The sequence below is a fragment of the Ixodes scapularis genome, unplaced genomic scaffold (assembly GCF_016920785.2).
Source record: "Ixodes scapularis isolate PalLabHiFi unplaced genomic scaffold, ASM1692078v2 PGA_scaffold3__209_contigs__length_174095766, whole genome shotgun sequence".
In the NCBI taxonomy this organism is placed as follows: domain Eukaryota; kingdom Metazoa; phylum Arthropoda; class Arachnida; order Ixodida; family Ixodidae; genus Ixodes; species Ixodes scapularis.
This window is the reverse complement of record NW_024609868.1, coordinates 151984659-152128837: the sequence shown is the minus strand read 5'-3', so window position 1 is coordinate 152128837 and position 144179 is coordinate 151984659. Positions and strand designations below refer to the sequence as shown.

General features: G+C 44.7%; 1 protein-coding gene across 2 annotated transcripts; it reads left to right on the top strand.

Moving 5' to 3' along the window:
- The first annotated feature begins 70224 nt into the window (after positions 1-70224).
- On the top strand, positions 70225-135443 carry LOC8050955 (leucine-rich repeat-containing protein 15). 2 transcript variants are annotated; one of them, XM_029990420.4, is made up of 2 exons: positions 70225-71624; positions 134659-135443. In XM_029990420.4, the coding sequence occupies exons 1-2, from the start codon at positions 70343-70345 to the stop codon at positions 134760-134762; spliced, it is 1386 nt and encodes a 461-aa protein (XP_029846280.2). In that variant the 5' UTR covers positions 70225-70342; the 3' UTR covers positions 134763-135443. The 2 variants fall into 2 exon arrangements, with proteins under 2 accessions (XP_029846280.2, XP_029846279.2); XM_029990419.4 differs by lacking the exon at positions 134659-135443 and adding an exon at positions 72016-72293 and having other exon boundaries at positions 70240-71624.
- Positions 135444-144179: the final 8736 nt, after the last annotated feature.

Sequence of the window (144179 nt, the reverse complement as noted above, 5' to 3'; positions counted from 1 at the left end):
TCCATATTTTTTAGCATTGTTAGAGGTCTTGTTCGTACAAAATGTAGACTCTCACTACAAGTTTCTTCTGGTATCCTCTTTCCTTACTTTCTATATACTCCAAGTCAAGCTCAGCTCGTACGATGCGTGACGCTGATAGGGCGGACACGGATTTGGCTATTTTATTTTCGCATTTCTCTCCGAAAAAAGTACAAAGAGGTACCAAGTATTACCGCTTTGGTTGGTGCCCCAACTGAGTAGTTGTTCTACCACGCTACTAGTTTTGGTGAAAACCTTGCGACTGTAAAAAAAGAAAAAGAGAGAAACCGGCGACATCTTGTTCGTGCTGACCGTGTAGCGAAGTGTGGACATAAGCATGCTTAAAAAAAAGTGTGCTCAAGAAAAAACCGTTCATCCTTCCCACTCTCGTAGGAAGACCAGCGGAGCTGTACTCGATACACTGTGTGCTTCTTCTTCATCGTCGTCTGTTTTTCGCGCTGTTTCCTATGATGAATTCCCACCAAGGCGTCCAACTATCCATTCTTCCATTATAGCTGGAAACGTTGCCGCCATCTATGAGCGACGGCGGAAACCATACTGGTTGTGTGCTTGTCGCCGTCGCTTATAGATGGCGGTAGCTGTCCAGGTAGGTTTGTGTCGACATACACGGACACGATCCTGGGGAACCTAGCCCTTAACAGCTCTGCTGTAAAAAGAAAAAAGAAAACAGGTGGGTTTTAGCGTACTTTTGTCTCGTGAACTTTAATATCACAAAGATTTGACACGAGCGTATCGATACCCGCACAAAAATCCTCCCTCACCCCTAAAAAAAACAAAAAAGAAAAAGAAACACGCTGGGTATTACGTCGTATACCCAGATGTTTCAACTGCCTCGCGCTTGCAGCTGTTGAGAAAACACGTGCGGCTTTTTTGACTGCTCGGGTAGCGCTTGCAAAAGGCGAGAAAATGTCGAGATCTATGTTTAATATGTCACGATTCCCTCCTTTCACCCAACGCGCCAAGAAGAAGGGGCGTGCGTGCTATATTGAAAGTGCTGTTATGGCCACTCGGCGCTACCCTGAAATATATTTTTGATATTTTTGGTCTCGAAGTCTAAATAAGAAAAGATTCAAGTTTTTGTTGTGTTTTTGACTAGAAAATCAATTTAGCAAAGATTGTAGGCAGTCTCCAACAAATCGAAAGAAATAAAAATAAGCGCCGCAATTCATTTTTTTCACAAGGTACGAAACAATAATTAGCAGAAAATATGCATCCAAACGGCCTGTTTGTTTTGTAAAAGTACCAAGACGATATCGCCTTTCTAACATGAGTTGCCAGCAGAAATAAGGGTTACGAAAGGTGTTAATTCGGTCATGTGTTCATTTTGTTTGAGCTCATAAAACGCTGATACCTTGGTAACGTTCCACGAACAGTGAGATTACAGATTTGGCAGAAGCACCCTAAATGCTATTTCGGCTTGTGCTTTATGAAAATAAGAAGAAAAAAAGTCATTTTTATACGTCGTTTTGGAGCTAATTATTTGTAACAGAGAACACTGGAGCAGGGTATAGATTTCTGGCTTCTTATTTACTTTAATTTTGTAAAATTATATACACTCAAAATTATACGCGGCGACGCTTTCTTTTTCACCAACGTCATGTGTTATTTTATGGGAACGATGAGTCCAGGTGCCAACCATGGATTCAGGAAAGATTCCTGTTACTCGATTTAGTGAAGGCGAACTCCAAGCCTAATCGCACCTCTACGGTAACTTATTGACGCATATCATGCAAAATCGAGGCTGGCACTTTCAAAAAGCGTTAGACGATCTGAAGATTTCGGAGAGTTGTTAATGCGTTAGCATTGGTGCCCAAATGACAGGGAAAAGTTGACGGCGTCCCTCTCTGTACAACACAGCGGGAAGGGAAGCGCTCCGCGTAGAGAGGATGAGAGTAGTAAAGAACAAAGGCGAGACGGAGGCGACGTCACAAGGCGGAAGCCGATGCGCGCGCGCGGATGCTGGGGCCAGTCTCAACTTGCAGCTAGGTGTGCGCAGCGCGTATGCCTTCGTTTGTGCTATAATATGGATTGTGAACCAAATACTAGCGCTGGTTCAAGTAGGCGGCAAACGAAGACGGATTGCGAACGAAGGCGATGGAGAGCCGAAACCGGTGAACAGCGAAAGCAGCGTCAGGAAGCGGATGCCACTGCTAAGCGTGCAATGCGGGCGAACGAGACAGAGGAGCTGAAGCAACGTCTAGCTCGGCTGGCTGAAATGCGGCGCAAGATGCTGCAAGCCGACGCGGGTCTGCGCGCGACAGAGAAAAAGAAACCCCGGTGCCGGAAACAACAATTCAAGGAAGATCCATTGGTGGATTCTTAGGGAGTGCGTTAGCATAGCCCTCTGGAAACGCCACACATGTCCCCTTTTTGTAAACGTTAACACTGACCCCGTAACGAAGCCAACAAGGGGTCAGCGCTAGCGTTTGTTAAAGGGAAACGTGTGTGGCTTTTCCCAAGGGTCTCGTTGATGCATTCTCTAGGGATCCACAGATGAATCTTTAGAATGTTGTTTTTAGACGAAACTGTTTGGTCGATCGTCACGTGTTTGTTATGCATTGATATACTTTCTATATAAGATACACAAATACTTTTTGTGTTTATAAAAGCGTTCTCTTTGTAAACATTAACTTTTGGTGCATAAAACACCATTTTTTTTTTCGTTAAGGAGAGTAAATTTTCGGCGAATAAACGCAGCTGCAACTATTTGCACGGTGCGATTTGTGCTTGCGAATTCGCACTATACGAAGTCGGAGACCTCTGCTTTCCTCAGGTTTTTTTTTTTTGCCAAGAGCAACGTCTTGACTTTGAAATCGTAAGTAAAATCGCAGTATGTGACAGGCTTTAAAGCACATGGATTGATTTTATTTGCGATTTCGTAGTTGCGACGTCGTTCGTGCAGAAAACACTATTGCGGCGCAAATATAAAACATTCGGAGATACGTAATGAGCCAAAGTTCCTTCACGACGTCGCTCTTGCGGCGGTGGTGGTCATGGAAACGCAGTCCCGCGGAGAAAGCCTCGTCGGCGTCGTCATCTTCGACATTCGTGTGTTAAGGCTGAAACGTTTTGTCGCTAACGAGATCGTAGGGGGCAATTACGTGAAAGGCTGGTAGCTCGTTACGCAGTGACAAATTCAAAACACCTCTCTTGAGGAACTGCCATAGCTTCAAAGCGTTAAACTTGCCATAATCGTGTTGCAGCACATATGCACAAACGCCTGTAGCAAGAAACCTGAACTTCCTGTACATGACAGCCATATGGGTCCATAGATTAGGTACCCGGTAACGGCACATGTTACATCTCAGAAATATCGAAGCTGCAGGACATTTTAATTGATAAAAGCAATGCATACACTTGAATTCAGCACGTTGTGTGTATAGTGAGACTTCCAGATTTGGCAAGTGCCCCAATCTGCACACGTTTTCCGTCAACTGTCCCCCGTGGTGTGGGAAATTCCTTTTTTTTTTTTTTGGAAGCCCTCGGCCATTTTCTACCAGTCTTTGGCGCTTGCTGAGAGTAAACAACATAACACAAATTGCAGGTATGCTTTTAAGTTGTTATTTTGAGGCAGCTAAAGGCCTGTTCACACATACAGCGGAGCGCTAAGTTAGCGCTACGTGAGCACTCCATGGAGCGCTCATGTGGCGCTTCCTAGCGCGTGACTTAGTTCTAACATAGCGCGGGATTAGCGCTTCTGTAGCGCCTTGTTAGCGCTCCAGTAGCGCCTTGTTAGCGCTCCTCTAGCGCCTCGTTAGCGCTCTTGTAGCGCCTTGTTAGAGCTTCAGTAGCGCCCTGTTAGCGCTTCAGAAGCGCTTCTTGTACCGCGGTGCTGCGGATTAGCGCGTGCACTGCGGTTCCGGTTCCTGTGGTTGGGTGTGCATCAGCTGCACAACGGCGGACATGTGGGATGCTAAAATATAAATGCGACAAATGCTATAACGTACGCAATTAGTGCATGTGTGTGTGGACGATTTAACGCCCAAAAGAGCCTTTTGGGTGAGCGAAATCTTTCGCCACCGAGATACCGACGGGTATCCGGCGAACCTTATTCCCAGGCTGAGGGACCGAGACACAGAGCTCTTGCGAAGGTGATTATTTTTTTAACTGCGTGTCTTTGAAACCAGGGTCATGCATATCGAATAGAAAGCGATGAGGTCGTACCCAATCAATTAGTCGCTCAGAGTCCATGAGTCTGGATCGTGTGCCCGACCCTTTGCTTGGAGAGCGGCTCTTTTACTTCCTCTTCTTTCAATGCCAAAGACAAAACAACAACATCGGAATCGACGTGCACGCACTGTCCGCAGCAGCAAGCACGTTACAAGGAGCGTGAGAGCGCTAACAAAGCGCTTCTGTAGCGCTAACAGAGCGCTAACAAAGCGCTTCGGAAGCGATAACAGAGCGCTTCTGAAGCGCTAACGGAGCGCTACATCACGCGCTAGGAAGCGCCAACTTAGCGCTCCGCTGTAGCGCTAACTTAGCGCTCCGCTGTATGTGTGAACCGGCCTTAATGGAGTCTATGTTATAATGATAAATACGTATATGCTCATATTCTTAAAGGTTTTGTGGTACTTTAAGTATTAAATTTGCCTTGAGTGCTGCTGCGAACAAGCCTAAGTTACGAATTTAGTGCAATTATTTCTTTGGTAGACCCATTGCAGCCTTCCCCCCCTTGAAACCTCATCCTTCTGATAATTCATCAATGGCGCTCGATTATTTTAAAGAGTTGTTACGGGCTTTCTTTTCGATAAGCTACTCCTGGTGGGAAAGCTTTTAACATAGTAATTTGTCGGCTTGCACTGAGCGACTTGTGCAATAAAAGCAGAGGCGAATTATGCAATCGGCATCCTTGGTTATTGAGCTATTCGCGGCGCGTCATTTTCGGTGTCGCCTTATTGTGGTTCTCATTCCCACCCATGAGGAGGGCGCGCATTTGCCCCTGTTTTTGTTATCCTGGCTAGCTATAAACAGACGCGAACAGCGGGTTTAATAGTTTTTGAAAAATATACGGTGGGAGCTTGCAATTATTTTATCCTAAACAGCAAAAGCATCAAAGTTAGCGTTTTGAAATTCCTGCTGCATCTTACATTTTCGTGCACAATTATATGTTGAATCTTTCAAGCCGTTTTCTGTGTTACTTCACCTCGCAAAACTGTAAAGGCTGGGTCACACACATATTTGCCTCCGGTGCTTACAGAGCAACCAAAGCTACAGCAACGACCGCGACAGCGGCGCAGCAGTGACTCATATTAGACCACTTTCAAAAGTCGAATCGATCGTAGCGGCATAGTACCGCACAAAGCATCTCTAATACCTTTCGGCCACCGTTTCGGTTTCGATTTGCCGACCTCAGCTCACGACATCCCGTCACATCCAAATACAGTGCATGAATTTTGGAATCCTGTAAATGACTTAATTTTCGCGGGCTCAAATTTTCGCTAATCGGGCCAAAACTGAAAATTTGAAATTATTCGCGGGTTCTAATTTTCGCGAATTTAGTGTAGCTTCCGTAGCGTTCACATATTGCCCGAATCATTCGCGAGATGTATTTTTCGCGAATTTTAGGCGATTCGCGAAGTTCGCGAAAATTAGGTCCTCGCGAAAATTAGTCGTTTAGAGTATGTGACTTTTCTTAAATCTATGATGTTGCCTACCAATACGAATAGAATGCTGGGGTACACTTTTGCGGCTCCCGAGAAACCAGACTTTGTGCGCAGGCAAACAAAGAAAGAATACAAGCCCTAGGCCGATCATCCTGTCCCATCGTGTCAATGTCCTAGGCTTCCTAAATGATCCGTTACCCGGGGGGGGGGGGGGGGGGGGTCATGCTGCAAGGTAACCAGACCACCAGAAAGGTTTGAAACGCGGCAGGCCTTACTCCTACTCCTCGTCAAGTCAAGACAGGTCCTTACGGCCGCTAGAGGTTCGTGTTGCAACGGGACCTCTCACGAACGTGAACGGGTAAAATGAGAGTCAGCGTTAACTTAATTGTTATCCGGTGCTGAGAAGCACTACTTCTTTAATGGGGCAATCGAAATCGAAACCATGACACTCCTCTCCATGGCCAAACAGGTCTCATAACGCAATGCGTGCGCGCAGTGTCGCAGGCAGGAATGTTCGGAAGTAGTTCATAAGGAGTATTCACGGGCGGCCATAGCTGTGTGCGCCACTGCTGAGCGCGTGCTGATATCTAGCTTCGACAGTTCTTTTACAACGTGCATTCTACACCATCGAGGTTGCCGGTCTTAGCAGCCTATTAATGTGAGCTCATTTTGAGCATGCGCTTTAAAGGGATACTGAACCAAGGAATAAGTGGCGCACGTTCTTTCCACGAACCAGCAGCCGCCGGTGTGCGCGAGCACACGCAACCAAAATAACGTCACAGACCTCCATTGGCGGTTGAGATGACAGTGAAATGCAGGGGCTTCGGACCAAAGGAGAATAAAGACAAGTTTTTCATCTACACAGTGGTGTCTGGTGTAAAAGCGATGAATTGGTCTAACAAGCACGTAGCTTTCACTTGTAGAGATGAAAAGCCTGTCTTTATTCTCCTTTAGTCCGAAGCCCATGCATTTCACTGTCATCTCAACCGCGAATGGAGGTCTGTGACGTCATTTTGGTTGCGTGTGCTCGCGCACACCGGCGGCTGCTGGCTCGTGGAAAGAACGTGCGCCACTTATTATGGGCACTAAATTCTTTGGTTCAGTATCCCTTTAAACGGCACCTTCAAATATGGCGTCCATTGAATACCCCCTGTATACTCCGTTCACCCTTAAGTTGAGACTGCTACCACAGCTACAAGCGCGAGCCCGCCCGCGCTCCTGGCTTTGAGAGGTGCATTTCTAGCGCGAGCGCTCGTTCTGCGGAAGAACACTTCGAAGCAGCGACCTCGAGCTCTCGTGTTTGCGGTATTAGCTGCAGTTTCAACGTACGGGTGAAAGGAGTATATACCCATTTACACCTCAAGAAAAAAGCAAGTTTTGCGCATTGTTCATACGCGGCGCGAAGTAGTTCTTGCGAGATTTGGTTGTCGGAGGAAAAAGCGATGCTTTTGGCGTTTGGAAAGTGTATGTCTTGAGAAGATAAAATATATCTAGTCTACGATTTACCTACATATATCTTAATTCTCTACAAAAAGGGGGAAATCAGTAATACTCCCCGAGAAGGCTGACTTTTTTTACTACGGTTCTTGAGGTGAAAATGGGTATAGAGGTTTGCAAACATGGCGACCCGGAGCATGTGCAGCGCGCGCGTGAACGTTGCTTTAGCAGGCTTCAAGTTGCATGTTCCTGCTCACACAAGCGGGAACATGGCGATGGCCAGATGCTTTGTTTGCAATCCTTGCTGCTTTGCTTGTCACTTTCCGCTTGGCGAACAGTTGTCCCGTTGATTGTTGAACAGTTGTCCCGTTGTCTCTCGAACGTTCTTGGGTATCGTCCGATATCTTCGGAATAACTCTGACAACGTAAAAAGTGTCTACAGGGAAATAGATTTTAAGACACCTTCTCGTAAAGAACAGCTTGAACATTGATTATAGGAATTCGACGTACCTCAGTAAAACTCCGATTCTGTGCCTCTGTTTTGCCAGCATAGCCTGATCAACCATCGTCGAGGACAAGAATCAGCTTTTTATTGGGTAAATGTAGATATTTTTCCCTACAGAGCAGAGCGAACTCGCCATCACTTGCAGGGGTGGCTGGTTTCATTGACTACTGTGTCGGTGTCATGTCTAGGTAAAGGTAAATTTAAATTCGGTCACTTCAAACTCGGCAACCGCCGACCTGTTACTAATCAGCACTTGCCTCAGTACATAGTCTTATAAGAATACACTGCTAGTTATCGTCATTTTTTATGGAGTCACACATGCATGTGCTTATTTAGCGTTAAGTACGTTTATAAGTAGACCGATTTCACTAAGAGTTCGGCTCATGCGTGACGCCTTCATAACTTTAGTTCACAGAAGGCAGACGGCAGTGCACGAAAGTACACTCGTGCCATCTCGTGCACTACACGCGCAGAGTGCCAGCGAGGTTGCCGCAAGTGCTGAAAGACTAAAGTTCTCTCGACGCATTGCGGCGGCGGTGGCGTAGTCAAACTGGCTGGTGAGATCGGTCTATTGCGGTGACAAGCAACAAACAAACATTTCGGCGACAAACACCCTTCCCTCCGAATACTGTACGCTTACGTTGAAGAATAAGGCGTGATCAAATTCAACTCGTTCGTGTGCCTATAATAATACGCGCGAGAGCTATATGAGCAGGTGGGGTAAATTTAAACAACTCAATACACAATACCAAATACGATATAGCTTACTATACTGTGTGTTTCAACGAAGACTTTCCAAACTTCCAACCGATAGGGTTGTTCAAGAAAAAGCGAAACTCCTTTCGGGAACAAACTGCCAGCCACGACAAACGTGAGGGATTGCCACAACAAAAAAACTAACTAGCTAAATAATTAATTAACATTTACTCTCTAACTTTCTCAGTACTGAAAATAAATGTATGGCTCCAATTAAAATCCTACTGAGTGTCATCGAAAACCTCTAAATCAGTCAACTAGGAAGACGTAAAGCACGTGTGAAGCGTGGGGGTACGCTAAAGTTAATGCCCGTGCAACAGGCACAAGGCTGACGATGAGAAGGCGCGGGTGATATTGCCAAGTAAAAATAGCCGAGTCAGCAGCGTGCTCGACTCCCACGCCGCTGGCTGGGGTTAGATCCCCGCCCGCCGGCGATCGTTTATTTTATCTTTCATTTTGTTTGCATGACTGGAATATTCAAGATGACTCCAGAGTCTTCTTGTTTGTTCCAGCACGGGAACTTCTAAATATCCACGCCCATACAAAAAGAGCTTCGGAGCTTCGCATGGCTGCTTGAGTCAGTCGTCTTCCCGTCGCCGTCAAAGTACGGTCTTTGTTACTTTTTGTTTCTCGGCATAAGTTCACTGCATTAAACGTTCATTTTAAGTTTTATTAGTCTAGTTTATGTTTTATTCTTGACATTTTGGTGGAGGTAGGGGGTAGCGCAATCTATGCCCACGATGCGTGCCACCACTGTGAACACGATAACTCCGAGGACGATAACCGTGAAAGCGACGTCCCCGAAAACATCCTGGCATGACTCCCACTGTCACATCAACGACGACCTCAACTGTGGCTTCGGAAACGACCCGGACTATGAAGTCGACAAAACCCCTGGCTACGACCTCGACGATACCATGATGACGTCTTTGACGACGACACCGACGATGAAACGAACAACGACTCCAAAGACAAACCCCGGCTATGACGTCAACAACCAACGCGACTATGACTTCAACGACAAACAGTGTCTTCGACCTTGACGACTAGACTGACAACGATGCTGACGATGACACAGGTGACGACTCGAACGACGACATCGAAGAAAATTCCAACTACGACTTTGACGGCAACCCTGGCAAAGATTTCGCCTGTGACCCAAAGACGACCCGGACGATAACTTCAACGACAACCCCGACTACAACCTTTGACGACGACCTTGATGACGAGCCCGATGCTGATACCGATGACGAGTGTTATGTCGACCACGAAGACGAACGGGACGACGACGCTCGGTCCGGCACACAACGAGCGAAAAAAGTCCGCCAGCTTGGCCGCATTTTAATTCAAGCCGCACAACTTCCTGACGATGGCCTGTACAATCTTTGTCGCCACGACGTCCAGTTCCAGCCCGGTTACCAAGTGTGGATCAGAACACCAATTTATCGGCGCAGCGAGGAACTGTGAAAGTGGTACTTCGGCCTCAAGGTTATTCGCTACCTGAGGAGCCTAAACTGCAAGCCGTTGCCCGGCAGAACATGAACGTTGTCTCGCCGCCCTCTGTGACCCGAAGCTGATTGACGTCGTCCGACTCAAACTGAGCTATGCTCGATATGACTGTGGAAATCTGTGTTTTGGGTGACTTTTTAGTTAGCTCTTCTCTCGTTTTGAGTTGTCAATTTCGTTTTGTGTTGCATCGGGACGATGCGTTTTTGCGAGAGGGGAGTAATGCCGAGTGCGAATAGCTGAGTCAGCAGCGTGCGCTCGACTCCCTCTCCGCTGGCTGGGGTTTGATCCCCGCCAGCGCTCGCCCTTTTTATCTTTCTTTTGTGTGCGTGACTGTAATGTTTTAGATTACTTTACAATCTTGTTGTTTATTCGAGCTCGGAAACTTCCAGATACCCACGCGCTTACAAAAGGAGCTTCGCATGGCTGCTTGAGTCAGTCGTCCTCCCATCACCGTCAAAGCATGTCTCTCGGCATAAGTTCGCCACAGTAAACGTTCATTTTAACTTTTAATTAATCTAGCTGATGTACTTTATTCGTGACAATATTCTTACTCGCGTTTCCGCATCGCCCGCCTTGTACCTGCTGCACTTCTCGGTAAATGACAAACGCCGAGACACTCGGTTCATAAGCCATTGAAAGGTTTGAGCAAAATTGCGGTGCCCAAAGGGTATTCCCAAGAGCTCAAACAACCTTAACAGCGTGATGAGGATGGTATTGGTAATGTCTGTCGCTTCGATAGGGGTTTGGTGGTACGCGTTTTCCAAACCCGCTGCTGAGGAAGATCGTCCTGCTGGATGCCGCCGAAGTCCTGAACGAGGGTAATGGTGTAGCGGTCGGAAACGGTGCACTTGTTCAATGCCTCATAATCCCCGCTAAAACGCCATTCATCATTTCCTTCTTCTTCTTCTTTTTTTTTTTGGGGGGGGGGGGGGGGTTGGCATGTAAAGTTCTGACAACCATGAACTTGGAGATCGCTGGATGTATTTGAGTTCAAACATACGTTCGAACTCGTTTTTAGTTATTTGGACTCGATTTTAAGCGCTATGGCCTCTCAAAACCGTAGCTAACTTCATTCCATTGTGATGGGTAATGATAATCTGGACGCGTTGGTCACGAGCAGGTGGTCGAAGCACCGCAGGAAACTCGTCGGTGATGTTCTGTCATGGGGTATCCGCTCCTGCTCGTAGGAAGGCGGGGTTGAGATCTGTCGTCTGCGACATGATGGCTTCGACGCTAGGTTGCGTCTCAGTGTCGAGGCTCATGTTCTTTCTGAGGTCCACAGTGAGCACGAACCTCAGCAGAACACCGGCTCGTTTGATAACTTGCCGCACGTCCGCGATTACAAAAATCCAGCGGAACGCCCGGCGAAGACCAGTGTTCAACTTCAGTGCCCTTTCCCCTACGCCTTGATAGCAGTTCCGTTGACCGCATGAAATGCGGGAGATTCCTGGCGATGCCAGCTGTTCTCCAGCGTTGGAGGTACTACGCCAATTTCAGCTCGAGTTCGTGGAGGTCGTACCGTTGAGGGTACCAGCAAACCTATGGGTTGATAAACTTGTTTATGGAGTTGCTACGGGGTCGGCCAGCGTCCGTTTGTACGTTTGGAGTGCGGTAACGTCGCACTCGCAGGTCACGGAAGTCGCGACTTAGTTCGTCTACTTAAAGTCCATCAGCCGAGAAGGCTGGGCTCCAAGCTCGTTCGATTCACAGCGCGGGACTGGAGCTCCTTAAAGAAGTGCTGAGATCGCAGTGTGGCCTATGTCTAATATTTGATCTGTCATGCGTCTGAGCGTAGAGACTGAGTCGGTTGTAGACCTGTTGAAGCGCATCCGTACTTGGCTCAGCAGGTATCGGAGGAAAAGCTCTTTGCATGATGAACGTGTCCATATTTGGTGCCGTGTATTTATCCGTTGTAGAAATTCGGATGGTTCTCGATCGCCGAGCTCCTCGGCGCTCAACAGCTGCTGGAAACGTGGTTGTTCTGGGTGTAGGCCAGACTTGTACCGTACTCATAACAGCATATCAAATTACTTATAATCAATTACTTTTTAGACTGATTTGTAATCGCGACAATATATTTATTAGGAAGTTATGGCAAGAGTAATCCGATTAGTTTTGAAAGTGCTAAAATTACACGGAACAGTTTCTATTTTCCCCTAACCTTTTGAAGTGGCTCCCTTTGTTTCTACGAGTTTCCTGCCAAAGCATACTCGAATCGAGTCTTCGATAGGAAAATGGTATATCAAAATCGGTGGTTTAAGAAATAGGTAATAATTCGGTGACACTAATTCAGTAATGGACATTACGCAAGACCCATTTTCAAACAGGCAGGAAAACCTGTTTTGAGAATGTGAATTAATCGGAAATGTAACAGATACTTTCCAAGTAATGGTCAATTACTTTTCATTTTAAGTAAGAAAGTAACATAATTCTATAATTTTAACCAAGAGCAATTGTATTTCTAATAAATTACTTTTTTCAGAGTAACAAATCTATACGAGACTGGGTGTAGCACAATTGTCCCCCGTGTAGAATTCCTGTAGCAGAAGTCCTGCGTCATTAGCCCCGCGTATTAAACATCCCACTTTCAATTACCTCCTTTTATATTTTCCACGTGCTTTACACCTCCGCCACGACTGCTACACTCCTATATTCCTCCTCGCGCTTCAATCTGCACTGTTCTGTGTCTTAACCTAATGTCTTTAGGTGCTACAGCGTGCCTGCTCAGTTAAAGAAATAATAAAGTACGCTTGACATGAACAGCAGAAAAACTTGGAATTACGTAGAGGAGGCCAATTGCAAAAATCTGCGTTACCAGCGATGCACACTGCTGTTGTGGAGGCAGCTGAGACGCAGAATGAGATACTTGCTCTGCGTAGACAAATATATATTTGAACGCCTTAAGAAGAATGGAACCGACGTTTGATACTGTGTTGCGTAATACGCCATGACCTGCGGATTAACTCGTTTGGTGGAGCTCACGTCCGTCGAAACTGCAAATTCAGGCGTGCTTCGGAATCCACGAAAGGCTTGGTTCGCTGCTTATTGATAAAAGCTGTTACTTAAAAGGTTTAGCCAGTGACATATTTTCGTTTGTTTTTACGTTTACCGTCGCAAGAGGTTAATGCGAATAGCGCACTTACTTGCACGGCGTGATTAAGTGACACGAGGTTGCCTGACTGACCTTTCGTTAAATGCAGAATTCGTCGACACCTTGAGGACCACGCCACCTGACACGGGGCAATCGCGTTATGGGCTTCTGCGAATGGGACTTTTGAGATTGGTGGTGAAAAAGCGGGGCGTCTGCCGTGGGGCGTTCGAAACGGGGCTTTTGACATCGGGTGCTTTCGTACGCCAAACAGTTGTTTCGACTCCGTGGTGCGTCGAATCGGCTCTGTTGTCAGCGCTTCATGGGACTGGTCAACGGGTGGATCGCGAAGTATATCGCGTACCACGGAAGCTGCTGACTACGGGAAGGCTAAGACGACGTAGTCATACTGCGTGAAGGACGACGGTATTCGGTTCTTCCGGACGATTCACTCAGCGGCCAGAAACCGTAACTCAGGAAACTCTGTGTCCCTAGTGTCGACGGGGTTCGATAAAACGCACTGTCGTCTCCGTTTATGTTGGGGGCGCAATCTTGACTCAACTAAGGACCTCGGTACAACCGCAGCGTAGGTAGGTAGGCGAGGTCCAGTGTATAGCTTGATTCAGGGTCACCAGTATGTAGAGACTCGTTATCTACATTATTTATTTACGCTATTTACACCAGACTTCATTAGTCGTAGTAGTGCGGAATGAACGAATCGTCGAATCTCTGTGGGTGAGTGCGTGAGGCTTGGTCCTCGGGACTCTTGTCACGTGACTTCGTTCTCGCCTTAACCTTATGTAGACGGGCGCAGCAACCTTTTTTTGTATTTTTAGTACAATATACTTATATCGAACGTTCTTCCCTAAACTCAGAATTGACAGGTGCAGCTGAGGCCATGGAGACGTCAGGGCGTGTATCACTGCTGATCGGAAACCACACTTTCCGTCCCTTGGACTTCTTTTTTTTTTTTTATTGGAATTTGTTTTTGGTGATATCGTGTTGATTCCGAATTCCGCGAGCTTCATTCGAACTGCACTGACTAAAAAAAGGCCTCTCAGGTGGTTGATGAGTCCTGTTCATCTTCTACGCGTGGTACCGGAGTGCGGGGACGATGAGAATTGGAAACGACCTAGCTCAAGATAAGGATTAGATCCTTTGGGCGGCGGGCATTAAGGAACAGATGACACGCAGGAAGCTTGGTGCTTGTGTTATTCTCCCCTATCTGCAGATTTGTGGGTTAAACCGCTTAACCTTACACGAGTTTGCCTGCCTCCAATTTTTGATATAGCCTTGAAGGCATTGAAATGTAAAATATTCTCACCCAGGAAACGCTAGACAGGGCAGATACACAGAATATGAAAGCGGATGTCGCAAGGAGCTCACCGAACGAACCTCATTGCGCGGCTTTGTTGAAGGCCAACACAGAAGGAGGGTTTCCTTCGCCTATATCGATTCAATGAATATGTCCAAGAACAACCCTGACTATAGGAGTGGCGGAGAAAAGCTCACCGGAGAAACGAAAACACACCAGAGGTAAGCTTTTCGGAGAAAAGTTCATTGGAGAAAAGGTCACTTCAAAACGTTTCGATGCTGAGAAAAACTTACCGGCCTTTTGACGGATACGGAGAAAACCAGACCTGCAAATCAGTGAACCGAGCATTGGCTGAACAACTGAAATACGTTCATCCAACTGAAGTATGTTGCCATGCCATACGGGCATTCCGTCATTCTGCATTTCCCTAACAAATACTATTATTTTAAGTATATCTTAGTTATACACAACCGGTTGCTCATTAAAGCTAAAATAAAAAGTATATAGACCGGTGATTGAAGTATAGCCTGGGGAAAATATAACAAGTGTAGTAGGCTGCAGCTTCTGCAGTTAATTCTTGAATTTTTAGGCATTAAATTACTTCTCATCTACTAGCAGCGGATTCTACATTTCCAAAACTTCAGATTTCGTAATTAAGAAGGCATGATTTCATTGTTTTAAGCTCATCCAATGAGCAACTATATAAAATTAATATTACCCTATCCCGGCTGTCACAAATAATTATTGCAACACTCACGAGAAAACTGTCGACATTAAAGCAGAACAATTCTTGCAGAAACGCGCCTTGCTTTGAACTGCATACCACGAGCATGGGACAGCCTGTAGATTTAGTTCCGCTACTGCGCCTAAAGCGTTCAACCCGGTCCAAGAATACAGGAACAAATTGTTCACTTCACGAAATGAACATTGAATGGATAAAGACCACCATGTATAAAAATTAAATTCCGGGTGAGTTTTTCTCTGGGACTGTCTAAAGACTGGTGAGCTTCTTTCCGGCCCCGCTTAAAAGTAGGTGAACGTTTCTCCGGTGAGCTTTCTCCGCTTAGCTTTCCTCCGGGATACTTACAGAGTAATATTTGGTGCACCTGCGTTTTGTTGTCTCCCCGGCGCATTTCTGCCGTGAAAGTCAGGGGCGCGAGCAAGGGTGAAAAACAGGCTGAGTAACGTCTGTGGCACACGTTTCCCTCCAAAAATAAATAAATGCAGTTACTAATTACTTTAATAAAATGTAACAAATATGCGTAACTCGTTCGTTCTTTTTATTGGGAACTAAGTCGTTACCTTATAAACAAAAATAGAACTAGATAGAAGCAGTGCTGGAAAGTATTTTAAGTTGATTGTACTTAAAGGCCGACGACCAGTTCGCGCTTTCAACCTTTCCCTCGCTTCCTGCTCCCCCCCTCTCTACCCTGTCTACCGTCACCTGTTTTCTTCTCCCCCATGGTGAGGAGGATCTTCTGCCTTGCAGAATCTCATGTCTGGTCGTCGGCCTTTAAGCAGGTTTAGAAAACGTGTAGTTCACTTGAAGTACTACATCCTGTCAGTATGTACTTGTACATTACTTACAGTGTTTTTCTGGAATTTTTTGAGGAAAGTAGAACTTCCGACTTCAAAATACATTCCACAAGTTTGGATTTGTAATGTTATATCACAAAGGTATACATCGTCTACTTTGAAGAAATACTGGGAAGGATATTCTACTCTCACGAGTAACACGAGCAGACGACACATCGCTCCGTTTGTACTGGGGGCGGCTTCCCCGCAGCATTTCAAAATTTCGCAACTTCTCTCTCGGTCAGCGCAAGTGAGATGGTTAAAAATATCAGGAGAGGACACTCCTTTACGAGAGAATTGCTTGCGGAACTTACGGAGCTGACGTCACGCTCTCTCCTAGTACGTTTAAACAGCTTGGGTGGATGCCAGTGCGTCATCTGGTCCTTTCTTCGAGAGAAGTACTAGCGGCTATGAGACCGATACAAATAAGTACCTCATGAATTAATTCTCGTAACTAGTTTTTCTGCGAGAGTAAGACAACTAGTTTTTCAGCCAGATGTGGCCACCGGACTTTATTCAATATTCGCCACCATTCCCTAAAATGTTTTTTTGTTAGAAAGTGAAGCAATAGCGGCAATAAGACCGATTCCAATAAGAGCCTTATGAGTTAATTGCGTCAAATAGCTCTTCAGTAAGAGTAAGACAATCACTCTGTGACCCTCTGACTTTATCCAATATTCGCCGCCATTCCTTAAAAAAGCTGATGCATGCCTGAGTATTGCTGCAGCTATGCATGCCCCCTAAAAACAAATTGTAGGGAAAGAAAGGGCATCACAAAAGATTGCGTAAAAAGCACTTTTTCATCACTTTGAGAAGACGTGGTATGTTATACTTCCTATTACTTTACTTTAAGTGCATTGCGCCCGGTGTACTTGCCAGTTTACTTGAAGTACATAACCGCTCATCTACTTTGTACACTACTTCATGCACTTCTGAGATGTATTTTACCAATCACTGGTTACAAGTAACGCGTCAGGTAGAAGCCTAGGTATACTAATTCAACATAAACACTTTTTTTTTCAGGGGTGCAAAGATGAAGTCCTGAATGACTCCGATTCAGCATATGAAGTTTGACTCTGACTGGCAACAGAAAGAATAAAACAAACTCCGCACAAGGGACAACGAACATTTCTTTCAACTGGCAACAACATGAATGAGCCCAAAAGGACTCCCCGCAATTCAAAACCACCAAAAAAAAAAAAATTAGAGAAAGGGTGTGAATGAGGCATGTGCCTGTTTGCCACTTATAGCGAGCATGACCTATTGAGCAAATAACGGCAGCGCGGCGGATGTAAACCGCAGACGCCGGGATGGACGGCCCAGGCGGCTTCGTAACGGAGACGTACGGGACGCCTGGAAGCAACAGACTGGGCGCGGCCAGACAGAAGAAGAGATAAAAGAAAGTTTATAGAGTTGTGAAGTAGAGAATAATATAAAATGGTAAAGTAAAGTGAGCAGAAAAATTTTTCATATGGTGGGGGCGGTTATAATCTACACTAATTCCGGAGTCAAGTAGCTTATCTCTTCTATGGAGAGAAAAAGGGAAGGCGCGGACACATTGTTCTCAACAGTGTTCATGGTGAATGACTCGATGATTTCCCTACCAAATCTGTTATGATGCCCTCCAAGAATCTTTATGTTCCTGAAGCAGGGAACACAGTCAGTGCATGTGCGGGCATGAACGACTACGGGGTGAAAGAAATCAGCAGACGAACGGGAAACCTCTAAATTATGCTCTCTGAGTCTGTGGTTAATGCATCTTCTTATCTGCCCCATATACTGTCTCACGCAAGACCAGGAATGGAATAAACTTTTTCCTCCTCGCACGGAAAAAATAACGTCAAATTTGGGGGTTTTAAGTGCCAAACCAACGATGGGCATCTGGCACGCCCCAGCGGAGGACTTAGGATTAATGTCGACCACCTGGGGATCTTTTCACGTGCAACCGAAAGCTCGATTACACGGCGCCTTCTCCGCAATAAGCCTCCGTCAGATTGCGGGCACCTCGGTCGGGATTCGAACCCGCCACATGGGGATCCGTAGGCCGGCGCTCTCGCCTCGGAGCCACCGAGGCGGCCCTCCTCGCACGGGACGAACTTGTCAATTTGCTTAAAATTGCGCCCCCGCGATTTTTTCTGATTGTTGACTCGTTGCCAGAGCTGCTTAAGCCGCATTTTAGAAGAAAAAAAAAGCAAAAAATAAAAACAACATTTGTGTTGAAGCGGGATGCAAGCACTCAAGCGATGCGATGAATTGTGCGTATATGGGATGACGGCAAATCGTTCCGGCCTTCTGTTCTTGGTTGCTACACAAGGACGATTAACGCCAAGAATGAACGTCTTCAAGGTGCTCCGCAAAAGGACCTCCGTTGACAAGCCTAAGATGCTGAAAATGAAAACTTGTTTCCGAAAAGTGTGGGCATGACTTTGAAAAGGACGACGAAAAGAGGGTTTTCTATGATACCGTGTTTAACTGATTTAGAATGATTGCTAGAGAAAGGAAGCACGGGCTTTTTTGTCCTCTGCTGGAAGGACCAGCATAGACCCGAAGAGGAAAGGTGGAGGCGAAGCTCTAAATACTGTAGACCCCCATGTGAAGGATCCTCTTTGGTAAAGCTGAGTCCAGGCGAGTTAGACGTGAAGGCATCCATGATTTTCTCGGGAGATACCGATTTTGGGTGAATGACAAGGTAATCATCAACAAATCTGAAGACCTGGCAGCCAACTGAGGTGTTATCCAGCTGAGCTTTTATTGCTCGGTCCACAAATGAAAGGTAAACCTCACTCAGAATGGGAGCTAGACAGGAATCAATACAAACGCCTTTTTTCTGCCTTAAAATCTTCCCCTCGTATTCGGCGAAGGTCGACTGTAGGTAAAGGGCTAGTAAGACAACGAAGCCAGAGGCCGAGACACCGGAGGAATTCTGGAAGTCACAAATTCCGTGTTCCTGGATGGCACTGGAAACTGATTCTAGGATAACTTTCGGGTCTAGATTAGAATACATATCCTCAATGTTTAGGGAGAAAATAGATAGTGGAGTGGAAGATGAATGAAGGGACTCAATGCGGGATATCAGTTCAAGGGAGTAGGAAATCTTAAAAGGCTGAGGAAGTTGAACGTTAGAAATATGTTTTTGCAAAAAGGTGCCAAGATGCCTCTGCCAACAGCCCCTCTCAGAAACAATACTTCTGAAAGGGACACCTTGCTTGTGTGTTTTAGCAGTGAAAAAAACCGTAAGGTACTGTTTTGAAGAACTACCAATGAGACCTTTGAGCTTTGGGAGGCTCATCTTAGAACACAAATCCTTGGCCTTGGTTTGGAAAGAACCGGAAGGCCGCGTCCTTAATGTATCAACGTTTTTTGAGAGAGCGTCATTTGCCTTACTCCCATACACTCCCTCCTCCAAAACAACAAAAACACGTCTTCTCATCCTCGAGTAGCTTCAAGTGTCCCTGGCGCAACTCCTCCACCGCAGCACGAATGGGAAACTTGCCTGGTTGAGGAGGGGGGTGGAAGCACTCAACACGCACTGCTGAACCGAGGAAGTCCTTGCGCTGATCATACGGTATTGATGCTGCCACCTGATGTACCGACGCCAGCTGATCCACTTTCCTAGTTGGGAGGGCCGGAGCAAACTTAGGGCTTTTTGAGAGTAGCTCCAACGTGCTCAAAAAACTTTTGTCAACGTTGAAAACGAGCCTTTCTTATAGGTATTACGCACATTGGACCTCGGAAACCTTGCAAAACCTTCGCTCTTGTGAAATGCAGTTCTGGGGTTACCGCATACATCGCGCCAGAATGCCAGTGTGTTCCCTCGTCCTAAGAAATTTTTAAGAAGTTTTAACAGACCTCGTCTCTCTCGATCGTACTCGGTTGCAAGAGTGTGAACGGGCCTTAAGGAAAAGCCTTTAATGGCCCTTTAACTCGAGGTCCGGTTGGAGGTCCACGATGTCCGGTTGGAGGTCTTGCCTAAAGGCACTGCTTGCCCATGGGAACTGGACCTTTCGGTACCGGGCGTTTCGGGGAGCACATTTCGCTACAAGGACACTTCGGTACAAGGATCATTTAGGTGCAAGGACGTTTCGGTGCGTTTCAAAACCGAGCATTTCGGTGCGAGAGTGTTTTGGGACAACAATTACGTTGCCCTGCTGACCCTGACTTTTTGATATCAAATCATAATTTGCTGTGTCCTCTCCTGAGTAAGTTATTTGAGTCCTTTACCCGTTAAGCGTAGGCATGTTTTTGGTCTTCAATGTTGGATTGTTTTCTTATCTACGTTGAGATGGGTAGAAATATTATGGTTTGTTTAGTAATGTCGTAGTTATTGGATTAGTGGTGCACGGGATAAGATTGTGAACGTGTGAAACGAGTAATATGAAAACGTTTAAAAGAATAAATTTGACATTTCTGTTCTCGTGCTGAAACATGCAATGTTTCATATTATAGTATTTGTTTGTTTTACTGCTAGTCGCTTTCACGTCGGGTGTTCGGAGATGGCGCCCTCTTTGTTTAGCAAGCAAGAACTCAAGATTTTATTTGTGGGATTCGAAATTCGAATACGGCAAACAGCAAGAATTCGGCGACAAGGTATGTGTACAATTGTACTATGTAAGCATTTACGTAATAAATCCTAGATTTGAATAATATCAATTCCCACATTTCTTCTGTAGTTCTTCGCTAAGGTTCTTCAGGTCAAAATATTTAGAAATATCTACACTGCACGGCTTAGCTTCACGCTATGAAGTATCCGTATAATTGAAAATTTTGCCGCATCTCCTTATACAAGATCATTAAAATTACGTCTTAATCTTTTTTGTGTAAATCATTTTGGAGATTTTTGTTTGTAAACAGACAAACAACTCAACACAAAAGAATGCTTGTATTCCGAAAAATAATCACCTGGGAAATGAATACGTCAAAACTAGTGCTTGTTACAATTTGCGAAAAGTTGCAGCCAGGTTGAAACAAGAGTTGCAAGTTGTCATATATTGACTGGTTATTGCTTTTCATTAAAACGTTAACATATGTCTGCTATATAAAGAAGCAACCCATCAGAAATGTAAACTACGGAACTCTCTTTGTGATGATAAATGTTTCCGGAACAAAATATCCTCTACCGGCAATGTGTCAAGTCGTCTATCACGTACCGAAACAACCGCTCACCGAAATGTCCCGTACCGAAACGTCCTAGACCAATTGCCCATGGGCAAGAACCTGCTTTTCCAAAAGCGGAGCATCTGAGCAGTGGGCATGCGCAGGTGCCTCGACCAGTTCCACTCCTTCGGCGTATCATCACTGATATGAGTATGAATATATCGCACATATATCTGCTGCGTGTACGTATCTGTTCTTTCCTTGCAGAGTACAGAACATTTCCTATCGTACGGACATATGACAAGCATCCTCAACACGAGAAAGCGTGGATTTCCTTTGTGAAACACAACGTGTCAGAGTGCTTGAAATAAGCTAGGGAGTTTATAGAACTCCGCCATTTACAGTCCACCCGCATTTAGGAACGGGAAACTGCGTGTTTTACGGACTTGTTTCTTCTGCGGTTAATGACGGCCAGCTGTCCGTTCATATTCACAAAGATTATCGCGAGTCGTTGAAACTGTTTGCCCCTTTCATCGCCGCCTAAAGTGCTTTCGTTCAGACATATTGCGGCCATCTACTGAAGCGACCATGGTGCGTGCGAGGGAGCAACGTAAGATACAAAAACGCTGTGATATTTCCGGTGCGCGCAGCAACGCTTTATCGTCCGAATGTGCGATCGGATCACTTTGTTCTATTTAGATTTTTAGATGTATGAAACAAATTTAAACCCAGAGGAAGCAATATGAGCGAGTTGATACTTCCACACGTTCGTTCTTACCGAACGCTTAACCAAACGGCGATGCATAAGCCCATCGGAAACATGCATGACGATAATAATCCCTGGAGAAGGAGAACAACAGGGACAAAGTACGAAGAAATATTTCGAAACTCAGCAAGGTGACTGATGGGCGACCGAAAAAATCCGCCTGGTCCAGATATCGAACCAGGGACCTCTCCATTTCCAGGGGAGCGCTCTACCAACTGAGCTAACCAGGAATTAGACGTCAGTAGTGCAAACGGGTTTTATCAGCTGCCACCAGTCTAACACTAACAAGGGTGTACGGCCTGCATTTAAAGTTATGATGATAATGCAAAGATTGCAAAGGTGCAAGCCAGCTGGAACTATGCTTTAGTCGCATTATCATCATTCAAACTTGCGCAAAACAAAATATTTAGCCAAAATTATAGTTTCAGCTCAACCGAGCGTTTTAGAACAATTTACGTTTCTGGAGGATCAAACGGGCATAAGACACCGACGATGAAGGAACTGCGCTTACCACAGACAAAGACGGACATGGCGCAGGGGCATTGGGTAGATGCGACGCTCAAAGACTGTATGTCTCTAAAGTCTTTGAGCCTATCATAGCCTTCTAAATTTTCAAGGCGAAGTCGAGTCAGGCCATAAGCTTGCCCAAATGAAAACGTCCAAACTGAAATTTAAACGCCGATAAATTTTCTTTCTGCGTATACCTTTCCAAAGACCACTGAAAGGAGGTAGTCACTGCGAACTTCGGAAGGAGCTGACGGAATGACGTGCTCAAGAGTATGTTGAGCTGAAAAATCGAAGTCGGTCACGTGACACTGAACTTGACGTTACGTTGGCATGACGCGAGCACGTGAAACGTGACGCTCAGTGTCACGTCCTGGAATTTATCTTGAGGTATGAATGCAATTTTCGTTTCTTCATTCGCCGCGCTCATTTTGTAGGCTGCGGTTATCGGCGCTCCAAGTGCTGTGTAGTAAAGCGGACGCACGGGCCTTAAAAGAAAGCTGAAACACTTTTGAAAAAAAAAAGGAGTTAGAGGTGAATTCTGATGTATTTTTATTTCGTGAATCTGAATATCAGGTTCGTTTTCTCCAAAGATGCAACTAAACTCGAGAAAACAAGAAAAACCTCCGACTTGTCCTGACGTCATACTAGGATCTTGGGCCGCCAAGCGCGTGTCGCTCGTGTGGGCAGCGCGTGCGATTGCAAGCTTGCCAGGTATACTCCCCGCAGTGACACCAGTCGTGACGTCTCCTTTTGATTTTTGTGAAAATAGAGAAAGTGCGCGCGCTTAGCTTTGACTTGCGTTAAAGGTGCGCGAAAGCAGAGATTCTGAGAACTCCTAATATGAGGTCATACCCCGGGAAGGAGGGGCTTCAGCGGTGTTTTGAAAATTAATTTCTGCTGTCTCTGTGCATCAAATTCAAAAATAATCTCGATATTTGCGATTCTGAAGGCCACATGAAGACGATTTAGGAGTTTTAACTCAAATACAGAAACCGCTTCGGTTTCTCTTTAAGAGCGTCTGCAGAGCGTCCTGGACTTGCAAAGAACCTACAGGATCAACGAAAAGTAGTTGATGCCATGCGCATCCATATTTACTTTGAATGCGTTGAAAAACCAACAGGGTGCATCGACGTTTCCGCATAAATAAAAGTAAAAGTGTCAGGACGCAAATATTATACAAATGCATTACTGCTCGTATCAAATTCTCAAAGGTTACTTAGTATGCACACGAAGTTCACCAAGTATCGTGATATTTAGAGCGATGGTAGGTGCAATATTACGTTTCTCAAGGCCGATCATTAGCATCGGGCGACAAAGCAAGCCTTGTGAAGTAATCTGCCTAGGCCATGGTGTCCAGCAAACAGATGATTGTGATCTTATATCTGAACGCCCTCTCACTGTAGGCTTATTCATACTCGCTAGTCTTGCAGAGTAAACGATAAACCGCTACTCTCACTTCCTTGTCTCACAGCTTGCTTTCTTCCCCAATTAATTGTCTGCTGAAACTATAAAGACTCAGGCGACGGGAGCGATTGCAAAGAATCCGTAGGCTCAAAGCATGGGAGGGAAACGAGACAGCGGAGGAAGGCTGATCCACCTCCAGTGTTGAAAGAGACAAGTCTGCCAGTTCATGCAAGGTAATGGCGGGAGTTGAATCGCCACGGCTCTAGGAACGCTGGAAAATATGTGCGTGATACACGGAGAGACGAGGCAGATTATGTCACCGATGTTTCAAACATGGCTGCCTTTATGAAGGGGAGGATCTGAGGATTCTGTGATGAAGTCGAATTAATCCACGAATTTCCACGTAATTTACAAAACAAATGTATCACAGATATATTAGAATGTGATGAGTTGTAGTGATACAGTTATCTCAGATATTATTTCCTGTGTGTCCTGATCTCTTTAACGGCTGTTTCAAAATACTGCGTGGGTTGCGTTAACAGAAACTAAAATGACCGCAGCGACGGCGTCACCGAGACAATCCCCTCCAATTAACCAGCTTGAGATGTAAGGGGCGTTCAAACAGTTCTAAGCCTAAGTATGATGCAATAGGTAAGCGGTATTAAAATGTTGCGTGCACATTTCATCGTCCACCGAAACAAAAGTTGCAAATCACGTCGTTCTCCACTCTCAGTTGATCTCACGTCGCTCTGTGTTGAAGGTCGCCAGGTGGCAATGGCTAAAGTCAAGGACAACATAAAGCTCCGTTCCGTGAACGAAGTTTTTGTGAAAGAGGGAACAGCGCCGGGCAAGTATTCATGAGAGCATGAAGAGTGTGTACGGGGGCAGCGCGGTGTGCCTGTTGTTCCCCTTCTCCAGGAATTATTTTCGTCATTCTTGTCTATAGTCAGTTACAGGTTAAGAAGGTAGCGGCAAATGCCCCTCAAAGGGAATCGGACATCCCTCCGCCACCTCTGCATCCAATAGCGTCCCACCGTTTCCGTGACGTCGCGGCCAACGCGCGAGGAGGGTCTTGCCTTTTTGTACATATTTGCTTTATCTTTCGAATTTGACTTAGCATTGTGGAAGCCACGAGAGGGAGATTAAAGTTCTCCCCCACCGACGGAAAAAAATACGACTTTCGGGGATTAGCCTCCCCCCGATGGATACAAAGGCTGCTTTCAGGGGCTCGGACAAAGGTCGCTTTCTTAAAAAGTGGGATCGGAGACAAGTGGGAATCCATTGAAGCGGAACAAGGAGCGTTTCCAGTGAACTCTTCTTTCGACCGCGGAGAGATTTGAAACGGGCGCATCACACTTGTGGGAGGAGCTTCTCCTACCTTCTTGACTTGTAACCGACTATAGCTCACTTGCACCTTCGGATTTAATTGCATTATAGGCATACGCTACTGTCAAAAGATGGTAAGCTTGGTTTAAGCCCGGCGGGTAGTCTTTGGAAGACGACCCACGGGTCGGTCGCACAGTTGAAGTCACCGCTGAGGAAATGTGTCGCAAAGCGCATGACATGGTCATGATAAACAGGATTGTTACGATTCTCCGATCTTTCACGAACATGTGAGCTTGTCCAAAGTCGGTGCGCGTTGGGGTATATGATGTTGAGACCTGAAATACTAAGAATCGTGCGGAATGTTGTCGTGAAACGTTAGCAATGATAAACGCTGATGAGAGCTGCTTTTATGCGGCGGTTGGTGACGGGGGACGAAACCTGGATCTACCATTGGGACACCGAGAGCAAGCAAAAGAGCATAGCTTGGAAGCGCAAGAATTCTCCTCCGCCCCTATAATTCAAAGCAGCCTCTGCGGGCAAGGCCAGGGCGACAATTGTTTAGGATGTGGATGGTGTTCTGTTAATCGATTACCTTCCTACCAAAACTACGACAACATGGGCCCATGACGCCCAAGTGCTAATCCGGTTGCGTAAAGTAAAAAAAAACGCCGAAGAAAATTGAGCAAGAGAGTTTTGCTTCTTCGCGATAATGCTCCATCGCACACCCACGTTGCACAAGACGCTGTACAGGAATGCGGGTTCGAAGTCGCCAACCATCCAGCCTCTTCTCCGGACCTCTGTCCCAGTGATTTGTTCCTCTTTCGACATTTCAAGAAAAACCTTAAAAGACGCCGATTTCTCTATGATGATCACCTAAACGAGGCTGTCCATCACTATTTCCGGGAAGCGACAAAACTTATTTCTTTTCGGGAATAAGAGAATTTTGAGAGCGATGTGTGAACTGCGGTGACGTTCAGCGGGGCTGGGTCGAAAAGTAAAACTGTGTTCTTGGTGCTCGAGCTCTCACTTCTATGTTAGGCTTTGAACATATGAAACGCCCCTATATCGTCGGTTAAATTGTAGGCAGCCCACAAATCACACGTCAAGAATAACACGGGCTCGCGCGTTTTTAACTCGGGATTTCCTCATGTTGCTTTACCACGCATTTGTTTCCATGCTGTGTACGACATACTGCTTTTTAGGTTATTATTATTTTATTCTTTTATCTTATTTATCTGAGTTTTAAGTGACCATTTAGGGTCATTTAAGTTACCTTAACATAAGAGGGCAGAATTTAACTATGTAATGAGAAAATATAAATATACACTCGGTTTCATTTCTAACATACACATATATAATGTTAAATGTCAATGGCAGATCGGAAAGTATAAACTTCTGGAATGCGAAAAATATTCTCGCCTAGATATTTCTAGTGAGAGATAGCCAATTGTAACGGAAAAAAACTTGAATTGTTTTGTCCTAGGTGTAAAGAGTTATGTGGAGTATGTGTTTTGTGCGAGAGAAGAAATGGAAAGCCGACGGACTGTTTGCATATTTTTTAAGGGAAGTAGTAATACTTTTTTTATTGTTGCGCGATACGTGATATGTTTCTTCTGTGTTTCAAAATAGGGACGTTTAGTTCAGCTTTCTAGGCAGAGATACTGGTAGCAGGCACATAATTACGAGAGCTGAAGCGAGTGGCCCGGTTTTGAACAGCTTCAATTTTTTTTTAATTGTAGGTATGATTAATTTTTACGCTAGTCAGGCATATAATAGCTAAGGACGAATGGGAGTACTATATTCGATTAATTTAGTTACCGGTTTGCCCCGAAGAAGATGACAATTTAAAAATCCTGAACTTCGATTCGTTTTTGCAGAGACATGGTTGATATGTGGCTCCCGTCATAAGCTCCCGAACATTAGTGCGCATTCGCCATTGGAGTGTGAGGCAGAACCGTGGCGGCGTTACCGAGGTCTTTGTGTTTTGCAGATGGGTGGGGTATTATTATGAACGGTTGTTCTTACGTTTCGCCGACACATGTAGTGTACAGCCTTCATTTTCCGTAAGGATGAAGCAGCTTAGAAATGTATATATACATGGGAAGTACCTATATAAGTTAAGCTATCCACGATCAAAGTGCAGAAACATTCCTCGAGTTATCAACAGATGCGTCGCTTCCCCACGTTATTCCACCTGGTGCCATATATATTTTTTTTTCTCTTTTTTTCGCCGCAATACAGATCGGATTATCTGTTGACTCAGATTCCGGTTAGGTGTAACACAATGAATATCCCCAATTTCACTTTCTTCGCTCCATTTGAAATGCTAAATGAAAGTGATTAGTTTCCGTCACAATGCAATCTTGATGAGATTCGTTTCCTTTGTCACACTGATCTGTTACCCCTTATAGGCCGACGCGTCGTTTACAAACAAGCCCCCACGAGCTGTGACCAATGCGAGTGGGCAGAACCGCGTGAAGTGTAGCATTTGCGCATGCGCCCTGTCAAGAGCAGAGCCCCCGCGGCGGCCTGACGTCAGGCCACAATAATACGTTGATTGTTTATTTTGCCCACGGATCGTCGAACATATGCATTCACGAAGATGAAGGCATATGACGTATACGAATTTGCTGACCTTTAGACGTGAGAAAAATGATGCAGTATTTAAAAGAACAGGAAACATCATTGCGGAGGATTGTTCGGCAAACCATGATCACTCAAAAATTCTCAAATGACACATTTTAACACATCGCGCGATTATCTCCAAGAAAATATTACACACACACACACAAACACACGCACGCACACACGAACACGCGCGCACACACACACAAGGCACACGCACTCACACGTGCGTACAGATAAACACACGCACGCACACACGCACACAGCTACACACACATACGCCCGCACGTACACACACACACACAGATAGACACGCACGGACACACACGGACGTATGCAGGCAACCGAAACCTAAACCGCACAACAGCAGTTCAAAAGCCCATCCCGGACCCACGCAAGCGCTGGTCTAAAACCCCTTGATTCAAAACAAAAACCCCAATCAACCCCAGGCGCCTTTGAACGAGACTGACTCCCCGGGAACATAATGGATAACCCCGGGCTCAATTCCGGAGCCCGGCTTCTCTTGTCCCGCGTACAATGGCCTCATCGGCCCGACGCTTTCGGCCAACTGGAAGAGCCTCAGCTCGCCGAATCGACGAAGGGCAAGCAGGCCAACCGCGGCCGCCGATCACAAAGCAGACGGGCCAAATACGCGTTCACCTGAGCGTTGCTGAAAGGCGTCATCACGGTGGCGGGGGCGGCCCTCTGGGACTGAGAAGGGCTGAGCTTGCCGAGTGGTTCCGGCCTCGTACAATGGAGCGTGTCCAGGGCGGGTGGGTGTCTTAATGATCGTCGCAAGGAGGGTGGCCAAGCCGATGTCCGGTGCATGAAAGGCCCGTACGCGGTGGTTGAAGTCTCCGTGCTGGTGCTTCGACGTTTCGAAGCCCCTCAGAGAATCCTTCGAGGTAGTGGGTGAGAGTTCTATTCCTCCAACGAGTAACGAAGTATCGTTATCGGGTTATCACCAGGGTCCATTAGAAAAGAGAAGAAATCGGTTCATTAGTTCGCTAAGTAACGAAAACAAATAAAGAAACATCTCCTTTTTTGAATACAGTGCTGTTGATTTCCCTCTCACCATCTTTATAGTCTAACCGTGATGTTAAATATTGATAAAATAATTTATCGCTGACGCTAGAAGGCGAGAAATATTATAGTTCAACACAAATTCAAGCCGGAACTATACTCAGTGTCACTAGTTCTGTGCAGTGCAGGCGAAGGCAACACCTGGCAAAGAGAGGAAGGGGGCATAAATAAAGGGTACGGGAGAGGAGGACAATAGAGGGCGAGGGAAGAAAGAGAGCACTAGAATCGTTAGAAAGAAGAGGAAGTTTCTTTCCTCGACCCTAGCCTTCCTAGTGCTTGCCCTCGCCTGGCGTTGCCTTCGCCTGTACTGCACGCAACTAGTGACACGAAATATACGCCAGCAAAAGAGCGCCGGCGACGATACCTCCGCTTTACGCCGCTGTAGGACGTTGTAAGCACAATCACTACAAAAGTCTTTTTTTTGCGCGCAAGTGCTTTCGTGGTGGTTATCGGTCACAATATCTATCACAATAGTTTTTTCTTCATTATCTCAAATTCACTATACCCTCATGCCAGTCTACTTTCCTGGAAACAGACTTCATCGCTGCCAACCACCAGCGTTGGCCAAGCACTAACTGTTTCAGGGTGCTGGGGAAGGCGCCCAGAAAGAATCAAAGCGGTAACTCTTGTAGGGAGGGACATGTTTCAATCACTTTTTACACGGAGGCTGGCTACATACCACCACAATTAGTATAATCTTGTTCCAACTTTTCATGAGCGATGTCGCAGTAGTATAATATCGTAAGTAAATAAAACAAGGTAGGCGAATTCGATCCTTCAGAATCAGACCGGTCAAAGCTTCGTCGGTAGTAAGTCCTCTCCCACCAAGAAGCTTACAAAAACTCCAACATGATTGATATGTTTTCAGAAAAAACAAAGACGAAATCAAGTGTAGTGTGGTGAAACCAATCTAGATATTAAAGTATATTAAATAGAAGCGCACGTTCGATTAGTTTTAAGCGTTTATTACAGGGTATTAAGCGTCGTGATTTATTTCTTGCGGATAAATGCGACAATCATAACGAATAAAACACAGCTATGACAGGAATCTCAAAGAAAATTAAACGCTACATCGACAGTCGCATTGAAGGTTTATTTTAGCCGCATCAAGACGCACTCTAAAAAGTATTTGACTTCACTTTTCTACGAAACATTAGAACTATTTCAGCCAATATCAAAGCTTGGAATACGATTAGACCCGAAAAAAAGCGACATGCACAGGAATCATGGTCCAGTAAAAGGTTACGTTATTGTCCCTGCAAACATCTTTTTTTTTTTCTTTTTTTACATTAGTCGCACTTAATGTTTTGTCATTCGCTGAGATCCTTTCCCCGTATTTTCACCGTGACTCGTTGTATCCGTATTCTGCCGAAAATGAACTCATGGAGGTTTTGCGCTGTATCTAAAATTCGGAGGGCACTCAAGCTTCGCCTTTAAGGGTGGAACGCGATAGCGTGATTAGTCCCCGTTCAGACCGCCTTCTCATTCGCCGCGCAAGCGTGCCTTGCGTGGTCTAGAGAGTAGCGCGTCTAGCTCGCACCCAAAGGTGTGTGGGTTCGAATCCCGCCTATAAGACACCAATCTTTTTTATTTAAGGCAGAATAATTATTTTTGAAACGAAATCATTTGAGACGTGCGGCCACCTTTAATTCGCATTATATGTCGTTTTAATCTCTTTTATTCCAGGCGTGACGTCACGTTTCACGTGAGCGTTGTGGGTCGTTTCATATTCCCGTGCCAGGCCACGTGGCTGTGACGTCACAAATCTATCGACCAATCAGGATTTTCCTGTCACCCCTCCGACGCCGGCTTTTCTGTGGCACGAGCTCCTTAACGCTATTGCGCTAAAATCACAGTGTTCAGAAGGCGCGGCGCTTGCTACGTTCCACGACCTTCTGGGATGGTTTTAGCGGCAGTTCTAACTTTAAACTTATCCTTTCCCACAATATGTATTGGTTTACGATTCTTTCTGGACGCCTCCTCCAGCACTCCAGAACACTTGGCGTGGCCATACACGCACTCTTTTATAGGGAGAAAGCCTGCGATATCCGATGCCTGATCCGGCCGCCAGAAATGGAAGGGAGAAAACTACAGAACACAAAAAATGGTGTCGGAAGTCGAGTGCCGCCGTATGGTCAATTCCAGAAACATTCATATTTACTTCTTTTGTTTTTTCCCGAAAAAAAAGGCAGTACGTCACATCACACTCCCCCTCCCTGAATTGGCTAAGAAAGCTCGTAGCGCGACTTGCTTTACATCGTAGGGTGAAACCAAAGTTTTCCCTCTCTCCCATGCCACGGAAGGCCTCTTTACCCTCTTTCTCTCTTCTTTTTTTGTGTATGTGTGTGTGTGTGTGTGGGGGGGGGGGGGGGGGCCTTTTCAAGCACCACACTGGGCATCGCTCAAGGGCACGGTATTAGGGTTCGCTGTGATTAGCGTCACTTGGAAGCGCCCTTGTGGAAACAGGCAACGTGAAGATCGGTTTCGTGTTGGGAGAAGCGCTCTGAAAAAGCTTCAAAGAAGTGACACTTTCTTAGAGCGCTGCTTTGCCCCACCCTGTTGAGTAAAATAATGTCTATGCAAACTAAATTGGAAAAAATAAACCGCGCAATAAGCACGCCACCTTTTCAAAGCAAACCCAGTCGCGACATTCGAAATTATTCCGGAACATTGAAATGCGGTAATCTTTGACACGGTCATCTATCTTGGCTAGCAAAATTATTGGTGCCAGCAAGTTTAATATTTAGCGACAAATAAGTTACTATATAGTCTTTCGATCTACCTCGCCTTAAGGATTTGCGACAAAAACCTTCATTAATAACGACCATTTAAAGGGGTACTCCGCCGATTTTTGAGCTACCTCGACTAACTATATTTTCTGACTCCCAGGCCTTTACCCTTTCTGTAATGCTATTTAATATCGTGAAATTCATAATAGTTATTGCGAAATCGGCAAATGAAAATGATGCAAAAACAGACATTCAAATATACCCGCCCTTTTCAGGGCCGTGACGTCAGTGGAAGTTCAGCTTGCCAGTCGGGCGAGTAGTCTAAAAAATAGAATATGCCAATTATTTGTTCCGTGCTGGAGCGCGGGGACTGGAGCGAGCTTCCAAGGCATTCATTTGACACCATGAAACTGCTTCAAATCAGTTGGGAACAAATTCTACAGTCCAAAGAGTGAACCCCTGCACTTCCAATGACGTCACTTTTTCATTGTTGCCAGTAGAGACTTTCAGTTTGAAAAACACGGTGACGACCAAAATTGTAAATTCAATAACTTCGTGAAAAAAAATTATTTTGACCTAATATTTGGGATACTATTTTGGCGATGTTGTTTGGCGAGTTTAGCAAAATTTCAAGCAAATCGGGGACCATGAAGAAATCGGCGGAGTACCCCTTTAACCAGCACTCATAGAGGTGCGGATTACATTCATTGTTCCAGCGTTCGTTTTAGTGCGCCGCTTTTCTGTTTTGGATCAAATACTACATTAGTATGCGCTAAAAGTTCTGAGGCTGTCTTGTGATTTCGCAGTTTTGCTCGAAAACAGGCTCCGCAGATGTGTCCCGACCCGGGTACATAGCGCGGCTCTCTTAGCGCGAACCGTTCCCCACCACCCTGGTCCTACCTCCCACAGAACATCCTTGATCCCCTCCCCAAACACATGGACCCCAAATCCCACACTAAGCGACATCAGCACAGAACAGAGCGCATCAAAAACGACTTCCAGCCCTCCCACAAGACGGCCGTATCGTAATCTACACCGACACCCACTATAACCCCCGCAACCTCACCGCACGCACCGTCCTTTACTCTCCCCAAATACCACTCTCCAGCACAAAACTACACTGACTTTCCCTCGGCCTGCTATGCTGAAATCCAAGCAATTGCTGATGTCATAAAGCTCCTCTCCACACTCTCCCCCTCCCCCCTCCAACATATCATCGTAACCAACTCGCAGCAAAGCATCCGAAACCTACACACACTCGCTGTCCACCCATTTTCCCTATCCACCATAACGACCGCCCTCGACCTAAAGCCACAAAGGTCCCTCCGCATCATCTTGACACCTGGCTTTGGAACTATCGCAGGCAACGTTCGAGCGAACGCGCTCGCCCGAGTTAATTTCACTCCGGGGCCTGCGATCTTCTGGCCAAACCAGTACTTGCCTGAGGACCCAAAACGTGCCTTCCGTCGCTTCCGAAAACAAAACATGCATCGCCTCCTCCTCTCCTTCCTGCCCCGTCCCGCTCCCTCTCCCGATCGCGGTCTGCCACTCTACAACAGGCCCAAACCGACTCTCTGCCAACCCCACACTTTATGCACCGTATACTCAGCCTCCCAGGACACACATCCTGCTCTGCCTGCGGAGGTTACCCGAACAATGAACGTGTCTTCTGGAACTGTCCACGCTCCCAAACCCTTCTCTCCCTGGAACCGCCCCCCCCCCCCCCACTTCCCCCCCACTCTCCTCACCCCCACCACCTTGAAGGAATGGCTCACTCACCCTTCACACTGTGAGCTCTCCCAGCGTCACCTCCTGGAGCATATATCCAGGGTGTCTAAAGACCCCGAACCATACACCCCTACCTAGCCTTTCACTCCTGAAAGAGGGGTGCAACAATTTGAAGATTAAAATAATTTGCATCTCGTCATCTTTACGTTGTTTATTGTGTCCAGGAGGACAGAGAAAACACCTCCTTCATTAAAAATGTCCAGATTCCGCTGCGTAATCGCAAAGCAAAAGTCGAACTTTTCCCCCCACCTACAGCCGCAAGTGGCAGCCGAAGAAACTACGGCTAGAAGATTACGTGACCTCCCTCGGCTCTAAGCTGCAGCCTAACGCCCGCTAATGTCAGCAGAGAGAGGGAGAGGAAGCGTCCCCCGAGATAGCACACGGGAAGCTACACGGCACTCCGAATGACGTCCCCAGGAATGCGACCAGGTGTGACCCTGAAGACTGGGAGTGAGTTGAGGGGTGCACGAAATGGCCAATATTATCTTTTTTTTTTTTTACGCAACTACTAAGACACGCAGGTGAAATCGGTTTTCTGTTCTTTACTTCAGAAGTGCCAGAGGGCAACTTCCACAAATTTTCGACTGAAGTTCGGAAATCGTTGCACACCCCCCCCCCCTTTTTTAAATCTGAATTTCTCTCAATAAAAACGCTTCTCTCTCTCTCTCTCTCAGCGCGAACAAGCGACTCTAATGTTTTTTTTTACAATGTAATAATTGCAATAAAATGTATTAGTGCGGCAGAAGAGCTTTTTAGAACTCACCTGAGTGGTAAAAGATTAATTCCTGTCAATGCACTTTCGAAGTAACATACAAAACCGCGGGTATGTTTTGTTCGTACTAAAAGTGGCGCACTCTGTGCACACTAAGCAAACGTCGGACTGCGAGCAAGAAGCAGAAGATGCGGGTGTCTACGAAGTGTGAGGTCGGTTTGCCCTTGTAAGGCGACACTGGCTCACGCTGTATATGAAATATGCGTACGTTGTACGCAGTCAAGAGTGGCGTAGCTTCCGGATGAGACGCAAGAGAAAGCCACGTGCTTTTTCGGCAGTGCGGAACCTGAGCACCGTGAAGCTACGCTGTAGCGTAACTTCACCAAATTGCGGACAACTTTCCGCGGTTATGTAGTCAAAGCTGTGCACTTGCACATCTTGAGCGCCCACGAAAGTTGTGCACGCGCTGTCTTCACATCTGGAATGCCTTTCGATGCAGAAAATATGCTCCACCTCGAGCGCCAGCATTTTATGACACTTTGCCGCACACGAACCCAAAGCGAGGTGGAAGGCACGCAGTCGCAGCATTTGAAAAATCGCTAATCTTGCCATGGTTGAGAAAGCGCGCAGTCACAGATAAAATCGAGAACGAAACATGAACTAACTCGTGCCCATCGGCATGGGAAAATAACGACCATTGCGCTGTTGGAGCGAATTTTTGAAAGATTCCTTGCAACTAGCGGGACACAATCGCGTGAGGGAGGTGGTGAAGAGCGCGGTTTCGGATCCCGTTACGGCGCAGCTACCTTTGCGTTTAGGCCACAAGTCTCCGACAAAATACGATGGCTCACAGAGCGTCTTGCCTGATTTTGTCATAGGTTAGAGCAAAGAGACTGACGGTTAATCTAGAGATCCGAGCATGCTTCGCGGAAACGTCAAAGCAGCATGTTAAATTGATTCGATATTGACACGGTATTAGACTGAAATGTTTCAAACAATGTCTGATGTCGTAATTACTGAATCGCAACTAGGACACCGAGATCTAGTTTATCTTGTGAATTTGTATTAATGTGCAATATTAAAGATATATTGCAATATTTCATCAAAATTACCCAACAAATGCGAGTACAGTTCAACATTTTAATGCAATTAGGAAACAATGATTCAGCACACACGGTGAATTATCGACCTCGTAAAATTATAAAACTGCTTTCATAGCTTAATGAATATGGTATCAAGTTTAACAAATTGAATGTAAATGACTCTCCAATAGTGAGCGAGATTAGGAACCAATACCAACTTTATTGAAGATGGAATACAATGTATTAAAAAAATGGCAATAACACTTCATTATCATTCAACATTGGAAACCTATTAGAACTTGGTATACACTTTATCCAGTGGGGTACCAATCACTGCTCATTATTGGAAAACATTCGAAGCCCATTGGCACTTCATTAGAAGTGGTATCTAATTTATCCAATAGGGTGCCATTAACTGCCCAATATTTGACAACATTGCGACCCCATTAGCTCTTTATTGGTAGTGGTATCGATTTTATCAAGTGTAATGGCAATGACTGCCATATATTTGACAACACTAGAAGCACATTCGAAGTCCATTGGAAGTGATTTCCAACTTATTCAATCGGGGCCAACAACTGGCCAATATAAAACAACATAGAATCCCATTGAAACTTTATTGAAATTTGTATCAATTTATCTGTTGGGATGCCAATGACCGTCCCATATTGGGCGACGTTAAAAGCTCGTTGACACCACATTGTAAGTGGTTTCCTATTTATTCAATCGGGTGCCATGACTGCCCCATATTTGACAACACTAGAAGCTCATTGGAAGTTCATTGGAAGTGGTTTCTAATTTATCCAATGGGGTGCCAATGACTGGACAATATATAACAACATTGAATCCCATTAGAACTTTATTGGACGTGGTATTTAACGTATCTGTTGGGGTGCCAATGACCTGTCCAATATGGGGCGACGTTAAAAGCTCGTTGACATGTCCCAGGACGAATATTGCGAATAAAGTCGAGCACTGCCATCTGATGCAACGCTTCTCAGGTTTGGCTAAGCAGCAATGCAGGGAGTCACCTTGCTTACCTGAGCGGCGCCAAATCACTCCAAGCGCAAGCTCTCTGGAGAAGCCTTCTTTTTTTTTTTTTCAAAGAAAGCCTTTTAGACCTCCTTCGAGAAGGGTTGGTTTTGTGCGCTGTAACCGTGATCGTGATATCATCGCTTACTTCGAGTGTGGATTGAGTAGCCTTCTTCCTAGAAAACGAAGTGCTGAGTTGGTCTCCTCGGTGCATGTGATTGTGAACCTATCTAGATGAATTTTTCCGATAAAAACAGTATCGGCCTGAGTTATGGCAACACTTCTTGTGCTCTTATCTTCGGGGATTTCTAGGAGCCTCTTTCCGAGACGTATGTGCCCCTGAGCTCAACTACATCTCTGACGCTTTCGCTTCATGGTTTCCTTTCTCTAGTTCAGCTGAAGTAGCCCAAACGCTTCAGTTCTATAGTCACTAGGGCTGGGCGTTAAAGAAAAATTTTAACTGATTAATCGAATAATTGATTAGTTCATCGATTAATCGATTATTTAATAGATTGATTGGTCTCGTCGATTTGAAATCAAAATGTTTTTAAAATGTAAAAGAAAGTGATTTCGCTAAAATATGATGAAAGCGCAATATAAAATTTCGATTATGAACAACCTCGAATAGCAGTTTATAACAGTTCATAAATACTCACTCTCATGAATTACTAATTCAGGTGCATGAAGCAAACAGGTTCGTTGAGATTCGCCAGCAAGAGCGACCTCCTTTCATTGATCACAATAGTCTCTGCTGAACTAAATGAATGGTCACACGATATTGCACGTGTAACCTTCTAAACTTGTGTGGAGTTACAAATCTCTCCCTACATCCTGCAGTTTAATTTAGAAGTTCAGATTATTATTTTAGCGAAAGTGCGCCCTTCACACAGGTGTGCCCACCCACGTATGCCTGGTGAAGGCGCTTAATTTGTGCTCTCATTTGGTTTGCCAAAATGTCAGCTAGGAACCGGTTAAATTGATGAGTCGTGATTAAATCGTTCATCGACTAATCGGTAGGTTAATCGATAGGTAAATCATCCCCAATAGTCACTGTCTGCTTAAACGACGCAGGGCACGGCGACTCCCGAGAATTGTGTCCGGCGGAAAGTTGGTCAGCCCAGCGGGTGCCTGATGTCTCCTCTGCAGGCGAGGAGTTTAGCCAATGCAGTACCACGGCCAGCCAAGGGCCTTTAACGGTCATAGAGCAGTAGTGGTGCACGGCGGTGCGCCGTACTCTCTCTAAAAAAAAAGGGTGTAAAAGGGTGTATCGTCCCATATAATACACCCCAAAACTTCATTTCAACGTGCAGAGCCCTACAGTCGAACAGACGACCCCAAATTTTATGAGGGGCTTGATAACGGTGCGATATGACGTTTTAAGTAGCTAAAGTACGTATCAAAACAACAGAACGAAAACACCGAGTTTTTACAGTAGGGCCAAGAAAATCACGATTATTTTTTTTTGTGGTCAGTAAAACGTACATTAGCTATTTTAATAAGTTGTACCACACGGGTATCAAGCCCCTAGTAAAATTTGGGGTCGTCTGTTCGACTATAGGGCTCAGTACGTCGAAAGGAAGTTTTGGGGTGTATTATATAGTACAAAAGGTGTAACGATACAGCCTTTTACACCCTTTTTTCTTGAGAGTGTACAATGCTCATCTAACCTCATCGAACCTGGCTGGTGTGGGGATTGAGTTCAGGATCACTGAGTTCTGGAGCGCGAGCTTTCACTTCCCATGCTTAGAGCTACGTTGCGTTTAAACACTCGGTCACTGATCTCCCCAACTTCTAAGGATGAGTACCCATAAACACACACACAAAAAACACGTAAAAAAGTATTGTACAAAAGTTGCGTAAATGTATGATAATTGTGTTACAGCTTTACGATCCACACGCATAGCCTTGGGAAACGCATATGCGCACGCAATCTAAAGTGCCGAGTTCAGTGGGTGGGGTGTGAATGCGTGGTTTTAGTATCTTCTCCCCTCGGCACTTTCTACGTTAATGAGGCGTGCCAATAAAATTTGGTAATAAAATTGTACCAATTTATGTAATAAAATATTGCTCTAACGATTCGATGTATCGCTTGTGCTTCTAGACTCATGCAGGTGTCGCGGGTTCTTTTCTTTTTTTTTAGTACCCGTCAAAAACACAACTAACCGAATTTACCCATGACCTGGCCTATGCTTTAGATAGACGTCTCTCGATAGATTGTGTATTTTTAGATTTCAGGAAAGCTTTTGATACGGTACCGCACTCTTTACTAATTGCAAAACTGAATAACTACAATATTAACCCGCAAGTGGTTTCCTGGGTCTCCGAGTATCTGAGACAACGAAGTCAGTTTGTCGTTGTAAATGGCTCACAGTCCTCTACTGTGCAAGTCACATCTGGTGTACCGCAGGGATCGGTCCTGGGGCCACTTCTCTTTTTGTTATACATTAATGATATCACCGAGGGAGTAGTGTCGCAGATGAGACTTTTCGCGGATGACTGCGTATTATATGGGGCTGTTGCTTCTGTTGAGGATGCTAATATCATACAGCGGGATCTTGATCGAATTAGCCAGTGGTGCCTCAGATGGCGTATGCAGTTAAATTTAGGGAAAACTGTTTTTATGACATTCACAAGGAAAAAAAACCCGTACGCTGCATCTTATGCCATAAATAACAATATTTTATCAAGAGTGTTAGAATATAAATATCTGGGGGTAAATTACACGACTGACTTAAGATGGAACACACACGTTGATTACGTAGTGGCCAAGGCTGGTAAAATATTAGGGTTCCTCCGTCGTAATGCAAGAAATTTCAATAAAGATACTCGGGATTTGCTCTATAAAACATACGTCAGGTCAGTCATGGAATACGCCTGTGTAGTCTGGGACCCGCCCACAGCACGTGACAAAATAAAGCTAGAAAGAGTGCAGAACTTAGCTGCTCGGTTTGTTACTGGGAATTATAATATAGATTTCAGCGCAACACGCACAAAAGATGTTTTAAAATGGGAGCTCCTCGAAACTCGCAGAAGGAGACTTCGTTTAAAGTTGTTTCATTGCATTTATCATTCGACAGTTGGCATACAAAGAGACATGTATATAATGCAGCCCCACTATCAATCAGAGCGCGTTGACCATAGTTTCAAGGTGAGAGAAATTTCGTTCAAAACAGAGGTATTTAGGATGTCCTTTTTTCCAAGAACTATCTACGAGTGGAATCGATTGCCTCCGTCTTTGGTTGGTGTACTGTCAAATGATCACTTTTTTTCTCTGTTAGATTAAATCTAGCTTGAGTTCTTCCCTGCGTGGTTTATAAGCTATGTTTATATGTGTTGTTTATAAGTTTCTATTTCCTTGTATGGTTTATAATTAAGGTTTATATGTTGTTTGAATGATTTATCTGCCGTGGAGCAGAGGTCTGACTGACATTGTACGTTGTTTTTTTGTATGTATATCCCCCCACTGTAATGCCTGATTTGGCGCTGTGGGTATTGCATAAATAAATAAATGTATAGTTTTGCATCGTAAGAAACACTACAGCAAAAAGAGCGCGCCTGCTTTGCTTGTCACATTGTTTACTGCACGGTTGAATTGTATATTAAATATGAATGTATGCTTTTATTCTGGAAATATGTTAGTCCTCACTTTATTGATTTATCGACTTTATTCGGTTCGTATTTTTTATAAATGTATCGAGTAACTAAAGTTCATCGTAACAAATATATTTAAATTTGACTGCATTACAAACTGCTGCTGCGCAAATGTAGCGTAGTAATTACAAAATTACTTTCTGAAAGGAATAAATTACTCGCGAACTATTACTTTGAAGAGATTTGTTCTCAAGTCCTCAAGCGAGTCGCGCCTCAAAGAGCTATCGTATTCTAGGACAGACTACCACGGACGCTGGGACAAAGTTCCCAGCGTCCGTGGTAGAAGCACACCTATACCCCCTTCATCCCTAAGCTGACAGTGCGATGAGAGCTACGTGCTCCCCGGACCAATCAACCGCCTTCCTTTGATCACCTGACCCTGTTTTAAGCGCGTTGGTGCGGGTAGGAGCGGGATCAAACGGTGAAAGGTAAACGCGTGACTGGAGCGAGAAGCACATAAGCATCCACCTCGCTGTCAGCTTACGGGTGGACGCTGTATTAGAAAGGAGATTGAACTATAGAGGGCACTTTCTCCAGCTTGTTTGCCATACAGCTCGGTGTCTAACCAAGGCAAAGCCCGCGGACTGGAATCTACCTCGATCGAGTGCGTGGCACAGTTGTTTTTCCCGGCGACAGATGGCGCTCTTTTATCTAAAATATCCGTACGGTAAGCAAGTGTTTAAAAAGGGAGGCTCAACACGCCCTACGTTTTTAAATCCTTTAGCATTTAGTGCCCATCGTGCATACAGCAGTCTATCGTTTTGACGGTCGTGGTTTCGACTGGACTGGCTTCGTGAGGTCGATGCGCGATTCTCGCCGCGCTCTTTCGCCCTGTTCGTGCGCTCGATTCGTTTTGCTTCGCTCTTACCGGGGCGCCACGGGCGCGATGACATGATGCGCGGCTCACCGCACATGCGCCGGTGGCGCCGCGCATGCGCAGTCGTGCATTTTTCATATACGCGGGCTCGCGTTTGCTTGGTTGTCGTGGTTCTCTGTTTTGTGCTAGCTCACGGCTACTTTAAAACTGCGCCCGCGTTATAACATGAATGCATGAAGACATATCAAGGTCGCGCAGACCATGACTGAAGGCTCAAGATGCTTGCTGCTCGTCATACTTCAGCGAAAGATCTGCACTTCGCGAAAGCAGAGCGGATAGTATGCGAACCATTGCCAGGCGATCAAGCAAAGTAGTGGTGGCTGCATCCGAAACCACCGACTCCAGGGAGAAGAGACTGGCTCTCCGAAGACAGTGGTATTCGGACCTTTGGGAGTTCCCATCCTTCGCTGAGTCCGAACTCCTGAGCTTAATGCTAGCGCGTTTCGTCGAGACTCAGCGTATCGACAGCATCGATTTTGGCATTATTTTTAATCTGTCAGAGGGAATTAGTAGGTAGTTCATTTCCAGTCGACAAAAGACTTCTCGATGTCGTCACCTTGGCAAGGGACTCGTCTCACTGATCATTTGACTGCCGCTTACACTCCTATTTCGAGTGCGACTACATCATGCAGGCGCTTTAAAAACGAAGAAAAAATGGATGCGTCAATATAGTTAGGGCCTCCCGGAGATCCAAAATGCCACTTCTCTATAGGCCTGAAGCCCTAAAGGTTTAACATGCAAGCTGCGTCACGTTGCACGGCCCTGGCGGGTGACGCTGTTGGCTAGTGAAGCGGGGACGGAGTCACCGTAATCCTAGACGCCCATATCGTTTTAAAAACGGACAGCGCTTTCCAATCTCGACTTATGAATGCTTGATATACTCGAGTGCGAGACGTAAAGTGATCGATATCTTGAAGTCACGAGCATGGTGTGGCAAGTGGCCTCATGATGGAACACCTGGGTGCCGTGAGTATATCACGGTACCCAGGTGCTGTGATATACTTTGATTTCTGGCTACCGAAAACCGCGTACGCCGAAGAGTGCGATGATAGGCTCTATCAGTCCTATGTATTGAGTAATTCCGTATGACACCGACTTGTCAGTGTCAAATACCTCCCTACTCTCCTGGAAGACAGACCGCGTCGGGGAGAAATGCACATTTTCCAGAGGAGGTCTGTCACGGATGTGTTGCTCGAAGCAACTGGGGTCACGGCCTCGTATCGAAGCGCTTTAGATTGAACCTGGGGCACCGGCAACATTTATAAATCCTTTATTTCTTAGCTCTCGTCATATGGAGTATTTGGAGCAGTCTGTGGTCAGTGACAGGTTAAGAAACCAGCAGATGCTCCGCCTCCAGCATGCACTTGTTGCCTCCCGCTGGGCTTGGGCTACTCGTGTATAATATTCAAGTACAAGACGTTCTAATTCTGTGACGCTAACTGCTGGCAGCAGACGCAGTCAATAAAAACAGAAAAAATAAGTAAAGTAACCCGACTGAGTTTAAAAAAACACTGACACCCCCAAATGTTTTTTTGTTTTTTTCACAGGCGATTTATTATGGTTTCAGAAGACTACCCAATCAATATTTTGCTAGAGCATCACGTATATTTTTATTAAAGTAAAAAAAATGCAAGTACTGGAAACCGAAACCGAAACTGGACTGGGGAGGAAGAAGGAACATAGAGGATGAGAGAGGTGGCTGAAGTCACGTGGCTGTGATACTTTTTTTGGCCCCGAACAACGCATTTGCGACTTTTTAGAAGCTACAAAAATGCGTATCATATTTTTTTTTCTTTTCTTAATATTGTGTGTGTGCCGTCGATGACCCACGGCTTTGAATAAATCTTGCGGCTGTGTCGAAACCTTAGAAAACGGCCCGAGACCACGAAGAAGAGAGTGAGCGCGACTCAAACCGGCCAGTTCTCGATCGGCTGTTTTCTGTTGGAGAGAAAACGAACTTCGAGCCGCGAATTGCTCTCTGGGTAGTGGGGCTCTCATATGTAATGTACACATAAAAACCTTGGCGAGCATCAATACCCTGTCAGTGACCCTTGAAGAAAAAAAAAATCGCTGATTTCGCACATGGGTGAAAGTCAGTGTTGGAGGTAACGCGTTACTAGTAACGACGTTACTGGTAACGCGTTACATTTTTCGCTAACGCAGTAACGCACTCGTTAGTATTCTGAATGACTAACGAGTAAAGTATTTCCGTTACTTTTTTACGGTATCGGCTGTCAAATTTCGTTACTCGTTACTCGTTACTTTTGACCAAAACTGGTGAAATCCTGCACGAGCTTATCTCAAAATCCTGCACGAGCTTATCGCTGCACGGAACCAGCATCCGTCACAGTAAAGTAAAAAAAAAAAAAACACACACAAAAAAAACTCACTTCTCGAAGGCGAAAAAAACCTTCGGCTACCAGCTAAATCCGTTCCTCTTTTTTTTTTTTTTTTTTTTTTTTTTTTTATAGTGTCACCATTTACAAGGCTTGAACGAACGAATGCGTTACAGCCTCCTCCCCTCCCTCCTCTTCCCCCCGATTGCTTTGTGCAGCAGAAGTGGACAGCGGGGGAAAGGGGGGGGGGGGGGAGGGGCGTGGAGAGTCATCCGTTTACAACAGTGGACAACTAGTGGCGAAGCGATTTGCTCATTTCTTTAGTTGCAAAAAAAAAAAAAAAAGAAACACCCTTTGTGGAATATTTTTACCCTCGCTCTCCGCTTCGCTGCCTGAAAGTTCCTGACCCACTTTTGTACACAGAAGAATTTTTCGCTTGATTAGTCTTTAATTCCCTAAGGTCATGATACAAAAGATTTAAATAAAGTTTTAAACCTGGAAAGAAAACTTACAAACACGAAACCTTTTTTTTTTTTTTCACAGAAAAACTAAGAGCTACTGCTGGTAAGAGGCAGCAAGTGATTATAGCCAGTGTGCTGGTAAACGGTGTCCTGTTCCAGATAGTTAATTAAGGCCGGTTCTCACATGCAGCGAAGCGCTGATGTAGAGCTACTCACGTGTCGTCGGCTACTTATCCTCTGCCATGAGCAACAGTTTTGACGGTGCGACACAAAGTACACTGTAAAAAAAAACCGTAAGTTAACAGCCTTTTTCAAAACTGGAAAGCGCCGTGAGAGGCGCGCACGGACAAAACGCCGTAGAGGCGACATGACGGCTCGAGTCCGTAAATGTACGGCTTCACATATTTCTTAGTTCAGGTCTGTGTTCCCTTTTCTTTGAAGTAAAAACACATAGCACACGCCACGTTTGCTCTAGAGATAGTTTTCTTGTTGGCAGATGTCTCATGTTACGTGCCATTCGTGCCAATGCTAAAATCTCTTTCGAACGGCGGAGGGAGACCCACCCAAAGGCCGGCGCACTCAGCTCGCGGACGACGACAACCGAGCAAGGAGCGCCGTCCATCACGTGATGTTTACTTCCCGGTCTGTATGCTCGCTCGCGCGTGAACCACCACGGGCGGGAAGGGCGGCAACACTCTTCGTTGTCGCCGCGATCATCTTTCACCATTCAACCGGACTAAGAAGGTAAGCCAGCTCATTTTCGCATGCGCCTTGCGAGATAACCGAAGTGCAGAAGGAATCTAAGACGCGTTACTTAACGCAATGGCGCGGGCTGAGTCAGAAAACGCGCCATATTTTTTGCTTTAGCTTCCGGACTCAGTTGCGCGAGGGAAACCTTTCCACGCATTAGACTCGACTTGATGGACGTGTGCAGGCGCAGGGCTCATCGCCATGACTGTTTGGTTTGCTCTGGGCTGAGTGAGCTCTCCCGAACTCGTTCTGTTCGTACCTTTTGCTTTCGGGCGCCGTCACCCTTTCGCTTTCGGGCCCTGTGCCCTGTGTCGTTGTCAATCTACTCTTTGTCCGTGTTTTTTCGGCGCTTATTTTCCCACGGAGAAATCAGATTTTAACATGAAAGACTGAAGCGCGCTCATTGAATAATCATAATGAGCGCTGTCGCGTACTGAATTTAAGAGCATGTCGTGTTTTCTCTAGTTTATACACTGATGTTTAGGACAATTGCTGGATCGCGTACCCCCGCTTGATCGCTGCAGCCCGAGTGCGGCCACCGGACGGCAATCTTGCATGTTGAGAAAGCGCGCTTTTGGAGCGTTGCGGAGGCTGGTGGCAGCGTGCTGAAGACACGGTTTCTACTCGTTCGTCGTCATTCACCGAAGAAGTTCTTTAAAACTATGTAAGATATGAGACTTGCGAATGAAAACACGTGACAATGTATACGGAAGCGCAGTGCAGCAGAAAAAAGGCACAACTCGTCGAAAGCAAGTTTCGCCGGTCTCGCGGCATGTTCAAAGCTTCCTTGGCACCCCGAAGCGCTGCGTCTCTATGCCTTCGCACGCTTGGATGCCGGTCAAGAATCGACACCGTGTGAATGTGTTTTGCGAGTGCAATGTGGCTGTAGCCGTATGTGCCTCTGGAGCAGCGGTTTACTTTACTCTGACGACTGTATTTGTAACTAAGTGGCGACAAAAGAAAGGGGGAAAGTACTTTTTTTTTTTTTTTTTTTTTTGCTAGACGGTTCAGAGAATATTGCGCACAACAGCTCCTCATCAGTGATCAGCGGTGTCTCATTATCAACCTACTTAATTTCACTTGACGTTTGAGCACGGCTCGAATAATTGTGATTGGTCAACAGACTGCACACGACCATATGGACCGCGCTTCAAAGATCTCCATTCTCGCCGTCTTGTACTTTTGCCTTCGAAAACCCTCCTTGCTCTACAGCGTTGCTCTATTTGTGCTGCTATGTGATCTATTAGAGTAGATTTGGAACACAGCCATGGTTAATAGTGCATAAGAGCAACTGTACAGATTGCTTTCCCCCCTTTATTGATAGCAACTCGCCTGAACATCTGGATGCTCCAGAACTCTTTAGCCGATTTAAGATGCAAAGACATCTGTGCACGACACACCTTCAAAACATTTTCGCGGCACCAATTCTTGATCGGTATCCTAGCGTGCGAAGACACAGAGACTCAGCGCTTCGGCATGCCAAGGAAGCTTTGATCATGCCGCAAGACCATCGAAACTTGCTTTCGACGAGTTGTGCCTTTCTCTTGCGGCACTGCGCTTCCGTAAAAATTCACACATGTTACTCGCTTATATTTGCCTACGTAAAAGCGACTATTAAAATATATGCTCAAGCAAAAAGTGGCCACTTTCCGAGAAGTGTGTCCAACCCTTAGTTTCCCTTTTGTAGTAGCTTCTCCTTGGCTGGAACGATTATTGATACCTTGCGTGTGGGGAAGAGCGGTGTCAATCATTCTTTCGGTGGCACCGATTACTTGAGAAACACTCGTATGAATGAATCTTCCTCCCATTATTTTCATTTTAGAAAAAAATGCTTGTTCTGACGTGTGGTTTATTCGCTATGTTTAAATAGTTTTGTTGCTTTGCAGTTGTCGAAGGTTGGACTGATTTAGTTATTGCATCAAGCTTTAAAGGCAATGAGGTCATTGCCAAAGTTCTGTGTTTTTGCTTTCTATCCCCATTTCCAACAGCATTCTTTTTGCTGTGAATAATTGTCTGTCATAATTGCAGTTATGATAGTTTTTATGACACTGTGAGGAACTGCGGGAATTCCTATAGTTCTTGCATCGCTTTTTACAATGTGATAAACCGTAATTTCTGCTCCAAAAGCTCAAATGTGGGGGACACGCTATCACAGCCGTGATGAAGCATTCACGCATCTTTTTGCTGCCGATTATACTTCTGAGCATCGCCAGCAGTGACGGGGCCCATATGCTGGACGAACTACAGGACGCCACGAAATTGATTGTTCTCGAGCCAACCACGGGAAAACAGTGGTTCCTGGGACCCATCTTGGTGGATTTCAAGTTGGGAGCATTAGGAGCCTGCCAGCACTGGTCTTCAGCTACGATGCCTCTGCAGAAGCCGCTATCCAACGCCAGTCGTTCGAGGCACGCTACCACAGCCATGAAGGAACGCTCGGACATCTTTTTGCTGCAGGTTCGTTATTTGAATACTTCAACTTGCCGTCGTTCAAGCAACTATTGTCTGCTAGTGGTATCCTGCCCCGGTGCTTGGTTGTGCTGTTTTCGTTGCGTGTGGTCTTGGTTTCGGGACGTCATGTCCTTAAGCTTGCAGTGTGAAATAAATTAAATGAAGTATGTGCTACAAAAGCCATGTTTCTGCTGCAGAAGCTGTTACAAGCAGTTCTTTTGTAAGCTTCAGCACTGATGATTCCATTTTGTCTGTTAATGTATGAAAACATTAGCCACTTGTGCTTTCTTGCCTTTGAGACATGCTCAGATAATTATATGGTTTGAAGTTGAACTGGGGGGGGGGGCTTCATTGTTTACTTTTAGAATGTAACACGCATCTCCAATGTTCAACTCAACGAGCTTCCCGCAGCGTCCATCTGCATCACACTAGGCAAGCCTTTGTGCATCTTTTGGCATGCAGGATACAACACTACTTTATTTCAATTGTAGGCTACTGCATTACCGTAAAATACCAGGCAAGCGCCCACTCATAATTTAGAGATAATCGCGAAAAAAAAAATGGGGGAATGGGCGCTTGCCTGGTCATCAAATTTACATATAAATGTACTGTGCATATTTTCTCAGATCTTAGAAATTTAGATATTGGCACTTCATGCGGAATGGGCGGATGCATGGTATTCTACGGTAGCTAAGAGTTGCACTTGGAGTGTCGTTCGGTACAATGAAAATAGTTTTTCTTCATATGTTCACAAATCTAGCGTGCCAAGGCACAGAGACTCAGCGCTTCGGCATGCCAAGGAAGCTTTTATCATGCCGCAAGACCGTCGAAACTTGCTTCGACGAGTTGTGCTTTTTTCTCTCGGCACTGCGCTTCCGTAAAAACTCACACATGTTCTCATTAGCAAGTATCCGGCTTACGCAGGGTTTTAAAAAAACGTTTCTGGCGAATGACGACGAACAAGTAGAAAACGTGTCTTCAGCACGCTGCGGCCAGCCTCGGCAACGCTCCAAAAACACAATTTTTCGACGTGCAATATTGCCGTCTGGTGGCCGCACTCGCTGAGCGGGGATGCGTGATTGAACAATTGTCATAGAGATCAGTGTGTTTATGTGTAAAAAAAGTTCTTGTCTATGGCAGTTTGTTTTGAGGTGGGCCAATAATCTCCACTAGAGGGTTGGATGGCGCATTGAGCGAACAGGTATAAAGCCACCGGAAGTAAGCAGCTTGTCCCGGAAGTGAACGCTTGACAGGCTTTCCCACTCTTACGAGCGGTGGTCGAAACAGTGTCCAAGTCGCTTGATTTGCTTTTGTTATAACAATAGAGCCTGCTTGTCGCGTTCATGCAGGCCCGAGATGTCTTCTTGGAAGCCATTTCATGTCTGAGAATTTCGAGATTCTAGTTGATTAAGTGTACACTCCCCAAGTTCAAGTGCCTCATTCTCAAGATTGATTCCTAAAAAGGATTATTAAAACCCACGTAAAAATGCAAGAAAGCATGATTCAAAACATTCACTGAATCCATTATAAAACCCAGCAAACACTCGATTTCTGGGACAAGCATCGAACTTCCGATGGCTTCACTCGTGCCCGACTCCGAGCTAGGCTAAGCGCCTTCCAGGCCCCTATATTAGAGATCAGTGAGGTAGGCCTACCGCGCGAACGACGGTCGTGCGTGCATGACGTCGGTGGTACCACGGGTGGCACCACGGGTGGCACCACTGACGTCATAAGATGCTAGAGAGCCTCAAGTAAGAGTGCATTCAACTTAAACCATGGAGTGTGTTTGCAATTTAATGGCAGCGTTAAAGATGGCGGATTATACAGTTTTCTGCGTGTAAAAAATGCTTAAACTATTGGAACAAAAATGGTGTCTATAGAAAAGTGTTATTTTATTCTCCACATAAAATCTTCAAGCATCTGTTTTTAACCGGATTTACGTTGAAAAACTACCCGTATTCCCGTAACCAACAGCAAAATTTTGCAATTTAATGGTGCCCATGAACACATGCCTTGATCTAGCAGTTGAACACACTTTTACTTGAGGCTCTTAATTAGATGCTGGCTGGAAGCAGATGACGACATGCCACCTGCTTCGGCCGCTATGATTCATTAAATACTTTCAGTAGATATGATGTATTACCGTTCGATAATAAATAGGACTAAGGTACACAAACCACTTCCGTCCCACGGTGAGCTTCCATAGACGAAAACAATTTTTTTCTTTCATGAAATTGAGGAACCCCAAGTTACTCGCTTATATTTGCCTATGTAAAAGCAACTATTAAAATATATGCTCAAGCAAAAAGTGGCCACTTTCCGAGAAGAGTGTCCAACCCTTAGTTTCCCTTTTGTAGTAGCTTCTCCTTGGCTGGAACGATTATTGATGCCTTGCGTGGGAGGAAGAGCGGAGTCAATCATTGGTTCGGTGGCACCGATTACTTGAGGAACACTCGTATGAATCTTCCTCCCATTACTTTCATTTTAGGGAAAAATGCTTGTTGTGACGTGTGGTTTATTCGCTATGCTTAAATAGTTTTGTTGCTTTGCAGTTGTCGAAGATGGGACTGATTTAGTTATTGCATCAAGCTTTAAAGGCAAGGCAAGGAGGTCATTGCCAAAGTTCTGTGTTTTTGCTTTCTATCCCCTGTGAATAATTGTGTATCATAATTGCAATTATAATAGTTTTTATGACACTGTGAGGAACTGCGGGAATTTCTATAGTACTTGCATCGCTTTTTACAATGTGATAAACCGGAATCGCCTGCTCCAACACGCTACCACAGCCGTGATGAAGCGCTCACGCATCTTTTTGCTGCAGATTATACTTCTGAGCGTCGCCAGCAGTGACGGGGCCCATATGCTGGACGAACCACAGGACGCCACGAAATTGATTGTTCTCGAGCCAACCACGGGAAAACAGTGGTTCCTGGGACCCATCTTGGTGTATTTCAAGTTGGGAGCATTAGGAGCCTGCCAGCACTGGTCTTCAGCTACGATGCCTCTACAGAAGCCGCTATCCCACGCCAGTCATTCGAGGCACGCTACCACAGCCATGAAGGAACGCTCGGACATCTTTTTGCTGCAGGTTCGTTATTTGAATACTTCAACTTGCCGTCGTTCAAGCAACTATTGTCTGCTAGTGGTATCCTGCCCCGGTGCTTGGTTGTGCTGTTTTCGTTGCGTGTGGTCTTGGTTTCGGGACGTCATGTCCTTAAGTTTGCAGTGTGAAATAAATTAAATGAAATATGTGCTACAAAAGCCATGTTTTTGCTGCAGAAGCTGCTATAAGCAGTTCTTTTGTAAGCTTCACCACTGATGATTACATTTTGTCTGTTAATGCATGGAAAAATTAGCCACTTGTGCTTTCTTGCCTTTGAAACATGCTCAGATAATTATATGGTTTGAAGTTGAACCGGGGGGGGGGGGGGGGCTTTATTGTTTACTTTTAGAATGTAACACGCATCTCCAATGTTCAACTCAAAGAGCTTCCCGCAGCGTCCATCTGCATCACACTGGGCAAGCCTTTGTGTATCTTTTGGCATGCAGGATACAACACTACTTTATTTCAATTGTAGGCTACTGTATTACTGTAAAATACCAGGCAAGCGCCCACTCAAAATTTAGAGATAATCGCGAAAAAATGGAGAATGTGCGCTTGCCTGGTCATCAATTTTACGTATAAATGTACTATGCATATTTTCTCGGATCTTAAAAATTTGGATATCGGCGCTTAATGTGGAATGGGCGGATGCATGGTATTCTGCGGTAGCTAAGAGTTGTACTTGGAGTGTCATTCGGTACAAGGAAAATAGTTTTTCTTCATATGTTCACAAATCTGGTTCACAGATAAGAAAGATAGTAAATAATTTGATTCCCAAAAAAACAGAAAAAAAGACAAGTGACACATTATTTCTAAGCTCACAGTTCACCATTTGCATCTCTGGTTTATTTCTATGGTACATACTACACAACAAGGAATCACCCTGTGCCACCTACCTTATCTGAATGCTGAGGTTGCTTGCTTTTGTTTATTGGTTGAAGGTGATAAGTTCCTTTTTTAACTAAGGGATGGACCGGATGAGGAAGCAGTTGTGGTTGTCACGAGCCAAAATTTCACCAGCTTCCACATATCCTTGCGATTCTATCCTGATAGCCTGCAGTTATCTCATCTTATTGAACTCGGTCATGCAACCGCATCTGGTAACTGTACTGCCAAATGTTCACACGACACCGAGGGCTGTCTTTGATATAGGGCTTTGCTTGACCTGCATAGGCTACGCAAAAGTGGATCACATATTGTTCCCACCATACAATGCACCTGGAGGTGTCTCCTCTTGCAACGTTTTTTTTTTTTTTTTGCTCCTCTTCTCTGTTCAATACACAAACTGATATCCATGGGGGTAGGTGGTGCCATATGATTTAAGTTATCTTCTATGTTTTGTTTTATCTGTAATTCCTGGTAGCAACCTCCACTGAGAGATCCTTTTGTTTGCCGAGTCACTTCTATCCGTACCTGTTTTTTATGTTTCCTTTGTGACGTATCAACAAGCCAGTCTACAATTTTAGTCGCCATGCATTTTTATCCTAATTATATTGACGAGTAGGATCACTTGGGCTCTGTTTTGGTTGTTGGAGTACCATAAAAGTCCACGCTATGTTTCATGGGAGTTACTTCAGCTCAAGTTCAAGTTCATTACCTTAAGGGCATTCTCGTGGAATGCATTGGGGGGGAACAAGAATTTGTAGTGGCAATAACAACATTCTAAATAGGTTAAGCATTAATTTCACGTACACACAAACAATTGTTTACGTGTATGTGTAAAACAAAAGAACAGCTGTAGGTATTATTTTAGAAATCAAATGGTTCTAGATTTTTCAGGAATGGAAAAAATGAAATCTAAGTATGTCACCGAAGCCCATTACATGTTACTATAAAGCTGCCAAATTAGTTTATCAAAAAATGCATTAGTTTCACACAAAAAATTCTAATTAGTTGCGGGACCCTTGGGTCCACCTACTCAGCGAGCCAGGCCTTGGTGACGACATCTGCCTTGTCCCTTTAGTGTCTCTAGTCAGTCCCAAGCTGCGGGGCGGTGCCACTCGTAGATCTCTTGTATGCACTTTCAGGTATGGATCAGAAGGCGCCCAGGCGTCCCTCGCCTCAACTAAGCTCCTTTGTCCCACTTTTCCCTCCCAATTTTTGGGAAGTTGGAATATCTGGCACAGCTTGCTCCTTCGAATTCAACGTCACTTAGGTACAGAGCCTGAGTAACGGACAGGCGTGGCGTGGCGAACGCGGGTAGAGAACAACGAAAGAGAGATTGTTTAACGTCTTAATCAGAGTCACATGGTTTATCGACGAGCTGCCGTCGCCACAGTAGGAGTTGTGTCAAGGTATCCTGGTCCCCAGATAAACATGATGAACATTAAAAAAATAATTTTGTAATTATTGGAGTTTTAAATATTCTGAATTGTTTAGTGTATATGCAATAAGCTATCGTTCTGCCATGTAACAAATACTCTAACTTGCCTAATTTCTGTGTCCATGCCCCTTTCAAGTAGTTTCATTTGGGGTTTACAGCTTTCTTAAATCACACTGGCACCTGCAGTGCACTTACGTGTAACTCATAGTTTGCAGATATCGGGAGGTTTAGTTTGTCATCGCATTCTATTCGGAACCTAACCACATCCCGCATTTTTTTTTTTCAGGTTCTGTAGTTGTTTATATGGACTTGATTGCTCTGGAAGTTATGATGATTGCCTTCCACAGGAAGGCTGAACGTGACCCACGAATTAATTCTCAGGAATAAAGGTATGCACGTGTTTTATTCCCTGCTGCATCTTGTGTGCACTTCCTCGAAATTTCTTACTAACACGGTGTTCAAGCACCTGTTCATCTCTGGGAGGTGCACTTTCTTAAATCACACTGGCACCTGCAGTGCACTTACGTGTAACTCATAGCTTGAATATCGGGAGGTTTAGTTTGTCATCGCATTCTATTCAGACCCTAACCACATTCCACATTTTTTTCCAGGTTCTGTAGTTGTTCATATGGACTTGATTGCTCTGGAAGTTATGAAGATTGCCTTCCCCATGAAAGCTGGACATGACCCATGAATTAATTTTCAAGAATGAAGGTATGCACATGTTTTACTTCCTACTGCATCTTGTGTGCACTTCCTCGAAATTTCTTACTAACATGGTTTTCAAGCACCTGTTTATCTCTGGGACGTGCACTTGGCAGTAACATCTGAAATTAACTTACGACAGCAGGCTTGAAGAAACTCCGTGAATGCGGCAACTTTATCTTCGAAGGCATTTTTCAAACTTCCCTTGCTACAATGGTTTCGTAGCATAAGTCATAAGTTGGTTTCACTGTCTAACGTTTGCCAGAATTAAGCTGAGGTTCCTGCACTGCACTTATGTGCAGCGCTTAAAGTCTGGGTCGTCTCAGGGGGTCCCCCACTGATTTTAACGGATGGTCTGGGACCCTCCTCCACAGCCCCGGCATTTGTGAAATCAAAATCATATCTTGCAATAAAATAGCTTGTTTTCAGGAATGTGGCATTTGGGGATTAGCAATTCGAGGGTTGCAGGTACGGTGGGGACAGAGTCAGCAGTGGGTGTTATTTTATGTGCATCTAATACATTTCGTCAAAACCCCCCCTCCCGCCCTCCTCCCTTCTTTTAGGGACCCCCCTCAACCTAAGGGAGACTTCAAGCTCTGCTTATGTGTAACTAATAGTTAGCAGGAAATGGGAGGTTCGTTCTGTCATCACATTCTGTTCAGAACCTAATCACATACCACATTTTTTGTTTTGTTTTCCAGGTTCTGTAGTTCTCCCTATGAGCTTGATTGTTCAGGAAGTTAGAGATTGCTTTCCATGTGAAAGCTGGAAAGCAAGCCCACTAATTATTTTAAGAATAGATGCATGAACATGTTTTACTTTGTACTGCATCTTATGTGCACTTGCTTGAAATTTCTTACTAACACGGTGTTTAATTATCTCTGGAAGGCACAGTTGGCAGTAACTTCTGAAATTAACTCGTGACAACAAACTTGAGGTATTTTATTGGATGTGGAAATTCTGTCTTCAAAGGAATTTTTCTAACCTCCCTTGTTGAGATGGTTTCGGATCATAAGTTACAAGTTGGTTTCACTGTAGTGCTCGCCATAGTTAAGATGAGGCTCCTGCAATGCGCTTAGATGTAACTCGTAGTTTGCTGAAATTGGGAGGTTTATTATGTCATCGCATTCTGTTCATAACCTAACACATTCCACATTTTTTGTTTTTGTTTTCCAGGTTCTGTAGTTCTCCATGTGGACTTGATTGCTCTGGAAGTTAGATTGCCTTCCAAATGAAAGCTGGACGTGGCCCACTAACTATTTCTCAAGAATAAAGGTATGAACATGTTTCACTTCATACTGCATCTTACGTGCACTTCCTCGAAATTGCTTACTAACACGTATTCTTGTGCGAATAGATGATTTTGAGTTAGAAGCGAATAGCGGTATTGACCGAATATTTTCGATTTGAATATCGAATAGTTTTTCCATGCTTTTTACTATCACTGCATAATCCTTAGACGAAAACCCAGCTAAACTTGTGAACATTGTTCCACTTGTTTGTTTATACGCGAAGTTTAATCTATCTCTATTTATGAACTGTGACTTCAGAAGTTCTGATGTCTTGGAATGGCAAGTAAACGATGGATTTGACATAAAATGAATCCTATAGAAATGTCCAATTGAGTGAATTTACAAATCTTGCTATATAAAATAATCTTTCGTTAATTTGAGTTAAAAAATGAAAGCCGTTTACGACTCCCTGTAACACCGGATAAGAGCGCAGCTCTTGAGGAGAAGGATGGAAGGGTACTGAGGGATAGGTGACCCCCTGAGGTTGCGCGACCTCGTGGGGGCAGGTCACGGGACTTCAGGGGGGTGACCCTCATGAGGGTAACTCTCATAACCCTCATGACCCTTGTGAGGGTGATCCTTGTGAAAGTAACCCTTGTGACCCTCGTGAGGGTAACCCTTTCGAGGGTAACTAATTCTCGCAACCCTTGTGAGGGTAACGCTTGTGACCCTCGTGAGGATAACCCTCGTGACCCTAACCCTCGTAACCCTCACGAGGGTAACCTTCGTGACGTCATTATGGGAAACTTCCCATAATGTAAAGCGCGATTACGGCGACGCCGCTCAAGCCGGAAACGGGCGCCTAAGAGCTGTGCTCTAAAAGAATGAATCGCGCATGAGGAACGCAGGTTGTAAGGGCATCTCTGCCTAACATAGTAAACTCTTGCATAACAGTCAGTTTAATTTTAAAACTTTTACTACAAAGTAGATATGCACATTCACAAAGTTTCCATTTATTTTCAAATACAGCCGGCACACGTGCACCACCCCGCGTTCAATGTATGCTTTTCTTCCAACCACGCAATTGCGATATTTCTATTTTCCCAAGTGTTTATCGTAGTGGGTTATCCTGTTGAGTGCGCTTCTTATTGAGCACCGTTGCACTGCGGAGAAGCAACACCCGCGGAGCTCGCCTCCGCAGGTATTGCTTCTCCGCAGTGCAACGGTGCTCGGTAAGAAGCGCACTCAACGAGACTAGCTCGCCGCACGTAACCAACACTTCAAAAAACACGAACAGCACAGTTCTTCTCAAAGCGAATATAGAATAGTGTATTATTTGAAACTACAGTCCGAAATTCCGAATACTCGCACAACCCCACTAACACGGTGTTTAATTATGTCTGGGAGGCACAGCTGGCAGTAACTTCTGAAATTAGCTCGTGACAACAAACTTGAAGTAACTTATTGAATGCGGAAATTCTGTCTTCAAAGGAATTTTTCTAACTTCCCTTGTTAAAATGGTTTCATACCACGAGTCACAAGTTGGTTTAACTGTTTAGTGCCCGCCAGAGTTCAGCTGAGGCTCCTTCAATGCCCTTACATGTAACTCATTGTTTGTGAAAATTGGGAGGTTGATTCTGTCATCACATTCTGTTCATAACCTAACCATATTCCACATTTTTTGTTTTGTTTTCCAGGTTCTGTAATTCTTCCTATGGACTTGATTGCTCAGAAAATTAGAGATTGCCTTTCACAAGAAAGGTGGACATGGCCCACTAATTATTTCTTAAGAATAAAGGTATGAACATGTTTTACTTAATACTGTATCTTGTGTGCACTTCCTCGAAATTTCTAACACAGTGTTTAAGCAGCTGTTAATCTCTGGGATGCGCAGCTGGCATTAACTCCTGAAAGAACTTGGACCCGCAGCCTTGTCACATTCCCTGGCCATTAGATATTTAATTTGAATTGTTCCCGCGTCAAAAATTAGTTTACGTGTTGTCTGTAACTTGCAGCGACAGAAAGCTGTAACTCTCAATCACTGAGCTGCACATCATGAGTGACGACGGGAATCGTTCCGACATTGAAAATTAGCTGGCGTGTTGTCCGCACATTGCAGCAATGGCCAGAGACTGTTAAACTGTTAGCTGCAGTGATTTAACAAAACCGATATCTCAGTGAACAATAAATAAGCAGTAAAATGCTATATTGTTCACTTAGACATCCATTTTGTTAAGTCACTGCAGCTAGCAGTTTAACAGGCTGTGGCCGACGCTGCAAGGTGTGGACAACACACCTGCTAATTTTGTATGCAGGAACGATTCCTGTTTTCGCACATCACGTACAGCTCGGTGATTGAGAATTACGGTTTTTTGCCGCTGCAAGTTACGGACAACACACCAGCTAATTTTCGATGCCGGAACAATTTCAGTCGTTGCACATCACGTGAAGCTCAGTTATTAACCGTTACGGTTTTTTGCCGTCGCAAGTTACGGACAACACGCCAGCTAATTTTCGATGCCGGAACAATTCCCGTATCTGTGGATCACGTACATGAGAGTTACGGTTTTCTGCCATGCTTCTACGGGTCAAGTTACGGGCAAAAACCGTAGGGCCTCATTACTGTCATGCACGTAATACCTACGTAATGCTGTGACCGTTATGCAAGACAACGGAAATTGTACCGGCATCAAAAATTAATTGGCAATTTCCGTAATTTGACGGGATTTTTTTTTACAGTGTAGGTGAACGCTACCGGGAGCACGCGCTTAGCGCGAGCTCAGCGCTATGCTTGTAGCGCTCCACTGCATGTGTGAACAGGCCTTAAATCAGTGTCTGGTAATAGTATGAACCGGACTGTTACTAAAACCGGCGTACAGATGAGGGGTGTTGGTTGGTTGTTGTGTTCCAGCAGTCCTCGTTCGCATGCTGTAGTTTATAAAAGCCGATTGACTAACATCTCCGACTCGTTCTGCGCGTGAGATGGGCATGAATAACGAAAGTCCGTCGCCATGGCCAGCAGGTCTCAATGAAATGTATCAACTAAAGGAGACAGAATCAGGTAATTTACAGTTTCAATGCCTAATCTGCATGCCGAATATTAAGCTGCTTCGCGCATCAAAACACTATGAAAACACTGTATTTTTTTTATCTTTATCCAAGCTTGTTAAGGAGGCTTATCATACATCTCTGCCAAACATATGTACTCAAACAGAAAAGTAACGTAAAAGTAACGTAAAAGTAACGTTCGTTATTTTTGAAAACTAACGGTAACGGTATATCGTTACGTTTGTAAAAGAGTAACGTAGCTCGATAACGCGTTACTTTTTACCAAACTAACGAGTAACGCTATTTCGTTACTTTTTTTCGGTAACGGGCACAACACTGGTGAAAGTTTCTCAGCATGGTGGGCGGAGAAATATGAAGCCGAGAAATACGTCGCATGAAGCCACCCAAGTTGTGTAGGTCATAATGTATTAGCGTAATTTTCGCTCCATTCAGTTATATCTTAGTTACCATATATTTGTAAAATCTGACACTGCACGTTTCTTTTTTCTTTTTTTTGCGTGTACTTTCATCCATGTTTGGTGATGAAAGGTCTGCTCAGTTCGGAAAACGGCATAAGCATGAGCGTATGGCCAGGACGCTACGGCTATCGTCTGTCTTTACGCGGAACGCTGCCGCGATTCCACAGAAAAGAGCTAGCATAGCTGTCGGACAGGCAAACACCCCGCACCACTGGCGGCCCCAAGGCCTCCTAAGCAGCTATCGCCAGAAACACAGCCAACAGCCGCGAACAGATCCAAACAAGTCTCCGGTTTTTGACCGAGAGCTGCACGAATGAAAATAAAACACGAGCTTTTCACGAAGTGTATATTGCTGAAGCCGGATTCTCGCGCACGTGAGGAATCGCGTTTCAAACGCAGTCACTCAGTCTTCTGCTTTTCAACAATACGATGTTAAACGCCGGCCCCCCACTGCACGCACGGCCCTTTAAACACTCCAAATTCCCCGCGACACATTTCCTTTGTTAGCACCGCACGCTAGAGCGGAGTGGTAAAACGTAGGGTGCCTTCATATGCGCTTTGCTTAGGGTGGAGACATCTGGCCATTTTGTTCCCCCTTTTACATTTATTTTTTGTTCAGATGCGCGTGAAAGAGCGTGTCCTTGCACGCGTCTGTGGCACTGACTGTGCTATGGCGACATTTTGTTTTCGTCGATTTCTTTGTATTTTCCCCGTGAGCGCGTGCTGTCGGCATCGGGTACTACAAAGGGTGGCATCACTCTAAACAGAAGGTCATTGAGGCACCCTAGTAAAACGTAACGGGCTCATGCTGAGATAGTTGGTTCAGTGAGGGGTAAACCATTTCCGAGTCCAAAAGCTCCGAAGGAGCCAATTCAAAGCAGTATACATGGCTCGTTGCACGGTTCAGAAACCATCGCGAAGCGTGAAAGACGTTTAAGTTGCAAGCCAGCAGATGGCGGGCACAAGCAAAGTAATTGCAAATGTCTTGGCTAGGTGGGGCCAAGTTCCGTCCAATTCATCGGCCACAAAAAAAGTTGTTTTTTTTTATATATAAAATTGCATATTTAGACACTTTATTAAAGGGCAACTCCGGTCGAAAACGAAACCAAAATAAATGACTGGTATCGCTTTACTGGCACGAAATATGATCTTAGCCTGAATATTATGACAAAGTGAAGCCTCGTACTCCTTTAAAACCGATTTTAAAGATGCAAGCAGCTGGTCTTTAGCGGGCGGCTAGCGGATTAATTTTTAGTCAAGGAACCCTGGCGCGCACCCTCCTGGCGTGACGTCGCCATGAAGCTGCGGTTGATTGGTTGTACCACGTACCGCAGCATCACGTTGACGTGACGTCGCGGCCGTACGGCTCATGGTCACTGCTACCATCCCTCTAGCAGATAGTTTAGCTTTTGCCGTAGACGCCCGAACCCAAACTTGAGCCCTGATATATGTTTGAAACTACACACAATATTAAAAACAAAACAAATTATACCTTGTAACTCAGGGACGCTGTTTTAGCAGAAAACAGTCGTAATACCAAATTTTAAAATATTGACCGGAATCGTGCTTTAAACACACGAAGTCCGCGTGCCACTAGGTACGATACAGTACAGTTCACATATAGCGAGAACATACACATTCAACACGTATACCCAGATAACGGAAAGACATTCATCGGATATCCTCAGGATATCAAAGTAAGATGTTTGGTCATCCTGAGGTAGTCCTCGACTCATTCTGAAGCAGTCCAACTATGATTTATTTGTCCGGTCAGCGTGCATGTTGGAAATGTTCTCTGGATGATGCCTCAGGAGTTTCTTCATACATTTTCAGGACATGTGCCAACAATTCTTTGTGTATAACTCAGACCTAATGTATGAGCATGTAACAAGAATTAGTGATAGGATTAATTTAAATGTGGTCCTAGCCTGCACTAAAAGCATGAACTGCTGTATTTGTAGCCTTATAAATACAGCAGTTTGGGCCTTCAGAGCAGGCAAAGAATCACATTTAAATTAACCCTATTACTAATTCTCGTTAGATGCCCATACAATTGGCCCCTAATTGTAGCTCTTGACATTTATCAAGTCCTGCTATAAAGCATCAATTGTGCAATATTGTCACGAATGGCAGACTATGAGGGAGGAGACAACGGAATAAACTAAAGATTTAATGGTGACAAACTTCTGCCGGAAACGAAAAAAAGAACACACGTCGAGAAAGCAGCAGGGAGCGTCGACGATGATAAACTATTTTTTTATATTGTTAAATCCAGAGAGCGGTGCCTAGCTCCAATAAAAAACCCAAAAGGCACCATCGCGCCTGACGGCATCTAGTTGAGGCATTGCGAAGCTGCCCAAGTTTTTGTCGTAAAATCATATTTTGGACTTAAAACAAACGAAACATAACTTATCTCGCCGGTACTGTTATTAAAGAGGAATAATAAATTATTTGTGCGTGGTACTTCGTTAAAATCTAGACGTGAAACATTCTAAGGTCACGTGTTTAGTGGTCAAAAATGTGCAACGTGGCAGTGGCCATTGGGGGTCACTTTCAGGAGCAAGTCTATCGTTCTAAGATTCTCTACTTCGTTGGGACTGACAAAGTCAAGCAAGTCGTCATCGCTCCCTTACCATTTCCCTTGTCGCAGGCGGAGATCCAAGAACTACGCAACACTGTAAACTACATTAAAACCGAGCTAGACAGGCTCAAAGGCATAGTCCGAGCCCATCAAGAAGAGCCCAACCACCAACCTTTTATACAAGTCGTTTTGAAAGTAGTTTTTTTTTTTCTCTTGATAATCATGTAAGTAATAAATAACGTAACCAGTATGTCGATTTTCTCTCAATGAAGTCATTGCTCGTAAATCATTTCCAGCGGTACAAGGAATGAATATTCCTTGTAAAATGTAAACGTTCACACTGCGATTATTTGCGAAAGCCAATAAAACAACCCGCCCTACTCCGGTTCCAAGCAGCCGTGTGTTCGCTTCCCCGCAAAGCGCGTCGTACAATGGCGCGAGGGACGCTAGTTGTTCTATTTCGTTTTTGTTTTGCGCTGTTCGTGTGTGGTGGCAGTGGTCGTCGTGAATTTATCCTGCAAAGGGGGTATTCACTCAGCACATCGAAGAGATATTTCACAGGCAGAGAAATCGCTTTTCCACCAATATGAATACGGTCATATCTACGGTTCGCGCCAGCTGTTTAGCACGGTAAGTTACACCGCGGTATCTTTGGAAAAGAAGCAAATGGTGGCGATAAAGTGACTAAATAAGTAACTACTGGGTGTCCCAAGGAGCGGCCAGGCTCTTTAAATTGACCGCAAAAATCGGTTTACAAACCTATCCCGTTCCGATTTTGTACAGCGTTAGCCACAGATGGTTATTTTTTTGTAAAATTTGCAAAGAGCGAGTTTACCCCAGTAAAAAGTACAGACAGAAAGAGGCTTAGCTCCTATAAAAACGCAGCGAAGCCACCGGTCTTCAAACAATACGGCGCCGTTTCGCACGGGAGACAAGAGATGGCGTAAGCGGTTGCGACGCCAACTGCCGCCAACGAAAGAGCATACGGCGCCGAGAGCCGGCGTCTTTAGCAGACGATCTTTTCAAATCAAATGCGGCGCGAGCTTTCTGATATCGGTTGCCAATGCATTATTTTATGATCATTGCTAATAAAACATGTTGAATGGACACATGATCGATTAAAAAAATAGTTTGTCGGGTTATTTTGACTTTTTTTTGTGGTACTTATGTCGTCTGCTTTGCAGTTCCTTGTTGTTACCGCGCCTTTTTTTTGTTTCTGCGGCTGTTGCCGCCTGCGAAACGCGCGTCGCTTTGGAGTCGAAGAGATCGTCTGCTAAGGATGCCGGCTCTCGGCGCCGTATGCTCGTTCGTTGGCGGTAGTTGGCATCGCGACCGCATGTGCCGTCTCTTGTCTCCCGTGCGAAACGGCGCCGTATTGTTTGAAGACCGGTGGCTTCGCTGCATTTCCATAGGAGCTAAGCCTTTTTCTTTCTTTACTTCTTTTTCAGGTAAGTTCGCTCTTTGCAAATTTTACACAAAGCCACCATCTGTGGGCAATGCTGCACAAATTAGTGGGGCGATAGGTTAAGAAACCGAATTTTCCGGTCGATTTAAAGAGCCTTGCCGCTCCTTGGGACATCCAGTATAGAGTACCCGGTTAAACGAGAAGCTTCTCGGGCGTAGTAGAAATTATTATTACAACACAATAACAATTGTTGCGCTGCCCTCAAGAATCGAACCTGGGGCCTCTGCGTGCGAGTTGAGTGCGGTGCCACTGGGCTACGCACGCGGCAATTCGACAGAAAGGAAGCACGTACGCATATTTTCAGTTTGGAATTTTGGCATCAAAGGAAATCAGGCAGAACGGCCGATCTGGTGCTAGGTAAATTTCCTTTTTGTTATAGTCGGATAGCTTTTAGTCGGCAGTCGGCTTGTAGTCGAGCCCGCAGAACCTACCTGCCACCGTTGTAGCTTTTTCTTTTTGATTTGTGTACTTACTTTACCGAATCTACACGCCACTCTAAAGGGCAGATACTTTTAAATACCTCTGTCTGTTCAGCCCCTTTCTTGGAGCAAAGCCACGTTCGTGCTATTCACATCTATGAAATTAAACCCCGGATAGTTAGATCGAGCTCAAATTACGCTGAAATTTTGAATGTTAATTTTATAGTCCTCTCGTCGATGCCAAATTTATGATCTCTTAACGTGTAGGGCTAACCGTAAAAATAATGCACTGACAATTGGTCAGAAAGTGATGACTTCGAAACACCGAGTGCTCCGCGACATCGATGTCGCTCTGTGGATTCGCCAGAGCCTCTCGGTGAAATTCGACCGGCCAATATATATGAACTTTTTTTTTTTTGTTTGAATGAACTGTACGGACTAGGTTGCTCACGCATTTTACTCTATGTTCATAACTACTTATTTGTTTTGCTGGCATTTTTTCTTTAGTCCACTCATGCCTTGGCCCCTATAAGATGGCCGGCAGTATCTTTAAAATAAATAAATAAACATGTTTTTCTTCCCAAATATGCCAAATGCTATCGCAGGAAAGACCTTTGTTTATCCTTGGTGTCGTGCCTTAACGACAGTGTGCACTCTGGCGGGAAAGTGTTTTGCCATTACTGTTTCTAGTGCTCGTACGCTTTTTAACGCCTCTCAGAACCTCTTAGTAATCTCGAGAGATGTCAAAATGAATCCCGGCCCCGAAGCCGATGGTGACCATATACTTAGTATCCTTCTCCGAACAATCGGGGCTAAGCAGACAGACATGCTGGCGAAGGTTGTATCTCTAGAAAGCGGACAAAAAGCTACCGACATATCTGTCCAACAGCTCTTTCTAGGATAAGTGCTGGTGAAGCTAAGTTGGCTGAGGTGAACTCTGTATCGAATACCCTGCTTGCGCCTTCCCAAGGCATGCCTGTCAAAATGGAATGTATTCAGACTGTGCGAAGACAACGAAAATCGACTTCGAAAGTAAAATTTGTTATTTCATGGCTGCCCTGGTAACCTAGCCACAACATGGGGCCATCAGAAGGAAAATTTATCCAGTTTTGCGCGCTCAACTTGGGCATTATGTTTGGCTCTTCGAACTTTGAGAGAACAGAATGCTTAAGCAAATTCTGGCCCAAAAATAACGGGCCAATAATCGTGAAATTTGACCAATTCAAAGATAAAAAGGACCTCTTGTCTTCAGCTGAGAGGAATGTTCGGCGCCTGTGTGACTGGCTTGATAACAACCTTTTTAAAGGAATAACAAACCGGAATTTCTAGCTCATATAACAAGGCTGGAGCATAGGCGGGACGCTGCAAAGCCAAAAACATCGCTCCTACAACGATATCTTCAATTTTAGAGCGCAGCTCTTAGGCTCCCGTTTCCGGCTTCAGCGGCGTTATGGTGGCTACAAGGCGTCGCCGTCACTGTCGGCGTAACCGCGCGTTGCATTGTGGAACGTTTCCCATAAAGACGTCACATGTGACGTCACGTGTGACATCACGAGGGTCACTCATGACGTCACCGCGCGCTGCATTATGGGTAAATTTCCTCGCTAAACTAAGCGAAAACATTTCCCGCTAAATTTAGTGGGACAATTTTTTCGCTAAATTTAGCGGAATATTTTTCCGTTATATTTAGCGAAAATGTTTCCCGGTAAATTTAGCGAAAACATTTCCCCGTTATATTTAGCGGAAAAAATTCCGCCCTAAATCTAGCGGAAAATTTTCCACCTAAGTTTAGCGGAAATAATTCCCCATTAAATTTAGCGGAAAAAGCTTTCCTGCTAAATTTGGCGAAAAAATTTCCCCGCTTCATGTTGCACAAAAAAGTTTCCCCGCTAAATTTAGCACGGAAGTTTTTCCGCTAAATTTGGCGGGAAATTTAGCGAACATTTTCCGCTAAATGGGAGGGCGGCAGGAGAGGAGGAGGGGAGAGCACGGGAGGAGGAGCAGGAGCATACCCTTCTCTCCATACCCTCCCCTCATCCCCAAGAGCTGCGCTCTAATTCGGTGTTTCAGGGACTTGTAAACGTCTTTCATTTTTTTTTCTATTCTGTTTAACGGATGGCCGCATTTTCGGAAAAGAAGTGCGCGATTGAACACGGATGAGGAGACCAACAAGACATGTGACGTCACGATTCTCATTCCCTCTCTTCGCTTCGTCCCCTTGAAGCCTCGAGCTGGTTAACCAAAGCGAGGAGGAGAGCAGCGAGGCCGCTTCCCCTCATTCTCAACTGTTCGTGTGAGGATTGTGACGTCATAGTCCTCGCTTGATGCGCCTTTCTTTTCCAAAAAATGCGGCCATCCGTTTGAGATCTCGATGTATAAGTGATGTTTTGGAGTTCGTAGCATCCCGTTCAACGCTTGTGTGACCTTATTTTGCGAAATTCGAAGTTTGGTTCAGCATCCCTTTAAGTACGGAAAAGACCTGAACGATCCTTTCAAGGTTCGGATTAACAAATTGCATGTCCACAATAAACGCTTTGTGTTTAAACCAGTCTTATCTAAGTAACAGTAAAAAAACAAAAGTAATAGAGTGAAGTAAAAAGTGTCACGCTGATCACATTCAACCACAAGTCGAGATAATTGTTTCTGTCCTGTTTACAAACATTCGCAGCGTTATGCCAAAATGAGACGATCTTCACTGTGTTCACGAGGATAGCTTATCTGATAGCCTTTCTAACAGAAAGGTAGTTAAAACCTTTTATTTCAGCGTTCCAATCAGAAGGCTTCTATGGATGTTTTGGGCAGAACTAAAGAATAAAAGATTATATATAGAAACAACAAAATATTTCCTGTTATTTTTCACTACAATGTTTTTCGACATCACCGAAAACATCAAGTGGATGGTGGGGTGCTGATGGCAGTAAACATAAATATTTCTTCTTTTGGCATTTGTTTGTTGAACAACAAATTAGAATTTACTTGTTTATAAATTTGTACTCGCTCTAGATGGATTATAGCAGGAGTGTGTTATAAGCCACTGGACTGTGTTTATCGTTTCACGCGGATCTTTGCACTTGTCTATTTGATATAAAACATTATTTTCTGAACGCCGACATGCTGTTACTCGGCGACTTCAATTTTCCCCTTAGAGACTGGTCAAACTTATCCGGTGGATTCACCGCATCGAAATTATTCCAAGATATGTGTCTAACTTTAACTTTTACGCATTTAGTTAACAAACCAACTCGCCCAGATAATATTGAAGCTAGATACTAACCACGTCACCAGATATAGTCAAATCAATTCATTACTGTGAAGAGTTAAACGATCACAGGCTGCTGCGTATTGACTTGTCCCTTCCGGTCGTCATGAATCATCCAATTTCTAAAATATTCCATGACTATAAGAAGGCTGATTATGAATCAGTAAACCGTAAAGTGACAAATTAATTTTTAGTCTTACGTTGATAACTTCTACGACAGATCGGTAGACGAGAACCGAGTACCATTTAAAACAAAAATAAATGAACTTGTGAAAACATCTGTTCCTACAATTTGTATTTGTAAGTATTTAGCAAATCTGTGGTTCACCAAAGCCTTGCTTTCCCTTCGAATTAATAAAAAAAAAAAAGATTATTTGCGAAGGCCAAACATGTCAACACGTCCCAAGCTTGGAATGTTTATAATTCTTCTCTCAGGGAGTAAACCAAAAATCTTAAACTCTCCAAATATTAATAATACTTCTATGAATTATTATTTATCCTATAAACTAATCCAAGGAAGTTCGGATAAATAGTATCACCGAAAAGTAACAACGATATCATCTATCTCAGAGACAAAAACGGCCAACCCATGCTAGGAAGCGACTGCCCTAAAATACTTAACGTCTCCTTCTCCTATATTTTTACTGTAGAATGGTTATCCACTGTCCCTGCTTATGCCAAAAAGCCTCATCTGCAAATGCCCACAATCAGCATAAATTCAGTTCGTATTGCAAAGATAATCGACAAATTAAATCGGTCGTCGTCCGTAGGTCTTGACAACAGAAATTCCCAAATTTTAAACAACACAAGCCTTATTTTTAGCATAGTTTTCTCACTCATAATTAACCGATCGCTATCCGAAAGCTGACTTCATTCCGACTGAAACGTTGGCAAAGTTGTACTAATTTTCAAACAGAAAATTAGATTTTTTATCTAACTATCGTCCGAATTCTATGAGATCTATCTCATCTAAACTACTTGAGCACATACTTTACTCACACATATTGGGTCAGCTAACAACAAACAAATTCTTATTTCCAGTGAGACGCGAGAAAAGCGTTCGTAATGGATTGTTTTGTGTGTGTGTATCTTTTTTTGAAGTTTACACCAAGGAAATGTTCGGCCATATGCTTTCCACTAGGATGGTTGACAGTAAAATCGCGCAATCTAAGGAAAAGGGATCGGTGAGCAACAAAGCTTGTTGATGATTTTTAATATGCTCTGGCAGAAGATCGCAGGAAGCGTGCCGTTTCACGCGTTTAAGCAAGGTTGAGTTTTTAAGTGAAAACCTTTATTGTCGTCGTCGTTCATCGAGCTTTCTCTGTAGAAAATTCCAACTGACTCTTTGACGTTTTGGAGAAAAAAAAGGCACATTTAAAGTTTAGTTTATAAAAAAAGCGGTTGTTAATACTTTTATACAAATAGGCGGAAGGCTACAAAATGATGAAGGTAATCTTTATTCACCTTTGTGCGAACAATCGAGACCTTGTTCGGTACCACACAGCCATGGTTTAACTAATGAGGGACAACTACGACTCGGGTTCCTGAGTGAATTTGAATTGAGGTGGCCACGTGAATGAAGGCTGCTCGGAATTGGATTGTAAAGCCGACCGAGGATCCACTACATATATTACATTGTACGCTAAACACCAGCATACAAAATAGCTGAGGGAGACTTATAAATCGAATGAAATATAGTGCTGGGATGCTGGTACCTGGTGGGTTTCCAGCATTTCCGGAGCCAATCAGATTGTGGCATTTATTTTTTATTGAGTGATTGGTTTCTATTCCCCCCAGGCCCATAGGGCATTACAGAAAAAAGGACATGCATACAAAATAGAAAAAAAACATTAGCACAAGAATAAAAACAAAGTAAGCAATTTTGTTATAAAATTATTTGTCCGGCGTGTTAGCAAAGTTTCTTAGTTAACGCCTCTTTAAAAATAGTTCAGATAATGGTATGTTTATGAGAGGTGCTGGAGGACGGTTTTAATGATAATATATAATTCTTGGTATGAGTAAATTGGTGTATCGGGCATGCCGACTTTAACATAATGATCAACTCGTGCTGAAATGTAGAGGTAGTTAATGAATAATGTACTTTATAGTGAAGCGTTAGAATTACAAATTTTGTAAAGAAACGGTGTGTTTTACGACACAAACAAAGGATATAAACAGATACAGTGGTCCACTAGTCCATTAAAGCGTCAATAAACAAACCATGCAGCAAGACTTTTGGTTACGATAGCCCAGGCCTCGTGTTTCTTAGGCAGTTAGTGACCAAAGACCAAAACTGCTTTACCCGGCGCATGGAGTATATTTTGTGTGATACGTCACATGATCAGTGTGGATCATTTTAATGTTCGAAGTCAGCCGCAAGTACTGACGTATAATTACAGATGAGGTCTATTAAAAAAAGATTCGCACCAATACGATATTTCATTCCTAATAGACCCGTCTTAAAACATTAAAATGTCGCTTATACTGTTTTTTTTTAATTTTATTTGCCTAAATTCTGTGCTTGGTTAAAAACACCGATGGTTGTTCTTCACCTGGAAAAGGAATGGTTACGATTTGGATGCTGCTAATGACAATGGTGAAGGGGATCGGATTGATCTTTCTTCATATGCCAGGCTGATCAAATTTCCGCCCGCCACACACTTTAAAAAAATGACAGTACCTTTTCGAATTAAGAGGACCTTAAAAAGTATGTCTCCATACGCCTATTAGAACAAAACGGAGGGCCGGATTTTTTTCTTTTTTTTTGCGTAAGGGTGCATGTGAGGATAAAAGAAACCCGCGGAATCAAGCTCAGTGTACTCAAAAATGTATGCCAAAGTCCGATTCGCCTCACGGCGCGACGAGTCCTAAACAAAAGGAGCACAAAACAATTAGATAACGGTCGTTGCGTCAGAGACATACTCCACAGAGATTAGTTGTTTGTTTTTTCGAGGCAACGAGGTTCTGGTTGATAACGGGGTGACAATCTGTATACGCTTCGCGGCGTCAAAGGGTGGAGTTAGAACAAGCAGCCTGAAAGAGGAGTATGACCTGCACTAATGCGTCAGTTGTAACACAGCGAGCACCCGGTACACGCCACGTGCGAAACAAAATCTCAAAATATGTTTAAACTCATAAATCGAGCACTGAAAGGGCTTGCCATCTAGGAGGCCAAAGGGCTGTGCAAGAAAATTTAACTTAATAAGATAGAGGTCCAAGTCCCGGGAGAAAATGAAATATTATGGGTGCAAGATATTGTTAATATTACGAAACCGCTTAAAATCGTTTAGTCATTAATTGTAACTGCCGTCAACACTATAAATACAGCATTACCCATTATACCAGGAATTCTAAAGTTAATAGGCAAATTTATGTTCATGATCCCACTCACCGTTGCCATCATTTAGTCATCTGATGTCTGTCAAGCTTTTTAAGTACATTGTGAAGACGACACCCATGTAACTCTCATATCTTACTTTCAATTTGTTCGAAGTAGATTCCAACCCTCTTTACATATTTTGTTTCGAAATATCATTGACGTGGTTTTACGCAGGTCAATAGAATGTCCTAATTTAGAGTACTACAAAATACTGAAGCTCAATTGTCTGTCATGACAGTTTGTCGCGTTAGGTAGAGACGAATTGTCTGTTTAGTCCTGGTTTTGAAGGCCCCGTTGTTCATATCATAGATAGCACGCCCCACGTCCTTAGTTATATCACCGAAGTTAAACAGCTTGAACGAGAAATTTAATTCTGCATGCAATGTGCAATGAATTTGTTTATATAAATTGGGTCGTTCTTATATAAACACATTTTGGTTAAGCGGCGAAACACGGATGGAAGTGTTATCAACATACAATTTGATGCTTCGACTCAAGTAGTAATGCAATCCTAAAAACTTTCAAAAATCATATTCCTGTTACGTCGAATTGTAATACCTATCTTGATATTTTGGCAAACCTAATGTAATTGAGGAACGGTGCTATTATTGATTAAATTACGCTCTTTTTATGGAGTCTTTACCCTTGCCTCGGCTGTGCCGACGTTGCCACTATTGCTAGTCCCTTTTTCGCGGCCCCGCAACTATGTGTCCCAAGCAAAATGCGTTTGGGCACAAATCTTTCGCCTCTACAAACATCGTCGTATGTTGCCGTATGACGAGTTGGTCGCACATTCGTGATTGAAGATATCGTAAATATGTCTCCGGCTTTAGTTCCCGACCTAGGCGATTACAAGCCGACCATTCCGGTCGCTACCATATCTCTGCTTGCAAAGATATCACGGGCCGTGTCAGGCTCCGAAGGCACGTGCCTACTACACGTGTTGCAGAAACTGAATACCCGGAAGAACGTCATGCGTGGCATCGTTCGTTTTCATTACAGTGTTGAAGCATTTTTTGACGGCTTTGCTCAATGGCTAATGTGGCAAAGTCCACATTTCTTGTGTCAACATATGTCAACGGTCTATAGCAACCTAACTATAAAAAGAAGATTATATACTTTATTTAAAAGAAACAGAACTTAGTAAAAAAAATACAACACACATATGTTGATATCGTAGGTTTTTGTTACAATAATCCCCATCCTAATTGAATTGCTGGCGGTCGCGCATCTTGACAAACACTGGTCTTTTAGGACCACCGGAGTCATTCAATCATCCGGAGCTTCGAACACGAGTTCCCACGCTGTCGTCACGCAGTCGCCGTGCCAACGACATCTCCGCACCACAATCTGCCCCGGTAGCGTCGCAAGGCGAGCCTCTCGATAAGCCGACGACTCGGCGTATCGAGAGGCTCGGCCGAGAGCTCTCCGCGAACGCGGAGAGCCGACGACTCTGCTTTCCGCGCTCGCGGAGAGCGGCATCCTCCGACCGGCGTCTCACAGGACAAACCCGCGTTCGTTGCTGCTTTCGCCGAGATCTGCGGAGAAATGAGAGAGAAAGAGCCAAGGAAGAAAAAAGAACCGTGGACACTTTTTGGTTGTTTCTTTTTCACACCAAGAGGCGCCTCCTTTCCCATTGGGCGTCACCATGACGACCCCAGTCGCATCGACCAATGGAGAGGAACCGCCGAAACGCTTAAATACCGCGCTCACCGCGCGCTTGGGACTCCAATGCAGCCGTCGGTCGGTACAAGCGCCAGCTCGCAGGTGAAAAAGCCTTTAAAACCTGCCGAAGACGTGTCTTGATCTTCGCGGCTTTCTTCTGCGTGAACCTCGAACTCGAACGTCATGAAGTCTGTGCTGATGCGGATTCTGCTCGTGGTCCTCAGCGCGCTCGGGTGCCCGGCCTACCGCCTCCGGTTCCAGTGCCCCCCCTCCGACCAGTTGGGCTCCTGCTCGTGCGCCGACTCGCCCGCGGTGCCCCAGGTCCTTTGCGAAGGCATTAACGACCCAGAAGTCATCCATCGGTCCCTGGCCAACCGGTACCCCTCCCCGATCCCGCAGCTCAAGATCTCCCAGTGCGCCTTCCCGGCTCTGACAGCCGGCTTCTTCGCCAATGTGACTATGGACCGACTCTACATCAACGGCAGCAGCCTCAAACTTGTGTCGGGCGACGCTTTTGTGGGACTCGAGGGCCTTCGTTTCCTCATCCTCGCCGAGAACTCGCTCGATGAGGTCCCCAGCGAAGCCTTGAAGAAGCTCACATTTCTGCAGACACTCAGCCTGTCCGGAAACCACATTGCCAAGCTGAATTCCTCTTCTTTTCCCGGTCTCAGAAACCTAAAGTTCTTGGTGTTGTCTGACAATGAAATCGAATACATCGAGGCTGGTGTGTTCAATCCAAACCTCGAACGTGTGACGCTCTCCAGAAACAAGATTCCTTCCCTGAACGGATCGGTGAGTCACCTGGCCTCCCTTGAATGGCTCTTTGCCAGCACGAATGCGATTGAATCTCTGGAGGGCGAGCTCGAAGGCCTGTCCAGTCTCAAGCTGCTTAATCTCGACGGGAACAAACTGACCAACATCGCCGGCGTCTTCAAAGACTTGCGAAGCCTGCAGACGCTGAGCCTCGGTAACAACTGGATCGAAGACGTGGGTGACGCCCTGGCACCCCTTACTCATCTCTGGCACCTGAACTTGTCCAGGAACCACTTGTCCAAGATCGAGGAGCGCAACTTCGCCAGCTTGACACAGCTGCAAACGCTCGACCTCTCCGGCAACTTCCTGACGGAAATCGGGCAGGCGCTGAACCACCTCAAGCACCTGGTGCGGCTGAACCTCTCCAGAAACAGCCTGTCTTCGGTGAGGCTCGACGAGATCAAATGGTTAAAGGACCTGAAAGAACTAGACCTGTCCCGAAATCAGATCACGAGCGTGGACAGCGCGTTCGGGCACTACGTGTCGCGTATCTCAACGCTGAAGCTTTCTGACAACCTGCTGAAGCGCATCCACAGCGGCATGCACTTCCTGCACGACCTTACCGAGCTGGACCTGAGCTACAACAACCTCGCCAGCTTGGACAAGAGGGACTTGGCGAAGAACAAGCGGCTCCGCCGGATCAACATGCAAGGTCCGTGGAGCTGTTTCTTGTCTATTGCGTTTCCCAAATACCACGCTTTTGGGGAAATGTGCAGGACTCGAACAGTCGTTTCGCGCCTGATAAACAGATAGCCGCAGAAGTGCTTAGGCGGGCAGGTCTAGTCTCAGGCAGCCTTTGACATTTGCACGCCCTTCGTCTTCTCCATGTAAATGTCAACAGATCAACATATGCTGCTTCGTCCGCGACCACCTTTGTGCCTGAAAACGGGGCAAGTAATTCGCGCCACTTTTGACAGGTCCTCTGATGGGCGGTGATAAGATCTGAAGACAACACGTTTCATAAATGCCTTACTTCATGTGGTTTAAGGTACACGGATCTAGGGACCAATGTAAAATGACTTTCGTAAACTTTTGCTTGCTAGTTCGTGGTCCTCTTGTGGCCTGCTGCCAACGATGGAGAACAAGACTTCACCAAAAACATGAACGTTTTCATTCTGCAACTACCACCTCGGGGTCCAACAACAAGAAATAGGTTGAAGCCCACTGCACCAAGAATTGTACCTGGAAGTTCTATTTTGTATATAGTACATACATATTCACTTATTTATTCTAAGAGCGTATTTATTCATCTGCGCGGCTATTCGCCAGAACTGTTTTGTGCAGATTTTGTAGACCATTAAACGAACTTCTCGTTTTATGACAAATCTTGTTTGTCATCTCACTAAACCTATTCCCAATCTGCATTCCGTACGCTATGCAGGTTTCAGAATTGCGTGCCTGTTGAAAATGTTCACGTTCAAATCGTCAGCGAAAAATGCGTAACAGAAATTTTGAAATATATTATTTCTAGAATTTTGTACCCAATGATTTGTTAAAACAGTCTTGGAGACTAAGTTACTTACTAGGAATAGATATCCCAAGTTTTTGGTGGTCATTTTCCTTTTCTAAATATCTTCGAGATTTTCATAACGAAATAAATTAAAAATATTTTTTTGTTTCGCTTTTAAAGCTCTGGGTGGTTTTATTAAACAATATCCATATATAGAAACCTTAGTTCTATTCAATTCAGTGTTTTGTTAGCAGAAAGAAATGATTGAAGGGTTTTTTTTCAGTCAACAACTTCTAATTCTCATGAAGCGCCCACAGTCTTGGCATCTCATAACTCGAATGTCTTCAATATCTTATGAGGATTTTTTTTTTCTGGCTGGCTCCTACCTTGATGGTCCTCTGCTTGGGGTTTCAAAGCTAACTATTTTTTATTGTTCTATTTCAATATATTATAAAATTTTAAACAAATTCTGCCGCGGCTTGGGTATGTTGTATATGCAGTTCACTGCTCTGAATCTCAAAATTATTTTCAGTATGTCCAAATATATGTCACTTTGCCTCCTTTAAATGGGAAAATCGGGATTCCCCCAAAACCCGGACGTACGAAGAACTTATTTCATATCATTTTTCAAATTCATTATCTAAAACGTTTATTTGGATGAGCTCGTACACGCTGTTAAGATTACATGAATACGCTCAGTACCTATGCTCATCCGGTCGAATACGGGACTGAACCCAGCACGTCTGCGTTCTGCAGCTAAAAGCGCTACTGCCCAAGTTTACAGTAGCGCTTTCAACAGCCCCAATGGAGAGGAGCACAGAAGCACGAGATACGCGGGCACGAAATGGCGACCAAGGAACAGTTTCTTCACCGTACCAATATCTCGGGCATAGAATATCACAAAAACATTTCATATAAATAATATACCAAAGAAACAGAAATGTTATATACCCCTAAAAAATCAACTTCGAAGGGGGACTAAATCATCCCTGTGCACCTGTAGCTCAGGGCGCAGCATGACCTGGACATACACGGGACCTAAATCGAACCAGGTTTCACGAATGATTTGTGAAACTAATCGCCTAAATAAACCCCACGAAAAGGATAAAGTTGAAAATACTACGTGAAAATAATAAAACCTAACACAAAGTTTGGTTTAGTTCAGTGACCTAGAATTTCACAAATAATGCGATGGGAGCACGATTTTCAGCATCATTAGACAGATTTCAAGTATATAAAATGAAGGTCTCACCTACATATTCTATGTTGGGAATAAATGCCTGGTCATTACGCACTATCCAATACAATTGAGGTTGAGGAACGCGCGCCGTTGTGTTGCCTGTAACTATAAAAATAAGATAAGAGCCCGTTGCAAGCAATGCTTAAGCAATTCGCGTTTTGAATTGTTTTAAAAACTTTAATTGGTTCAGCAATAAAGTGCGCGAGAACTAGAGTTCTCTTTCGAAAATTCGCAAAGACTTCATGGGTTATGAGCAGTTCAAAGATGTCTTATTTTAACCCTTCCAGTGCCGGCTTTTTCCCCCGCATGCCGAACTCATATTTTGGTCTCAGTAACACAGCAGCTTGCACTGTGAAATATATTTATTTAGTAAAGACACAATTTGAGGGCAAGAAGTTCAGTGATGACTGCGTGCCTCCATCCCATAACATATTTCTCGTGCTGTACTTTTCGAGACAAGCTAGTATACAGTGTCACCTCGAGATCGCACCCCGCCGTCATACTTTGGGACGGCCCTACTCGGCCTTTGCTTATTCGGAACTGCAATTTCCTCATTTTCTCAGTCTTTGAATACCGAGTTCATCAGTAACATGTAGATCTGTGTTCTCCATGAAGCGCGAGGTTGAACGACACCGATTCACCACTTTGTAATACCGAACGAGCATACCGAAACAGAAGTCGCCTTTACAAAAACGTACATGCCATCAAAAAATAACACCAGAAGATCTTTTTTTTTTTTTTTTTTGTCTATTGCTCGTACATGTTGCTACACGTAAAAGAAAAGAAAAACAAAAGAAGTCAACCCAGTTCGGAGGGGCAGACAGCAAACCGAAACGTGCCCGAGTATACTCGGATGTGGCACTCAGTGTTAACAAACTAAGCTCAAGAGTAAGTATTTTACTGAGAAAGATTATTCTTAGGGAAATGCTTCCTCTTTCCTTACACGTTTTTTTTTAGAATAACTGTGGTTCATGCCTAAGATTCCTATCACACCCGTCGTCGATGCTTTTTATCACCTAGTTGGCTTAATAATTAACCGCTCATGTTGATTTCAAAAATTAAGAAATCAGTGAACAGGCTACATGCAGGTGTACCATAGGCAACGTTCCGAGGTGACCGAAACTGAAAGGCTTTAAACGAAGCATTGCGAAAAGAAAAATGCATGCGGTCAAATTTAGCGTGTCTTTCCAGTGACAATGAGTGGGAGACAACAATGTTGGCAGTTAGCGAAGATTTGAATATCATATAAATATTTACAGCTCAAAACAACTCAAAATATAAGAAAGCAGCCTTTAGAAATAACTTTATAAGCTTTAGAAAACTCGTAAACGTTTGATTGATATCGATATCTTAATCATTTAAATCGTCGCGCCGTCGACAAGTGGTCCTTTTTAGCGCTTGCACACCGTAATCTAGTTATTTCGTTAAAACCCTCACCCAAGGCAGCACGCCAGAAAAACGTCTCGTAACTTGGCCCACACCTCGCAATCCTAGGTGCCTAACTTGGGCCTAATACAGGATTCTCCAAGGCGTTAGTTATAGTGCAGGAGTATTTTCCTTTAGAACTTAGGTGACTTTTCTCTTGCTTTCCACATCATTGCTAAAGTGTCAAACTACAGTCAAAGATGTCAGATATGAACGGAAGGACCAGAAGTGAAGCCTAAATATAGCTCTTGTTTGGAAATGTAGGTCAAAGCTGCCACATGAAAACTGAACAACCTAATATAAAGCCTAACTCTTGCACTTGTTTGGCGATTTAGGCCCAAAGATTGCAGATCACAGTAAGATTACCAGCCGTGAAGCGTAACTTTGAGTCTTCTTTGGCGAATTAGGGTTAATGTGTCCAAACTCTGCCCAACGAAGGGAAAGTTTGGTCCTACCTTCACTTCTGGCTTTTTAATGTACAAAATTTTCAGACAAAAACAAAAATCTGTCACAGTATACTGTGCTGCCCGGGGCGTTTTTGCGGTGTCGAGCGAGCAACGATTCCTTTCTTCGACAACCCTGTGAGGACCCAGAATGCATTTTTTTTCTCTCTGTATTCAAGTCAGGCACGTATCCAGGATTTTGTTTCGGGGGCGGGGGGGGGGGGGGGGGGGATGACAAAATGCTGTAGCAAGGGGAGGGGGGAGAGGAGGTCCCAGAAAAATGGAAAAGTTCGGGGGAGGAGGGAGGGCCCCATGCCCCCCCCCCCCCCCCCCCTGGCTACGTGCCTGATTCAAGTTATTGCGGAACGTACTCTATACTTTTGCGCTCTACCAAGTGCAATTGCTGGTTATTTTCTTTTGTACTTCAGCGGATCTTCAAATAGATTCCTGGGAAAACTTTTTGATAGTATTTTTTTTTTCCAGGAAGACGCAGCCTTTCGGCATAAGTGGCCGCTATCGAACGTAGCCTGCAGTGCACTTCCTTCGCAACCTTGTTCCTGAGATCGATTTTTCGAAAAGCACTCAAAGAGCTGTCGCCTCTTCACCGCTTTTTTGTGCACGCACCACGAGTGCATTTACCGATCGATAGGGCTCAGTGTCTGATCGCTGTGCAGACGGGCAGCCGGCTTATACGAACACCACATCGGTCTAAAACAGTGGTTCTTAACCATCGATGTTTCGCGTACCCATTGTGGATCGGCGGAAATCATGGAAGACACCGTTCGTGTTAAGGCGATGGGAAAGGTATAGGTTAAAATATATAATCATCTAATAAATGGATATAACTAGGGGCTAGTGCGACGTAGACCTTTTCTTATTGACATACACACGAGGAAACTCGGCCGAAAATTGAAACATTTCTTCTCAATATAAAAAATACAACTTTTATTACCGGGATTGACTGATGCGGAACCCCATTTGGTAACCACGGACCCCCATTTAATAACCACTGGTCCAAAATTTAAAAAAAAAAAAACATGTAACGTGAAAAGTGTTTTACACGTTTCATTGGTAAGTGCGTTTATTATTTTTATTACTACAGCACCTTAGAAAAAAAAGGTTACATAATTTGAGGTGCCCGAGCTGACAGTAATTGTTATTTGAGTTCGGTAATAAAATAAAGAGGTAAAGAGGGGATATTTCATTCGCGGTGCAGAGCGTTGTAAGTAGAAGTGCAAAGTTCGACTAGAAGAAGTTTGGTTTTTCAAAGGCTGGTTTTCGTTTTTAGTTTGCTGTTTTAATAATATAATTTTTCAGCTATTAAAAACTCAAATGTGTGGAAATTGTATCAACGCCTATACCCTTGGCTTTATTGCCTGGCAACGATGTCCGTCCAAAGGCCGTGTATGGTTCCCATACACGGCCTCTGGTGTTAGAAAGTTAGAAAGAATACAAAGAATGGCTGCAAGGTTTATATCTAACAAATATAGTTGGCATGATTCCCCCTCCGAGTTATGTAAGCAATTGGAACTGTTGTCACTAGAAAAAAGGGCGAAAATTGCAAGGCTTAAATTTTTAAATGAATTAGCTAACAGCAACTTCAACATCCCCACGGAAAATTATCTAACTCCTACTAGTAAACGGCTAACAAGATATAACCATGGTAAGCTTTACGAAGAACTTCCAACCCACAATAATTCCTTCAAATATTCCTTCTTCCCCCGCGCTATCAACGAATGGAATCACTTGCCGCGAAACATTGCGCATTCCACTAGTGTAGAGCAGTTTCTTAGGAACTTGGAAGCGCACCTGTCGACATAGGCTTGCATACCATTATCTTCAAATGTGTATTAAAAGATATATATTTCAGTATGATGTACCACCCTACAATAATCCCGAATGGGATTAGTAGTATTGGAAATAAAATAAATAAATAAATAAAAAAATAAAGAACCCCAAGGTCTAGAGCAGGGGTGGCCAAGCAGCGGCTCGCGAACCGCATGCAGCTCTTCGAATGTTAAAGTGCCCGGCTCGCGGCTTCCTTCCCTACCCTACCCCCCGCCCCCCCCCCCCCCCCCCCCCCCCCGCCGCACTCCCAGTCACACGAGCACTTCCCGAAAAAGAGAAATGGTACGCGTTTTAAGTTAAAAGAAAGGTTGCGGTTTGGTAGTCTGCCTTACGTACAGATGGACTGCTTTTGACTCGGATAGATTAAAAGTAGTTCGAGTTTCGTTTATTGTTCTTCCCCCCCCCCTCCGCGGCTCTTGGAAGTTTCGTGGTTTTGTCTGCGGCTCTTAGGCCGGGTCAGACTCGCCACCCCTGGTCTCGAGTACGAGCACTCGAATCATCATTTTGTTTTCGTCTTCATTTCTGTAGTAAAGTGCAACAAACCAGCTTCAAGAAAGAAAAGCGGCTCGTTATACTTTGAAATTACCTTTACGGACGTCGTGTTTTTCTACTCGGCAAACATGTCTAGCGTGACGCCCAAATATTCAATTGAAACCCGAATTGAGCACGTAAAAACCTATTCGTACTTTTTTGTTTATTGTTTAGTGTTCTGCATTCGATTTAGCGTTCTGGAAGGACATTTAGTGCGCTCTTTCTGCATTTGGAGCAAAAAACTCCTAATAAGGATTTCCAGTAGCATTACAAACAAACCACACCACTGATACAACTACCTTCACAAAAGTCCGGCGCCACTACTACAATTGCTGGTTTAGTGCTACTTGTGTAACTACAATAACTACTATTAGTACCATGTGTGCACCCTCCACCGAGTAGTGTTACTACGTATTTACTATATGACTACTAATACCAGAACTAGTAATTCTACTATTGCTACTACTAATTATAAGATTAATAGTATTATTCATAATAATATCATTACAGAAGTATTACTTTAAATGCAAACCGGAAGCAACAATCAATTCATAGGTAAGGAATAACCAACGTGTATTAGGTGAAGGGAGGCTTAAAATTTCCGAAGGCTTTTTTTTCGAGTTCGCTGAAATCATAAAATCTAGATATATTTTACTATTTTACTCCTAAATACAAGCCTCCAGAGCAGTATGCCTACACTATTTACTAACCACCTTATATGTGAAAAAAATAGGTGATGACATGATTTGGCATGCGTCAAGCGATGGACATGCCTGGTGTTTCTAGCTGGAGGACTTTATAGAACAAGGCGGTAATGCTTTTTCAACCCAGGTGTTCAAAATATTCTCTGAATCTACTTCTGGCGTGCATATAATGGTGACTTCACCTCGTTAAGTTTAGAGGCGTATAAATGTAACAGCATACTGCACATGAAATACGAGGATGCCGAGTCCTGTACACTGAGAATTGTTGCTTTTGCTGGCTTGATCTTTGCCGCGGATTTCCTCCAGTCACCTAGGTTAGTAGTCGGTCGCTTTAGAGACCGCGTGATAATTCTCAATAAACGTACGGCGAGCTGCATTGCGGCGTCCTCTTCGTCGCCTACCGGAACCAGCCCGAAACACAGATTGAACACGACGGGTGCGCTCTACCGGGACTCGAGTTAAATCATTGATTACACGAGTATCAACCAAATGCTGACGCTGCCCTGATGCTCATTCTGCAACTCGCGCTCCGCTAAGTGAGGTGAACCTTCTGTACTACAGCCTTTTTATCTAGGTTCTGGCAGGTTTCAGACGCGGTAGTTTTTGTTTGTCGGGTTCAATCGAAACGAACGAAGAATTCACATAGTAAACAAAGTAAGCAGTCTCTGTCGATTCGGATAATCTTTTTATGGCGTACATGGCGTGTGATACAAGAGACAAAATGTTTCACAAAGACTGTCAATTGAGCGTGTGATCGCTGCTCTTCCAGAAGTAAAACGTTTATATAATTATTAGTGGTGTCAAAAAACAAGAGGCCCGCTTTTGAGGTTACTACCGTGTAATACTGCCTTGAGCCCAATGAATTTAACCCTGCTAAAAGAAATTGAAACGTTGAATTGTAGCGGATTTTCACACTCTGCCATCTCCAGGAGGGCATAGCTAAGTGAGGCATATGTTTCTGAAAAGATTGAAAGAAACACTTGCCTCAGTTATAATTCATAACTGACACTTAAATATTTCGTATGTATATTGATACACACGAAAATCAGCGAGAGAAAAAAAAAACCGCTGTGAATTATCGGAATATTTGATTGAACATACAGAAAACGCGCAAAGTCAAAACCAGTCTTCCCTCTAAAACCTGTTCTCGTTAAATTACGCCTCCCAACCGCCTACAGCACATTTTCTGTTCACGTTGACTAATAATTTTTTTAATTAGAAGAAACGTAAGGTTTCATTTGGAGCTATATAATTAAATAAGGATATATTTTGCTCTCTTTTTTTAGGCAACTACTATCCAGCCGCTCTTTTGTAGTAAATTTAATATGTTACACAGAAACTCGATTGCCGAGTTTGATATAAAGTAACTCGATGCATTTTCCACACGATCGGGAAACGTTGGAAAAAGATATGGCTGCCGAAGAATCCGATAGTTACCTTTCATGAGAACCACAGCTCATTGCGAGACTTCAGAGAACCTGACGAAACACCGCTTATTTAGGCGTTCAGTGCCACTCGGTATACTCGGTTTCACAAGGCCCAACCGCAGTTCACCCTCCAATCCAATGAAGCAAAATCAAGCAGCGCCAAAAAGGGGCTCGGCCATGGAACCCATCGACGGAATGAACCAATCAGGTACAGTGAACGTGCGCCGCAATCCGGTTCTTTTTCGTTTGCGTGATCGGTTCAGGTAGCAATCGCAAACCCACAAAGAATACGAGAGCCATATCGACGCACGTTTGGCGCTGCTCGATTATCGCTTGAATATGAGTATAACTGTTTGACACTTGTGACAAGGCAAACAGCTTGTTACAGTATAACTGTTTGACACTTGCAACACGGCCAAAAATTTCAAATTTGGGGGTTTTACGTGCCAAACCAACGACGGGCATCTGGCACGCCCCAGCGGAGGACTGAGGATTAATTTGGACCACCTAGGGATCGTTTGACGTGCAACCGAAAGCTCGTTTACACGGCGCCTCCTCCGCAATAAGCCTCCGTCAGATTGCGGGCACCTCGGCCGGGATTCGAACCCGCCACATGGGGATCCGTAGGCCAGCGCTATCGCCTTGGAGCCACCGAGGCGGCATTGTAACACGGCAAATAGCTTGTTGCAAGCAGCTTCTGTACTCTATCTTTGTATCTCTATGAAACGATTTATGAACATGCACAATAGCTCTCTTCTACGAAATATTAGACGCAGCGCTGCATGCGCCCGCAGCCCAGTGAGTCGAAATTTTTTACTGTTTAATGAGCGCTAATAAGGTGGCTAGAAATCCTCCAAGAATATGGTACACCAATGATTCCGAGCAAGGAACTAAATCTTTTTCTTCTTCTATCAGAGCGACCTTCCAGCCACAGATCTAATCGTGGCAATCACCCTTCGTCTATTGTCTTCTCCAGCCATGTAAGAGAGGAAGGTAGACGAACCCCAGACGGTTTTTCCTTCTTTCCCTCATGCCCAGGCTACTCCGATAATGAGAGCTCTTCGAAGCTGTTCTCTTTACTCTTCGCTCGACCGCCATCGGAAAGCGGTGGCCGAAGCTATGCCGACGGAGACAACACGTGACCACGGCGTGGAAAACACGTGACACTCGCGTGGGACACTGCGTGTCTAAGGATCAGTCGGTCTTGTTTGTGTCATTGCTTTTGTTGTGCGTCTGGAATTTGAGAGTTTCCCCATTGTCGTCGAGCAAACAATACGATTGTCTCCAGTTTTGTTGACGGCGGTGACAAGGAAAAAACACGGACAGTGCACGAATTATCGCGGGTGACGCTATCCGCATTGATAAAATGATTGTCGCCCTCTCGAGGGTGTGACTAGGTGGATTTATGGTTTTCTTAAGGGCAAACGAGCGAAAGGCTGTATGACTCGGCCGTTTGAACTAGTTAATGCGCAACCGAAGTTTTAGTTACTTGGTCCAACGCGATGGAAAGCCTTCACCAGTCTGCGGGCACCGGGATTAGTATAATAAAACCCGAGAGCATGAAATACAAATATGTGGAGAAAAAAAAATATCTATGAGCATAACATCACAGCTTCTTTTAAGAGTTGTTCCTTGGCAACAATCTTTAATTTATTATTTTTAGACTACATATGAGGATATTTACAATTACGTTTTTAGGTCCGTGCTGTGTTTAATTTTCTATGCATCATGGAACACGGTTTTATAGCCATGATGTTCTCTCTAAACTAGATAGCGAATGCAAATTTACGTTGAATAGTGGCGTTTTACCATGAATAATCACCTTATCATTATCAAACCTTTTCCGAGATAGTAGCCCTGATAATTCAAGCCTTTTCTTTTTCAGCGGCTTGCTTATTTTTATTGCATTTTGTTTTCGAAAACTATTTCATTGTAACACGGTCTTAAACTTACAAAAATGTCTGCTATACAGCAGATTGTACATTACCTTATATTCTTGCCAAGTAATGTATTTTACAACAAAGCTTGTTATATTGAGTTGATTTGATGGAGAATATCTGCGAGACGGTTAAAATCTTTTGTCTTTAAAAATTTTTTATATCATAGACAGGCACAAACACTATGCCATTTAGTCAGAACAGAAAGACGGGCTGGTAATAGCTTTACATAGGTCTAAAAAGCGAATTACCATAAAAAGATGATAATGCAATTAATAAAAAAGTGTAAGGGAGCTGGGCAAGAATAACGTTATTCGTGTCCAGCTCGCTTGCACCTTTGCATTAATTTCATTATCATCATAACCTTAAAATGCAGGCCGTTACCCTTTTTGGTGTGAGACTGGTCGCAGCTGTTATAAACCGTTTGCTCTACTAGCGTCTACGTCCTGGTTAGCTCAGTTGGTAGAGCGCTCCGCTGGGAAGGGAGAGGTCCCTGGCTCGATACCTGGAAAAGGCTGTTTTCTTTTTTTCAGTCGTGCATCAGTTAAGTAGCTGTGTTCCGAGATTCGTGTTTGTCCTTTTTCCCCTTTCTTCCCCTTCTCCGGGGATTATTATCGTTACCAGTCAAACATAGCATTTACCGCAAAATTACAAAACCTATTCACCTATCCGTCGAGCAGCTTCTATATTCTGGGTTAAGGTTGAAAACTACGCATTTAATTCAGGTTTCGATGGTTAAGGATACGTTTACATGTTCCGGGAAGGAATTAATCAGGAAAAGAAAATCTGGTGAACGCAGAACAATACGTTACTTCGAAAATATGTCAAATCACAAAATTAAGCGATGTACGCAAAAAAAGTGATGGACGTACATCAGTGACTTTTTGCAGTTGTTTTATCAAGTTTTGTTCAGCTATACCTATAGTCGTCTCCTGTTATAGAAACAAATGAAACTTGTGAGAAATTGTTCAGGTGATCAGCACCGGTGCACATAGGATCAGTACAAATAATCAGTATTCATCAGCTTCATTACTCGCCGTGTTATTTATTCAATCGATCATTAACATCGTTTACGATCGATTAACATAAAAACTGAGCTTGATGTGTACAGTGACATTAAGGTGTTCAGGAACCAAGTGAAAGTGCTTGCTGCCGAACTGTAAATATTGTGTGCTTGTTGCTTTGTGTTTGAAGCCTGCAATTGTGTTTTCTTTTAGTTTTTTTGTTCATATTTATATATTTTTGCACAAAAGAGGAGACCTGCATGGTTGTTTTGGGGCACGTTTTATAAAAAAAAATTATTCACATGAGTGTAGAAAACACTATTATCAGCGAAAAGCTTGATCTTTATTTTGATATTGCCATCATTACTGATACATTTATATGAAGAAACCATACAATTGTCTAAGCAAAAGGTAACCTTTGAAAGACATACAAACATTGTCCAATAAGGCACAATGTAGACCAAGTAAGCATATTACATCCGGTGGTCAATAATGAAGACTTTATTCAGTACCACAGTTTGTGGTCGATTTGTGCTTCTACCATTTTGAACTATAGCACGTAGCGGGCGTGCAGTTTCGAAGATATTAATAGGTCAATAAGCACTGGATTAACTTGCTTTTTGTGACAAACAACCCTCGCTACGTTATTTGCTGTCGAGAATATTAAATTATGTGGGCGCTTTGTCCAGGTGGTTTTCGCCAGAGTTCGGTGTTTACGCAACCATCGACTTGATCCGTTACCTCACCTACCTCGCTCGAGCGCAGGGTACCCTTTGGAAGTGCTTTGGCTGGGACCAGTAAACGAAAGATTTGAAAGTGGGCCCCCTCCAGGAACCGCTGTGCGAATTATCCAAGCCCGCCATTGTTCGGGCACATACTCAGCTTGCATTCGAAACAAAGGCTGCGTCAGCGTTTAGATAGTGCTCGGACCCAACCACTCGGACTTGAGCTAAGACCTAACTCCAGCCCAAAAAGAATGCGACTGGCAGTATTGCTCGACGAGGTTTTGAAAAGGTTCCATCGGTCCTTTCAGATATTGTACACGAACCCCAACTGACCGTTGACGCAGCACACGGCTATACCAGCCTAGCGCTGCGTCAAAAACGCAAACAACCAATTCCTGTAGTGGTCCCCATCGGTGTAGTGTTTTACCTTATTCACCAGGTGCGTGACGGTTGAACATTCTTCCCAATTGCTGAAACAAGATTTTAAAGCAAACTTTACAAAACATGAACGTACATTCTGCACCGAGAAGTTCAGCTATCTACACTATTTTTTCTCAAACTGGCCTTGGCCTTGAAGTCGTGCCAAATATTTCCTGCCTTCCCCGCATTAACCCAATACATGACAACGTACATCCTAACTTGACTACTTAGATCTATATAAACTATGCATCACCTCAATTTTGCAATCTCAAGTACCGGAAAGCGTCCCACCACCAGACAAAGCCTGCCGACTCGCACCCCCCTACCCCCCCTTCCCCCGAACTCCTCCCGTCATTCCACGTTCTTAAACGTAAATTATCGGGTGCACCAAGTGTTGTGTTCAATTTACTTGGAGACAAGATGCTGAGGTCGACAAGCCCATGTAGTTTGACGCTCAACTTGGAGCACGAACCCACAACCCCAATATTAAGAGTTCTATCCTCCATAGATTGCCAGGTGGCATACAGGCACTGTGAGCAGAAAAGGAAGAAGGGTTTACAGAACTTGTGAGAAAAATATTGTCCAAAATTGGTCGATTTAAAGACAAGCAGACAGTTTTTATTGCCATTATAATAATGCCTCGACAGCACTCATTTGCTATTCGTCAAACAGTTATTTCATTTGTTTACTGGAAAGTTGGCGTACAGTATCTGTCATGTATTTAGCTGACTGGATAAATATTTGTTTAAATCCTTGTGGGGTGTGTAATTCGATTTTTCACCCATTCAATAATGAATCACTTAACTTTAAATACACAATCCAACGAAGATTTTACTTTGAGTAACTACTGCATTCAATAAAATATTCACATTCAGTAAGCATGTAACGCGAATCCGTCTCTAATTACTGATGTTTAATTTTACTTCATGCATAATTTACTTTCAGCTGTGGCAGAACATCAAAGCACCCAGGCTTTCATTCTTGAACCCTCCATATCCGGCGTTGCTGATTTGTGATCACCTTACGTCCGCACGCGAAATCTGCTTGGCTGGCATATTAAAGAGCAATGATTTATATACCTTCATTTTAATGCGCAATTTTACCGACGACAGCTCGTTGACGAAAGAAAAGTGGGCATGTTGCCACGCGATGCATATGCCAAGAAAAATAAGAACGTTCCCTTTTTCAAATCTAAATTTCGTCATCTTGCAGACGCCAGCAAGTCTGTCAGAATGTCGCTGACACCCTCGGCGTCACGCTGCCGCAAATGACTTCAAACTCGGGAGAAACTTTACGGCGGTGCCGTAATGAAAACGTCTAAAGCCTGCGGAAAAGCCTCCGTTTGACACTCATTTGTTTTAAACGAACACGGGTGGTGACATGTCGGCAACCTTGTCGGGTTTCCCCAGAAATAATTAATGAAATGCTTATGGCGCACACTGAAAATTTTCCCCTGAAGTTGGGGATTTGCGGTCGCGAGCGGTGCCCCGGGAAACAATTTCTCGTGCGTTGCTCTAAGCTGTCTGGCAAAATAGATTAGACCCCCGGCTTGAAGGAGCCGATCACTCTTTCACGCACAGCCCTAGCTACGTTTTCGCCAGCTAGAAAATTGGAGTGTGGAGTCGATTCTGGCGGTCGGTGGAAATTCGTTTCACAAACTGCGCAGTGCTTTCTCCTTCTTCGTTCAAACTTGAAAATGCGATTCTGGCGCTAAACCCTAAGCCTGCATTTTATTTTTTAGCTAGCGTTTGAACCGAACGTTTTATTCATAAACACCAAGGACATAACTGACAAGAACGATGGGTGGGTACGGCTGAACCTTTTAAAGCGGGCACCGACCTGCGTCCCTCAGGCAGTCTGTCCTAATGAAAATGTAACGTCTATTTAAATAAGACGTACTAAGCTAAATCCTTTTAATAATAACATGACTTAAAATTACTCTCCTGGTGGCGAAAACGCCTCTTCACAACCGGCTTCAGATTCCCGTACATTCTCCGCTGCTGTCCGAGAGGACAAAAACGAAGAAAAAAAAACACGATATTATTGTCCCACTAAAATTATCCCATCAATCGGACAACCTATTTTTAGTCATATCCAAGGTTCAGTGTTTTCGGAAGATATTTATAGTCCTCAAAGGTTAACTCCCGAGCCTGTTTTATAAAAAAAGTAAAGACCGAAAAAGAGAAAAAATCTCGATTTGGAGCAGCATTTGTATCGGAAATAAACAAACAAAAAACGCCTAGCTTCAGGGAAAGAAAAGGTTTGCTGAGTGTTTTGTTTTTTGCTAACGAAAGACAGGCGTTGAACCAACGTCTAGGGCGGCTGCTCATTTCTGGGGAACCACATCTCCCGTCTTGTCTTCTTCTCGTAGCGATAGCGGGAGCTTTTCGAATGTATTCGGATCACGCGCGTCCGCACTAGTGGTCAGGGAATCCCACGCATGTGTCCTATTTTCTTCATCGTGAGCCCCGATAAACTCCCGTGTTTTGTCCGACACCGAAATTCGACACCGAAAAACACCGAAGCTTCGGAAAAAAAAAGTAATCCCCCAAAAAACACCACCGAGTTGTAAGAAAACTAAATACCGAAAACGCAGACTCTTACTTGTATGCGCCTTCCCGACGTCCATTTTTCCCTCGCCGCCGTTAAACCCTTGTGCCTTTAATAAACCCGACTCGCCTTTACAATAACGCATAAATTGTTCCGCCGTCTCCGCCTCCTGTCCACATGCTCCAAACATTGTACCTAAATCCTCGTATCTAGTGTAGTGTTCCAAGAGGCAGACAAGAAGGAAGACGACGATAGGCCAGGATATATCAAGAAGAGGAGGATGAAGAGGTGGATAGAATAAAAACACCAGTTTTAATCTTGACGCGTTTACGAATCGTTACACTTGGCGCAGTCGACAGGATTACTTGAAAGATGTGGATTTACTTAATTCTGACGGTTGGCGAAGAAGGACAGCCAATACTGGAGAGCTATCAGCTGGACGGTGAGGAAACAGTTCCAATGGCCCGGGAAGCTAACAACATGGAACTTATCTCCTTCATCGCCGGGAAAGCGAAATTGTCGCCGAAAGAGCTTCTTCTAAAACGGACGGTGAAACTAAACATCAGAGTGCAGGAATTCCAGGAGTGGTTTCAGAAGCCGACCACTACTTCTGGTCAAGTGATTTCGGCTGGTGGAGACATGACATCGGTTGTTGCTCAGCTGCTACAGATGCAAGTATCTCAAATGAAACAGCAGAGGCAGTTCATGACCACCATGTTAGAAACTATGAGAGTGCAAGAACGTAGGCGTGAAGAGACCGTAAAGCCAGATATGTTCGATGGTGAATCTTCAGCTGCTTCTACGTGGCTGGACTTCTACGAATATGCCTGTGAGAAAAACCGCTGGACAGAAAACAGCGAGCGGATCAAGAATTTAAGGCTCTTTCTCGCAGGGAATGCGAAAAAGTGGTACGAACTTCGTGTGGCTGAGCACACCAACGATTCGTGGGATATGTGGAAGGAGAGCTTCACGACATTTTTTGACAAAAATGCGGTTGAACGGTGGGATGAGGCAATATTTTACAAACATAGAGGAGGCAGCCTACTAGATTACTTTTATGAGAAGCGGAGACTTCTACAGCTCGCCGATTCTAATTTACCCGAAACATCGATCGTCCCACTCGTCATCCACGGGATGAGCAGAGATGCACAAAGACAAGTGCAAGCGCACTCTCCAAAGACCATCGAGGACCTCCTGTTTTCACTGAAGGGTGTGTTCGTGGACCACTCTATTCCCTACGGACAACAACGACCACTAACGAACCCCAGAAGCGCAATCGTCGACACCCACAGCGGCCAAAAGCTTCCAGTAAACCAGGCAAGTAACAAGCCTTGGATGAACGCAAGACCCAATTCAGGCAGCCACGAAACACGTGCGAATGCACGCGCTTGCCACCACATCGTGGAAGGGCCACAATGCGCGTGCTACGATACATGCCACTGCATCGTGAACAGCGGTGCTAACAACCAGCCGAAAAACTAATAAAAAAGGGAGCATAGTCCCTCCCGATGACGAAGAAAGCGACTGTCTACTTGGTTAAATACAACATCCTTTATGCCCCTGTTATCGTCAGTGGGAGACACGTGGATGCCTTAGTTGACACTGGAGCATCCATCAGTCTTGTCAACAAGAATATCGTGGACCCAGAAAACATACGAAGTGGGCAAGCCATCGAGGTTCACAGCTATGATGACAATGTTAAGCTGATGCAAAACTGGACGACGTTGGAAGTCGAGTTTAAGGGAAAGAAAATCCCGGTCGAGGCACTCGTCGCAGAAGACGTCGAGTTCGTGTTCATATTATCACGACCCGATATGAAGCGCTTCCAAATGAACATATCCTGGAAGGACGAAGTAACGCTGGACCACGATGCGGATAGCCCACCTGCTACTCCAGTTCAAATGCTCAGAACTGTGAAGAGGTCTAAGGACGTACCAACATCATTCCCAGAGTTGATATGTGTAGAATCATACCCACCAGCAACCTCGGTTATTGAGGTTCCATTCAAACTACGCGACACTTCTGTAGTGCGAAAAAAACCCTACAGCATGTCCCACGAAAAGAAATTATGGCTTAAGCAGGAGCTGCTGGGAATGCTAGATGCCGGGATCATCAGACCCTCGACGTCCACGTTCGCATCCCCAATCACCGTAGTACCGAAGGAAGATGGCACGTTTCGTCTCTGCACTGATTATCGCCAAATCAATTCCCAGACCGATCTTTTCCCTTTCCCTATGCCACGCGTCGATGACATCATCAGCGAGACAGGAGGGTGCTCCTGGTTCTCCAGGATCGATCTATGCAAAGGCTATTGGCAGGTCCCTCTACAAGAAGACACCAAGCGCTTTACTGCCTTTGTAACACCATTCGACGTGTACGAATATAACCGACTACCATTTGGGTGGAAGAACTCTGGAGCCTGGTTTCAGAAGATGATAAATGAAATACTCAAGAACTTTTTGGGTAATTTCTGCAACGCTTATGTCGACGACATTATCATCTATTCCCGAACAAAAGAAGAACACATGAACCATTTGTCTCAGGTGCTCGAAGCACTGAGTACTGCCAGGTTGAAAATCAACACCAAGAAAAGCGAATTCTTCCAAAGAACAGTAGTTTTCCTGGGACGAGTTTTTGACGGAAAAACGAAAAGCACGAAAGAAGAATCAGTGCAAAGAATATCAAAGCTGACCAAGCCCTATGACCTACACTCATTACGTGTTTTTCTAGGCCTGGCCGGACATTTTCGGGCATTCATAAAAGATTATGCTACGAAAACAAAGTGCTTGACCGCTTTGACTCAGAAAGACACTCCGTTTGTCTGGACTGAAGAGTGCGAGAGTGTGTACGACTACCTTGTCAAGGTAGTATGCATCTTAGCTCGCAACGCTACCGTCCTGGCCACAAGGAACGATGATTGTTTTTACAGACTGTTTCACGTAACGCGGGCTAAATCTCTCCTGCGAAAAATGCGCATCGCATAAAAAAATAAAAAGTCGATGTCGCATTGATTTTTTTAAAGCGGCCCATACAGAAACAAAAATTGTCCGCCAAGTGCGACATAATTATCTTTTATTTTGTTTTCGAAGTTATTTTTCCCAGTTTTTGATGGAGGTATTTGTGTTTTTTAGATAACCCTAAACCCCGGCCTGCATTTTTTTTCATATTTTATTTTACATACCAACCATTTAGCGGGGAAGGGTAACGACCGCTCGTCGATCAGCACATGCCCTTCTACATCGCTCTTTTCTCCGAGTCACGTTGCGCCGTAGAGTCCCTGACAGAAAGGCAGGGCAAGGGGAGATAAATGCATCTCAATATCTTTCCTCAGCCAATCTGATTGCGGCATTGGGCGATAACAACGCCCACTAACCAATCACGGAGCAAGAAGCATCAACGTAACTAGGCCATGCTCAGCGTTTCTAAAGCTGTGAGAGACTCCTAACAGCCAGCGATTATTTCCGTTCTCATCGCCGGCGCGCTATCCGCAGACCGACGTCCTTCTTCGAGTTCTTCGTAGTAACTAAGGGTTTCGGGAAGCCTCGAGAGATAAAGTTATCGTCGTTGTATCGTCACTTCTTCTAAGCGCAGCGCCGGGAATCGAGAAAACTGGTTCTAGCACGCGCACCGTATCTGCTCAGCTGTTTGCGATTACGAGGAATATGTTCAGTCGAGACACTTTTGAGACGTCAATGTGATGCTTCCACAATGCTGTCGCCTAGAATATAAAAAAAAAGTTATTTGGAGGGTTTATTGCGCAGGGGACAGAGATATATGCCTGGTGACTGACCAAGCCTTCCCCCTAAACTTGAGCAGCTCTAGATAGTGTCATAAAAACAACTCTACAAAACATGACATATTCAAACGGCAAATCAAAGCAACGAGGGAAAATAGACAACGCTACATTGAGTTGGTGATAAATATTGTGAACAAATGTCAGTAAATGTGAGACGTGTTATGACCAATTAACTTTAGTGCAAAGCTCAAAGTGTGATCACACGCGAAACCTCCAGACGTCTGGAAGGAGGCAACTTTTAGCTCATGTGCATCAGGATTTGATGTTGTTATTAGCAGTTGCTGTTCTACTGCGGTCGTCGATTAAATTTGTGCCATCGCTCTACCGGCTGTTCTCGATCGTTTGCCGAACGTTGGTAGAGCCGCCAAAGCAACGTCACCAACTGCCGCTGAGAGCCAGGATTGAGAATAAAAACAGGGTTGAGAATAAAAATAAAAATTATTTAAATCCTTATTTAAGCCCCGATTTAAATCGTTATTTGAATCAAACCAGTTTTACCACGACGGTTAAGAAGATAAAACATTTCCCGCAAATGTATTCTGAGAAATATCTTCATTTAGCGTTTCTCCGTCGTTTGATTCCTTCTACATGCATTTCTCTTGTATGAAAACAAATAATCATCGAGCAAGAAGGATTTCTGTCAATCTGAACTTGAGCAGAAAGCGGAGCTCTTCAGAAATAATCCCGGGATTGAGATTTTTGACTGCTTTACACCTCATTTGTCCGTTACGTAATGCGCTATTGCGAGCATGTCAGAACGCGAAAGGAACAAAAACTGGAAAAGGATTTTCTCATAGCGAGTACTTCTGAACGGACTAAAAAATCAAATAAAACTTTTTGCTAACAAAAAAAGAAGTGAAAAAAAGTTGAGCCGTTTTTGTTCCAGTATATGGCAGGGTTTGCATCGATAAATTGTTAAAAATCAAAGCGTACCTTAACTTCACAGAAATCCACGATTTGCAAAATAGTGCGCGCCGCCTATCGGGTAACGCCGGAAACTTCGACATTTTGGGTGCGAGGCTGGAAAGTAATTGGAATACAACTAGGCTTAGCGATGCATGGTTTGTCTTGGTACATGTGGGGCGCAAAGTTTGTGCGCGCAGTCTGTTCCAGGCGTTTCCCCAAGACCCAGATTGAATAGTGTGGAAAATTCCCCCAGGAGCGTACAAAAACGACGTACCCGTGACCAAATGTTTGCTGCAGATCCGTCAGTGCTCGTTCGGCTGCCATGGTGAGCAGTCCATGTTCCTTCTCTTCACGACAGGTATCCAAGCCTATCTTAGCAGGACACAGCCTGCTGCAGACGGAAATCTAAAAAAAAAGAACTTGACGTTCTCTTTACCGTAAAAGGAATTCGCGCAACCATACGAAATAGAGTGCGCCGGCATGGCGACAAACAAAAGCGACTCGCGAGCTTTCTTCGTCCTCGCTCACGGTGTCTTCGCTTCCGCGCCTCTGTCGCAACCTAGGAATAGCCGGCACGCCTATTTGTTTTCCAACCAAACAGGGGGCGCGAGCAACACGCTCTGCTCGCGCATGCGCAGCAGCTTTTTTGCAAATTGTGGACTCTTTCCCCAGCATCGATATCGGTGATCGGGCGGAATAGATCGATCTCACTAAGCGTTCCACGCGTGCGTGACGCCGCCAAAACTGTAGTAATGCTGGAGTTCATATGAGGCAGGCGCCAGTTCATGAGACAGCTCGTGCCACCTCGTGCCCTCCTCGCGCAGACTTTCAGCGCGGTTGTCGCGCGTGCAGAAAGACTACAGTTCCCACGGTGCATGGCGGCAGCGGTGGCGTGCTAAAACCGGCTGTGAGATCGGTATATTGGTCACAAAATCTCCCACGTTTAAAACTACACACGCAGCGATCAAGAATCACTATTTTCTGGCTACAGGAATTTAAATACGATTAATCCGATCTCAGTCGAATACATCCAATTTCAATAAAAAATGCGATTTAATTGATTTTCTACCCTGCTGGCAGCTTAATAAGCACAAGGCGAGGAGACTCCCAAGCGTGTCATTACCGGCCCACAGCCAATGAGGATCGCGGCATGTGCCAAATAAGAACGCAAAAAAAAAAAGAACCGCAAAGCAAGAAGTTTGATTACACTAAGCTACGCCCCACGTTTCCCCAGCTCTCAATGACCAGAGACACCCAGGCCGCGGTGCTGGTTCTTCTACGTCACCAGGTGGAGGCCAGCGTGAGGTACGGATCGAGCGAGAGTTCTGCTTCAAAGTTCTGCTGCGAATCGTGTCAACACCTCCTAGGCTATGTTCCAAATCTTACCCGAGTAACCTGTCTCCTACGTCAGCGGATAGTACCACGTGACATCGCGAGTAAACGATCCGCGACTCGATTTTGGAACGGCCGGGATAATCACCTGGATACTACGCGGATTGGCTTCGTCTCGGGCTACGGCAAAAAGAAAACATAGCAGCAATGGCGGAAAATAGCTGACGATCTCTTTTGATCATGGAGAAACTACTCAAAGAGACAATAATGTTAAGCACTTCGAAGTTTTTCTTTGACATTGACATCGCGGTATTTTCTGAGATAGCTCCACCAGCTCCTTTTGCTCACCTTCCTTTTGGGCTCTACATTGAGATAAAAATTACTTATTCCTTATGTTCGACATCAACATTTTTGTTTAGATTCATCTGCGCGATCGCTTTAAGTTTAGTCCAGGTGCCATGAACAGCCTCAACTCATCGTAATTAGCCCCGATTAACTTTTGCGGATATTACTTCCACACGGTGAAGTGGTAGAGCGCATGGAGCTTTCTCAACAGTGATATGTAACTTACGATTGCTTTGCCGTGAATAGGATTATAAAATCACGAGGAGCACTTTGAAACCGCTATAGACAATTTATTAGGCAGGGAGATGTGGTGAAGTTGTTGATTGATCGTATACATAAAATCTTCGATGCCTTCACTGCTTTACAAGCGGTCTCCTCTCATTACACACACTCTGGGGAGAAAAAAAAAACCCCAAAACTTCCACATGATCTACTGCGTTCGAACATTTTCATCTTTTAACGTAAGAATACGGAGTTCCCTCCAATGCCGAGGACGAGGATGCGAAGAAGCTCCTGTTTACGCTGGCACTCTGATAATAACAACAAGTATACCTTCCTGAGGGAAGGTACACGGTCTGGATGTGGTGCAATCAATTCCTACGTTGAAAACAGCAAATTGCAATAACCACACATAAATGGCTGCACCTCATTCCTTGTTATTTCGAACCTCTGCAACCGAACCCAACGGAGCCAATGAGCTTTGACGGCTGTCGGCGCAGGAAACAGACGACGAACAAATCACGTGACGTATTCACTCGATTTGATCCGGCGTTACCCCCCGATCGAGGTGGGTAGCCTGAGTAATTACTCCGGAGTAAACAACCCGCTACTGGAACGCGAGTTCTGACGTCCTCGAGTAAGCGCGAGTAAGTTTTGAAACGCCAAGGTACGAAACCTTTACTCCGGAGTCGGATCGAGTAAATTTTGGAACACAGCCCTAGACAGCTTCAAAGCCTGCGCGTCACGTGACATGACGAACACGTCCCGGAGGCCTGCACGGGCGCTGATTGGATGCAAGTGCCGCGTCAGCCTTCGCGTGGGACTATGATAGGAAAGGAGTCCCACGCGAACGCTGGCGTGGCACTCGCATCCAATCTACGCGCGTGCAGGCCTCCGGGACGTGACGTCATGTCACGTGACGCGCAGGCTTTGAGGCTGTCTAGGAGGCGTTGATCGCGTCCGATGAGCGAGTGCGCGAGTACCGGCCTCGTGGTGACCATCAGTAGATGACGCGCCATAGAAACGAGCACCGCGGCCTCATTGTATGGGAGGTGTTGGCCGAGCACCAGGAGGAAGTAGAGCGGAGATGGAAAGCGGCGACCCTACTACATCCGATTGGGTCTAGGACTTTTCGGTGCACGAACTTTTCGGTGCACGGACTTTTCGGTGCACGGACATTTCGGTGCACGGCCAATCAAAATCGACTTTTTTTTTCTTTTTTCTTAGTTTTCTCTAAACGTAATTCGCACTATTTTAGCTAGAAATTTATTTTTTCGCACTTCATAATCTTTTAGACTCGATTATTTGTTTACGCCACTGACTGATATACGACCTAAGTGTGACTTTGTTTGGCGCAGTGCCATGCTGCGTGAGGATTGGAGACGTTGGACATTATGGTTCGTTTGTAGGTGTCTCTTTTCCAACGTACGCACTAGTCGCATCATACGTCGCCGGTAATTTTCGACATTCTCAAGCTTCTTGCTGTTGGAGCTTTTCCTACGCAGATTACCAATAATAAAGCCCACGCCTTTACAGAAGGCACCGAGAACGCCTGTATCGACCCAACGCGTAAACACGATGTGATGCGCCTAGTGCGTACGTCGGAAAACAGACACCGGCAAACGAAACATAATGTCCAGCGTATCCAGTCCTCCCGCAGGATGGTGCTGCGCCAAAGAAAGTCACTATGGTCGTATATGAGTAAGGGACCGTAAATGGATGACCGAGTCTACAAATTTATGAAGTGCGAAAAAATCATTTCTGGCTAAAATAGTGCTTACTACATTAAAAGGAAAAAAAAGCTCGCGATTTTGATCGATCGTGCACCGAATCGTCAGTGCACCGAAATGTCCGCGCACCGAAATGTCCGCGCACCGAAATGTCCGCGCACCGAAATGTCCGCGCACCCAAAATGTCCGCGCAACGAAAAGTCCACGCACCGAAAAGTCCGTGCACCGAAAAGTCCGTGCACCGAAAAGACCGCCACCGAAACGCCCTCACTCTAAAAAAAGCCCGTGCGTCACCTTTCCCGCACAACACTCTGAGATCCAATCACCGCAGCTTACGGAGGCAGTTCAGCAAATGACAATGCCGAAACATATATTTAGACCAAAAAACGCAGTCTGAGTTGTGGCATAAAGCAATGCAAAACGTCACGCTTGTATTGCTTAATGTCACAACTCAGGCTGCGTTTTTTTGGCTAAACATATGTTTCGGCAACGTCATTCGCTGAGCTGCCTCCGTAAGCTGCGGTGATTGGATCTCAGAGTGTTGAGCGGGAAAGTTGACGCACGGGCTTTTTTTAGAGTGTACACCGAATTGTCCTACACCGAAATGTCCGGATCCCCACGCGATCAGCCTTTTGGCGTACAGGCACCCGTATATGTCTATCCTGGCGATAATTGAGCAGCGTCGAACAAAATCGGCTCGACTCCTCACTTGATTCGGATATTGCGGCCCCAGGCCAGTTTAACGTCTCACTCGAGGTTGAAATTTCCGTGTCACTACATCGAGAGGTTTTTCAGGCCCCCGCCTCGAGCCCTTACTCAATGGGATTAAAGAGCATGTCGCGTGTCTGTGTTGGCTAGTCCGTTGATTTCGACGATTTGACGAGTCTCTTCGGCCTAATTTTATGACTAAACCATCACGAAGAACCTTAATGAGGGACTGTGACGTCACGTGACATCATGGCGTCGTGTGACACCGTTACATAAAACTGTGACACCATCACGTCAAACAGACCCATAGCATGTGCTGAGCTCATTCGCGAAGCATTCTCTCCTCTCCGGCCTTCGTAAGCATAACCGAGCTAAGATAATATTTATTTAATAGTTTCCATCTGTTATATGATACATCGTTGAAGTCATACATAGGGTTGAATGCTTTGTTATACTCCAAATAATAGTATGTTGTATTTTTATGAACTATACAAATCTCTTGGTGTGGCAAACGAAAACTAGCCCTCAAGGGTAGGTGCTCAGAAACGCGATTTTCACTGGGAAGTTTCGACTATTGGTGCACTATATTTTTTCCACATCTCTATATCTTATATCTTTTTTTATATATATATAGTGATGCATCCGAAGTACTCCGGCACTGCAAATGCACACCAGCTCGCAGCATGTGGAGCGAAGACTCGCGCTGCAGAACCCAGATATCCCGGGTTCAATCCCCGCCCCTGCCCGTTTCGATCTGGATGAGCGTCGTACCGGCGTGCGGTCGTGTATCACTGCTCGTGATGCAGCTTAAAGAAAAAAGCCCAGGCTAGTGGTTGTACTGCACTGGTTAAATTTCTCATCTACAGCTGGGAGACAAATCGCCCGTTGACGCAGACTAACTTCTAGGCTGTATAAACACGCACACACATACACACACACACGCCAGTTTTGTTTCTACTCTCTGGTTGAGCAAAAAATTAACTTCCGCCATTTCCATGTTGTTTTCTTTTAATTATGTGGCTCAATTTTTATTAGGAATCTAATATTAATAATTATAAAAAAAATATGCATGTATTCATTTCCTGCACTTATCCCTCTTTCGGATGAATAAAGCAGTTACTGGTGCGTCTTCATTTTCTCTTGCTTTTCGCTTCTCGAAGTATGTTTAACCGAATCAGCGCACCTATTCACGGAATAAACATTAAAAAAACAAAAAAAGATGCAATCCGTGTATTTCAAAGGAAACGCAAACTCCTTCAAAAGCTTTGTTCGATTTCCCTTTAAAGACTCGACTTTCATCCGATGTAAATAGATGCTGTGTAGTCATGGAAAGATTGCAGACCTATCTAAAAACTATTTATTATTATTTTTTTCTTCTTCTTCGGAAGCTCTCTGGATATGCAAATATATATACATATATATATAAAAAAAGAAAAACATCCCCCCAAACCACGAAGACCGGATATTGAATTTCGAACGAAATTTGAGAAGTTGCGTTTAAAAACTAAAAAAAGGATTTTTTTTTTGTTTTTTTGTATCAAGCGTGAGTGCTATTTGATGCAGAGTTTGAGAACCAAACGAATTCGATATCTCATTTTTCTACGTCTGAATTCACATTTTAGAACCCATAAAAAAAAAAAAAGGAATCGACTGTGAGCGCGCACGTAGAGTACAGGTGAAATAAACGACAGCTTATTTTGTTTGTACGTAAATAAAATGCTCTGCTGATCTATAAATTTATAAAGGTGCACGCGAAATGTGCCCCATTATTGTGTACCGTTTCGGTTATTCCACAAATCGAATTACGACATCGGGAAACGCGAAAGACAAGCCACACACACCAAAAAAAAAAAAAAAAGAAACGAACGTGATGCGTTTTGCCGCATGTACGGCCGTCCTACGCGCAGGCCGGGGAAGATGGCGCAGAACGCCATTTCGATGAAATACTCCATCGCGGCAGCATATGAAAGCGGGATTGCAGACTCACGTCCGGAATGCGAGAAGAAGAGAGGAGAGACGTTCGGCTGCGTAGCGCACGCGCGTGTGCCGGTCCTAGGTACTTACGGCAGTGTTTTCGGCGTATGCGGCCGCTCGGCAGCAGGGCGATTTGCTGAGTGTCATCAAGGAGTGAAGAAAATAAAAAAAAATGTTGGTCTAGGGTTGGAACAGTGCGTACGACAAGGTTTGAGACCTGGTACGAGAGAGGGTAGATGTTTCGCAGGGTACAATATTCCACATTGGGGAAGTGCGTTGGTACGCTTCGTGCGTCTGGGGAAATCTGAAAGACGCGCAAAAAGTTAATATTATAAAGTTTGTGACGCGTGCCACGTACTACATTGAAAATATTTGTAAAAAAGTTATACGCGTTATTTATTTTTTTTTTTTTTTAGTATGCGCAGGAACATATTTATTGCTATATATTTGAGGAAAGAGGGGGGGGGGAGTTGTAAGCAGCTTAGACAATGCAGGAGCTCAATACCACTCTGATCGATTAGGAAGGCAATCTGTGATGAACTACTGAGCAGGTAACACGCCTTGCTCGACGCCCCACTGTAGAATGCATTTCTGATGCTAAAGGTGATCTCTATTAAATGTTGGAGTTTGCTAGTCTCCAATAGGTTTATTTGTTCACTGCGTGCTTTCTGAAAAGTGGACGTATGGGTGGCATTTCGAGCAAGAGCATTCACAATGAGTTATCTAGTTCTTCTTTCTTTGCGTGCTACGCTTTCGTTTCTAAAATATTAGATGTAAACTGAAGTAGGGTGGTGATTTGGGCCAGTTGGTAACAGTTTAACATGATGAAAAACAGCCTCAGATAAACAGGAATGAAGAACGCGCCAGGCTCGGAGAACAGCTATGCACCATCCAGCACCATAGAGGGTGTTTTCATTGACGTAATTATGTCCGCCATTTTTAAGAGCTGCATAATGCGTGAGAAAGGCGAGCGTTTAAAAGATTTTTTTTTCTGTCACCATCAAATACGTAGTGCATTGGGGTCTATACGTTTCTTCGTGGGACATCCAGCACCAAAATGCGGACTGCGGGCGCCTGAGAGCTCCTTATAGTAAATATCGACGGACAAATATACCGCATAATCCCAGTTGCTTTAATTTTAAAATTATTCGTGGCTCCAGAAGAACAAAAAAGAACACTGATCGGAGGCGTCCCTTATTACGCGCCACCTAGCGGCTCTGACGTCACGTCGCCGCAGTGGCGCTGCTATCGGCGCGGCCCATGCACACACAATTCAGGTTTGACCGCACCTGCTGTGGACAAATTCCAACTCGTTAGTAAACAGCGTGTTGGTCAATATCATGTAAACGAAGAACAGATAGATGGATGAATGTAGCAGCACACTTCGAATAGGGCGGCGACTCGCCCTATCTAGTCACTAACGAAATAACGTCTTTGTGCGCCGGGGCACTGCTTACCTTTTGCCGGGTGGTTTTAATTGCCGTGCCGCCGGCATTGCTATTTGTTTCCTTTTTTGTTGACATTGTGATATCCTGCTCTTGCGCTTTGGGAAACCGATCCCACCATATCCGATTTTGTGTCTCTTTTTACATTTGTTGTAGTGTGGACGACCAACAACGTGCAGTCTTACAGATTGTTTTAACACTTGAAGTTGCACCAGTGATTCGCGTAAAACTGAAATTCAATTGCTCGAAATGTAGAAAACATTCGAGGCAGAAAAAACACAGGAAAACTGTGAGCCGTATGCCTTAATGGCTTTCATTTTCAGGGTGCACACAACAAAAAAACTGAAATATGACCCTTTTACGATATTGCAGGAGTGGATACAACGAAGAGAGGCCACATAACGCCACCTCGTGGTATAACATGCCAGCGCCATCTGCCGAGTAAACATCGCTCTACATTGTATAAAGAAAAAAAAAACAGCTCAGAAACCGTCAGCGCTTGTGTGGCACTTCCTACCCAATGTAAGGGAAACTAAACACAGCAACAACAACAAATATTTTCTAAAAACAAAAACGCCCACCCCACAGAGCACTTCTGCGAATTCATTTTCACCTACAAAACCAATCGGAATCTCGGCGACGCCTTTTGATTTGAAAACTTGGTCGCTCTCTTTCTACGCAATCATAAAAAAACGACAATAAAATTTCTGAAAACGTCCATCTGCAACAAATGTATAAAACCATTCGAGAAGAACGGAGTGCTCAATTCACTGTTATTCTTTCTTTCAAATTCTATCCCCGCTTGTGTAGACGTCGATAAAGTAAAAAAAAAAAAGATAAGTAAAAATTAAAAAGAAAACTAAAGTAATTTTTGAAGTCCTGCTATATCGAAATTTTTGAAGCCCTGCTTGCTTCCAATCTGGGATTGGGAGCACGCGGGGCTCCAAGAAGTAAAACAAAACAAAAAAAAAGGTTAATCATATCTGGCGATGAAGAATGTCAGTGTATTGATTTTTGAAGAGAAAAAAAACTAGTTATTCACTTGCTTTGACATCAGTGAGTGCGTCAGATTATCGTTTCACAAGGTTTGTGAGAGGTTAGTTAAATGCAGCTTATACGGAAGGAGTGTTGCTCCCATAATTTAATACCATCATAATCGTCGTAATTCTGATTAAGAGTCAAACAAGGGGAACAACTTTCTTAAGTGCGAAATTTATTCGCGACGAAGCCTATGTAGTTGGTTTGAGTGCCTGCTTCTGTTCAGACAGAAGAGGGGGTCTTAATGGCTTTCCCAGAAAATGCGGGGATCAATTCTTTGAACGGGCGATAAATAATATCGTGCCGACTAAGAGACAGAGATAAAGCGTGAACTTTAGATTAACTTGAACAGCGCTGCGCCTGAGAGCTCAGTCTTTCTCACGCATTCCGTACCCTTGATTACACTGACGATTGTTTCTCTTTTTTTTTCTTCAATCTACAATGCTAACAACAACATTAGATGCCACTTCAAAACTCCATCGCCCATTCGAGTTGGATTTCTAGTGTCCGGATTACACAACATGCGTTAAGAAGTAAGTTGAAACAGAAAGAAATCAAACGAGTAAACGTTGTTATTAATAGTTTTCGAGTTCAATGTACAAGAAATAACCGCAAAAAATATAGTTCAGAAATGAATATATTTGAATCCTCAGTTTTGGTGAATCGATAATTTTGTCAGTCTAGGTAACTTGAGCAGTTGCCACCTTTCATCTTGAAACGGTGTTTTACTAATACGGCATGACTTCGGTAATCGTCACTCCTGCCTTATTTATTGTCCTTTGATTAAGGTCGCCCTTGTTGCATTTCATTGCCCGATTTCGCAAGTTGCCAGCACGTTTTGGTGGTTCTGGGAAGCTGATGGAACATGCGGGATTTGTAGCTTGAAGTTTGTTCAAAACTTTCTTTTCATCGACAGACGCCACAGTTCGGAGTTCATTGTCGTAGTATCGGATGTTGTAGAATTAAGGATGACGATAGGTGACAGACCACCGAATAACGACGACGACACGACAGTGCACGCGCGCCGAACCGCGCCTCACATCGTCGCCTCCCTTCGCGTCTCCTGCAAGTCGCGTTCGCTTCCTCCGTAACATACATGGGTAAATTACTTCCAAAATGTAATTTAATTACGATTACAATTACTTTGCTTCAAAAGTAGTTTACAATTACAATTACTGCTACTTGAAAAGTAATTACTTACAATTACAATTTACTTTTTAAAAGTAATGCAATTACTTTACACTTACTTTTTTTTTAGAGGGACCCGACTTGGGCCATATGACTTTAAACGAGTTGTATAGAATGCATTGTATTTTTTTCATGTCTTGCCCCAATATTTGAGGAGGCTTAAGCATCGCTGCATAAATGCCACGTATTGGACTTTGCGTTTATGAATTGCGTTAAATTCATGATAGAACTTGACAGTTTGGGGCAATGAAGTACTACGTTCTCATAGTTTTAATAAATAATAATAACTTAGTTAATATGCTGGAAGACGCCAGACCGCTCAAGAAAAACATTGAGTTGACAGACGTTTGTTAGGCAGGCAAATAAAATGCGACAATTAGTCATATATGACTATTTTACAAATAACAAAACTAAAAGTCACACGTTCTAATACAACCGCATTCACATACAAACATCATAGTATTGTAAATAATTTAAATTGAGTTGAAATTATAGTGGCTCAGAAATATATAAGAACCCAATCGGGGCTCCCGAATCAATGGTAACAACATTCACAGGTGCGAGGTCAGTCTTTATATTGCTTATGCAAATAATATCCGAAGTAAAATTAACAGGAAATAAACTTGAAAATTATACAAAGATACAAATATGCGACAGTACTGGAAGAAGGACGTAAAAAACTGGGGAAAAAGAAAGAAAAATAACATCATAGACAATTAAAATTCCCAGCCTCGGCTGAAAGCTAAAGCTCAATTTTTTTTTCCAATATTTTGGTATGTTTACGGTATTGTTTTCTGCTCGCACCGCAGACGGCGCTACACTGCGCCGTTGAGGTAGATTCCAAAGAGGATTGTCTCTCAGACCGCAGTGTAAGCAGCAAAACAACAAACAATGTCACGCTATTTACGTTGTGCGTGTGTGTGAGTGCGTGCCTGTGTGCGAGAGTTTCACCGACAGCTAGTCAGCTTGCGCGAGCGCTGAGGCTTTCAGAGAGGATCTGTCGGCGCCGCAAAGTTTTGCAAAAGTAATTGTAATTTTGCCTGAAATTATGCAATTACTGATGCTAGAAAGTAATTAAATTACAATTACAATTTCTTTTAGCCGAAGGTAATTATTACAATTACAAATTACCAAGAAAAGTAATTAAATTACAGTAATGCAATTAGTGTAATTGAATTACTATTCAAGTATGCTCCGTAATAGTTGAAGTAAAAGATTTGACACTCTTCTCTGCAAGCGGAGCACTTACAGTTACTCGAATAAAAACGACGGAGCAACCCTAACAAACAATTGGCGTAATTGCTAAGGAGAGCGCGGTAACCCCAAACAATGACCCGCATAAAATCCCGCAAATGTGAAACTAACGAAAAAAAATGCTCCAACCATTAGATATTTTTAGCACTGCATTACTGGATCTTGGACACCCCATATTTAAATTCTCCCCAACAGTCGGGAAACTTCGCCTTTAACGTAATCTAGACTGTTTTCAACAAAACGTCCTAACAAATTGTACCTGAACCGAACAACTGCAGACATCGCTATATGACAAAGAATAATTAAATAAGGAAATATTACAATTTTCAATAATATTACCTATCAACTCAGCAACGCGTAGATTTTATTCATAACCACGACATATATATTTATTCATGGGGTCCTATGGACACCCTTGCAATATCTTGAATATTTCCGCACCGCGAGGAAGAGACGCAATATTCCAGAGAAATTGAATATGTCAAAACTCATAGTAAGCATCTCTAAATTAAAATTTTATTATTTCCTTAATAACTCTTTATGCCGCAGAAAGAAACGGAATGTCCCACAATGTTGCCCATAGAAGACATTTATTGCAACTAGTTTAAACATGTCACATCTCCAACAGAAGAGCGGGTCGTCAGAGTTCAAGAATAATAACATTCTCGAATGTCTTAAAATGGTAGCATTAGTAAGAGGCGTTCTCATTCTCATCTAGTAATAAAACAGCTCAAATATTTTAAGCTGTTACGCCCTAATATTTACTAAATTTTACACCAAAAGTTGCTGATAAGCGGAGACAGCAGGATCCATTATCTTCTTAAATTCCTAGATGTTATTTTTTGCCAGAAACGTGTTATACAATAACAAAAGTACCAGAAAACAACACGTTTGATATTTTCCTTTCTTTGCGACTCAGTGATTCTAAAGCAATCACTCGACGGCGACGAAACTGTCGAGGGATTCTCGTGGAATGTTATTTAGCTGAAGGAAGCGCAATTCAGCCCGAGCTTCGACAGTGACCAAGGTTACTTGAAGTATGCTTCCGATCTGTTTTATAAACACAAAAGTATAATTTTGGTAGTCTATTCTTTTCTTTTAAGGGAGTGACATGGCTTCCGATACTTTCACTGACTAGCTGTTACTGATTTTATTTTTAGGCTGTAAGGGACATTTTTGTTATTTTCAATTTAAGCCGCACAATGTTAAATTCTACAAATTGATAAACATGTTTTTATTACTTTCACATGGACAAAATTGCTGTAGGACGATGTACAGTTTTTAAATTAACCTTCTTCTGAACTTCGATTGTCGTTGCGTGTGATTCTCCTAAGGTATCGTCTCTAGCCAAAGAAGTTCAAGTCTTAGATTTGCTTATATTGGATGAGCACAATTTTGTTGGGTAATCCGGCAGGCTTAAAATCATGTTCTTGAATCGGGTAAACCAACGCGGCGTCATTTTGTAAAAGGCTTCTTGATCACGAGTAGCACGTTATGAATCCGGCGGAAAGAGTTAAAATGAACATAATGCCGAATTCGGGATGACGAATAGCGGCCATCTTTAGTAATATCAAATTATAGCTTCACCTTCCTTTTCTTATATTTGGATGATGGCTTTTGTGAACTTGTCGCTTGGTCACTATCCCAAAAGAGTTTGTAAGCAACCTTACAAAAGTCTCGTCGCCGCGGAAATAATACTTATTTTACAGCGATGCACTCTCAGATGTCCAAGAAGTGTTTCCGACCCATTTGGGAATCTCCTGTTATCAAACTTTGTTGTTTTTTGTTCTTTTTTTCTTGTCTGTATTACTTTTTTTTTTTTGTAAACATGGTTTTCGCGCCACTTCCCGCCGCCCTGACAGAGGGAAGAGGTATGCATCCCGTTTTTCTATTTTTACATTCTGTTTAGGTGGGTGCGCGACCGCTCTTTGTCCCTATTAGAGAGCAATAGCGCGGAAGTTATGCTCTAGAAATTCCCCGGTGTCGTATTGATGGCCATTGTTTTTCCTAAAGCTTTCACCATGTTTTAAAGATGCAACCTTGAGTCTGTCTACGAAATAATCAAATTATGAATTTCCTTCAGAAAAAGAAATAATTTTTAAATTTACACGTACACTGTGGAATCACTTCCGCCGCTCTATTGGCAACAACGAGCAGGGGCACTCCTGGTGTGCCCAAGGGGCAGTCGATGCTCCCTACTCCAAGGCGTTGTGCGCTGCAGTAGTATTGAGCGGCTGCGGTTTTGCAAATTGCGTCTGGCTTAGGCTTTCTGCGGCATGCTATGGGCACTGGGGGGAATTAGTGATTATATGCGGGTTGCAATAACACCACAAACAAAGGCAGCAGACAGACATTTATTGGTTTCGGACTGAGAAGTCTGTACGACGGAAGTTGTTCCGTGCAGTCCGACACGAACGCTGGCTTCTAGCTTTCGCGTCGTGCTAGAAAAAGAGTTCACACCTTGCTAGCATATAAAACCTTTCATGCCATTCTGCCTCGAAGTGCCATCTGGGTCCAGATGTCGGCGGGCAGCGAATGCAGCCCGCCGACGACCGCCAGGTGACGCCGGCCGATCGAATGCAAACGGCGAATCGTCTGAAATCTCGAGGTGAAAATCTTATAACATTTGCTGGTCACTGCTTCACTAAGACGAGCTTGATGAATCGTAGTTCATTATTTCCCACGGACGATCGCAACGGGTTTCTGACTGCTTCGGACGCGCTGAAGGAAGCCTAATAGAAACTTTCGGAAAATTGTATGCAAAAACCAAGACCCGACTAGGTGCCCATCGCCGACGCCTTGCCGTTCACGAAGTTGTTGAATTAGTTTAAGGAATTATAGGTTTTAAGTCGTTTTGAGGTATATAAACCACGTGGGCTGGAACAGGTTGTCCTGGAGATACGACCACGATACCTTCGGCGGATTTGTCCCCTTTTTTAGAAAAAAGTGCGATTTGCTTTTCATCCAATTGACCAGAAAGGCGATTACTTATACTTATACGATTCCGTATAAGTACATTTTAGGAGCTACCGCAGTTGGTCCTCGGCGGTGGGGTTTTAATGTAGGCGCTATTCACTGCGGCTCCTCAAAAACAAGCAAAAACAATAGCCAACGCGATTCAACATATACTACCTCCGGGAAGTTCGGCTATGTTTGTTTTTGTTTACCTCCGGTATATTCCCACAAAGTGTGTATCCGCTTTTCTATCAAAATTCCCTTCATGAAGAAGTGTTGATATTATGAGAAAAAAAATTACTACATGTATCAAACGATATGAATAAAAATTTACCAAGTGAAATTTGGACGACGCTTTGTTGCAATTCTTACTGAGGTTATGAAATTAAATTTGTCTGCAAAAATAAACCATGCGACGGCACAGGCTATAGTGGACCCCTCACGTAGTACGGTCTTTCTTGCAATATATTTGATCTATTTTAGGCTTGTTTAAAAATAATCCAAGCATACCGTGCCAAATAATTTATCTTTGTAAGCAGATTTGAAGTTATAAATATGACAAAAATATAAGGCAAACGGACTTATTTTTATATGTTTACGCCTACGCATTTCAAATTGTGTTTCCACCAATAATATTGGTACATCTGTGCCACAAAATCGCGATTTTGTATTACGAATGCACCGTTGCTCACAGTCAAAACATTTAGGAGACGCGCAAGAATGTATTTTTTTTTTAATATCAAATATTTTCTTTTACAATTATTTTAGTTTGACTGAGTTCGAAAAGCAAAATAATATCTGACCATATTTTTTTTTCTATTCCTACAACATATCTTAAGCAAAAACTTAAAAAGGGCCGTCCTGTGCAAGACGCAATGTGTTCTTCAGTGCCTGATGAAAGTTCCAACTGTTTGTGTTCACCCGCAAGTACGGTGCCTATTCACACAATCATCCGGACACCCCAACATGCACCAGTTCAAGGTTATCAGGTAGTTCTACAAAAAATAATAGGTCATTGTGGACTTAGTGGTAATACTTTCGAAGACAAGGCTGCTAGAGAAGCTCATTGGGGAAATGTTACTGTCCTAATTCAGTTTCCAAGAACTGCTCCGAACAAAATCTTTTCTTGAAAAAAAAAAAAAAATCGGCAAGAAAAACTACATCGTTATTCTGGACAGATTCCTATTATTAGTAAAAATACCTAAATCTAGTCGATCAAAAATTAGAGCTTAATATGCTTCCAGCCAAAGAATCAACAATTCGTAGACTGCGTCTCAATGTGGCGTACCTAAGGAACACCTCTTTCGATCGATAAACAGAGATCAAATTTGTACTCTTTGCGATATTCGCCTCAAGGCAGTAATGTGCCTTCAAGTCATACAGCTTTCGAAAGAACGCAACAAAGGGACAGCTGGGACTAAGATCAAATAAGAAACTTAACGTCCACCCCCTTGTTGCGCCTTCGTCAACTTCTCTATAAGGCCACGAAAACACTGAAGAGTTGTCGCACTAATACCAGTTTATTCAAAATACTCTAAACCTCAATGCAAATTGTATGTGCTTTTCCCTGTGCTTTATATAGCCTCACTCCCATATTGTTTTCCTTCTGTTGTCTAGTCCCCGACTTCTTTTTCTAAATTGTATAATGAGTAAGTTAAAACCAAAAATTATAAGCACTTTTTATTTATTTTTTAAATATACTTCTTATTATTTAGAAATGTGTATTGTAGTCATGGACATGTGCCGTCACGTGCAATAAATATAAAAGGAGAAAAATATGAAAATAACACGGCTAATAGCCCAAAACAAATAACTAACTTTTGATTTCTTGAATTATTTTTTTCTTAAAGTTATTCATGAGGAGAAGTGCGGATAATAACATAGACTTTATTAACACAGATCTTAGGAAAAAGGCTTCCCTTCTTAACAAGCCTCTTTCCGAAAGGCCTGTGTTAATAAACTTCCGTTGCTATTCACATATCGGTCAAAGATTATAATTTATCGATGAAAAATAATTTTATAAACATTCTTGTGAATTAAAAGGTTAAAAGGCACGAATGAAACAGGACGAAAAAAGAAACACGGACGACACGGACGCGCTTCAAGGCGGTTGTCGGTGTCGTACGTGCGTTTTTGTCCGCCTTGCTTCAGTTTGCGCCTTTTAACTTTTTGATCGATATGCACCAACTAACACCAACCAAAGTTTTATTCTTGTAAATGTTTCAAGGTAAACAATGCTTTCAGTTGGAGTTAATATGCAAATGTTTATACCCACGCATCATCCCAGGGAAACGCCAAACTCGGCCCTAGTTTGGCAATCCTAGGGTCCTAACTTAGCTTAATAAGCTTTTGCTCCAAGGTCACAGTTACGTTCAAATAGCTTTCTTTTTATTTTTGCTTTTTCTTTTCCATGCATTTTATGTGGTTTACCACGTGAATGCGAAAGTGCCAGGCACGAGAAAAAGATGTTACGTAATAACCCATAAGGTAGGAAGCTTCCGGAGGCGACATTACGCCACCAGAGGGGAAGCCAGAAGTGTGGAGGCACACGCCCCCCCCCCCCCCCCCCCCGCTGACCAAAGCAGCTGTGGTACCCGAGGGTGACCAATATAGCTGTAGTTTTGTTCATTGTTGGGGGCGTGGCCCTCAACACTTCTGGATTCACCTCTGGCGACGTCATGCCGCCTCCAGAAGCGGCTTACCTTCCCGTAATAACCAAACAACCAGCAGTGAAGCCTAATTCTGGAACTTATTTGCAAATTACGTCTGAATATTCCAGGTGAAAACCAAATATACGGAAGGGAAGCCTAATTCTGGCATTGCCCCGGGAACCCAAAGAAGTCATGTGACAACCGAACAACCCTGCAGATAAATATGCCTCGAGCACTTTCGGGGGAAATTTAGGGCCAAAATACCCAATCAAAGAAGTTAGGTTATGCATTGTCTCTTTTCGGCTTTGAGAGCCGTAAATTGCCGGACAAAAGCCAACGTTTGATAATAAAAAAGAAATGTGCTAGTTGGGTGACAACGCTTACAGCGGGGACGCCTGTCCTTTAACAGTACCAGCCTTAGTAACGACATTGTTGGCAACACACTATGACAGAGTAACAGAAACCAACAACAGCAAATATATGGACACTCAGAACAAAGGGAGGAAGAAAACTTGGACATACCTTGATAGCGACTGCACTGCCAACAAACAGTCCCCGTCGTAATTAATCCCACACGCGTAGACAGTCCGAAGACGCCGAAGCTAGAAGGCCGGCGTTGACATACAACAAATGCCCAACACCCGTACGGGGAATCAGCTCTCCCCAATCGTCCATCTTCCGTTTCACCTGACGACCGACCGGAGCAGACGCCACCAGTCATCCAAGCCAATTGATTCCAGCGTGAGTCCCACGTGACCTTCGTCAGGGGCACAGCCATGTCCGGTGCGCTTTGCCGAGTGACACGCTCACAACGCTGGATTGGCAGGGATGGCCCGTAACGACCGCCGCGTTCCTTCGCAAGGCGAAACGAAGCAAAGACGGTGCCGCGGTTATTTTTTTCTATTAATTTTCTTCGTCTCAGGGAATGCTCTCGGTAGGGGAGCCATCCCCCGCCCGAGGGCAGTTCCATCCTAGGATCAAAGTGCCCCGGTCATGTTGTAATAGAGGCCCGTGTTGAGCGGCACTCTTTCGCTCTTTCCATCTCTCCCTGCATAGTGCACCGAGTCGTAAAAGCTGGCTGAGAGCCGGCAGTGTTGTATCCATCCGGAGAGCGGCACTACAGATCCCACGCCGAAGGACGCAGATGAAAACAGGGTTATCTATATTCTGTCTTACCTTACGATGGACCACAGCGGACGCTACCAGTGATCTCCAAACAGCGCTGGGAATGTATCAGTTGACTACTCAGCCCCTACGTGAGACTAACACGTCACGGGATTGGCTTTGATGGCTCGTAGCATGGAATGTGGTCTATGGTAAGCTGAAGCGGTATGTAGCTAGATTACTCCACTCCGTTCTGTTCTCAGAGGGCAGCGGAATGGGGTGCCTGCGTATCGGCGGAGATCTAATCAGCAAATCTAATCTTACGTCAAGCAATTTTCCTCTTTTTACTTCTGCGTACACCCAAAACCGTAATCAGGTAACGAACAACCGAGTCTTTAATTGGAACCAGGGAGATACAGCGATCCACTCCCATAGCTAGATTAGAAGAGGAGTGGGGCGAAGATGCGTCCGAGTGTAGTGCCCGGGCGAGAGCCACGGAAAGGTAATCTGCTGATGGAAGGTAATTAACGTGAGATCCTCGAAAGTTTGGTCCGCCGGCGGCCGCCGTGTGATCCGCGCGTGCCGCCCGAGTATATACCGAGGGGGACGCGGTGCAGTTTGCAGCGGCCGACGGTCGTCAAAGTTAGTGCCACGGGAGTGGGATTGCTCGTGTACGCACGCGGGGTGCTGCCCTGTGTTACGGCTGCCGAGTCCGTGACAGAACTCGTAGGCGAGCACGGAGTCCGTGCACTTCTGTTGCGATGACGAGAACGAGCTCTTTGATCGATGTTGCTCGGAAAGTTCGCCAAGTTATTTTCTTCTTCACTTCCTGCACGATAAGCATTACATGTTGGAAAGCCGACTACTTTGCTCAAGTTTATAACCTCGCGACGTACGTCGCCTCTGAACACTGGTAACGGACTGTATCTCTTGTCAATTATATATGGCATCAGAGTGGCAATTCGGGCCCGTTGGTTCATAATCAAGTAAGCGCCAACAAAACAGAGGTACAACAAAGTAGACAAACAGGAAACACTCGCAACTGACTTTTATTGAAAAAAAAAACACTCATATATATATATATATATATATATATATATATATATATATATATATATATATATATATATATATATATATATATATATATATATATATGAGTGTTTTTGGCGGGTTCCTGAAAACCTTAATTCTTTGATTCATTGGATTAAGAACGGTTCATTCATCTTCATATGTTAAACCATCTGTAAACTTAGATCTAAATTTAAATCGTTTAAATCTATAAATTTAATTTACAGATTCGCGCCTGCAGAAGGCAGGTTTCCCACAAAGATGCCTGACTGAGGTTCAGGAAGGATTGTTAAAAAAATTCAAAGGGGCAACTAATCGGGCAAGAGAGAAGCCAAAAATAAGACCGGTAATTATTCCGTACTTGCATGCCATGTCCCATTATTTAGATACGGAGCATTGCAGCACAAAACACCGGAGAAAATATGCTGAGTGTGCCGTCGGAGTGATATACGAAATTCCGCTGACTTGCGACTTGTCAGACTGGTAGATGTGTCAATGATCGTGCACGGGAACATGCGGCAGCTATGAGAGCAAGCCCGTCTGGTAATCTAGCTGTTCATTGTAGACGGTGCCCGTGCTCACCAGTTCTGCATGATAGATAGATAGATAGACAGATAGACAGATATATAGATAGATGGGTAGATGGGGTTTATTTGCGTGCCTGCAAACAGCCAAGTGGCCTGAGCAGCAAGATGCGAAGGTTCTGGCGAAATATAAAGATAAAATATGCCGAGAAGTGCACGAGGCGTTTGACTTTAGGGCAAAGGGAGACGAATGCGTCAGTGAACCTTCCCTTGCCCTCTCAGGGAAAGAGTTTGATTTTATCAAGGGAGCTTATCGATTGATGGGATGAATAGGCGTTTTTAACGGCCTTTATTTTATGTGTTTTTTCATAAATAAACTTTAGTTGCGAGTGCGCCTCGTCCTGTTTGCTCTCTTCTTTGTCCTGTCGGTTTTTTTTTTTTGGCGCTTTATATTCTGATTATGAACCAACTGGGCCCCAATTTCTACTTTGCTGCACCTTCTGGAGAATACGTTTCGCCTCACCAGATTTTTTATCGGCGAGAACGAGTAGAAATGACTACCAGCATGGAGATGTGACGTCACGTGCAATACATGTATTGATCTCCAGCAGCAAAATGGCCAATATAATCGCTGTCACAAATTGAGCCGAGAAATCCGTTTTCCCCTTCAGGCGCTCACTTACAATTTTAGCAGCGTTCGAAAAAAAGATGTGGTGAAACGACAAATCTACGCCGCCTAGGTGGCAGGTTGCATCACAATATAAATATTAAAAGACTGTGAACTTTGATTTTAGTCTAGTCATTATCGTAATTATGTTTTGAAAGCGCACGCGAGACCGCAGCAAGAAAATCCCTTGCAGGGGCTTACAATGCAAATCGTGTACTTGCGGCGGCACTGATCAAAAGATCGACGCTTTCTTTTTTGTTGTAAAATACTTTCCACTGAATCAAGCTAATCTGACTAGATATTTTAGATATTTTTTTGTAAGAAGGGCATGTTTCAAAAATAAAATTCATGGTTCCTGTTAGGCCAAGCAACAAACCTTGGGTGTGATGATACTCCCGTAAGTCCGTACGACATATTTACGGTAAATGTCAAAGGCATCGGTTACAAAACTGAAGTGATTATTGCGGTCACGGACCGAATTCCCTTAAATTCACGTTTCTACAATCGGCGGCTCTTTCTGACTGACAGTCTGCCGGCTCAGTATCCATATTTTTCCTCCAATCACAAGACGATATTGAAACGTGCTGTTAAACCTCCCTGTTCCAAAACTTCCCAAAACTAACGGAAATAGATCGGGGCAGCGAGTCTGAAGCATCGGGGGAGGGGACACCTGGTAATTATTCGTTAGGTTGCGCTGATCGAGGCCACCACGAGAAACTATGGTGCCCGGAGCAGATTTCCGAATGGTGTCCACAAAAGTGGTCCTTCAAGTTCCGCCTAATGACGTCATAAAAGTATCACGCCGTTGTCTCCAGCGATCCTGGCGGTGGCACTGCAGCGGAGATGAATGGCGCAAGCGCTTGTTCTGCTGCGGTTTCGCTCCGCAGCCCGACAGTCGACGGAAACCAGATCAGACACGAGTTGGGACGCCGCGACGAGGGCGACTCTGGCGTTCGTTCGCCCTTTTTACCGGCATTTGTACGAACAACCGCCAGGATTGGTGCAACCGACAGCGTGACAATCTGGCTGCAGTGACGAAATGTGTTGCCACTTCGGGACGGCTTTCGATGCACGGGCGATGATAGGACGATAAACACGCCCGTCGAAGACGCGTTCCTGGCAGACTAATGCAACGACCGCGCGTGACAAGAATGATTTTACCACAAATTATTGTCCGATTATAGAACAGGAAACCCTGGCCTGTTCTTTGATATGTTAAAGAGATAACGCCACCTTCATATACGTTAGCCCAATTCTTGAAGCCGAAAACAAATGAATTAATGAATGCCTTATCTGGTCTCATTTTAACCTACTGATTGACGACCAAGTCGTAAAGAAATGAGCTGAATAAAGAAAATGGCTAACAGCATATCTAAGCGCTGGAGCTCTCGAAAGAATCGATGATCTAATAATCTAGAATTCAGCTTTTTAGTGCTAGATATCAGGGACTAAAACGCAGCGAACAATAGCTCTCGCGTCATTGCACTAGAGCTGCATGGCGGCCGTCCTGTTGTATCAAGAAGGAGCAATACAGTCGGAGGTAGTTTAATAACCCAATAGGTGCTCCGCTTCCAGTGCGAGCCTTTTGCCTTTGGCAATACTTCGTCGCGCGCGCAGCCGGAGCCAGGCGCAAGGTTACGAGTGCATGCTGAAGACGAAGTTTCTACTGGCTTCCTGTCAAGTACTGTCACCGTCTATCAGTCCGGGAAATCTCGCGCACCGACGATGCTCTGATCACCTTTAAACTCACAGTGCGGTGTAAGCTACGTGCTCGCTGGACCAGTCATATGTTTTCATCTTTCGCCATCTAATGATTCTCCCGCATACACCCACGGGTAGAAAGCGAGCTCAGGTGATGATAGGGAGGCGTTTGATTGGTCTGGCGAGAGCCTAGCTCCCACCCCACTGTCAGCTGAGGGTCCAACGGAAGATTACTGCATAAACCCCGACGGAGGATTCTTCGCTGGCTCGTCCGGGAAACGAGTCTCCAGTGCGCGACCCCCCCCCCCCCCCCCCCCCAACCCTCCTTTCCCATAACCCGACCGCCGTCAACGGCAGAGCACGTGGTCCCACGATACCAGAGGAACTACTACGACGATGGTTGCACTAGCATCGTCTTGACGTACGCGCGCATTTCGCTTTATGTTTTTTTTTTCACTCGTTTTTAATCTACACTTGCGATGTCTCTCACCCACTCGAAGAAGCGTGAGCCTCTTGATCTGGCCGAGGTTATCTGCCGGCGAGAGAGGCACGCGTGTCCCCGCTATCTCTGGCGTATCGTTGCGAGACAAGAGTTCTCCGTCTGGACCCCTGCTCAAGATGGCTCAGATAGGCTGGAGATTACGAAGCCTCGAGCGACGACGTCATTTTGACGTAGCCTCGTCCTTAGAAGGAGGTTCTAGTTCCGAGAAGTTGGCTGTCCTGTTTGGCGGAGATTTTTCCGTTACTCCGAAGCGCTCCGTGAAGCCGAGGGTCCAAACTCGGAGTTGTGCACGAAGGGCCAAGTTTAGCATATCTTCGTCTGTATATGTCGCGGTGTTCCCGCCGACTCCACACGCCATCCTGGGCTCCGGACATGAACCGGAATACATGGCTCGTGAATTTGAAGTTGCTTTGGCTGCTTATGGAATTATCGTATCTAACACCTCGTACATTTTAAAAACGCATGTGTGTTTACTTTACTGCTCAACATGTAGGCAGCCATGCACGGCAAACAATAGAAGGATCCCAGTAGATTACAAAGCGTAGAATAGAATGAGGTGTGAAAAATACGATGACCACGGGATAATGCTCAAGTGAAACGTCATGCACTGTCCCCACGAACGCAGCTGTTTGCTCATCTAATTATATTGTGAGCTTCAAGAATTCCTGGGACCCTTCCGTCGTTCGCCTTAACTGGCTGTCTCCGAGTTCACAAGGGAAGGAAGTGCAGAAGCTTTTTTAGAGTCTATAGAAACGTCCGTCGATAGGGAGTTTTAGGGAGCCGTTTTTGCAGCCCCGATAGGGTACGATGGGCCCTGCGGTACGCACTGCGTACGCGTGAGTCTTCCGCGGTATAGCACATGCGCAGTTCGCACCGGAAGGCCTGTCGTACCCTATCGGATGTGCAAAAAGGGTTCCCTTAAACTCCCTATTAACGATACTCAATTTACGGTAATCAAAACCTTCGAATTTTTATTCTCTCGTCGTAAACAGCTCCAGCATGTCACCTGATAAAGTCCGAATCATGATAGTAGTAATTTACGTCGTTTGTTTTCATCTGAAGGTATTTAAACTGTGAGCCTTTCTGCTACACTTTTCCCTGTTCGTTCTAGATTTTTTTTTTTTTTTAATTACAAGGGTGTATATTTCTTTTTTTTTTTTTTAAGACGCTCTTGGGCATTAACCGAAAACATAACAGCGCCTATGCTCGAAGAGATCTCGAGTCACGGTGGAATGAGACAGATGTGTTCGAACAACGAGCCAAAGCGGCAAAACTTTCCTATTGCTTGTTGCATCTCGCGGCAGGAGCGCTCTCAGTTTAGGGGCCTGATAGCAGGCGCCGTTCCGCCTCTTTAGGCACTCTAGCGCAATCTCGAAGCTGTGTGCGCGAATAAGGACGGCTCCGCCAGTGGCTCTCATGAAGGCCCGTTCACAACACTTGCGTTTGACTACAACCGACTACGACGCGACCGGTTTTAATTCTCCTGTGAGGGCTGTCGACCAGTTCCGCAGCAGCGCATCCGGTCATAAGCCGTTGCAAGAGGCTTGAAAACCGGCCTTGTCTCAGTCGGTCGTACTCGGATTTCAAGTGTGTGAAGGGGCCTTTAATTTCCTACTACCCTAGGACGTGCTGCGTCATCTCATGGAGTTAGAAATGCGAGCGAACCTTCGATGCACTTGTTCCATGGCAAGGCGGTGCCGTCCAGACACCTTTCTCTTGTTCGACCGTGTCTGGACCATCTACTTTTCCGCAAAACTCTTGGGAGAGACGATCGCAGCAATCTATTGAGGGAGCTCGCCAACAAAAAAAAAAAATTAAACGAATGCGCAGACATGAAGAAAAATATTCTGCGCCGTGGCACTGGAAATGACGTCTCATCGTGCTCAGTATGCACAGTGCAGATTGTACTTTTCAGGTCTGCAGATACGTTCATTCCCGTCGTTCGCCGACCTCCCGCCGTATCCCTCGCAAAAAACTGCGGTGCTTTTCTCTTGAAAAGCTGTTGAAAGGGTCACCAGAGGATATAAAATGTCGATAGATACGGGCTTTAGTTGAGCTAGTTGGTACATATCTGTTGGCAATCGGGTCACTGAACACGGTCCTCCTTCGGGTCCTTGTTTATCCGTGTTCAGCTGAGCCAATTGTCGGCATCTTTCTATCTAATTTTCTCCAACTTTTTCTGTTGACCTATTGAATACTGGCCTAATTTTCAAGAAAACGTCAAGAGACTTTATGTTGCCTCCAAGGTGCTATGTTTCAAGCTTCTCGATTAAAAAGCTATGAGCTTTTTATTTAAGAAACTAGGGCCGTTAAAAAAATGCTTTGCAATTTTGTTATTTATTCAAAATGTTTCGAAATACTAACAACGGGTTTTCCAGTGTTGTGTAAAGTACATCTAACAAGCACTTGAAGTAAAGCACAAAGTCAATCAGATGCTGTGTACTTCAACTAAGCGCACTTTGCGCAATGTATGTGAACTAAATTACTAAAAATGCCATTCACTTTCAAAGTAAAGGACAAGCGCCGAGTGTGTCAGCTACCCGACTATTGCCCTGACTAACAGAGAAACATATTATCTTGCTCGCCACTAGTGTAAAATGCGCGCGTGCGGTACGGTGGTTTCGTGGTGCTGATGCAGGACTGCTTCATCTTCTTTCTTATGGTCTTGACCAAACAGGTATTTATTGTGCGGTCGCGATGAATAAAAATTCAGTTGAGAGTCATCACTGTGTATGTGTCCTGCTTCTTGTCCCTCGTCGCTTGCGCTGTTTTAACTTTTTAAAGGACATGTAATTTTTAACACAATCTTTCATGACGCCCTTTCATTCTTGCATACAGTGCTGCTTTTTTTTTTTTTTTTTTTGTTACCGGTATGCATGGCCCAGGGGATGATAAAGGGTGCATTGCACTTTTTTTTAAATTTGTGGTGAATAAAATCAAGTAGCTACGAAATAGTTGTTTCACTCTCACGTGTGAACTATTTAAAACGATCAACGTATAAGGCATTTATTTGCACCTGTCTTATTGCTGCCATTACTTCACTTACAGAGATGACCGGATAGTGTCTATCCGGTCATCGGATAGACACTATCCGATGACCGGATAGACGAGAGCGCGTTTTCATAAGAAAATGCATAATGACTTTTTTTAATTTTGTTAGAGTTGGTGAACTTTATACTCGACCACAGAAATTGCTTATATATAGACCTGGGGAAGCCCAGGACGCGAGCGTGTAGTCCTTGAAAGAGCTTGATTTTATCAAAACCAAATTTAGAACGTGCACTTTGAAGTAGGGAGTTGTACTTTCCTCGAAAAGTACTCGAAAAATATTTAAGTAAAGTACAAGTACATATTCAGAGAATGTACTTCAAGTAAAGTACAAGATTTCTAAACCTACTTGATGCATTTCCTGAAGTACAATGTACTTGGAGTACTTACCATCATTGAGCTTTTCTCTCTGCTCCAGATTGGTTGACGCAAAATAACGAAGAAAGAAATCCACGAATTTTTATTTTATATTTTAAAAAGTTTGCCCTCTATAGTACACACTACCATACACCCCACAAATACACAGATGAAAACGTAAACGACGAACACAACCACCATGAAGCAATCAAAAAACCTGAATCACGGTACTGACATTGCTCCGCATCCTCATATACCCTACATTTTAAAAGTAATCATTTGGCCTGCGCCGCACTCCCCTTCCACCCCCCCCCCCCCCCCCCAGCATTTATTAAGGTTCCCAGCATTCTATCTCCATCTCGAAAGTCTGCCAAAGAAAAAGAAGTGTTTCGACGTTCATAGACCCTATCTTTCAGTAAAAAAAAACAAAGAAAAAACATTAGGACAAACAACGATATTTCGACGCCGTCGCTAAAACAATCCCCCCCCCCCCCCCCCCAAAGGCGACTCTTAGAAGGCATGTTATCGCTTCTCTGCGTAGCACCACACAGGACGAAGGGAGGTCACGGTAACTCCACTTCAAAACATTTCTTTTGTTCTTGCTTTTCTTTACTAGTTCTCTAGATTTACGGGATGAATCGAGTCACTATAGTCACTGGAAGAGTGTGAACGGCACCGCGTATCTTTTGAACTCCTGGAACCCAACACGCGCTCCATGCCTTCCTCCGTACTTTGACCGCTTGCGCGCGCTCGAGGTGCTCGAGACGAAGCGTTGTCAAGGGTAGGGAGAAAGTGCTCGAGGCGAGACAAATGAAGGTCCCCCATGCCGTGCTCAATTCGTCAGCGAATATAGAGGAACTTAGTATAAAATTTAGACATATAGTCAAGAATAAAAACGTTCAATAAAAAGTCAACAAAAAGTGTGCAGGTTTTTCTATTGGCACTCGCTACAGAAAGTCAACTGAGTATTTTCAACACGGAGTGAAGATAACGTCTGTCGTATTTCTTATGACCCTCTCAACAGGAAGACAACAACAAAAAAATCAAGTATTTTTGTTAACCATGTCAACAGGAACTCAAAGTAATCAGAGCGAACAAGAAGTCGACAAATTTTACATAAAAAGCTCAAAAATTATTTTTATAGGGCTAGACTGCGGCGATTGGTTATCCAATCGCTCCAGAAGTTTCATATTGTAAGCTGTCGTGCCACTGACTGTTAACGTGCTTAATACGATTTTGCATCCTTTTACGCGCGAATACCAAAAACATCGCAAAAGGCCATATTTGATGGGGCGTCATATTATTCGGTTATATTTTATCATTTGCCCGTAAACGACTTTAACGGTCACCGTCGTCGCCGGTTTCCACAACAAGGGCAATCAAGTCAACAATGCGCAGCTTCACGGTGCGGCAAGCGTCGCTTTTCCCCCGGGTTAGGACCACCGTGTGCTGCCATGAAATTTGCATGCGAATTTACATGGAAATTAAATTTCAAACGCCACACGGCGAGAACAAAGGACAGAGTGTGCTTGTTTGCTGCCACCGGACAAGTGACGCGTCCTTAATGAGTCCAAGCTTCAAACGCGTCTTGGGTTATTCGAGATTGCGCTGTCAACATTGATTATGCCAGACTTTATGACCCCCCGCCAAAAAGTGCGGCTCCTATTACAGCGCGCTTGAGTGCGTTCCGCCGCACTCTTCTTGTTGACGAACAAATATTTGACAGCTTTTAGAATATGTTTTATCGGCCGAATTCCCCGAGAAACCCGTTACTTTCTAGCGCTAGGTTCCAGCGTTATATTTTGCGTGAAGTTAAAAGTCAGGTACCCGTAGGGCCCATAGAAAACAAATATAATGATGCCCCGCCGGGAATCGAACCCGCGACCAAGCGTTCCTTAGCCGAATATTAGAGCTAGCCACCTAAGCGGGGCAGGTGACCCAGAGAGCAACAGCGGAAAGAGCAGGTGCGTGGGGAACAGCTGCGCTTCGGCGTCGAGGCCCACGTCACCGCGTCCCGTCTCGTAACATCCTGACGTCACGTTTCATCTTGACGTCGCGTGACAGCCAAAATTCGCGAGAAGTCACAGGGTCACGTGACCTCGTGACTTCACGTAACGTCAAACACGCGCACAGCATCTGCGCAGCTCATTCGAAACACGTTTTGTGCGTCTCCAAGTTTATCAGACACCTTCAGTCTTTATCAGTTGGATATCTCTTTCACTACACTTTGAGCTTTCCGGGTCGGGCGCTGACCCTGAGCGGCTCGAAGACGAGGATGCGGGCGACTTAACAATTTAATTTAAAGTAAATTTATTAAGCGAGCTAGATATGATATCTTTGATTGAGGTGCTTACGTTGCACGTCATCACACAAGCTCACCGAAGGTACCTCCAGAAAACAAAAACGAACACTTTGGGTATTGCGTTGGCCTTAGGGAACAGAAAGAGAGGCCGGTAGGCGGCGCTAACGATGAGCCCTCTCACAATACTTATTTAGTTGCCTAAAGCAACTATCAAGATTGAATAATTAATCGGTTTTGAAATCAAATAAGATTACGATCTCAGTAGCAAATGATGATCACATTAGCACATAACCGAACCCTAATGCACTTCAACCAAGTCTTAATGGTGATAAGCAAGGATGCCTCTCCAACTTCGAAGTTATTTATTATTCTTTTTTTATATATTTCCAATACCAGGGAGATATTATAGCAGAAAAGAGCACAAAACGCATACACCGTAATTCACACCTCATCATCCTAAAATATACGAATAAATGCTACAGTTACTGACTGCGCAAGAAACAAGGGGGTGGCTTATGATGATCTTGGCTCCTCTTGATTTGGCGTTGTAATCAGCCGATGCGGCGATGTGATGGACCGCGGAGTCATCATAAGCTACCCAGGTCTCCAAACACACTGTATTTCTTAACTTCTCAGTGACTAGGGAGACAAACGATTAGGTAAGATAAAGATATTATACAGATGTACGTGGTCTTTCAGCCAAGACTTCCAGAATAGGGTAGTTAAGAAAAGAAAACAACTCTTTCGGGAAACAGACTACCAGCCGTTCGTCGACGATTGCCTAAAGTGATACTATTTAGCTAAATAATGAACTTAATAACTAGCTCTTTAATTAGTAAAAATTAATGTGATTCTAATTAGAAATTTGCCGAGTGCAATCGGAAAACCCCGAATCACTTCATTTTAGAAAGACTTAAATTACGCGTGAAGCGTGGTTTGCGAAAAGACGCATGATACGAATATTATCCGCGAATGTATATTGGCGAACCGCCTTTATTTTGATAGAACGTACAGCCATTGCCGCAACAGCATGCGGGGAACCCCTCTGCTTCCTCTTATCTGTCAAAAGCGTGTTGAGGTCACCACCAGCATCTCGCAGCCAGCTTGAAGGCGCGAGAGGTCACCTGAGACCGCTGATGTCGTCACACTCACTAGCTGCCCTTGTCTCACCTTTCCTCTCCTGCTCTTGGCGAGCAGCGGGGGCACGGAGGGAGAAACAATGGCAACATCGGTATTTCTCATACGTCACTTTTATTGATAACATCTAAAAAAAAAAATGGCACACAGTCTTTCAAGGGGACTGCTTCTTAACCCTTATAAAGGTACACAAAATGTTTCAGCTTGCCTTTAGGAAGTAAGCGTAACTTGAATTTACGATGGCTTTAGGTGCACACGAAGCGCTTTTTTCTTCCGTTCGAGAAAAATGATTGAAATTTTGTAAAAGTGCCACAGATTGGCCAACTTGTTTCCTCATCAAAAAAATATCCGCCAACGCGGATATTTTTTTAATATACATTTTATTTTATTTTATTCGTTCCTTTTTCATATTATCTAGGAAACCTCAGTGATATTGCAAAAAATTTAAAGATTGATTACTAACGAAATTACTAGCCACTAACAATGGCAAAAAAGAAACATTGAGGATGGGCTTTGCAGGTATAAGCAGATGCTTCGAGCGAGGTGTATATTTGTTCCGACGTTAGTCTAGTTTTGATCGCCTGCAAAAGATCTTTCAGAGATCTAAAACAATTCATTTCTCAGGGATGGTCTTGCTCTGCGAGGAAGTATAGTATTCGCATCTGTCATCGCTATCCGTCTGAAGATCCTAAAATATTTTGACATATAAAAAGCGAAAAATCAAATTTTTTCGGGGAGCACACTTTTGATTTCGCGAGAATTTTTCTTCAAACTTCATGTTGTTGTTGATGCCGTTTTATCTTTCATGCTCATGTAACACTAACTCCGCCCCCCCCCCCCCCCCCCCCAAAAAAAAAAAGAAAGAAAAAAAAGTGGCTAGCAGTGATTGGTGTGGCTTTTTATTCTGGGCGATGTTATTTTTTACCTACGAAAAAATGTTCACCATAAAAGAGGGACAAAAGAGCGATAGTGGCTTTGAAGTTCCTTTATAAGAATGTATTTTTGATCACTAAATTTAAGTGATTAGGCTTTATATTTTTGTGTTGATACAATATTTTTATCGAGAAATAAAAATGCACCCCCCCCCCCCCCACCCCCAGAATAGCAAGCAGCAACAGTGGAAGTTACTTTTCTGTTTGTTTTTAATGTCGTATTTGTGTTCAACATCAATGTATGGCAGTGGGAGTGGTTATATCTGTGGTAGCTGCTTCACTTTTTGCTTTGAATGTACTTGTTTTTCGTAACGACATATAACGCTCAATGCAAAAAAAAAAAAACACGATTTGTTGAGCGGTAATGCCCATGGTGAATAGATGACTTGCATTGAAGTCACATCAGCCGCCATCGTGGTGGTCTTGCTCCTGAAGGCGTAAAATCTGCAGCATGCATTTCGCACCGCAAAGTTCGTTTTCTTCGCTAAGGAATGGCCACCAGCTTGGCGCAATGGCGTCGCGTGCAAGCCACGAAAGTGTTCGGCGTATTTCTGACGAACTTTACGCCTGACTTGTCCTAAGAGTCCCTCTCACAAGGCTCAGAGAATAGATATTCGTCAGACTCGGAGCTCTGATTTTGAGCGATTCTGACTCATGCATGTAGAGCGAAACTGATTTGAAATCACGCGCTCCCATGACTTCCCATGTTTCGCTAGTCCTCGCGCGTACGTTTCGTAAGCTAGGCTCTCCATGACTCTTCTAACGACTCCCGTAATTCTTTCCACACACCTAAGTAGGCTTTCCTCTTCGCTTATCGCGCAGCGTCAAACGACACAGTCATGTGCTCCTGTTACGAAATGATTTCTCAATATTCGGTTCTGTTCTCAGCTCATCTTTTGATCGGCGTACGCTCGGAGTCTATACGTCATCGCCTCGTGGTTTCGGTCTTCGTACCCGTGATTTGTGCGAGAAGGTTGCCGTCATGTTGCGCACGGTCTTCTTGAGAAGCGGAAGTCGACGAGCTTGTGTTACCTAACCTTTTGCTTCACCTCAAGCTGGCATTTCAATGAGCTCCTGCGGAGTTCCCTTATCTGGGCCACACTTCACTGTCACAGGCCCGGTTGTATGGGCACAGCGAAACTATATCACGCAATCTGGAAAGGGGCGGTGATAAAGGAAATCTCGTAATTCGACCGTTAAATGCACAGACAAACCTTCCGCATAAAACGCCCTTAAGATATCCCTGGTACCTGCAGCATTAGAGAAATAAACTGTACTCTGGAGCTAAGCTCTTTTGTTTCAGTTAACCAGTGACGTTGGCACACCCGGCCAGAAGGGGGGGGGGGGGGGGGGGGATTCCTGGTTTTTTACACATTAAGGACATTTCTAGTAAACAACTCGAGTAGCGTAAAAGGAAATCCCCCCCCCCCCCCCCCCCTTCCCCCGAACACTGCCGACGGCCCTGCAGTCAACTGTACAAAAAATAATCAAACCACGAACTCTCCAGTCTGAAAACATGGCTACTAAGTATTTCAGAATTTCCGTGACGGCCCCTAAGAGGCCGATCGTAGGGATAATACTAGCATTTAAACGAAGCTGCTAAAAAAGGGGAATATCCAAGTCAGAGTGGGGCGTATTGTTCTTTCTCGTCGCTGATCTGTGCGATTTTTGTTTATGTCCTCGCACATTGTGACTATGCTCCTACCGCTCGTTTCTCTTGCTAAGGGAGAGCCTTTAGGGCCTTCTCTTTTCAGCCAATCAGACTGACACGGCACACGACCTGCTAACAAAAACTGCTTAAACCTCTCAGTGCAGAGGTTATCAACCTGCCGAAGATTACTTTTGCTGCTCTTAACTTGTTCTTGGGTAACCTGAAATCCACCTTTGTTATCCCCATCTTGCTTCCAGCAGTTCGTGAGGACATAAAACACTCTTTCCTTTGGATCTCTCACGTTGGCAGCGTCCTTGCAAACGCGTGTTCTACAAATCGACTATTGAAAAAAAAAAAAATAACACCTTCCTCCGTATATACACGTTTTTGGCTTACTGCGTTCAACTACGAGTTGTCATGTGTACGTTACAAATGCGTCCAAATATATAAATAGCTTAGGCAACGTCCCAGAAATGACGCCGCTGCCTATTTAATGCAACGCCGCTAAGAAACGCTGGGGCGTGGCTTACTTTGTTCATGCTTGTTGCCTGCAGATTGGTTCTTTGGCTTTGTACCCACTAATCGTCAGCGTGGATCGATAATCAGTGGCTTGGGTTGCGCCACTCCCTGCCTGTCTTAGCTGTCAGGGACTCGAGCGAACCAATTCGGTAGTTTCTCTGTCCATGAGTTGCCTTATTTTCCTGTTGAGTTCTAACAGCACCGTGTGCACTCTGCACTCATAAACTTGCCAACAATATTACGAGCTTGGCAGAAGAAAACACTGCATGAGTGCTTTTTTTTTTGTATTTGAATTTACAACTAGATTTTTTTTTATTAGCTTATATTTTACAAAAATCGGCGACGTTCTCGAGTAAAAAGCATAGTTTTATGCTCTCGAATGGGTTTTTGTGATACGCTTTAATCTGACGGCTAACATAAAATAGTGTATATACGCATATAATGTTAATTATTTTATCGAGAAAAAATCGGGGCGAATCCGATGATTTCTTCGCATGGTGTGTTCCGTTATCTTGTGCATAATATTGTACAAGTAATATTGCCGCGCGCCAAGTATGCAGCGCGGCCGTAGCCTAACGGTTATCGCGCTTGCCTCCCCCGCGAAGGGCCAGGGTTCGATTCCTGGCCGCGGCTATGCATTTTTGGTAACACTGTAATGTAATGTTCTGGTGAAATCGAGAACCGTCTAGCTGATTCGAGGTCAGAATGTTCTACGCGTCGAACCTTCTACGTCGAATGCTCCAGAAGCCAACGTGTGTACAAAAGCGGCTCCGCGGGCAAGCCGGAGTCAGTTTTCGCCTAGCGTTCGACTCTGCTGCTACGCCGACTTCGACGCCCGCGACGCTCCGTTATTATCTTTTGTACCCTTTTATTTTTGGCACAAGTTCGCCACATTAAACGTTTATTTCTTTCTGTTTATTTATTGTTTATTGGTCACCACCCGTGACATTTTGGTGGAGGTGCGGGGTACCGCATGCCCGTGCAGCGTTCCCCTCCAAGAGCCCGCAGTGCAAGTCCAGTTCGAAGCCCAGTGAGGAGACCAGTCCCCGCGGAACCCGAAACTCGGACCAGCCGGCGCATCAAGGGAGAGGATCCTGAATACGGTTCGTTACTGGACAAGCCCAAGCCGAAGAAGACGACGGTGGCCAACCAGTCGCAGACCCCGGCCGCTCCTGCCTTCATCTACCTGCCCGTCACACCCCGGACTCCGACGCCATTCCACGGGGACGCCCACGAAGACGTCGAGGACTGGCTTCAACAGTGCGAGCGGGTGGCCCAGCACAACCGATGGACGGACGACCAGCGCCTGCAGAACGTTTACTTCGCGCTCGAAGGAACGGCCAGGCACTGGTTCGAGAATCGGGAGACTTCGTTGATCTCGTGGACCGCCTGCAAGAATGAGTTGAGGCGAACTTTCACTAACCAGTATCGACAGGAGAGGGCCGAGGACCTTCTTCGAATGAGAACCCAGGGCGCAAACGAGACCATCACCAGTTTCGTCGAGGATGTCCTGCGCCTGGTCACTCGCGCCGACCCTCAAGCCACCGACGAAAGGAAGTTGCGGATCGTGATGCAAGGCGTACGAGATGACATCTTCGGAGGCATCGTCCGCAACCCGCCGACCACCGTCGAAACGTTTGTAACAGAGCCGACCAACATTGAACGGGCCCTGCAAGCACGAGCCGCTCACTTCCATCGAGCTCCTGCCGTCGCTGCACCCACGCCGTCAAGCTGCGCCCTCAGCCCCAATATTCCGGGGATCCAAGAAATAGTCCGGGACATCGTCCGTGAAGAACTGAAGAAGCTGATACCTGCCGCCGAACGTCCAGCTTCACTCTCGATCGCCGAGATTGTTCGAGAAGAGGTCCAGCAAGCGCTCCAGCCTTGCGTTCTCGCCGACGCCGCACCGGAACCACCAGCTGTGACCTATGCCGCCGCTGTTCGTCGTCCGCAGCCTCCTATTGCTCGGCAGTACCCATCTGCACCCCAACGAGAAGCCTCTTCGCCGCAGTACACGCCGCGCCAAGAGCAGCGTGGACTTCGAAAGACCGACGTGTGGCGCACGGATGACGGACGCCCGGTGTGCTTCCACTGCGGGGAGGCTGACCACGTTTACCGAAGGTGCCCCTACCGCCAGCTCGGCCTGCGAGGATTCACTCCAAACGACCGTCGACCTCGTGTTGGAGAACGACCAAGGGACATCGAGGAACACCTCCGTCGCCCTCCGTCACCAGCGCCCACAGCACCACGAGGTTCCCGTTCTCCATCCCCCCGACGTTCCGCGTCGCCATCCCGTCGGTCGCGCCGTGACAGCCTGTCTCCCCTATCTCGGCGGGAAAACTAAGTGCGGCAACGCCTGGAGGTGCCGTTGCCGAAGACGACCCGAGTAAAGAGCCTCCAAGAACGCCGGAGCGCTCCCACTCTCCCGACGCCACGCATCGCTACGACGCCCCTGCAACGGTGTCCAACAACCTAAACGTCGTCATCGACGGCCACGACGCATCGGCACTCGTGGACACCGGAGCAGACTATTCAGTCTTGAGTGGGAGGCTCTCCCGCCGCCTTCGAAAAGTCATGACGCCGTGGGAAGGACCCCAAATACGAACCGCCGGAGGACATCTCATCACACCAGTCGGGAGATGCACTGGTCGCGTCGAGATCCACGGTGAAACGTGCCCTGTAAAGTTCGTCGTTCTGCAAGACTGTTCGAGGGACGTTATCCTCGGAATGGACTTTCTCTGCGAGTATGGCGCCGTCATCGACCTCGGAACAAACCGGCTGACGCTACGAAAACCTGCTCCACCAGCGGAGGAACCCCAAGCGACGTCACCCACGGTCCGAGTCCTCGCAAACCACGTAAACCTACCACCGCGGTCGAGTGTTTTCGTACTTGTCGGGATCGACGAAGCTTCCTGCGGCGAAGTTCTTCTCGAGGGAAGCCTCCAATTGCTCCTGGGAAGAGGCATAGGCGTCGCAAGGGGAGTAGCTGAACTTCAGGATGGGCGGACTGTGGCCCTCGTGATGAACTTCCGAAACGAAACGCAACACCTCACGAAAGGTGCAGCCGTGGGCCACGTCGAGAAACTCCGAAACCCCGCCGAAATCACCGCGATTACTGACGAATTCCCGCCGCCCCAGCAAGACAGTACGTCGCCAGCGCAGCTCGACGTTGACCCTAAGCTTCCGGACCCGAAACGGCGTCAGCTGGTTAACCTCCTCGCCGAATACCGCGACTGCTTTGCGACGTCGTCGAAGGTGCGCCAGACCGCGGTTGCCAAGCACCGCATCGTTACCGAGGACGACGCGCGCCCTGCGCATCGATCGCCGTACAGAGTCTCCGCTAAGGAAAGGGAGGTGATCCATCAGCAAGTTCAAGAGATGCTGAATGACGACATAATCCAACCTTCAAGCAGTCCATGGGCCTCTCCAGTCGTGCTGGTTAAGAAGAAGGACGGAACTCTTCGGTTCTGCGTGGACTACCGGCAGCTCAACACGGTTACGAAGAAAGACGTCTACCCACTCCCCCGCATCGACGACACTCTAGACCGGCTGCGCCACTCTCGATACTTTTCATCGATGGACCTGAAGAGCGGCTACTGGCAAATCGAGGTCGACGAACGGGACCGAGAGAAGACAGCCTTCGTCACGCCGGATGGACTGTACGAGTTCAAGGTGATGCCCTTCGGACTATGCACGGCGCCAGCAACTTTCCAGCGTGTCATGGACACCGTACTGGCAGGGCTGAAGTGGCAGAGTTGTCTCGTCTACCTTGACGACGTCGTAGTATTTTCAGCTGACTTCGACGAGCACTTGAGACGACTCCGAGCTGTTCTTCAAGCCATTCAGACCGCCGAACTCACACTCAAGCCGTCAAAGTGCCGGTTCGCCTATGACGAACTGAAGTTCCTTGGCCACGTGGTCAGTAACGAAGGCGTCCGCCCAGACCCCGAGAAGACTCGCGCCGTCGCGGCATTTCCAGCGCCGACAGATAAGAAGGCCGTGCGAAGATTCCTTGGACTTTGTGCCTATTATCGACGCTTCGTTCGGGATTTCGCAAGGATTTCCGCACCACTTACGAATCTCACGAAGGACGCCGAGAAGTTCGAATGGGCCGAGGAGCAACAGCAGGCATTCGACGAACTGAAACGACGACTCCAGACTCCTCCTGTGCTTGGACATTTCGACCAGGATGCGGAAACAGAAATTCACACGGACGCAAGTAACGCGGGACTGGGCGCAGTACTAGTCCAAGTGCAAGAAGGCATCGAGCGAGTCATCGCCTACGCAAGTCGGGCATTGTCCAAGGCGGAGAAAAATTACTCTACGACTGAGAAAGAATGCCTTGCGGTCGTCTGGGCAATAACGAAGTTTCTTCCGTACTTGTACGGGAGCCCGTTCCGTGTAGTCACGGACCACCACTCGCTCTGCTGGCTTGCGAACCTGAAGGACCCGTCAGGACGCCTCGCTCGATGGAGTCTCGACTACAAGAGTTCAACATGACAGTGGTCTATAAGTCAGGCCGCAAGCACAGCGACGCCGACTGCATGTCCAGAGCCCCCGTCGAAACCCCTTCCGGCTGCAGCGACGACATTGACGACGAGTGCTTCCTAGGAGCAGTGAACACCGACGATATGGCACGACGTCAACGGGACGATCCTGAGCTGCGCGCATTAATCGAGCACCTGGAAGGGGGCAGGAGTACCGTGCCACGAGTCTTCTCACGAGTACTGCCGACCTTCGCCATCCGACAAGGTGTACTCTACAAAGAGAACTTCGGCGACAACAACACACCGTGGTTGCTGGTAATCCCGAGTGACCTTCGAGAGGAGATCTTCCAAGCCTGCCACGACGACCCGACATCCGGACACCTTGGTTACAGCCGGACACTGGCCCGTATTCGTGAAAAGTATTACTGGCCGAAGCTCCCCAAGGCCGTCCACCTATACACACGATCATGCCACGAGTGCCAGCGACGCAAGAAACAACCGACGAGGCCGGCCGGACTTCTGCAGCCCATTTCTCCTCCAACTACACCCTTCCAGCAGATCGGAATGGATCTACTTGGTCCTTTTCCGCCTTCGACGTCGGGGAACCGCTGGATCATCGTCGCCACAGATTATCTCACGCGGTACGCCGAAACGAAAGCTCTTCCTTCAGGGACTGCTGTGGAAGTCGCCAAGTTTTTCATCGAGTACATCGTCCTCCGGCACGGCGCTCCCGAAGTTATGATTACAGATCGCGGATCTTCGTTCATGGCCCAGCTGACGCAAGAGATCCTTCGTCTCAGTGGCACCGGCCATCGTCGAACCACTGCATACCACCCGCAGACCAACGGGCTGACCGAGCGACTCAACAAGACAATCGCCGATATGATCTCTATGTACGTCGACGTAGAGCACAAGACGTGGGACGAGGTGCTGCCCTACGTCACGTTCGCCTACAATACGGCGGTTCAGGAGACCACTGGATTCACCCCTTTCCAGCTGGTACATGGTCGGAAGGTAACTACCATGTTGGACGCAATGCTGCCCCATGAGCCATGTGACAATGAGAGCGACGACGCCCAGGCGGTTGCTCAACGCGCCGAAGAAGTCCGCCAGCTCGCCCGACTCATGATTCAAGACCAGCAACGCGTCGACGCGGGCCGCTACAACCTTCGTCGCAGGGACGTTCACTTCCAGCCCGGAGACAGGGTGTGGGTGTGGACGCGCATCCGTCGCCGCGGCCTCAGTGAGAAACTGCTGAAACGATACTTTGGACCATACAAGGTACTTCGTCGCCTCGGCGAGCTGAACTACGAGGTGATGCCCGACGGAACAAGAACATCATCACGCCGCCCACCACGACCTGAAGTCGTCCACGTCGTGCGCCTGAAGCCGTACTATGCTCGATAGGACTGTGGATCTTATGTGTTTAGAGTGACTCTTTAGTTTGCCGTTCTTTTTATGTGCTTTGTTTTGTTTTGGGATGCATCGGGGCGATGCACTTTTTAAGGGGGGAGTAATGCCGCGCGCCACGTATGCAGCGCGGCCGTAGCCTAACGGTTATCGCGCTTGCCTCCCCCGCGAAGGGCCAGGGTTCGATTCCTGGCCGCGGCTATGCATTTTTGGTAACACTGTAATGTAATGTTCTGGTGAAATCGAGAACCGTCTAGCTGATTCGAGGTCAGAATGTTCTACGCGTCGAACCTTCTACGTCGAATGCTCCAGAAGCCAACGTGTGTACAAAAGCGGCTCCGCGGGCAAGCCGGAGTCAGTTTTCGCCTAGCGTTCGACTCTGCTGCTACGCCGACTTCGACGCCCGCGACGCTCCGTTATTATCTTTTGTACCCTTTTATTTTTGGCACAAGTTCGCCACATTAAACATTTATTTCTTTCTGTTTATTTATTGTTTATTGGTCACCACCCGTGACAATATGTCTCATTAAAGTCAATACCCTCCGAACTTGTTCGATGCTAAAATAACGATCGATGAAGAAACGAAACGGAAAACTCAAAGGAGATAACACTTCGACCCTCAAAATTACCTGTTGAGTTGCGTGTATTTTTTATTATATACACGTGGGTTTTTTTCGATCGATATTGAGCAAAACAAAAAATGAACACGTATAGGATTCACATTTTTGGTACGATATGAAATTTGAAAGTGGAAAACTTCAACGTGCTTTTGTATGCAGCGTTTATATTTGCCTATTCACTTAGTAACAATGCAACTTTCCTCAACGAAAATAGTATTTATTGAATCAAAAAATAAAAGACGTTTACAATTCTCTGTAATGCCGAATTAGAGCGCAGCCGTTGAGGAGGAGGAGGGGAGGCTACGGAGGGGAAGGTATGCCCGGCCCCTCCACCCCCTCCGTGCCCTCCTCTCCAGCTCCCCTCTAATTCAGCGAGAAATTTTCGCTGAATTTTCCGCTAAACTTAGTGAACATTTCCCAGATAAATTTAGTAGGGAAATGTTTTCGCTAAATTTAGCGGAAAACGTTTTTCCGTTAAATTTAGTGGGAAAAGTTCCTGCTAAATTTATCGGTAACGTTTCCCCGCTAAACGTAGCGGAAAATGTTCCCCGCAATTTCCTGCTAAATTTAGCAGAAAAAATTTCCCGCAAAGTTTAGCGGAAAACTTGTCCTGCTATATTTAGCGGGAAAATTTACCCGCTGAATTTAGCGGGAAAATTTTCTCTGCTAAGTTCAACGGAAATTTTTCCATTAAACAGCGGGAAAATTTTCCGCTAAATTTAGCGGGGAAATTTAAAGTTAAATTAGCGTTGCATTATGGGAAAATTTCCCCGGTAAAGCTAGCAGTAAAATTCTCGCAAAATTTCTCCGCTAAAGTTAGCGTGAGAATGTTTTCGCTAGATTTAGCGGGGACATATTTGCGCTAATTCTAGCGGGAAAATTTTCCCGCTAATTTTTCGCAAAATTTCCCCGCTAAAGCTAGAAGGAAAATTTTCCCGCTAGATTTAGCTGGAAAATTTTCACACTAATTTTAATTGGGAAATTTTGCGAAAATGTTTCGGCTACATTTAGTAGAGAAATTTTCCAATAATGCAACGCGCGGTTAATCCCGCTTGCATTATTCCCATAATCCAGTGTGCGCGGTTCCGCCGACTGCGACGGTGACGACACTCACGCTGGAAACGGGCGCGTAAGAGCTGCACTCTATACACGAACTCATCTCTGTGACGTCACGGCGCGGTGGTGGCGCGTCGGTCGCACTTCCGGTCTGGGGCTGTGGGCAGAAGTCCCCATGCCAGACGTGCATTCCTGCGTTGTTTTGAAAGGAATTAGACAAAAACCTGCCTTTTCGTCAAAACGCCGCGACTGGGGCCGTACCAAAAGTGTCGAGAAAGGTGTGAAGGTCAGTTTTCACGTGCTCGGTTCGTCCGAGAATCTGGATATGTGCCGTGAAAAGGGAAAAGCAGACGCCGTCGGACAACGATTGCTGGGGCGGGAAGCATTTTGGGTTGAATTCACTGATACTTGTGGTCATCAGATTTATTTGTTTTGTTCCAACATGAACGCCAGAAAACTGTTAAGTTGTGCGGACCACCTGCGGACTACGTTCAGTCCACCTTCAAGTTCGAACGGCCGCCTGATCGTTCGAACTGTCATTTGCTCTTTGAAACGTTTCTGCTTGTCGTCTGCTCTCTTAGACGACGCCGGTCCGTACACAAAATGTTGGCCCGGTATTTGCGATAAGAAGTGAGTGCAAGCCTCAAGAGACTTAAATTTGACGGTTGGTAAGCGGGCTCGATGTAAACAGTAGATACAAGGAGATGTTGGTCATTGTTACCAGTGACCAACACCGACTTGTTATGCCTAATTCAGTTGGTCCGATTCTGCTTGCGATTGTCAGTATCGTTGTCGACCACCTCAGCTACGGTTCACGCTTTTGCAGCCCGAGCGGCGTCGCGACTGAAAATTCCGAGCGAAATCTCATCATGCGAATCAGGCTTTAGAGTACTATCTGCGGCGTCCACGCGGAATGAATCGCCACATGTCACATTATTCACGCGAAGTTTTGCGGTGTAACGAGCCTCGGTAATTTCGCTGACGCCGCTCAAGCCTAGTTAGACATCGCCAGGAAGACGTAGAACCAACAATTCGAACGTGAAAAAGGGCAGGGGGACTCACACCGACGCCGACAACATCGCATTTCAATGGTTTCTTTATGGGCGACAGAGAGCTCCTTGCCCACACCCCTATCGCGCATGCGCGGCGCCGGTGGCGTCCGCTAGGGGCGCTCCGGGCGCTCCGGTTTGTTTGTAAACATGAGTTGGTGTATAAATAAGACATTTACAACTCTTTGTGATGCGAAATTAGAGCGGAGCTCTTGAGGTATTGCGATTTTGCGACATACCGTGCTAAAGAATTTTAGAAATATATATATATATACAAATGTAGCTGCCGGTGACGTTTCTAGGAGGAGGAGGGGAGGCTATGCAGGAGGAGGAAGAGAGGAGGATACGGAGGGGGAGAAGGAGGGGAGGGTACGAAAGAGGAGGAGGGGAGGGTATAGAGGAGCAGGGGAGAGTACAGAGGAAGAGAAGGAGTGGAGGGTATGGAGTAAGGCGGGTGGGTACGGAGGAGGAGGAAAGGATATGGAGGAGGACAGAACAGTTCTTTGTATCCTCCCCCCTTCCCCCATACCCTCCCCTTCTCCTCCTTCTCCTCCGGTTACGGTGACGGCGACGCCGACGCCGCAAAAGAAGGGAACTAGCCCCTAATGCCTCGTTCGCACTTGCGAACCGGCGGCCGGATTCGCTAGAATTCTGACGCCGGGCGACGAAAGCAGGCAGAATTTTCGGTGGAGAGCGAGATCGCTCTGGGACCAATTTTGAACGCCGGAAAAAAAAAAAATTCGCTCGCCGCAAGCCAATCAGAACGCACGGGGAAGTGGCGCTTGCTGACGTCAGATCCCCGCTGACGAGCTGGCGACGATGGCAGCGAGACGCGCGCGGGCAAGGAGGAGGTTTGGGAGCTCTTGTCAGCTCACGTGTGTTCGGGAAACAGCAAGACACGGCGCGCCGCGCACTCCGGAGGCGGCAACGAATGTGAGCGGCCCGATCTTTTTTCGGCGAGCGAATCCAGTCGGCGGCGAGTGCGCATTTCGCAAGTGTGAACGAGCCATAAGAGCTGCGCTCTAGAATAAATATGAATCCGAACGCACATGTCCTGAAAAGAAAAGAAGAAATCTCCAAGTGAATGTTTATGTTGTCTTTTTGTCTTCTACGTTGTTGAGGCTAGCTTAGTTTCAGAGTGCTCCAGGCCTTCGTGGCAGCGCGAGCACGTCGTTACGTCTTGCGTGTCATTTGCGTACGCTCGAGCAAGTATTCAGCTTTGACAAGGCCACGAATATTATGCTAGCCTTGCCAAAGTTGCACAAGAAGCTGGACGGAGAGTTCAAGCAATTAAGTTCTTCCACAAAAGCAATGTTATCATTTAGATGTAACGTTAAATATGCTCAATGTTTCGTTGTTCCAAAAACTGCGTGGTATAGTATTCAGATGTCTTTGTTTTGTTTTACATATTTATCAACATGAAAATGCCTCAATGTGTACTCTACTTTTTTTCATTATTGCCCTTCCAATACAACAATTTGCGATAAAGCTGCAAAGTAGACGGAAACATGTTAATGAATCTAGCAAAATACAAATAAAACCATTTTGTTGACCAACCTCAGTCTTTTTTTCCAGATAAAAAGGTTCCGCTCAGTCATAGTGCGTTTTAAGCACATTCATATGCGTCTACCGTCTATTACCTTGTACACTGAAAAAGAAGTGATATAAATCAGTACCAAAGAGCGAACGACAGTTCACGAATATAATTTGGTTCTAAATGCAATGCCAAATTTAACGCAGTTTCTATGTACTATTATTGCATATGACTGCACAAACCTATACCTAAACCGATATTAAGGGAAACCATTTTCCTTAAGTAGTTCGTATCTTGTTCATATCCGCACCTAGTAAAGCATGTACAAGTTTCTCTAGACAAATGCCTGCTTCATAAGCTGTCAAAGACGCTTGCAGCGTGTATAAACCATCATAAGCGTCCTCTGTCTGAAAAAGACCTTTCAGGTCTCGTTATAAATAATAATCTAGGGGAAAAACAAATCCACGCCTAGTCCGCACCTCTAGATTGTCCACACCAGATGAAGTTGAAAATGTTTATTAAACGTGTATACAATCCGCGGGCCGTAGTGCTCAAAATACGCTAATTTAAATTATAAGAAAAAATATAGCTCGCTCATATTCGGTCTATCTCTTAAACTAAAATAGTAAAGTGGCCTACTTGGACAAGCATTATGAACAATCTGTTCATATTGTTGTCTGTCGATCGCAATTTTTATCGTTAATTTTGTGTGCCCTCTACGGTAAGAAGCAATCCGCCAAACTTTCCCTCTATCTCTTCCTTTCATGCAGGAAATCCCTGGCGATGCGACAACTCCCTGGTGCGAGCACTGCAGGACCTAGACACGAGGATGGTCGAGGTGTCCGGTCGTCCCCAGTGCTACCTGGCGCCCTAGAGCCACGGCCCCAAACCAGAAGAAGAGCAACCTGGGCCGCCGCGCCCAATACCATCTAAAAGACAAAACCTGCGTAGCTGATGCTTTGTGGCGACTGTCTTCGCGCTTCAGTGTTTTAATGCCGCCTGGGGCGGATTCGGGACCCGCAAGCTTTGTCTTCTAGGAGGTATTGCGCCGCCCCCCTGTGGAACGACTCTCATCAACACTCCACCCTTTCCCCAACAATTTCCTTCCGAGAGGCGGCGGTCGTTAAGAACACAGGATACGTTCATTTGGCGAGTCGTAAACTCTGGGTCCCGTTAGTGTCCCTAGTTTGGCCTATTTTTTAACGACTGTCGTTGTCAATAGGTGACCGGGACGCCGCCAAATAAACTTAGATTTTTTTTATAGCCGTAATTGTTAAGACCCCACCTCAGTCAGATGTTTGGTGCGTCGTGGTTTCTAATCTCTCACACTTTTTTTTCAAAGGATTAGCAATGTTACCAAGCTTCCGATGAATAACGGAAATAATTTCATCTCGAAATTTACTCCTCAAAAATGTTGCTTCTGTTTCTTCACCGAGAGTATAACATAAAGCACCCGATCCCCGGCAAACTTTAGAAGGCGCTAAGAGTTGGGAAATATATATATGACGCTAAAACTCTCGCGATCGTCTTTGTTGTCATGCAGACATTCAGGAGGTTTTGAGGAGATGTAGACTTTCTGTAGGTTGTCAAAACAAATTTTGAAAATAATATATGTGTTTCACATCTAAGGTATTTCAGAGGAATCGCCTGAAAGGGCAACTGTAAACACAACTGTTGATTCCTAGAAGAAACAAATGCCACTTAAAATTTGATTCCTTACATGTGAGTTACTGCTGCAAATTAATGAAACGTTTCATGAGGATTAAAAACGATTGGAGGCTGTTAACATGAGTTTACGAGAAAACAACAAAGAACGGGATAATTTTCATGAAAAAGCACAGTGGAATTAAGAGTGGTAGACAGCTTCCAAAAACAACAAGTGGGCACGATTTTGTAGTGACTGAATTATTGCTGTATCTAAAACTTATTCGAGAGAAACAACCCGCAAACTTCACTTTTATTTGGCGTTTCCATAAGTGCCGCTGCCAGCAAAAGTGAAATGGTATTTATAGGCCGTGAGCGTTTCGCTATGTTTCTGCTTACACTTCCGAACACAATATTGTTTCTACAATGTTGAAATTTCTCACCACTCTGCCATAGAGCATGTCTGGTGAAAGGATTATAAACAGTCTTTCGTCTCCGACTTGTGTCTACGAAGTAAGTCGTCAACGGTCCAAGCTTATAGACAATATATATAAAATTGTAAAGAAGAAAAAAATCAAATACATGAGCAATCCAAGGTTAAAAACCTTAGCATGAGCGGCGCCACAAAGACATAGATTTAGAAGAGGCAGAAAATAGGCTTGAATGTCGTATCCTTTCACATCTTAACCGGTAGAATTATTGAGATTACGAGTAGCCACTGACAAGGTGAGAACGGCAGGGAGATCCTTCCGTTGTCCCCCCTTCCGCGCATATCCTTACCTTCGATGATCACACTTCGACGACTCGTGTTCCTCAAGCGCGCAAACCCAGGCAAAGCGCGGTAGAATGCATCGACGGCCTGCTGAAAGCCGGGCATGCGAAAAAGACAGCCCGCCGTTGTCACCCTGTTAGTGACAATAGAAAAAAAAATTAATGTATCCGCACGAAACTGAGATTATCAGCGGTGAAAAGACAACGTTTGAACAATACTGGGCTGTCATGCACAACTTTACACGCTACAAGGGCACGCAACATTTATTGAGACTTATTTCCGGTGCAAAAGCGAATCTCCTGAGAGCAGATTTGTGCTAAAATACTTCAAGTTATTTTCGTAAATGGCAGGCCGGAGGCGTCAAATAAAGATGAACACACTAAAATAAATAAAAAAACAAACAACCTAAGTAGCCTAGCTGGTCCACATATTAGCACACCTGATAGACCCACTCCATTTGCTTCTATACCATTTCTAGGATGCCAGCGTAATTAAGAATGTCATACAGTTATTGAAATTATAAAAGACGCACCTTGTAACGTCTGTGGGTGAATAACATTAAGATAAAAGTAATTTAGTGCATTTAGAGTATTTTCGAAATGTTTAAGTTAACAAGATGATATACAGCATGTCAATAACTGTATTGTGACCTTGCCTAGCGCATCAATTCCACAAAAGGTTTATCGCATTTCATACATTTCGGTTTTTTCATCAAAATATAAAATCAAGAGAAGGAAGATGAGATCAATACAGCAACATTAGGGAGACATTACTGTAGTTTTAATATCGTGTGTTGGAACAGTAAAGTCAAAGCGAACATGTACAGTAGGCATATATTGAGATTGAAGTGGCAATCACAATAATTCCGAACTCGTAGTGGCTCATAGAAGCCAGATACTGGCAAGCTCAAATATACTATATTAAGAATGGGAAAGATATTATTGAGGCCCAGGTCCAGCTCCACTTTACCAAATAAAGCGCCAGATGAAACGTAACAGATAATCTAATTTGAGAAACAAATTAGACTGATTCAGCCGTGCAGAAATTATAGTATCGCCGTGATGGTACGGAAATTCGTTTCATAACATAATTAGCCAAATATGTATTGTTTGCAATTTTAGGGAAGGGTGTAACTGTTCAATTTTGTTTTTGTTAGCAATTTACGTGATGAATTGAATCTCGCCTTATCGCGCTCCGTGCTGTCCCCGCCATATCATAATATAAAAGTTCAATTAATTTAGTTGCAGGTTTGTATCTCAACTTTACCGCACAGTCTTACATTAGAAGAGCACCACCTAAGAATTGTATCCTGACATTGTCTATATAATAGCTTTCGCAGAGTGATAATATTAAACTTTGTTTGGAAGTTATTTTCTTAGATTATCACGCAGGGTATACAATATTGATGTGGAAGGCACCGTCATATTATTTTTATTCCTTTAGCGAGAGTGGTCACCGTGGTTCGCGCAGGATTGGTACCCTATAAACACCGAAAGCGGTTTTATTCATTAAAAAAGATGCAGCTTTAACATGATCAAGATTTTTAATAGCATATTAAGTTAAAACACTGAGGTAAAATGTGGCTTCACTAGCGTTTAGTGGGAATAAAAGTACTAGTCAGAAAATACATCTTTTGTGTATTTGGTTTTTATACTCCAAATATTTTAAGAAAAATACTAAAGAATTGCTAAGTTTTGTGCAAGGAGTAATCACCATGTAATTGTGAAGTTCATCAAAAAGTGTTACTATCCGTTTGTGAGGCAGGTAAGGCAAAAAAAAATTAGAAATGGAATATAACGTTTATATAAGACATTCTTTACCTTAAAAAAAGCCCATCGTACCAACTCCCAAATTTATAGAGACTATCCCCCAACGTTCAGGGAAACCTAGCTTGATCCAAGTGGTTTCGTGGCGAAAGAGCACCTAGTTCTAATAATATTGTTATTAATAAATAATTTCTTCAGATAGTAAACGCTGCACATAAACAGATTCGTAAACAACATGGGTTTGCATAATATTACACACTAGCCGTTTCTTGACAGTTGTACTATTGTTAACAGTTCAACCGTTGTACTACAAGACAGCGCATTTCAGACGTGCAACTGCAAAGCCAGTACTGTGATCCTGATGTCTAGACGTGTCAGAGACACTTCCTCGTAGATGCTTGCTTGCCTAGATTAAAAAAGGGAGCTTATCAAAACGTTTCCCGTTTCGCAAGTGTCGCCCCTTATTCTTTATATGTGCCATTTTGGGTGGATTTTTTTACGTTCGTGCTATTTTTAAAGTGTACTTCAGTCTGGCAAAAGCAACGGATGTAATCTTCCTGCGTTCCCTCGGTTTTTTTACGTAATTTAGCGGTGTTTATGGCAACTGGATATATTATCTCTGTGGATGGCTGCGACGCGGACTTTGTCGTAATGGTTGTTGCACTTTTCGTGTGGCGCGTTTTCGTTGCTGCTGCGAGAATGCTGAACTTTCGACTCTTATGCATTTACTGGGTCGTTCGACGCAGCGTTCGAGGGCCCTCTCGGTTAATGCGAATCAGCTGCCTCATTTGAGTTTTTGTGCGGTATGTTCAGACTGCTGTGAAGTCATTTATAAAATAGTCTTGCCTCTCGTGTCATACTACTCAAATGTGACCGTGATACTAAAGAATTGAATCCTCCTTTGTCGGTATTATTTGGCGGAACAAACATCATCTGAGACAAAAGCCCCTGTAGATCGCTGCGATTAGTGTCCGCTGACTTTTCGGAATAGAACATGGACAGGCATTTGTCACCCATGACAAACAAAAAGCACTTTAATAAAGTAGCAGACAAAGCTACCCGCTTCACTGTACTATAGGCCTCTTTTACGTAAGAAGCCTATTGCTGGTTTAGTTTGGGTCAACCTGTGTTCTTCACTTCGTTTCATGTGAAGATGGAAAATAAATACAATATCATTTACACGTAGGTGTTAACATTCTATTATCCTTATGTTCACTTTTTTTTAAACACCTATTCAAAACAAAAATACTTTAAAAGTTACCCACGTTGAGGTATTTGATGAAAGCATACACAACTGTGTCTCCTGTCATATGATAGGCATGCTAACGTAGTATCATGCAGCGTACATAGCGTGCTTTTTGTTGGACACCAAATTACAGTGGCATTCAATTTTTAGAGGGTTCTCAATTTCGATCGGAAGGAACACCGATGATTTCTGTGTAGTATTGGTATGTTTGTGACCTTGCAGCAGTTTTTTTGTTTTGTTTTTTGTAATTAAAGTAATTGGAAGGTTGAGAGAAAAGATGTATGTTAATGTTCTTTTCAAACTGAAATGTTTGCCCAGTCTAATTGGAATTAATACTGTAATTCAAATATTTACACACTGTCATTTTTATACACATAAATATACCCGATATTAAAGTCGACTTCGTTTGCACCAGTGATTAAAACATTCTAAATATTAGCTGACATTGCGCTCGGCTTATTCTATTTTTTGACTCAAATGAATCCCTTTGTGGTCTCAAAATTCCCCTTCTCGTTATATCATTCTCTCAGCCTTCACGTCAGAAGGGAGATGTACAATTGAAAATAGCAAATATTTGACTTAACTAAAACAAAGGAGCTCACATGAAAAACGTTTTTCAGTGTTACCAGTCTTCTCATTGTTTTTTTGTGTTTGCTGACTTTATGCATTGTATAGTATGTCTCCGTGGTGACCAATAAAAAATAAAAATGGAAGTGTTCGAATGCCGTATTTTGTAAAATCATTCGCTTTTTCGTTAAAATGATTCATTAAATCTTCAATAAAAATTGGCTTTAGTCTAGCGGTGTAATCTCGGTTTCCGTTTGGTTGAAGTGCAAATCGGGCTAAAAGTTTCTGTTCGGCTGAAAGTTCCGATTCGGCTCAATCCTCAATTAGACGGGGCACTTCAATTCGGCTTAATTTTCAGTTCAGGCGGAAATTACAACTCGGAACGAACATCTTTTTTCTGGCTGGGTGAACGATAAGCATCTAAGGTAAAGACGTATAAGCGTCATTTCCTTAGATGCCATCACTCACGGTTATAGGCTGAGATATGCCTGCGACCGGAAATAAGAGATTAATTTCAAAGCAGTTGAGAGAGGATCATGTCATATGGTAACGATAATAGTATTTTTATAATTACAAATTGTATTAGAGTTATTTTAGACGCTGAGCTGCTGTGCACGCGTTATGTCCATGCGTTTTGAGGAAATTGTTTATTTACTTGCAGCCATAATGAATCACAACTATCATATGTCTGCATCTTTCAGAGATGTTAACCATTCGTTCTAAAATGCACGAGGGAGGTTGATCGGGTTATTTTTAAATGCTGTAGAATTTAAAATAACCCGGTTAACTTCCACTCTTGAATCGACTAATTAACTCTTATACATAGAGTGAGTTGACTGATCTGCAGGCATAATACATAAAACATAAAAACTGCATATTTTGATATGCACCGTTCTCACGCCATAAATGGCATTTGTAGATGCATCTCAAAATTGATGTTGTGACTTCCACGTAATTATGACTTAAGAAACGCATTTACAATATTATTTAGACATTGCAATCACTCCCTGTGACAATTACAAAAAAGAGTAAGTCTGGTGTCTCTTGAAGGCGCTAAAGAACGCACAAAACATGTAGAGCGATAATTGTTTACTTCATATTTGTTTACCCAACTCATACGAACTCCGAACCGAACCAACTACCCGGTTAAGACATTCTATCGCGATATATCATTCGTGATTAATCCGAAGGTTAATCAATGAATCACTCAATCGTTCACTCTCAATTCACGACGTTAGTGCATATTAAAAGCTAGTTATAGTCGCTACCAAAAGAGTTATTGCCGTGGCGAACGATGAATCCCTTACTTTGTCGTGATGGGCGTTGCTTGTCCGAATTGCAACGATTGACTACGTTTAAAGAAACCAAACTTTTATTCAGTTTTTAAACGGGGCGAGCGAGATATAATTTTCCCTCTCCCCCACTGGTTAGACTAACTTTTTTTTTAATTCCTGGGGGCTCCTTACCGCACTTGTTCCGATGGCACTGGAAGGTCAAGAACTCATCCTACCAACCAGCAAATACCGACAAAAGCATCTGATAAACAGACGCACTACTGCGCTGCCCCCGTAATATATTTTTACCTACTCGCGACCGATTTTCCTTGACAACTGGGAAAGACGTAACTAGGAAACAATGCGCAGGTAGACAACTACTCAAAAATCTAACACAAAAAAATACACCCACACAGTGCTGAACTACTATTCATCTGTATTTGGAACTTCCTATTCTTCGACCCTAAATAATAGGTTGTCAGGCCAATAAACAAGAGAAAGGAAGAAAAAGTGAAAGACAAGACAAAGAGAGGAAAGATAAACGAAAAATAAAATGAGGGAAGACTAGAAAACGGGAAAAAGAAGGCAAAGAAAAAGAAAAGGGAGAATAATAACACTGCCAAGCCCAAGAATTACAAAAATAAAAAATAAATAATTACGAAATTAATTGCGAACATATATAAACCAGGTAATATGCTGGTCTCCTGTCGAATGCACTCTTGGTATAAATAGTCCGTGAGTTACAAAAAGTCCAACAGTTAGGAAAAATAATTACAAAAATTATATCAGAAATACAAACGAAACCAGTGGATATACTGGCCTACTATCGAAAACACCGTCTGTCTATATAATGCAGTTCTTTTTCCGATAAAGCTAAGGACGGATTTCTAACGCACTAGGAATTCCGTCGTACAATGTTCTCCGCTACTATAATTAATAGGGTGAGCTGGTTTTTACTTTTGCCTAACACAGCCCTGTTGTCCAGTCGCGCAAAACAGACGCAATCCCTACAGTTAACGCCTAAGTGACCACAGTTAGAATTGGCTATGTTGTTGTTGTGCTCACGTAGGCGGTCATTTAAAAACCGCCCAGTTTGTCCAATGTACCGTTTTCCGCAGGAAAGGGGAAACGTATAGACCACCCCTTCAACACATGTGACAAAGTTGGATCTGTGCTTCTTTGTGCAACTGACGATGTCGATTGAAGAAGTGTTTACTTTTTTTTGCAGAGGCTGTGCTTCGATAACATTTATGCTTAGATAGTCTTGTTTGTTTGTTTGTTTATTGGATCAACCTAGGAGGGTAAGGCAACTGTGAGCGGGCATTACGCCCATACCAGGGGGTCCACAGTGAGTCTATGGGAGAAAAATAAAAGAAAAATAATAAATAACTAAAACCGGTATATAGATGAAGGGGTAAGTTCCGTGGGAGAACACACATCGAGTTAGATGCTCCGCAGGTGGGCTGTGACGCTCTTGGTAACTGGTCGTAGTGAGGCACCGTCGACTGGTGGTGAACTGATGATTGACGCGGGGAGGGAGGGAGGGTCGCCACCCTGCGCGAATGCAAAGCATTTTGTAAACTCGGGATCAGAACCACAGTTTCGGCAGTGAATCCCTACACAGCCAGAGACAGTCTTGTTCGTGTTGTTACGAGCCGATCGTTTTATTCATCTGCCAGTTTGTCCAACCATAGCCTCCTATGTAAGCTATATAGGACGCCCATGTCTGACATACATTTCGGGTTTCTCGGGAGAGCGGCTCGATAATGGTAAGGAGGGGAACCGAAAAAGACGTGGCGTCACAATTAGTGGCCGTAGTACCTTGTTACGTCACAGGTTTTGTCGAGTGACGATACGAAAATGTGTGTATGAAAATCGGAGCTTCTTGAATTCATTTTCTGGTAAAATGTTAGCGTATTTCGGTTTTATAATTTAGCATCGTAATTGAAGGCTCGTAAGCTTGTTCGCGGCGTGGAGACCAACGATCGCTCTTTTTAGGCTGGAGAGGCTCTTTAAAGTGAAACGAAGTATAGACGATTTACACACGCGCCAGATTACATCCGTCATTACTGACCTTTTCTTGTTTTACAGAGATACCCAGCCACTAAAACGGGCGTTGACGAGTCTCCAGAAAGACCAATTCTAGGGAGAATGACGCAGCAAAATCTAAAATGGTGATGGCCTAGCCTGCTCTGGTAATGATGAAGTGAAGTAAACGCAATAAGAGGAAACAAAAATCCCGAGCCATTCCACTCTGCGAAGGTGGATGACCAGCGAAGCTGTTTGGCACACAACACACACGTGACACATATTTTTGAACAAAGGTACGAACAATCGCCGCCCCGAGGAGCCGGCGGAAAGTAGGCACGCGCGACGGGACCGCCACCCCGGGAGAGCGGAAGGAAACTAGGCACGCAAGCGCTTGGAACGACGACAAAGAGAGGGCGCGCGAGTTTTTGTTGGCGCACGTGAAAAATCCACGGAATCCTTGCCACGAACAGATTTGCTGTAAAACTGAATGTCGGCAAAGCGTCTAGAGAAGGTATTGGTGCCAGCGCCCCTTACTGTCTCTCCCCATGGTGCCTGGAACGCGTCTCTGAGTGGTGTTGGTCGACGCTTTAGCGCATGTTGGTCATGTTGTCGACCAACATGAACAACCAACTCCACCAATCTGAAGTTCTAACATCTGACTGGTGTGTACGTTTACCTTCATATCCCGCCCATGCATCGAAAGTGGTCCCGACGTGGCAACAAATGACGTCAAAGAAGACGGACTGTCGTGCTGTCGGATGTCGCGATCCTGGCGGTTGGTGCTAGAAGTCCCGGCAACAAAGTACCAGGGAACGCAAGTGTCGCTGTCGTCGCAGTGTTTCAACTGCTGACTTCCGTAGCTTCCGTGGACTGTACAGCTGAAGAGCGACCTGCAGCAGAACAGGCGTCTGCCACATCCAACAGCGCTGCTGTAACACCGCCAGGATCGCGGGCGGCGACAAAAATTAAACTTCTATGACGTCAGCAGGCG

Bases quoted from the DNA above. Each gene is read 5' to 3' on its own strand.
- LOC8050955 (XM_029990419.4), top strand. From the start codon at position 70,343: ATGAAGTCTGTGCTGATGCGGATTCTGCTCGTGGTCCTCAGCGCGCTC. The intron at 71,625-72,015 runs GTCCGTGGAGCT...TTTGCTTGCTAG, and splicing joins CCGCCGGATCAACATGCAAG to TTCGTGGTCCTCTTGTGGCC.